Genomic DNA, 144,179 nt, shown 5'->3' with positions numbered 1-144,179 from the left:
TTCTGGAACTCCAGGGAATTCTGTGACCTTGAATAAGTGATTTAACCTTTACTGGCCTCAGTGTTTATCTGTAAAGTGAACAAGTTGACCTAGGTGTTCTCTAGAAGCCCTATAAACCTATACTCCCAGATCTTAGGAAAGACCACCTAATTGGATTACTTCCCTTCTTTTTATAACATGGAAGGGTAGGGGATGGGAAAGGAGGGCAGTGGATGAGAGGATCTCTAAAGTCCTCTCTGGCTCTAAATCCTAAGGTTTTGTATCTTAGATTATGAGGTAAAGTATCTCCAAAAAATGTTGTTTAAATATTCTCCAATGTAAAATTCTTACTAATTTAGAGAATTTGACTTCTTTTCTCCCAATTTTCTCTGAATTAGCAAGATTTTATTGTCATCAGTTTCTAACTTAGTCAAAGGAACAAACTCTCTAATATCAACAGAGTCCCTGGTGGGAATAATTATAAAAATATAAAAATAGCAAGGTGTCTAGGTGGCCCACAGTGGATAAAGCACTGAACCTGAAGTCATCTGAAGAATATCTGAATTCAAATCCTACCTCAGATATATCCTACCTATGTGAAAATCACTTTACCCCTTCTCTATATTTTTTCAACTGTTAAATGGGGATAATAATAGTACCTACTGCACAAGGTTATTGTAAAGATTAAATGAAATAATCTTTGTAAAGCAGTTACTTAACCTTGCTTGCCTCAGTTTCCTCAAGCTGGAGAAAGAAATGACAAGCTACTCCAGTATCTTTGCCAAGAGAACTCCAAAGGAGATCATGAAGAGTTAGACACAACTGGAAACTGTTGAACAGCAATAGTGCCTGTTATGTAGTGGGCAGCATATAAAGGCTAGCTATTTTAGTACTATCATTATATCATTTATATAACCCTTTAAGATTTACAAAGCTTTTTATAAATAGTATCTCATATTATTCTCACAACTCTGTAATGTAGGTATTATGAATATCTACATTTAATAGAAAAGGAAACTGTCTGAGAGGGATAAATGACTTGCCCATTGTTACAAAGCTAGTAAGTAAATCTGGATTTGATCTCAGGTCTTTTCCCAAGGCTTGCACCTTCTATGTACTGTGCCATCTAGCTGACTAAAAGAAGATTTATAATAGTTCATTTACATAACACCTTACAGTTAACAAAGCATTTTATGGAACATCTTTGATTTTATTTGATCTTCATAACACACCTATTTAAATGATAACTGCAAATAGAACTATTTTCTCCCTGTCAACTAGAAAAAACACAGAACTATTAAATAGTCAAAATCACTCTTTAATCAAGGGAAAAGGGGTTAGCGCTACTAATACGACAACAGAGCTGCTTTCCAAGACTGCACCTGAGTCAAGAAGCCCTGGTCACCAGCCCCTGGGAGTGCCACGGACTCAGGATGGACTCCAAGGAACAAAAGAACTTGGGGAACTTATATACCACTCTAGGTGACCTGGGGGCTTTAGGATTAGAGGGACAGTTGATTGACTTTACAATGGTAAGAAAGGAAAATGAGGAGTTCCAGACAGGAATAATAGTGAGGGGCTGGGGCCCTACAATGGACACAAAAGGGAAAGACTCAGCCTAGGGCTGGGTCACCTTGGTCATGGACCATAGCCTAGGGGGAAGAAACTATTGGGACAAAAGGGATGTTCAATATTGGATGGGATTAGCTGTTCCCACCCAAACTACCAGGAAGTTCACTGTCTGGTGAAGAGGAACCTTCCCTCAGGGGGAAACCTCTCCTGAGACAAGGTCAAAACCTGGGGTTTCTACACTCAAACTAAATAAACTGGGGATCTCTAGATTTCCATGTTGACATCCCTACAGATGAGGAAGCAGGGACTCTAAAAGGACAAGTGACTTACCCAAGATCACACTACTTGTAAATGACAGAGACAGGACTTGGATTTTCCACCTTTGAGTCAGATACTCTTTCCTCTGTACCATGTGATCTGTAATACTAAGCAGCCCTCTCCCTGGAACCTATTAAGCTGCCATAATTGTGAGCTGTCCATTGGCCTATTCTGGTATATTAAAAAAAAAAATGCCTATTCTTCTGCTAGTGGAGTTTGGTACCAGCTCTTTGAAATAAAATTAGGAGTAATCCTGCATCTTAATTAGTCATCATCCCAGCCAGCTAACTTTCTAATGACATTTTGAAGGGTTTTTTAAAACATCTGTTTGTTTAGCAATTTGTTATTAAACATACTGTCTGCTGAGTGGGGGAGAAAACCTCTTATTCATCACTCTGTTTCTGTTGTTTCAAAACAGTTCTGTAGACTTCTATCAACTTTGTTTATGTCAGATTGTACAAAGTGCTAATGGTGAGGAATTAGCCAAAAGCAAAACTCAACTTGATTGACAATGCCCTAGGGCTTATCTGTATTCTTTTTTCAGTGTTCCAGATGTTGATAGAAGTTGGCCACATCTCCAAGAAGATTTATCAAAGAGAAAAACATATAAAAGAGATTGTAGTCTGCAGTTTGGGTTTCTGCTGAAAGTTTGCCTCTGAAAGACCAAAGCTTGTCATTTCATTCAAATGCCCTCATTTTTAATTGCTAAATTTCCAAAGAAACCATCTGCTGAGGGCCCATGTTTTGGGAGGCAAATTATTGTGATTATTAAATGTATATACAGCTGGATGTTCAAGAAAATCATTAATGAAAGAAGCCTATCCTTGGTAGAGAACATGGAAATACACTTCAATAACTGCGCTTATAAATATGTGGACTTAATATCTCATCTTTCTGTGGCACTAAAGCATTTCCCACACTACAACCCTATGATGAAAGTAGTATAAATATTGTTGTTCAGTCATATCTGATATTTTGTGACCCCATGGACCATAGTTATCTAGGGGATTTTCTTGGCAAAGACAATAGAGTGGGTTCTCCATTTCCTTCTCCATTGGATTGTAAAAGGAAATTCTTTGTTCTCTCTGAGTTTACACTTGTGAAAGGAAATCCTTTATTCCCTTTGTCTATTTTGAGCTAACACTTTGGTTAACAATAACTTAAGTACCCCTACTTAGTACCTCACCAGATTGTGAAGACAAGATTAACTCTCCTTTGTCTACTTTTGAATTGAATCAACAAAAGCTTGAACATCCTACTTAGCACTGGTGGAGGAGCTCTCTACCCTTTCAACTCAATCAGCCAGGACATGAGCATTCACACTGCAGTCAGCCTGGAATCTGTCAACTCTTTTGATGAGTATTCACCTCTCCAGAAGGTGAGAAGTGGTTCCCACAAACACTGCCCCCTAGGCAGTGCTGGGCAACTTGGAAGCTGTGATTGGTCCTTGTGAAAAGGAGAAGGGACAAGAAGCCACTATAAAAGGCCTTGAGTTTCTGGGGCTAAAAATGTCAACTCCAAAAAGGAAGTCAGCTTGAAGAAGGAGTTGGACTTCAAGAAGGAAGTCAACTTCAAACAAAAGGTTGGCTCAAGGAAGAAAGTTGGCCTCAGGAGTTGCCTTCAGCTCCAGTCATTGTCTTGACCTGCCTCTTGGAGGGAACCTGGGTGAGTGGATAGCAGGATTTATCTTTCTATCTTTTGGAGAGAGTTTAATTCCAATTGAAGGTCAACAAGGCTGAGATGAGAACCTGGAGCATTATAATAGCATAATTTAGTTAAATAGGCTAATGTTTCTCTACCCTTTTGTATTTCTCTGCTTTCACCCTTTCCACCATTTTTGTAAATAAAAGCTATTAAAGTCATTTCAACTTTGAGCAATATTACTTTGAATCAGCAACCAACATTATTATTTATAACTTTATATATTTTAGTCAAACCATTAATTTTTAATCCCTACATTTTGGTGACCATGAAGGGATGATGAGTACCCATAATCTTTTGATATGTTCCTCTCTACTATCTCTAAAATATACCTCAGTATATAAGTCCTAAACTTTAAAAATAAATAGGCAACCAAACATGATACTGAACAACTTAACCCAAATTGGGCCTGGTTCTCCTATAAACATGCTAGGGAGAGACCTATTATGTAAACTTAGAGCCATAATAACATGCACTGAAGATGGTGCTATGACACTAGAATTACCAGAGGAATCAACTGTTCCAGTTTGTTCCCCTCCAAATAGTGAAGTCTCTATAAAGGTGCATTTTAACTGGAGGAGGGGGAGAAGGGACTCTTGAATTCAGTCGTTGTATCCTGTCACACATATTGTATTTGTTGATTGTTTGTTTTAAGATTGTGTTTTGACCTTCTTCTTGAAGCTGACTTCCTTCTTGAAGTCCAACTCCTTCTTCAAGCTGACTTCCTTTTTGGAGTTGACATTTTTAGCCCCAGAAACTCAGGGCCTTTTATAGTGGCTTCTTGTCCCTTCTCCTTTTCACAAGGACCAATCACAGCTTCCAAATTGCCCAGCACTGCCTAGGGGGCAGTGTTTGTGGGAACCACTTCTCACCTTCTGGAGAGGTGAATACTCATCAAAAGAGTTGACAGATTCCAGGCTGACTGCAGTGTGAATGCTCATGTCCTGGCTGATTGAGTTGAAAGGGTAGAGAGCTCCTCCACCAGTGCTAAGTAGGATGTTCAAGCTTTTGTTGATTCAATTCAAAAGTAGACAAAGGAGAGTTAATCTTGTCTTCACAATCTGGTGAGGTACTAAGTAGGGGTACTTAAGTTATTGTTAACCAAAGTGTTAGCTCAAAATAGACAAAGGGAATAAAGGATTTCTTTTCACAAGTGTAAACTCAGAGAGAACAAAGAATTCTCTTTTACAGGATCCAGTAGATCCTTTTGTTAGGCAATCAGAAGTTAAGTGATTTACCCAGATTTAACAGGCAACTAGGAAGTTTCTGAGGCTATATTTAAACTCAGGACTTCCTAACTCCATACCTGGTGCTCTTAATTACTCAGCCACAGCTGCCTCTATGTAAGTACAAGTATTGTTACCCCTACTTTATCAATGAGATAAGTGACTTACCAATGGTCACATAACTAGTAAGTGGTAGAACTGGGTTTTCTGTTGCCAAGTTCAGGGCTCTTTTCCTTGTACTTATAAAAAAGGCTATTTTCCTAGGAGGCACCTGTTAATGATTCCCCACCCACCTCCCCATCTCTCCAGGTAAAATTCCATTCAGTAGCAGTTGGTGGTAGTGGTGGGGTGTTATGGATGATATATATGATAAAGTCAAGAGTATAACTGAGTGAGGGCAAGGAAGAGGACAATAACTTGACTTCTTTCTGTAGTTTTAGTTCAAATTTCATTTGCTCTCCCAAATCATTTGAGCCCTTGGGATCTTACATGTAAGCTGGGAATTAAATAGTAGTTACAATTTCTATTGGATTTTAAATAGGTTTATGTTTCCAACCTTAAGTCAGATAATTGACTTGGACATAGACTGATTCATACCAGTAACAGGCAGCCAAAAGAGTAAATTTACCCTTAGACTGGAGCATTCTGATTGGCTTTTATTCACCTGCCCTTAATTAGGTTTGGTGGCTAAAAGTCTTGTGGCCATGTACTACACATCTTTGTTACTGAAAGATTTTCTAGCCATTGTACTGTCACTGAGGGAAATCTAGAGCACTAGCAAATGACCCTGAGGTCTAGAAGATGGCCATGAAGAGCTATAGCTTAACAAAGAACAACATCAAAAGTATAAGTTCACTGGCCATGTTTGTGTCCTAGCCAAATTGATTTCCTCTGGGATTGTCTTCCACATATATGATCTCAACTAGAGATGTCCAACATGTGGTCCAAAGGACCATAAGGCCCACATCACTCCTGAGAATGGCCAAACCAGATCAAAATATAATTGGGAAAATATTTAACAAAATAAATAAAAACACAATAAAACATAAAAATCATTACACATTAAAGCTAAGTCAATATGTATCCCTCAAAGACCCTTATATATGAATTAGTGTCTCTCATTTCTTTCTTTAAAAAAAAAAACAACAACCCTTACCTTCCACCTTAGAATTAATACTGTGTATTGGTTCCGAGGCAGAAGAGTGGTAAAGGCTAGGCAATGGAGGTTAAGTGACTTGCCCAGGGTCACATAGCTAGAAAGTTCCTGAGGCCAGATTTGACCTCCCTTCTCTAGGTAGGCCTGGCTCTCAACCCACTGAGCTATTCAGCTGCCCCTCTTTTCTCTCATTTCTATTAAATTGATACCACTTCTCTAGACACATAGTTTTTTTTTGTTAGTATCTATTTCTTACATATGTTCCCCAGTACATATATTCCCTAAGTTTTGATGTTAAAGAATTGCTCTACTACAAATATGAATAATGCGGAAATAGGTTTTGAACAATGATACATGTATAACGCAGTAGAATTGCTTGTCGGCTTTGGGAAGGGGGAAGAGAAAGTGGGGCGGGGGTGAGGATCATGAATCATGTAACTATGGAAAAATATTCTGAATAAAAATTAAAAAATATATATTCCCTATGTCTGTGCCTGCTTCCATTGGTCATGTGATATACCGTGAGATAGTGTACCCCATGTGTATATGTGATTTTTCTTGTCACTTTAATTGTGATTTTGTTTTATTAAATGCCTTTTGCTTTGAGATAATATGTCATTTGAATAGCTCGTAGAATTAAACCCATCAGTGAGGGCTTATGAGCTATGATTTTGAGTTAGTATTGATCCATAGAAAGTCTCACACATGTGGTGGCTTTTCTGAGAGTTCAGGTTTAAAAAAGGGTGCCACAGGTAATATATAAGTTTGGCTCCCTGTTAGAGGGTAACAAGGAGAAAATAGTTATTCTAATACTGATGATGTTTCCTAAAGGAGACTTCGAATCTCCTTGACAAAGGTTAGCTTAGATAAAATGCCCGACAATACTGTTCTTTGATCCTTTAATACTTTATTAATTATGAAGTTAATGCTTGAGTTCTCATAGGAGAACTGACAGTTTTTGGTGGAGAGTATATTGTTGAATCCTCTGTGATCCCTCTTAAGGCATCAAAAAAACATGTGGACCCAGAAAATGAGGGAATCATCTGGCCCCAAAGATGTCAGTAGAGAAAGGCATCAGTGGTACAGTGTGTATATTTTCTGGGCTAACCTGAGAACTACAAGACTATGAGTCTGCAGGAATGGCAAAGTAACAATGAAGTTACTGAACAAACAGGGGAATTTCTGAATTAAGCTTCCTGTATACAAAGAAAGAGTTCTTGCATAGTGCTGTTAGACCATGGGCTATACTTACTTCAACACTTTCAGGATCTATTCTTTTGTTGGTGAGTCTATTCCCCTCACTAGTGCAGATAATCTTTATTAAATTTTAATGTATCTCCTTTCTACAATTGAACAAACGGCCCTGGATGGTGCTATGGCTCCAAAATCCATTCCATTGTAGTCAAAATAGTAAGAGATCTTTTCCAACATAAATAGGCCAGTCTTTAGATGACAATCACATGGTCCAGCACCATGTCTACTTCCAAAACCTTTCTAAGCACCTTGTAAAGGAATCCAGAAGTAAAGTACAGTTATCTGTTAGTATTGGATAAGCCAGTATGTGCTATGGTGGAAAGATTTCTGGTTTTGAAGTCAGAGGACCTAGATTGGAATTTGGCTCCTTCACCTACTATTTGTGTGGCCTTTGGCAAGTTGAAATCTCTCTGGGTCTCAGTTTTATCCTATGTAAAATAGAGAGTCTAGATAGAATGACCTCTTTAAACTCTGGACGTGTGTGTGTGTGTGTGTGTGTGTGTGTGTGTGTGCAGGAAGTAGCAAAATTGCTTGGGTTGAAATGTGGCAGATATTTGTATTTGGAATTTTTGTCACTCTCAAATATCGAGTTATCATATAAATTAAATTCCTATTAGAACAAACATCCATCCCCTAGTCTATATATTATACATAAAACTTGACTAAATGAAATGAATGAATTAATAAAGTAAATTCCATACTCCAATAGGTGATGCACAATGGCAATCCTTTGCATAGCATGTAATTGGAACAGCCTAGTCAAACTATGATGGTTAAAGAATTAGGCCCTTCATCTCATTCTGAAACTATGGCCATATTTATACAAGGTGAGGACATTCTCATTAAATAATCAACCAATAAGCATATATCAAGTGAGAACTGGCTTTTTTCTCTCTTGCTTCCATCATCTTCCAGTTGGTGGATGGTCTGATGGTGCAAGGTATGATATTAGACTAAGCCTAACAACCACACCACCCATAACCGATTACAAAAATGGCACAGAAATTACTTCAAATTTTTTTCATAGTATTTTATTCCCTCCCCCCAATAATACATAAAAACAATTTTGAACATTCAGGTTTTTAATATTTTGAGTTCCAAATTCTTTCCTTCTCATCCTCCTTTCTCTGTCCTCCCCTCAAAATGGTAAGCTATTTGATGCAGACTGTGCATATGCAAGCATGTAACACATGATCATCTTCAAAATATATATAATAACCCTTGTTTGGACTATCTACCTCATGGAATTGTTTTGAGTAAAATCCATTACAAATCTTACATTTCAATAAGAATGGGAGTTGTCAGAGTTGTTTTGTTATTTTATTGTTATTAATATAAAACACTTTTTCATCTTGTTCAATAAAGATCAGATAGAAATGGTTTGGGGATAAATCAGTCTTTGGCTTTTTTATATATAATGTTTTGTAAACTATTACTCATAATAATGCCTTTTCATAGTTGGATAAAAGTGTTAGGATGTGATTTCCCCTTCTGTAGTCTCATTGAAAGCATTCTTAGTACATACAACTCCTTTGGCAGACAGATCAATGGGAATGATCTTGACCTCATCCTATTTCCACATGATTTGGTTTTTCTTCTCTAGATCTCTACATCTTGATGCATTTTTAATATTGTGAATATTTGATATGGTAACATTTATTTTAAAATGTCCTTCAGTTGTTATAGATCAATATTTTCTCTTGGTGATTGTGAGCATTAGTTTGGTGTGTGACCATGCTCTTGCTTCAGTATAGTTTATTAGATGAGTTCTTATTATTGGTTTGTTTTTATTGTTATCATCATCATCATCGTTATATGATGGAATTGAGGCAACTAAAAGAGAAATAAGGAGGTAGCCTACCTTCCCTTCTCTCACATATCATTTGTAACCCAATCCCAGTGATCCTACATTTGTTTCCTTCCTTTGCATCCTTCTGTCTTTTCCTCTCCTTGCCCTTTAGCCAACACCTGTCCAGACTGAGTTTCTCTGTGTCTGAGAGATTTGACATGAATAAGCAATAGACATTGAACAGCAAATCTTTTCCAAGGCTCCTACGTGGGCTGCCAAAGTCACTTATGCCTGTCTGCTAGGAAGGAAATCACTGTTTCTTGACACTCATCTTTATACAGCTGGCAAACTCAGAGTCTGTCCTGCTTCCTTTTCAAAGATGAATTGGAAGGTCACAATGAAACAAACCCCAATGACCAGTCCACTGGCCTGGCTGTCCTCCAAGTGGTTTTTCACTAATGCCTTATGAAATCATAATAATAATTTTTTTTTACTTATCTGAAGGACTGGCCTTCAGGAAAACTGCATAGATGTCCAGGTTTGCTGTGATGTTTTTCAATGCCTTTGTTCTTTAGACCCCTTTCTGAATACCTTTTCCCTCTAGTGGCAACCAGGACTCTCTCATTCTTCTAGGTCAGGGGTTCCTAAACATTTTACACAGGGGGCCAGTTCATTGTCCCTCAGACTGTTGGAGGGCTGGACTATAAAAAAACTATGAACAAATCTGTATACCACTATCTGGGATAGCAGAGGCTGCAGTGCTGGCTGGGATGGGCCTGTCACACCTTGCACAGGCCCATCACTGCCACCACTATACCAGGCAGCAGCATACATAGTATGGAATCCCCTCCCCCAGATCACCTCTCACCATGCTGATGTCTTCCATTGTACAGCCACACAGTCCTTTGTGCAATGTCTTGTTCTCATTCAGTTACTCTCAGAACAAGGCGCCACACAAAGGATTATGTCACCAGAAGTAGTACTGTACATGAGCGATGCAGCACTTTGTGGTGCCGCCACATACAGTGCTCCTCTCACTGACCACCAATGAAAGAGGTGCCCCTTCCAGAAGTGCGGTGGGGGCCGCATATGGCCCGTGGGCCATAGTTTGGGGACCCCTGTTCTAGGTCTTAAGATTATAGGATCAGGGGCAGCTAGGTGGCTCAGTAGATTGAGAGCCAGACCCAGAGACAGGAGGTCTTGAGTTTAAATCTGGCCTCAGACACTTCCTAGCTGTGTGACCCTGGGCAAGTCACTTAAACCCCATTCCTGCTCTTCTGCCTTGGAATCAATCCTTAGTATTGACTCCAAGATGAAACGGGAAGGGTTAAAGGGGGAAAAAGGCAAATCCAAGAAAGACAATACTCTCCCCAGAGTTTTGAATATCCCCTTTAAGATCCCCTGAGTTTATTCCTGCCCTCTCAGGGACCCTCTAGATATACTTCTCACCCCCCCCCCCATTTCCAGTGATCTTCCTATTTATTGAAGCCCTCCCACCTATCCCCCCAGTGCTTTCACTCATATTTGTTCATTGTGACTATGACAGCAGATACCTCAAAGACTCAGAGGCTGATGGACTGGGAGGACTCCCACTTTCCTCCCAGAAAGCTCATGGGGAAACATGATGGAACCTGGCTTTAAACAGGGTGTCTGGTAGAGAAGTCAAGCTCACTGCCAGTAATACAGAAGAATTCTGGGTCCATATGCACAAATGGAAAGAAAGACACCAGGACACACTTTCTCATAATCCTGGGATTCATGGAGGGCTGGACTAGCTGTTTATCCCCATCAATTCTATTTTTCCTTCCTTTTTTTCCTCCCAGTTGCCTACAGAAACAATGTTTCATATGCATTTTCTGACATTTGGGGGTCCAAATTCTCTCCCTCCCTCCCCTCCCAACTCTGAGCAAGCACTAGATGACACAGATCAGACTAGCTGCTTATTAGGGAAGAAGGCAGAGGCCCTGGGGTTCCTCATCCCTCCCGCACGTGCTCTCCTCTCTGCATGCAGCCCTATGGTGGGGGAGAAGCAGGATCCAGGTCCTCTTGGAGATCTGCCTCAGCACCTTCCCATCAAGTAAGGAACCCACAAGGCAAAGTTCAGGGCTCTGCCTGTGAGTCAGCACAGACCTTGGGGCAGGGGGCTGGAGGCTGGCCTTGGGCAGGAGGGAGGAGGAGGAGGAGAAAGGAGGCAGGGCTTTTGCACTCCTTTTTGCACTTTTGCACTCACTCTCCTGGTCCTTCTGCTTTCAATGGGAGGTTCTGGCTCTTTCCTCCACCTCTTTCTCCCATCCATCCTTCTGTGAGATCTGCCAGCCTGACCTCTCCCTGCCAGCCATGGTTCCCAACTGTGACTGTGTGGGTGGTGAGGACTCCTGGGTTCTGGAAACATCTACAGGCCTGGGATGCCCTCCATGTGCTAATGTGCTATAGGGCAATCTTGACTTGGGGACAAGACAGGCTGGGGTGGAAAAAGGAAGGTGGGTTTACAGTACTAGGAAAAGTCCTTCATCTTCTCCACCTCAAACCCAACCCACCAAAGCCTAGAATTACAAGTCACTGTTCCAGGGATTTGAAAAGGGCCCTTTTAACCAAGGGACCGACTTTAGGATCTTTTCTAGAAAGAATGATAACAATAGCAGCATTTCTGTATCACTTTAAAGTCTGCAAAATGCTTGGCAAATATTATTACATTTTATCCCCACGACGACCCTGGGAGCTTCGTTGATAGACAAGGACACTGAGGCAGATAGAAGTTAATGACCCATCCAGGGTCATTGTAGCTGGGCCAAATTTGGACTTGGGCCTTCCCAACTCCAGTGTTCTAGGCACACTTTTACTTAGCTGTCTGTCTCCATCGGAGGGGCAGAGGAAGGTGGTCAGGCCCGCAGGGTGCCCGTCCCCCAGTGATGGAGACTAGTTGGGGTTAGTCTAGGGTGAGAGTTTCTGGAAAGTTAGCAAAGGCAGACTTGGTTAAGACAAGCCTGGGAAGAGCTCCTGGGTGGCAGAGAGTGGGAGAATGCGAAGACGGTGTCTTTCACCCATTTCTTTGCTGGTCCTCTCTCATGTTCTTCTTTCCTTCCAGGCTCCTGCAAATGTAAATCCTGCCCTGCACCTCCTGCAAGAAAAGTGAGCGTGCTTAGAAGAGATGGTTTTCTGTGGCCTAAACTCAGCAGTGAAAGAGAATTAGATCTCAACTAAGGAAGTGGGTGGGAGGAGTGGGGAAGGGAGGTGAGCTGACAGGAGGAGTAATTTCTTAATGATATAAAATCTCTTCAATCAACCATCAAGGATCTTGGAAAAAATAGCATCCTTCCCTTACTGCTGAGCTCATCACTATAAACCTCCCTAGGACTAGACCCTGCCAGGCTCCCAGACCAGCTTCTCTCACACTCATCTCCTGTCTTTCTGTCTCAGGCTGCTGCTCCTGCTGCCCAGCAGGATGTGCCAAGTGTGCCCAGGGCTGTGTCTGCAAAGCCCCCCAGAGGGAGAGTTGTAGCTGCTACCACTGATGCTCTCACCTCCGTGTGCCTGTAAATACAGGAATCTGTACAGACCTGACATTTTAACATGCTTTGGACATATTTTTACTGTCTTTTCAGTCTCAAATATGTGAATAGAAATAAACTCATTAAACAATAGTCTATCTCTGTTCTATTCTTGTGTGTTTGGTGGATAACAATAAAAAACAGACTGAAAACACTTTAATATTTACTGATCCATTAAAAAAAAATCAAATCACACACACAGATGGAGAGTAGCTAGGTGGATCAATGAATTGAGGGCAAGATCTGAGATAAGGAGGCCCTGGGTTCAAATCTGACCTCAGACCCTTCTTAGCTGTGTGACACTGGGCAAGTCACTTAATCTCTATTGCCAGCCCTTATCACTCTTCTGCCTTGAAACCAATAAGAAAAAAGTAAATCTAGTGGATAGCGAAAAGTACCTAGAGCCAGAAGGTCCAGGGTTCAAATCTGTCCTCAGACACTTCCTAGCTGTGTGACCTGGACTTAACTCCCATTGCCTAGCCCTCATTGCTCTTCTGCCTTGGAACCAGTATACAGTATTGATTCGAAGATGGAAGATAACAGTTAAAAAAATAATTTTGGTTTCTTTGTTAATAAAATGGAGTTATTGTGATAAAAAGTATTTTATTTGTAAAGGACTATTCAAGTATATAGTCTACACGCAGTGGCCCAAATAATCATACTATTAAGTTAATGTCTTAAAATAGTTCCCCTTAAATATTATGTACTAGAGGATGCATTTGGAGGGCAATACTGATCCAAAAGGAATGGAAAGATTTCAGCACTTTGACACTTGAATTGGGGCCATATTCCAAAACAAGGATGTCTTCCTAGTGCCCCTCAAGTCATTATGAATAGTTGTAGCCCTAATCTTCTCTGACAAGATTTCTGTGGCATCACAAATGAAACTGACCAATATGCCACCCCAAAACTGGATAAAATTCTCAGAATGAATGTTTTGGGACATGCAAGGGGCTTCATGATGAAGAGTTAATCAACCTAAATTGAAGATTGACAGGGATGGACATGAGTTGGGAAGGTAGTGGAAAAGACATCCTGATTTTGATGACAGCTTTTGCCAGCTTTCTTCAAAATACCTTTCTACCTCTTCCTCTGCTCCTCCTTCCTTCTTCTTGCTATCTAGCTTTTTCTTTTTTTCTTCCTCTCAATTTTCCATCTTCCTCAAAAACTGCAAAGATGCCCTCAATATCTCTCCCTATCCCCCATGTCCTTTCAGATTTCAAAGCCTTTGATTCAGTTGTTTTCACAGCTGTAATACCCTCCCCTCTACCCTCTACTTATATCAATCCTACCTGTTCTTCAAGGTCCAGACCAATACAATTTTTTCTCAATGCAGCCTTCCCTCAATCATCTCCCTCTTTGCTTGACTGGCACTTATAGTCTACACATAATAGGCACACAATTTAGTGTTACCTAAAGAATTCTCTTTATTCTACCTTCTTTGATTCCTTATCCCCTCAATCTTTCATTATTTAATTCCATTAATTTCATTCCATCCATTGAATACATCTATCTTCCCATCAATCTATATCTATACAATAGGGTCTGCTTTGTGCCAAGTACCACACTAGGTAATGGAGATACAAATTCAATGACAACAAACATTGATTGAGTGACTACTATGTGCAGGCACTATGATAGGCACTGAGGAAAGAAAGGTAAAAATAAAACAATACTTACTTTCAAGGAGTTCATATTATTTTTTTGATTTTTAAAATTTTATTATACATCAAAATTCAAATTTCCCAATAGGTCCCACCTCTAACCTAGAAAGTCATTCCTTTCCAAAGAATAAAAAAGAAAGAAAGCTATTCAGCAATATCACCAACATATCATTGAAATCTGATGTTATATCTCAAAGGCTTTCACTTTTTCAAAGAAAGGAAGGAAGTGTACTCACATGTGGTTGGGTAAGCTTTGTCATCATAATTTCATATAATTTTGTTTTAATTACTTTTTTGAGCTTGCTCTTTCCATTTGCATTGTTATAGTCATTGTGTATGTTATTTTCCTCATTCTACTTAGTAGAGGTAGTATGGAGTGATAAATTTATGGTTGGACTGAATATTTAATGTTGCCAGGGATTTAATTTCTAAATCCCAAAAATGAATTACTAAAGTAAAATGGAATTTATGGTAGTTTATTTTTACAACAGAGGGAAGATTATTAAGGAAGAGAGAAAAGGGGAGAGAGAGAGAGAAAGGGAGCTCTGGTTTCCTCTGAGCCAGGTAGAAATTCTAAGGCCCCAGTCAGGAGAAAGGAAGTCTCAAGATGATGGACCTTTCCCAGAGGCGTCACACCTCCAGAAAGGGCAAGGAAGGAAGTTAGCCTTTACACTCACTACGTTGTCAATTCAATCAGCAGATTCTTTTATCAGCCTCAACTCCAGCAGGCTCCACTCCAAGTGTGTCTCTTTCAAACTCCAAGTGTCCCTCTTCACTCCAAGTGTCTCTTCTTCTCCAAGTATCTGTGTTCACTCCAAGTCTGAGTGTCTCCTGTGTGTGTCTCTGTTTCCACTTTTAAAGACCCTTTTCTCTTGTGTCACTTTCCCTAAATTTTTATGTCTACCAATCACAGCCAACACTCCACTCCAGGACTGCCCACTCTTTCACACATGGGTCACAGACCTCCCACTCAATGTATGAAATGGGTGTTCATACCTTTTTGTGGTTAAAATCTAAAATGGGTAGATCTCCATACTTAACTTTAAGTACTTTGCTTTACACTTTGGGGATTAAAATCTAAAAATACACCAGGGATTACAATTTAATCTTCACAATCAAGGAAGAGCTAAGTACCTTCATTGTTACAATCAGGAGAGAGCCAAATCCAATCTTCACAGGAGATAGGAAGAATAAAATCCTTCACTTTGCATCAGTTCATATAAACTTTCCCATAATTCTAGAAGCTTACATTCTACTTAGGGAAAACAAATTACAAAGGAAATAAAAAATAATTAATAAAAATAATTACTAGGAATGAGGAAGCATATAAAACCAGGAAAGATCAATAAAAGCCTTGTGTAGAAGATAACCTCTGAACTGTCCTTTGCAGGAAATTAGGGACTATTTGAGGTAGAGATGAGGAGGAAAAAAAACATTTCAGGCATATAATTGTGCAAAGTTTAAAAATGGCACTGTATTGGCCATCACATAATGTATAATCAACTGTGGCATTGGAGAAGAATATAATATCTACAAACAAAGTAGAATGTGATCAGTCCAAAGGAAGAGTCCTTGGAGATGGACTGTAGGAAAATTTGATGGAGAGAACACTAAACTGAGAATACAAGGAAAGATTTCACTGAGGAGGCAACACTTGACCTGAAATTTGAAGGAAGATAAAGATTTGAAAAGGTAGAGATGAGAATGGATGACATTCATTCCCTGATAGTTGCACAAGATGTCAACCATTTCAGAGGATAGCTAGAAGTTCAGTTTGATTGAAATGAGGAATGCATGAAAGGCAGTAAAACAGTCTTTTGCAGTTGATAAATGGTAAAAGGATGTAAATGGGTATTTTTCAGACTAAGAAATTCAAGTTTTATCAACAGTTATATTTTAGGGCTTGTGTTTTAATTTAAAATTCAAGATTTTTGATTTTTTTGTTTGAGATTGTATTTTTATAAAAATCCAAGATTTTGATTTTGTTCAAGAAAAGATCTTCAAGGAAGAAGCTTGCTAAATCCTAAAACCAGAGAATGAATTGTTGCAGAAAGATGCTGGAAAATCCACACTACATCAAGAAGAGTAAGAATGAACTTTGGATATGGTTGATTGAACTGAAGTTTGATTGAACATTTATTGTAAATGTACACATTTATGCCAAAAGGGACTGCCCCTAACTTGGCTTTCTGTCAATGCGCCTAGCAAAACATTGGTTTTGCTTTCTTTCTTTTCTATTCCTCCCTCACTACTCTAATTTCCTCCTAGAAAATTGAATATTGTATATATCTATAGTTAGAAGTGTGTTTAGGACTACAAGATCATTATGTTAAATGATCAATGGGGAGACTAGTCTCCCAATGATCATCAGGGGGGATTGTGAATCTTAAAATTTCTCAGACTTGTGAATCTTAAAAATTTTCAGACTCTACCTTAGAACATTTGGTTAGGACCATTCCCCATTTTAAAACAATGAAGGGACTTTGGTCAGGAAGGTGGGAACTCTAACATTACTCCACCCATACTTAGGCATACTTTAGGGGAAGATCAAGTTGTGAACTCCTTACTGAACAATGAAAAGTACTTAACCCATACTTAAAGTAAAGCTAAAACCCTTAAGCTGGGTCTATTTTTATTTTTAGATCTAATACAAAAAAGGTGCTAAGTACCTATGAAGGCCAAATTAATCATTAAAAGTTCAAACAAGCTTAGCAAGAGGTGTGAGGTTTTAGTCTACCCAGAGAAGGTGATAACAGGTGTGAATTACTCAAAAGTTTTCATCTACTCAGGTGTGAATTAAGAATGGTCAGTCCTTTGGAAAATGTCTACTGTGATTGGTAGATGTGAAAACTTAGGGGAGGTAACATAGGAGAAAACTCTCTTTAAAAGGAGGTGAGAAAGGCCTCTGAACTAAATTCAACTATGGAGCTGAATTGGAGACTGGTCTCTCTCTCGGTGGCTGAAAATAGTGCAGCCTTGGTAGCTGAGTTGGAGCTCAGACTAGTTGGAGTAGCTGGGTCTCTCTGAACACTAGAATCTTGCTCGGGACAAAATCTTATGGCGAGTGGATTAAAGACTGACTGGTCTCTCTTAAAGCTCTGGCCTAGGCCCCTTTTCCCATTATTTCCTCTTACTCACTCTCTCCCTTTCCTTAATTCCTTTATTTGTATTAATTAACATCTCCATAAAACCCAGCTGACATGGGTATATTTAATATTTGGGAATTTTCCCATGGTGACCACTATATTTTTTATTTGAAACCATATTTTCGTGGTCACAGTTAAAGGCAACCACTCTTTTGTCTGTAACAGGCTTTAAATCATTACTAATTAGAGAGATACAAATTAAGACAATTCCAATGTTCCATCTAATCATTAATATTAGCAAAGCTGGCAAAAAAAAATGAAAAATGCTAGAAGGGTTTTGGGAAAAGTGCATTAATATACTATGGTTAGAAATATGAACTGATCTAACCATTCTGGAAGGCAATTTGGAATTATGCTCCCCCTTCCCAATTGCTAAAATATTAATATTATGGAATACTTTTGTGCTATAAGAAATGATGAAGGAAATTATTTTTAGAGAAACCTGGAAAGATTTAGATGAACTAATGCAGAGAGGAACAAATAGAATGAAGAAAACATTTTATGCAATATCAATAATATCATAAAGACAAACAACTTTGAAAGACTTGGGAATTCTGATCAGTGTAGTGATAAACCACGATTCTATAGAATTCATGATAAAACATGCTACCTACCGTATCCTGACAGCGAAGTGATGGACCCACAGTGATGATTAAGATTTTTTTTTAAAGACATAGGCAAATCAGGTATTTGTTTTGCTTGACCATACATGTTTATAATTTTTTTTCTTAGTGTGTATGTGTGGGAGAAGGTGGATTGTCATTGATTGAAAAAAAAATACCTTTTCTTTTCAAGAAGAACCAAAAGGCAGGGACTATTTCATTTTTGTCTTTATGCCTCCAGTGCTGTAATTGTTAACAGAATTGGGCAAAGTGGAAAAAAAAGTTTGGGAAAGTACATAATTCAATGAATTATCTTTAGTAAAATAGTTTATCCTGTAGTAGTCCAAATCTGACCTGGTTCAGTTTCAGGGCTATTGCAGAGCTGGGTCCTAACTGTAGAGGGAGAAATAAGAAAAGGAATGATGATGAGGTTGAGAGAGGTGAATGAGGAGAGGGAAAAGAGGTCTTGGGAAAGAATAAAAACATAAATAGCTGACTAGCTTCTGACTCCTCCTACTCTAGGCAAGACAGGTTACTGACCTCCAGTTGGAGGAGTGCTTTTCTTACCTTGTCAGCACCTAGTTTGTGGACAGCCCCACAGGCAATGAGAGAAGTCTGTCTGCTGATAACTTAAGAGGGTCCATTCTGAAGAATCATATTTTAATTGTAAACTGGAAAATGCTACATAAACACTTCTTCCATTTTCATCCTTTTACTCTTAGGACTTAAACTAGAACCTTGCATAGGTAAGGCACTTATTTTATGCTTGTTGCATTAACTCATGCCTTTCAATCTACAGTGATTTCCTTATTTTGAAGTAGGTAGTGTTTCATTGCCCCCATTTTACAGATAATCACTCAGATTTTACAGAAACTATGATTTATAGAAGTCAAACACTTGCTCAGAGTCACTCATCTAGTTAGTATTAGGAACCAATATTCAAAACCAGATTTCCTGACTAAATCTTACTGTTTCCCCACTACACCAATATTTCATGTAGTATTTTTTAATTATTACCTAAGAATGGAGAAAACAGATCCAACACCATTTTGTATATCCCTCTATTTTCCTGTTCTTGTAGACTAAATAAAATAGCTTCACATTTATCATATAAACAACAATAAAAAACAGTATCAAAATGCTAGATACAAAGAACCTTTGTATTCTTCCTCCTTCCTGCAGCATTATAAAATCTTAGCCCCTTCCTGCACTGATGCATTTCTAGGAAATTATAATCATGATTTGATTTTGTACTTAGTGTCACTAGCAGACGGTGAAAATGAGAAAAAAGAAACAAATGTCTTCACAAAAATGTCATTTTGTTTTTTAAAGAAGAAATTACTCAGAAAGAGAGATGGGCACAGAAAGGGCTCAACCTAGAATAACAGATGGTGAGAAGAAGATCCCATATTTTTAGTCCATGTTGGTCAGATCATATCTTGAAAACTGTATTCATTCTGGGACCCACATTTTAATAAAAACATTGTCAAACTGTAATCTATCTAGAATAGAAAGGTCAGGATGATAAGAGTGTCTTAAAATAGTTTAATATGAAAATTAGCTGGAGGAAATGGGATGTATTTGATGGTCTGTAACACAAAATAGTAATTATACTTGTTATATGGCAGCCACGTAGCACAGTGAATAGAGTACCAGGCCTAGAGTAGAGAAGACCTAGGTTCAAATCTGACCTCAGACACTTCTGGCTTTATGACCTTGAGCAAGTCACTTAACTCCAATAGCCTAACCCTTGCCACTATCTTTAAAAAATGATATTAAAACAGATGGCAAGAATTTTTAAAAATTATACTTCTTCTGATTAGCCTCAAAGGCTAGAATTAGAAGCAATCAGTAGAAATTATGAGGAGATTTCAGCTCATGAACTGACCTATTTTACAATTATACAGTGTGATCCAATAATGTTACTACAATATTCAGCTATTAAAATCTAGGAACTTTTGGGACATCCTATGTAAGGTAGAGCTTCCTGCTCTGCGGCTTAATATTGAAATAGATTCCTCATAAAACAACGAGCTCTGGGCAGCTAGGTAACAGCGGTTAGAATATCAGACCTGGATTCAGAAGACCTGAGTTCAAATATGACCTCAGACACTTATTAGCTGTGTGATCCTAGGAAAGACACTGAACACCCCATTTGCCTATCTCTTGCTATTCTTCTTTCTTAGACCTGATATTAAGAGAGAAGGTAAGGATTAAAAAAAATAAAGCAATGAGCTCCTTCTCACTAGAAGAGTTCAAGCAGAGACTAGACAGTAGAAAGAGAACATTCATTTTGCATAGGGCTCTATTCTATACAAAGCACTTTCTCACAATAGTCGTGTTCAATCAATAAGTATTAGGCGCCACTTTGTGGCAAACACTAAATTATTAGGATTAAATAGATTTGGGATTTAGGAAGCTTTGGGCAGAGTGAAGAGACTGCCAGATCACATTGCCTTAAGCCTAGCTTGGAATCTTGGAGAAAGGTTGCTGGCAGAAAATGTGGAGGCCTGCAGGGAATCTTGAGGAGAAGTCTGTTGGTTTTCCAACTGACATTCACTCCTGGCTTAGAGAAAGCTGAAAACTCGACTCTCTGGGAAAACCTGGGAACTGAGTGACAGTTTGGAGAAAGGAAGAGTTAGAAAGTTGAGAATAGCTGGTGAAGAAGACCAACAGAACAGAAAAAAGTAAAAGACTGTTTTTTCCCTGTGGCTGCAGAGTGACTAGGCCCAGAAACCTGATGAGGCTTTGAGGCCTACCAGGTTGAGAAACCTGAGTAGACCCAGAAGAATTAACAGTTGGAGGAGTGAGTTGAAATTACCAGGAGACAGTAACTTTAATACATATTAAGGATATTAACAAATTAGCATAGATATATTTAGTATAGATTTTTGGGTTTTAGTGGTATATTTAAGGAGATCAGTGGAGGCCTGGACCCAGGCAGAACAAACTCTGTGAGGGGACCTAGTTTGGGAATTGGGATATTAGACCCCCTTAGAGTTAAGGATCCTATCCTCAACCTTTTTACCTATTCTTAAATCTTTTAACCCTTATTAAATAGAGGTTTTTGCTTTCTTTAAACTATCTCCAAACCATTCACTTTGTTATCCTTGCATAGGCCCAAAACCAGTTACATTGAGCCTCAGCTCACAGCTCAAACTCAACTATCAGTCAGCTTTCCTTTTACCAACAACAATAACAACAGAGACAAAAAAGAAGATACAGTTTATACTTTACAAAGCTGAGTGGTAGCAATAAGGATGCAAAGAATGTAGGTGATAAGTATTATTTTTTCCTGTTGTTATAGACTTGTATGTTCCTTCAAGGGAAGATCCAATGGGAATTACCCTTAGATCAGCCATGGCTCATATCAGAGTTCAACTTCCAGGTCTTTTGACTCTCAGACTAGTTCTCTTTTCACTCATCATACAACTTTGGAGTAACCATCTCACAGAGCTTTTGTAAAGAGGATGCCCATATTGAGGTTAGACTAGATGAACTCTTAAGTTCCCTTCCAAAGCCAAAATCCTATAATTTTTTTTTTCATTCTTGGACTACTAAGGCCTCTTCCAGGCTAATTAATCTTCTAATTCTATGATTCATTCTTTACTTCGGTCCAGAGATTCCTAACCTGGGATCTGTGAACTTTACAAAAATATACTTTGATAGTTATGCCAATATAATTGGTTTCCTTTATAACCCTATGTATTTTATTTTATGCATTTAAAAACATTGAGAGAAGTCTGTAGATTTTACTTGACTACTCAAAGGGACCATGATTCAAAAGAGTCTAAGATAAGGTCCTCCAGCAACGGGCTTGTAGCTCCCTAGAAATGCATTGCCTTCCTCCTGCACTCTTGGAGAACTACACCAACCCCCTAGGCAAATGCTTCTCAGAAGAACTAACAGTACTAAATGGAGGTTGCTCTGAAGACCAAGAAATCTCCTTCTAGCAAAGAATCAGTGAACATCTCTCAGCTCTCTCAGTATTTGTTTTTTAAGGATTAAGCTGACTTTTGCTGAAGACAAGCATCAAGAGAACCCAACACTGGGTAACTGATCTGCCCGATAGGCATTTGGAAATTGAAGCCAATTAGAGTATGCTAGAAGAGAAGAAACCTCCCTGGAATAATTAGTGACTCAAAGGAGAGAGAAGTGGATTTTCAGTTTTAGGGATATTTTTTCATCTGGTAGCTATTTCCTAATTAATCTGTAGGCACTGGGTCTTGGATGAAAATATGATATGATTCCCAGAATGGTTAATGTGTTATATATTTTTTTCTAGCCCTAGAGCCAGACAAAACTTAAATGAGTCTACTCTGCCTATCTTTTCCCAGAGAGTGGTTTAGTTTCTGCATATTGCTGAGTTTTGAAGGATGATCACTAGAGAGGAGACTTCACAGCTGCTTTGAATCTTTTTTTTTTAAACCCTTACCTTCTGTTTTAGAAGTGATACTAAGCATCAATTCCAAAGCGGAAGAGGGCTAGGCAATTGGGGTCAAGTGACTGGTCAAGTGATACAGCTGGGAAGTGTCTGAGGTCAGATTTGAACCTAGGTCCTCTGGACTCCAGGTCTGGTTCTACTATGCACTGAACCAACTAACTGCCCCTGGCTGCTTTAAATCTTGATGCAGTGTGAATTAGGTCAATTCTATAAACAGTGCATTAAAGTTCTTCTCTGATATGTTATTATGGCATGAAGGTAATTCTGGATTTTTAAAGGTGATACCAATGGAGATCAAGTCCTGCTGGATCCTACCAATCTGAAGGAAAAAATTAAATTATATCTCTAATAACAAAAATATTATATTTTATGAGATTTATTAAGGATTATTAGAAATCAAGGATACAAAATAAAAACCACGTGCCCATGGCTGATCAGCCCATTCAAAATCCCCGCACTTAGTTTACCACTAAACTTACTATATCATTGCAATGGAAGAGAAGAGAAGAGAAGAGCCTGTGGGAGGCATTACTGCCAGCTAAATACAAATTGTGATCTTGCCAACGTGGAGATTCAGGTGAGATTATAGGGGATTCTGGGAAATACCAAGGACTTCTGGGGATTGAAGACTAGGGTTTAAAATCTCCATTTTTCTATTTCCCCTAAGGCCCGAGGAAGACTAGTCTCCCTGATGGGTCTTGTAAACATACCAGCTATGAAATTACAATAATTTGAAGATAAGAGGAAAAGAGAACAAAACCAATAATTTTTAGGCTCATTGACAAAAAGCCAGTTAGGGGGCAGTCCCCTTCAGTATAAGAGTATATATACAAAACAAATGCATTTAAACCCACACAGTTCAACATCCCAAAGTTAACTCTGGATCTTCTGGTACAGTTTGTGGTCTGTGGAGGCATCTTCATGGTGTCTTCTCCAACAGTTCACTTTCTGGATTCAGAGAGGTGGCATGTTTCTTAACCTAAAATTACTCTCAAAAGAAATTTAAACTTTGCAATTTAAAATAATAAAAAGTATACATCCCCCCCTCCCCCCAAGAGCATGATTGAAAAACACAGGGATCACTCAGGGATTCATGGCTGAGTTATGAGGTATATGAATCAATTGGCAAGAGAAATTAAAAAATATTTTAAAAAATCCAAATAAAAAAAGATAACTTCTGGATGAATATAGACTATTAAAGCCTTATGTGTAAAAATTCTAAGTAAAGGAAAAATAAATCTATAACAGGTCCTTGAATCAAGGCCCAATTAAAATGATATAAGCATTAAGCATTTACCCAGTCAGTAGCCAGGATTACAGAAAGTTTGCCACACTATAAAAGACAGAAAAGGGATTAAATTTTTAGGAGCCAGGTAGGAGCCAAATTTGAGATACTTGGTAGAATGTGAAATAAGGAAGAACTGCCTTTAACAGATGTTAAACAGCCACAACCTCGAACCCCAAACACGTTCAAGTCCTCTTGTCATGGCTCAAAATTTTCATCAACCCCATTGGGATTGGTTGGTCTCTTTGACCTTGTGCTTGATAGACACTATGCAGTTTAGCTTTGTGCTTCTTTGGCACTGTGCAATGGCTCTTTTTGTATTCTCTTATCCTGGAATCAGACAGAATCATTAAGCAAAGTCCCATAAATTTTTTTAAACAATCAGTGGCATCATTTTAATAGTCTAAAGCTTTTTGGGTATGCATTGACATAGTAAATGTATTTTAAACTTATATTACTGCAAAATAAAAAAATTAAAATCTTAATACTGGTGACATGTGCTTCATATATAAAAAAGGAGAGAAAAAATAAAAAAACTGAAAAAGCATATTGTACATTCAAGCAAAATATAATAATAAAAGTGTTTAAAAAATAAAAAATATATACCTTATAATCATTGAAACACTGTGTCAGTTAAGAAAAATATTGAGTACAAAGATTTCTTACCAAAAATGAGATCCATTTCCACTTCATACCTGGCCATGATCCACTGTGAGTGTAAGCAAATGAATTTCACAAAGTAACAGTTTTTTATAAAGAACAGTAGTACAACACGTAATGCACATTCAAAAGGTATCAATATCTCCAAAATTCACAATAGCCCAATTAATTACAATATCAAACAAACCCACTATCATATTTCACATAAGTTGCTGTATGACATTTAAAGAAAATGGATACTTGTCACAAGTTTTTCAGGTGTAACAATGTTTCAACCTTGGCAAACATTTTTAAACAAAGTAAAACTTATTTGGGTCTAGAACATCACCAAGAAATCTAGATATCATTATGGTGAAAGGGTAAAGTGAGCTGAAGAGTTATAAATGAGAGATACTCCCTTTTGGGAGTCATTTATGGGTACCATGCCCTGGGATTAACTTCTCAACTCCTTTGGTATGAGACTGTGACATCCCATTGTGAATCTTAAAACTTCTCAGACTCTATCTTGGAACATTTGGTTAAGGCTATTCCCCATTTAAACAATGGAGATACTTGATCAGGAATGTATTGGGAATTTTAACATTACTCCATCCATACTTAGGCATACTTTAGGGGAAGATAAAGTTGTAAACTCCTTACTGAACAATGAAAAGTCCCCAACTATTACTTATGGTAAAGCTAGAACCTTATGTTAGGTCTATTTTTAGATCTAATACAAAAGGGTGCTAAATACCTATAAAGGTTAAATTAATCACTAAAAGGTCAAGCAACTTAAAAAGGGCAAGCTTAGCAAGAGGTGTGAAGTTTTAGTCTACTTAGAGAAGGTGATTAACAAAAGAAGATGTGAATTAAGAATGGTCAGTCCTGTGGAAAATGTCTACTATGATTGGTAGATGGGAAAATTTAGGGGAGGTGACATAAAAGAAATTTCTCTTTAAAAGGAGCTGGCTCTCTCAATTTAGGGGGAATTGGATCTCGGACTAGTTGGAGTAGCTGGGCCTCTGAACTTAGTTGGAGTTTTGCTTGGGAAAAAATCTTGTGGTGAGTGGATAAAAGACTGACTTAGTTTTCTCTCTTAAAGAGAAAGGCCTAGGCCATTTGGCCTAGGCCCTAGGCCTTTTCCCACTATTTCCTCTTACTCTGTCTCTCTCCCTTCCCTTAATTCCTTCATTTGTATTAATTAAAATCTCCATAAAAGTCAGCTGACTTGGGTATTTCATATTTGGGAATTTTTCCCATGGTGACCACTTATTTTTGATATAAAATCAAGACACTAAAATTATTTTTACAGTTTTGGCAATTCACAGTCATTGAACCCACATTTTTGCGGTCACACCATCCATTCACATTTTTATAAATGTGGGAGGTGGGGATTATAATTATATTTCACTTCAGCTACTGAAAATGGACATTACCTCCTGTTAGAGGCAGGCAAAATGATGAGTGGTTGAAAAAAATCTAAAAATCACATCTAAAGACCCCTTAAAATCAATATGAGGCATTTAGCTCATTAAATTTTCCAAAGATTGTTATACAATTTTAGCCAGTTTTGATGAAGTCCATCCATACTCTAGGTGACAATTTACAAAGTCAAAATAGAAAAAAGGCTGTTTTTATATGGGCTTATTCAATAATGTTTGTTCAGTATAGTTATAGGGGGAAAGCAACAGAATATAACAGTAGTTAAAACCCAGGACATTAAAATGATTCAGTGGAACAGAATAGCATTGAATACATTAATTTATGAACTTTAAACCAACAAAATTAAATCTTAAGCAAAACAGTCAGGAAAATGCAATAAAATACAGAGAGTTTTATAAACATTGGAGTCTGAAAAGCCTTAAAAATATAACCTCCAGTCTAAAGTTCTTTTTTTTTCTCTTTTTTTATCCTTTGAGATGCCTTTTGTCAGTACTGTGGGATTTCCCACATCGAGGGTGAACATGGGTTTTAGGGATCTTAAATTGGGCAGGCCCAAATGGTAAAGAGTTGCAGGGAGATGAATTTCTCCCCTGAATCTCAGGTAAAATAAGTAAAAGGATCAGTGCCCTCAAAAATATCCTTGGAAATAGGCAATGTACTGCTCTCTCATCTAATATGCCATACTTGTAACTTCCTGTTTGGAAAAGTATCTTCCTTCTCCTCGTTCCCCCCTCCCACCATGGTCCCCTGCCATGTAGAGGTTAACTGTTGCCTAAGGAATGAACACCCCAGTTTTTACAGTTGGTTTGTGATTCTGAAGACACAGGGGCAGCTACCAGCAGCTTGGGTACTAGGGCTGGGCTGAGCGATTTGGCTCAGAGGCCAAATCAGGAGTAGAGTTATTGGACCTGAGGCTGGGGCTGGGTACTGGGGCTGGGTCCAGGACCCGGTGAGCAAGATGGCTGGAGGCAGGAGGAGGAGCCAGGCCTGGCCGGGACCAGGTGAGTAATCTTGGTCAAGAAGGTCAGGAGGAGTGAGCTGAATCAGAAACAGCTTTGCAAGGGGGGCCAAAAAGCCTTGGCAAAAGCAACATGGCTTAAAAATTATCTAGACTATCATAAAAAAAAATGGAGAAGTTCTCATCTGAGTGGTTGCCATAGCTATAAAAATTAAGTTATATCTCTAATAATAAAAATATTTTTATGAGGTTTATTAAGGATTATTAGAAATCAAGGATACAAAATAAAAACCATGTGCCCATGGCTGATTAGCCCATTCAAAATCCCCACGCTTAGCTTACCACTAAACTTACTACATCATTGCAATGGAAGAGAAGAGAAGAGCCTGTGGGAGGTGTTATTGCCAATTAAATGCCAATTGTGATCTTGCCGACATGGAGACTCAGGTGAGATTATTGGGGATTCTGGGAAATACCAAGGACTTCTGGGGACTGAAGTCTAGGATTCAAAATCTCCATTTTTACATGAAAAAGCCTCAATTATATGGTCAGTGAAAATTGTCCCCAAGAACCAGTTAACCTGCTCTCAGAGAAACTCATCATTGTAGATTGTCCACCAGGTGACAAAGTTTTTGGCTCTAAGTCATAAAACCATGCATGCATTAATGCATCAATGAAGATAATACTGAAGTCAGAAATTTTTTTGAATTCTTCAAGTCCTGGGTAAATATTAACCAATTGGAAAGCTTAACATTCTCAGATATAACTAGTATTTCAGGTGTTTACTTGGACTCAAATCTATACAGGCTTTTTTTTTTTAAAGTTATGACACAGTTAAACTTATGGCAGCAACTGGCACTCTCTAGTCATGCCATGCTGATGATTTCAATATGCATGATTCTCTTTTTTTCAGAGTCAAGCATGCATCTATTTTTTCTGATAAAACCCCCCATTTTCCTCTTAAATAATTACTTTGACAACCCCCAAATGATAGAACCTCTTGTTCATACTATATATACATATGTATGTATATATATATAATTCTGTATCTACATATTATATTTATATCAAATTAATGGGTCAGGATTAGAAATTGTAAGGGGGAAAAAGAGGTTATTTTTAAAAGTGTTGGACTGGATTATTTAAGAGTGTGGTTGCCATAAAAAAATTGGAAAATGAGGGGATGCCCTTCAATTGGGGAATGGCTGAACAAATTGTGGTATATGTTGGTGATGCACTATTGTGCTCAAAGGAATAATAAAGTGGAGGAATTCCATGTGAACTGGAACAACCTCCAGGAAGTGATGCAGAGCAAAGGGAGCAGAACCAGGAGAACATTGTACATAGAGACTGGTACACTGTGGTACAATCGAATGTAATGGACTTCTCCATTAGTGGCAATGCAGTGATCATGAACAAACCAGAGGGATCTATGAAAAAGAACACTATCCACATTCAGAGGAAAAACTGTGGGTGTAGAAACACAGAAGAAAAAACAACTGCTTGATTACATGGGTAGAGGGGGATATGATTGGGGATGTAGACTCTAAATGAATATCCTAGTGCAAACATTAACAGCATGGAAATAGGTTCTGATCAAGGACACATGTAATACCCAGTGGAACTGTGCATTGGCAATGGGAAGGGCGGGGGGAGGGAAGGGAGGAATAGAATATGATTTTTGTAACCAAGGAATAATGTTTGAAATTGACCAAAGAAAGTTAAAAAAAAAAGAGTGTGGTTGCCAGGAATTTAATTTATTCCAAAGAGGTTTATTTACAATTTATTTTACAAAATGTAGAAAGAGTGAAGTAAGAAAATCAGAGAGAAGATAGGGTAAGATATTTAGCCTAAGCACTAAATAATTTACTCCCGGTCCTGGGCAGGAAGAGTTAATCCTTAGGCCTGTTAAAATTGTATATAATTTGGAAAGGGGAAAGGTAAGTAATACAGTGGGAAAACAGTACATATGAAATTATCGAATTTATTTAACAGAGAAGGGATGAAGGGAAGAAGAGTGGGAGAGGGTGAAATCTAAATATTTTACCCACTAAATCAACACTATCTAACTCACACTAAACTAAAACCTAAGTTCTTAAGGGCAAGTCCAACAGGGAGTCAAAATCTCACAAATAGAGAGTCCTTGGTAAGTCAGAGACTAAAGTCCCAGATGTGATGTCCACAGATGGTCTCATCATAGTAGGAAGGGCAGCCCTCCAGTCAGTGTCCAAACAGAAGATCGAAGGTAATCTCTCACCACAGCCAGTAGATAATCAAAAGCCCAGTAGCTTGATGGATGGGTTTCAAGATGTCTCAGTCACACACCTTTCTCTTTCACCTCTCAAATTCGGAGTGACAGCTGGAGAACTGTTCTTAGGAGTTCTGACTCATCCAGGCTCAAGAAGATTCTGGTCTCAAGCCCCTGTCAATCATCCTTTACTTCCCATTGCTACAGATCTCAGCAAAGCTGAGGACCTGGGGAAGTCTCTTCAGAAAAATCCAGCAGTTAAGAGTCAGCATTTTCACTCACCACATGTCAGTTCAAAGGAAGATATTTTAGAACAGACTCACCAGGAAACAGGGTCTCAGGTCCAGCCAGCACATTCTTCACCAGCCACCATTTCAAAGAATAAAGAACTGCCAGTCCAACTCACTCAGGAAGTTGTCACTCCCTTTTAAAGACATTTTCTCTTGCATAACTTCCTGTGCCTTCCTCTAATTTTTACGTGGACAAATCATAGTCTAAAGTCTTGCTTAGGACTGCCCAGGAGGCAGTCAGTTGATTCTGATTCATCACCCACAATTGCACATGTGGGTCACAGACCTCCCACTTAATGATTAAGTGGTGATTAGATCTAAAAATGGGCAGATATCCATACTCAACTTTTAAGTAGGGTGTTTACACTTTTGGTGATTAAATCTAAAAATAGGCAGGGGTTACAATTTTAATCTTCATAATCATGGGAGAGTTCATTTTAATCTTCACAAAATATACCTTCTTGGAAAGTCAGAGCTCAAAGGGACCTAAAACATGGAATATTAAAGTTAGATGAGGCCTTAAAAATCATCTAGTCTCGGAACAACCTCCAGGAAGTGATGCAGAGCGAGAGGAGCAGAACCAGGAGAACATTGTACACAGAGACTAATACACTGTGGTATAATCGAACGTAATGGACTTCTCCATTAGTAGTGGTATAATATCCCTGAACAATCTGCAGGGATCTAGGAGAAAAAACACTATGCATAAGCAAAGGATAAACTATGGGAATAGAAACACCAAGGAAAAGCAACTGCCTGACTACAGCGGTTGAGGGGACATGACAGAGGAGAGACTCTAAATGAAACTCTGATGCAAATATTAACAACATGGAAATGGGTTCGAATCAAGAACACAAGTGACACCCAGTGGAATCACACGTCGGCTATGGGGGGTGGGGGGGAGGAAAAGAAAATGATCTTTGTCTTTAATGAATAATGCTTGGAAATGATCAAATAAAATATTATTTAAAAAATCATCTAGTCTCACTCATTTGCTTTTGAATCACATGGTTCAATGGGTAAATGAATGGGAATTTTGACTTGAACACTACTGCAAATATGAATAACATGGAAAAAGGTTTTGAACAATGATACATGTATAACCCAGTGGAATTGTCAGCTCTGGGAGGGGAGGGAGGAGGGAAGAGGAGTGGGAAAGATCATGAATCATGTAACCATGGAAAAATATTCTAAATAAATAAAATTTTAAAAAAGAATCTTAGAGTTATTTAGAACTTTACGTGCTTTCTAAGTCAACCACAATAATAAAAGACTTACTGGCAGATGTGAATAGAACACACACTCAAAGTTTTATACCTCCTTGGTAATAATGAGAGATACATGCTCTACATACACAGAGTGGATCATAATTTGACCCACAATGTAATTGAATCCAGGGTTGAGTGAGTCACATTGGGATTAGATCTTATTTTGTGTTATCATGGATTGATTTTCAATTCTGTCCCAAGTCAGGGTAAAATGTCTCTTATAATGGATCACTGAGAGCCTGAGGGTTCTGATAAACAACTCCTTTAATAAAAACATATAACAATATCCAGGTAAAAGATAATTCATAAAGTAGAAAAAAGCAATCTAGGAAAGTAAAAACAGATAAAAGCTGCTAGCAAGGAGGTTCCCTCATGTCCCAGGAGATCCTTAGGCAAAGTTCTAAAACTATTTTTATATTCTCCATGTCCAAAGAGCCCACATCTGGGTCCCAAATCAATCAACCTGGGGAAAAAAGTTAACTTGGACTGTTCTAGGTCTGCTCCCTAGCTTCCTTGGTTAAAATAGCTCTGGAGACTTGGTTGGTTGGAATGGAGTAGGGTGTTTAACTCAAGCCTCCCTAGTCCCACCATTTTCCTGGCCCACAACAATAACCAATCAATTAAAGCAGGGGGAGTGATTCTAAAAGCAAAGATATAGAAGGGCTTGAGTTATTCTTGAGTTAGATTCTGAGTTAGATTCCTGAATTAGATCACAGATGACAAGAATTTGTCTTCTGTAGGTATTGTGAAGTTTAACTCTTCATCTTTTGAATTCTGGAAAATATATATATTCTACTTTCTTTCATTCTTTTACCTGAAAAAGCTCCATTCCTCTATCTAAATGTATGATATCATAAGACTAGATATGAAATTCCAAGAACCACCATTAAAGAATTCTTCATTGGAATAAGAGGCTACCTTGAACAATCTACTTTCTTTTTCTTTTTTTTATCTTATCCCTTACTTTCTGTCATAGCAACAACTCTAAGATAGAAGGGCAAAGGTTAGGCATTTGGGGTTAAGTGACTTCACACAGCTATGAAGTATCTGAGGCAAAATTTGAACCCAGGACCTCCCAGCCTGGTGGAATATCTACTGAGCTATTTAGCTACCCTGAATAATTTACTTTTACTCCCCTCCAACTCTTGTGGCAGAGCACAGTGTACACCCTAGAAAAGCTACTGATTTCTTGAGAAAGGTCAGGTATGGTATTTAACAATAACTATTTAATCATATAATATAAATTAATGCTTATTGAATCAGAACTTTCCAATGATGCATTGTAAATAGCTAGCAGAGAACAAAAGCCATGGTCCTCTTATTTGTGTACTTCCATTGTAAAAAAAAAAATCACTTTAGGGCTATCAATCTTTTGTGACAAATGGGAGCTCAGTCACAGAATAACTAAATATTCTCTTCTCATAATGGTGCCTTTGCTTCTCTAGCTCATGAAATCCTCCTTGCTGGCTCCAAACTGAGGACCATTAATCTGTCAAAAACAGTGATCATTTCCCCCTCTCTTATTGATTTATTTCTCCTTTTTCCCCTTAAATTCAGTTTTGACAGTCACATGGAATACATCTCTCATCTCATTCCATTTCTTGTTAGTATCTGAGCTCTTGTGTATGAGGGCTTTGCAGCTAGATATGAAAACAGATTAAGCTAATCTGACCACCCTCAAAAACCTCACATTAGATTTAAATAGCATTAAAGCTTTGGCTTAACTTCATAGATGCTTCTTATGAAAGTTCCCTCATAAATAGGCATCACAAAAGGGCCTTCTGCTATTGAAGTATGTGGCCTCAAAATATATAGGCTGAAAATACATTATATGGACAAGGACAAGAGTTTAATACCAAGTAGTATCAGGATAAATACATGTTTTCTCTAATTTTTATTACTATTTCTATTATGAATGACTTCAATTTGCATTTTTTTTTAGTTTGCCAAGAGCTTTTCTTCTACATTTCATTTCATAGAATTACCGAATCTAATTGTGGTAAGGAACCTTAGAGGCCACTGGATCCAAACCAGTATCTAATCAAGACTCATCTCTACAACTTGTCCAGAAAGTAATCTATCGTCTTTTTGAAAAAAATTACAGTAAAAAGAAAACAATACCATTCCAGAGAACCATTCTATATTTCTAATCATTACGACATTTTCCCTCATACTAAGTCTGAATCTCTCCACAAGCTATACCTTTTGTTCCTTGTTCTTCCCTCTGGGGCCAAGAAGAATAAGTCTAATCTTTCTTCTGCATGACAACATAAAGAGACTTGAAGGTGGCTCTCATGTTCCCCCTAACTTTCTCTCCTTTGGATTAAATGTTCCCATCTCCCTCAACAAATGCTGATGGTATGGTTTCCAGTTCTGGGCTGCTATAGCTTGTCAATACCATACTAAAATCTGGTCCAGGAAAGAGAACATGATACTTCAAATATGGTCTCACCAAGGTCAAGTACAGTAGGACTATCACATCCTCATTCCTGCTTTATGTGACTCTCAGTGCAGGCCAAGATCACATTAGCTTTCTTGTTTGCCAAGTCACACCATTTGATGCAAATTGAACTTGCAGGCTAACAATCACCCAGAGATGCTTTTTAAATGCATTTTATTTTTCTCTGATTACATGTAATAACAGTTTTTAACATACATTTTGAGAATTTTGAAATCCAAATTCTCTCCTTCCTCTGTTCTCTCCTTTCTCCCTGAGAGCATAAGCAATTTGATCTAGGTTATATATGTGGTCATGCAAAACATATTTCTATTTTGACCACATTGTGAAAGAAGCCTCATAAATCAAAAGCCAAAAAAACCCTAATTCACTCATGCAAATAAAAATGAAAACTAGTATTCTTCAGTCTGTATTCAGACTCCATCATTTCTTTCTCTGGAAATGGATTTTCTTAAGTCCTTCAGAATTGTCTTGGGCCATTACATTGCTGAGAATAGCTTAAGTCTTTCACAGTTAGTCATCATACAATATTTCTGTTGTTGTGTACAATGTTCTGGTTCTGCTCACTTCACTCTGCCTCAGTATTTCTGATATCAGGCTGCTCATCATTTCTCATAGTATAGTAGTGTTCTATTATAATCATATGCTACACTTTGTTCATCCATTTCCCAATTGTTGGACATCCTTTCAATTTCCAGTTCTTTACTACCACAAAAAGAGCTCCTATAAATATTTTTGTACAAATAGGTCCTTTTTCCTTTCACCCAGAATTTTTTTCATAGAAAATGTCTTGCCACATTTTCTCCATCCTATGCTTGTGATGTTGCTTTTTTTTGTACCTTAATGAAACTTTGCATTTTTTTCTATTGACTTTTATTTTATTAGATTTCATCCACCTCTTTTTTCAATAAGCATTTATTAAGTATATCTTGACTCTGTTACTCCTCCTAACTTTATGTCATCTACACATTTAACAAGCATATTTTTTTCAAAGTCATTCTTGAAAACACTAAACTGCTCAGAACCAAGGATAGATCACTAGGACACCACTAGAGATTTACATCCAAGTTGATATCAAATTCACTCATGGCATTCTTTGGCCAATTTCTTCAAATAGTTCTGAATCTGCCTAAACTGTACCATTGTTTAGCCCAAATCCTTCCATCTTATTCACACAGATAGCCTACAAAACCTTATTAAATGCCTTGCTGATATCTGCCTATGCTATCATGGCAGCAAGGTATAATATAAAGAATATTAGCTTTGGCTTCAGAGGTTGTTGTTTTTGTTTTTCAGTCATTTTTCAGATATGTCCAGTTTTTCATGACCCCTTTTGGAGTTTTCCTTACAAAAAACAGTGGAATGGTTTGCCCCTTCATTCTCCAGACCATTTTACAGATGAGGAAATTAAAGCAAGTAGGGTTAAATGATTTGTCCAGGATCATACAGCTAATATTTGAGGACAGATTTCAAGTCAGGGTCTCCAGATTTCAGGCCCAGTATTCTGTGCCATCTAACTGCCTTGGAGTCTGAGGACTTGAGTTCAAATCCTACCTCTGACCTATGAAGATTGGATTTAGCTGTCCCCTGATGGTAACAATGAAGATACTTAGCTCTTCCTTTATTGTGAAGATTAAATTGTAATCCACAATCTATTTTTAGATATTAATCCCCAAAAAGGTGGTAACTCCATATTTGAAGTATATCTACCCATTTTAACTACAAAAAGATATTAACTAACTACAAAAGTAAACTAACCAAAAGAAGGTATAATCTAACCAAAGAAGGTGTGAACTAAAGAGTGGGCAGTCCTGGAGAGGAGTGTCTTCTGTGATTGGTAGACGTGAAATTTAGGGGAGGTGACACAAGAGAAAAAGATCTTTAAAAAAGAGGACAAGAGGCCAGAAGAAGAAATATTCAATTCGAGTAAGAACTCTTACTTAGTAAGACTTAGTAACTCTGCCTTTCTCCTAGGTGTAAACCTCTGAGAAAGGCCCATCATCTTGAGACTCTTTTCCCTGATTAGGGCCTTAGAATTTCTACCTGGCTCAGAGAAAGCCAGAACTCTCTGTTTCTGTCTCTGTCTTTGTCTCTGTCTCTGTCTCTGTCTCTCTGTCTCTCTCTCCTTAATATCTTCCCTCTATTGTAAATAAACTACCATAAATTCCATTTACTTTAGTAATTCATTTTGGGATTTAGAAATTAAATCCCTGGCAACCAACTAATTAATATATTCAGAGTCCAAACCAAAATTAAATTTAGCAGACCTAATAGCTCTGTGAACTTAAACAAATTACTTTCTTTATCTGGGCTTCCGTTTTTTCACCTATAGAAATGAGGGATTGGATTTTATATTCTCTAAAGTCCCTTTCAGCTGGAATACTCTTTGATCCTATGCTGAGGCAGCTATGTGGCACAGTGGATAAACTGCTGGGCCTGAAATCTGGAAACCCTGACTTGAAATCTGACCTCAGACACTTATTAGTGCCTTACTGTGTGACTCTGGGCAATGTAATAAGAGATTATTAGAGTGATAAATGATAACTAAAGATCAGATCTGCTAATCTCCTCCCTTCCTCCCTCTTTCCCTTCAACCCCTGGTTACCTCCCTCCTCCCTTCTTGTTCTTCCTTGTCCCTCTTCTCTTCCTCGCTCCTATTTCCCATTGATTCTTCAGTTGGTCTCTCTCAATCAACTCAGAGTGGTGTATCAAATAAATCACTCTTTTCTCTTCTCTAAAATAAGTAAGGGATTTATTGGGGAGAAAGGTAAAGATAAGAAAATGGAGGAAAAAAGGGTTTCCCTAATGCTAGGATAGTTCCTAGGTAAGAGGATGGTGGAATATAGTTCAGATTGGGAAAATGAGTTAACAGGTCTGGAAATTCAGTCACTGTAATACAGCAAAGAAATCAGAGAGAGCTAGACTTTGTCTTTTTTCTGATCTCAAGGCAAAGAGATCCCTTCTCTTTTTCTCTCTCAAAGGCAAAGAGACCAAGAATTTCAGTTTGACTCCTTCTTAATAGCCTTTTCCAGTCCTTATTCCAAATAGAATGTTCTTCTTAATTGACAGTTCTGGAGTCTTTGCTTTTCCAGCCTTGTTGCAGGTTTTTCAAATTCTCTCCTCCACAGCAAATCACTTTACCTCTTATTTGTCTTGGTTTCCTCAACTGTAAAATAGTAGATGCTATATGGATATTTAGTCCCTCCTTTTTTTATACTAGATCAATTTACTTCCCTAATGAAAAATGCTATCCACCTCCAGACAAAGAACTGATGGAGTCTGAATACAGATTGAACCATATGATTTTTTTTACTTTATTTTCTTCATTAATTTGTCTGTGCCTTCTTTTACAAGACTAATATGAAAATATGTTTTGTTGTCCTGCACACATATAACCTATGCCAAATTACTTGCTTTCTCAATAAACACAGAGAGGGAGGAAGGAAGGAGAGAATCGAAACTCAAAGTTTTTAAATGAATTTGGAATTCTTTAGCTCTAAAGTGTCTTATCCAAATCTAAAGTTCTACCATCTCAGAGATAGCTTTTCCTGGATTTGGGGGGGAGGAAATGGGGAAGGAGGGAGGAAGTTAAGGATTACAAAGGAGGAGGGAAATGTCCACAAGAAGCCATTACTTGTCCCTCTCCTCTATGCTGTAATGAAGAGACACGACCACATGATGGAAGCAAAGACCAGAAGCAATCACACCCATGCTACAGCTAAATGTGACCAAGAAACCAAATTTCTCCATCTGACTCACGCAAGGCAAGGGGTTTGCAACTTTTCCTGACCTCGGGGGCAGAGGCTAAGCAGAAAAACTGAAACAGTAAACAATGACTTCTAAGTGATAATATCGAAATTAAGTTCCTGGTATAATTTTTTAGTGTTTTTTATGGTTTATATGCTTGTTAAATGTGTAGATGACATAAAGTTGGGAGGAGTACCGAGTCAAGATATGCTTAATCAATGCTTATTGAATTAAGAGGTGTATCAAATATAATAAAATAATGTTTTATGCTTATGTTTTTTTGTTTATGTTTTGTTTTATATAGAATGTTTTTATGTTGTGTGGGTTGTGGTGACTTAGTGGATAGAGAGTCAGGCCTGGAGTTAGGAGGTCCTGGGTTCAAATGTGGTCTCATATTTCCTAGCTATGTGACCCTCGGCAAGTCATTTAACCCTGATTGCCTAGTCCCAAGGAGTCACTCTTCTGTCTTATACTTGATACTAAGAAGGTAAGGGTTTAAGAAAAAAATATATAATATATATAAGAATAAAAGAGCAGAGAACCCTAATCAGGGATCTAGGGTACCTCCCTCCCTTTATGAGAATGATTACTTTATATGATTTCTCAATGAGCTAATGAATTAAAAGAACTATGTCAATGTAAAATAGTGTCATCACTACTACTACTACTACTAATACAGAGAGAGAAGTGTTTCAGGAAAGAGATTTATTTGAAAGACCTGGCACCTGGCCTGGGACCCCAAAGACCTGGTTTCTAGTTTTACCTCTTTAGCTACTAGCTGCTTGACCACAGGCAATTCACTCAGCTTCTATGGATTGAGTTTCCTTCCATATAAAATGAAGATAATTAGAATCTTCTCTACTTGTCTCCCAGGATTGTCCTAAGGATCAATGAATATAAATCACTTCAAAACAGTAAGGTAACATAACTATCAATAAGGTATTGGGGCAAGGAGAAGAATATTCCTTTATCTTGAAAGGGTTTCTTTTCTCTTTCTGGCTCTGCTTTTCTTTCTTCTCATCTAGTGGGTCATAAAAACAGAAAGACATCTCTTTATTTATTTACTAATTATTAAACCCTTTTTTTCTGTCTTTGTATTTCTTGGGGCCAATTCAATGAATTATTATAGTATTATGCCATATATCTTATATAGTGTAATATATCTCATATCTTACATAGCATTGATTTATAGAACATATAAGAAATATGATAAAAATACCAGTGGAAGACTTCACTATCTATTTGGAATCTATTTGTATTATATCCGTTGTATTCTAAGACAGAAGAAAAGTAAGGGTTAGGTAAAAAGTTAAGTGATTTTCCCATGATCACATAGCTAAGTGTCTGTGACCAGGTTTGAACCTAGGTCCTCTTGACTCCCAGCCTGATGCTCTCTCTACTATCCTACTTAGCTGCCATGGACATCTCTTTCCCTAAGATGTTTGCCACTGACATGTGTGAAGATTGGATTTAGCTATCTCCTGATTGTAACCATGAAGATACTTAGTCTAACAAAATCAGGAATGTCTTGTGAACTTTACATGACTCCACCCTACTTTGTCTAACAAAATCAGGAATGTCTATACCCATACTTAAGGATTAAGTATTTAGGAGGATGGCCTTTGATAGACATATGCTATAAATTAACAAATCAGAAACAGTTGACAGACCCCTGAGCTGTCCTAAATCAAGCTTATGCTACCATTGGCACAGTTGAGACATAGGAAAGTGATGTAAAACTGTCTATATATTTCACATCTCTTCCTCTCTTTGGCCTCTTTCCCGGAGAGGTGGCTCTGGCTGATCACTTCCTGTGAGCAGGCTTGGGCACCAGTTTGATCCTGGAACTTGAGCCTGGAGGAGTTCCCTCTGACAGCTTCCTTGAGACGGTCACATGGTGAGTGATAAGACTGACTCCCTTTTCCTTTGACTCTCAGGGGAGGCCCCCTTGGCCAAGGCCTTGAACTCCTGCCTGGCTCAGCCTGAGCCAAAGCAGTTTAAATTAACTCTTTTCCTCTTTCTTTCTCTTTCTTAATTTCTTTCCTCTATATTATTAAAATCACCATAAATTTCCAGCTGACTTGGGTATTTTATTTGGGATATCCTCTGGCAACCAGTAATTAATTTAGTGTAGGTCACAACCCTAAAATTATCCTTACACATGGAAGATGTCCTGCATAAAGTCCAAATAGATTCCAAATAGATAGTGAAGTCTTCCACTGGTATTTTTCAGAATTGAATTGTATCATATTTCTTATATGTTCTATAAATCAATGCTATGTAAGATATGAGATATATTATACTATATAAGATATATGGCATAATACTATAATAATTCATTGAATTGGCCCCAAGAAATTTCTTGCTATGTACCATGGGAGTAAAGGAAAGAAAACTGTCACAAAATGTTAAAAGCTGCGGGGCATCTTTCCAGATGAGGATACTGAGTTGCAGAGACAGGACAGTCACCCAAGTAGGAAGTGGCAAAGCTAGGATTCTAAGTCAGATCTTTTGATTCCAGGATTCTTTCTGTATAATTACAATCTGTCCCTGTTTTCTTACATTCTGTATTGCAGCCAAAACCCAATCTCTAGTACCCCTATGTTTATTGCAAGGCTACATCATTGAGAAGGCTGAGGCTACCTAATTTGAACTCCCATCTCCTTTCCTCAAACCTTCTCAGCATCATCATTCTCTCTTTCTCCCTGATCTCAGAAAAGGAGAAAATGAATAAGATTTCATACAGCATCTACTATAGGTGAGGTACTTTACAAATATTGCCTTATTTAACTTAATCCTCCCAACAACTCTGCAAGTTAAGTGCTGTTATTTTATAGTTGGGGAGACTAAGGCAAACAGAGGTTTAATGGCTTGCCCAGGACCACAGAACTAGTAAGAATCTGAGGCTAGATTTGATCTTATTTCCTGCATCATCTTTTTCTTACCTGTCTTTATCCTCTCCTTTACCCATTGCCCTCTTTTCCACTTGCCTATAAATGTGTTCAATATGACTCATTCCAAATGTATATATATATATTTATATATATATATATTTTATATCCTTCCTTTTACCCTTTTAGTGGATCCAACTACTATATTGTATTTCTCATCTCGTTTCCTGATTTCTTTCCTGAAAAAGTTGCCAATACAATTATCTCCTCTATATCGTGGGGGTTAGAGTCATGGGTACCTCTTGATCTGGAAAATCCATGTAAAATTTTTGGCCTTCTCTTCATACCAGACAAGAAGTCTGAACTTTTTCTTTTTCTTTTATGGGGTGTTTATAGTCCCTTATTGTAAATTTTCAGTTAAGTACGCATTTCTGAATTTCTAAACTTTTTCTATACCATCTGTTGGCCTTAAAGTATCATCTGAGGCTTCTGCAAAATTTTCAAAAAATTCTCAATTAATTTCTTATGCCAACCTGCATATATTGAAACCTCAATTGGGAAAATCAAGACACAAAAGGGATAACTGTATTTCTTTTTGCCCTGCTCTCTCTTCAACTACATATGAAGTTAGACTGCTACCACCATTGAATTAACTTTTAAGAGTTATCTGAAAGTAATCTCCATTATAATGGACTTGACTAGTGACCATCCAGCTTTTGTCTGAAGACAAGATTACTCAAGCTTCCTAATTACCAGGTTAAATGACTTTTCCCTCCATCCTCCTTAACTATGACTTTTTACCTTATCGATTCTCACTTCACCCTGAATATTCTCTCCTCCCTTATTTCCAAAGACATCAAACTCTACTGGTTCTTCTCCTATCCTTCTAACTGCTCCTTCTCTGTTTCCTTCCCTGACTTTTCATCAGCTTTTTCTAGCTGATTATACTCCCACAGTGCTATTCTTGGCCCTTTTTTCCCTCCCTCTTTCTATACACATGCTCTTAGCAGTCTCATTTGCAGCTTTGGCTTCAGCTAATACTTCTAAACAGAAGACTCCTAGATCTTTAACTCTAGTTCTGATCTCCCTTTCGGACTTCAGAAACATCTACAACCCTCTTTTGGACTTCATAAGCATTTGCAACTTCCTATGAGACGTAAGTCAATCAATTAATAAGCATTTATTAAGCACCAACACTGTGCTAAGTGCTGGGGACACAAAAATTAGAGATGAAAGTCTCTGTTCTCAAAGAGCTTATATTCCATAGTCTTATAGAAACATGATTCTACAGATTAAATACAAGGTAATTTGGGAAGGAGGGCAATTGCAGAGATTAGGAAAGACTTCATGTCAAAGGAGTACTTCTAATAAGTCTTTTTTTTTTTTCATTAATAGAATTTAGACTTCTACTAAATCTTTCTTTTTAAACCCTTACCTTCTGTCTTAGAATCAATACTATGTATTGGATCCAAGGCAGAAATGCAGTAAGGACTAGGGAATGGGGGTTAAGTGACTTGCCCAGGGCCACACAACTAGTAAGTATCTGAGATCATATTTGAACCCAGGACCTCCCATCTCTGGGCTGGGCTCTCAATCCACTGAATCACCCAGCTTCCCCTTACTAAATCTTAAAGGAAAAGAGATCTTTGAGCTGAAAAGCATCACAGACATGGGGGATAATCAGTGAACAAGACAGAAAGTTCCCTATGTGAAAATAGAGAGCAGGCTAGTTTGACTAGACTCTAGACTGTATAAAGGGGAATAAGGTATAATGAGGTTGGAAATATAGTTAAGTTCATCCAGGTTATAAAGGATTTATAATACTAAGCAGCTTTTTTTTTTATCTTAGAGGAAATAAATCATTAATCATCAGAGCTTATTAAGTAGGGGGATCAGATCTATTCTTAAGGAAAATCACTTTGTCAGCTGTATAGAAGAGGACTAATTAGGTTATAAGGAACATGTGATAAGAGCCTAAACGAAAGTGGTAGATATGGAAGTAGAGAAAGGGAAGGATGAGAGAAATATTGTGGAGATAGAAATGATAAAACTCAAGAATATTTTATCCTGTAGGCAATAGGGCACCTTTTGAGAAAAGGAACAATGTGATCAGAAGTGTGCCTTAGGAAGATTAGCTGGGCACATCCATGAATGATTTATTGGAGAGGAGAGAGGATTGATGTAAGCAGAGCAATTAGAAAGCCATTATGATAGAGAACTATTGCAGCACTCCAGGCAAAACGTTGAGGGACTGAGCAAAAATGGTGACTAGAGAAGAGGGGACATAGGCTAGCAGTGTTGTGGGGAGAGGGCTGACACCATGGTTGTCCCTATTTCTTCTTCTTTGCTCACACTATAACCTCTGCCTGGAATATCATCCTATTGTTCCCCTCCTTCCCTTACCCAAATTCTTCTAGTCTTGGTTCAAGTCCCAACTCCTACATGAAACCTTCCCTGCCTGCACCAGTACACTCTAATCCTCCATTTTCTGAACTTCCACTGTGCTTAGAATCTGTCCTGAAAAAATAATGCCTCGTTTAATAGCATCTTGTACCATTCTCTGATTTTTTTTCATGGGTGTGAGTCTTGCTTCCCAATTGGACATGCCTCTTAAGAACAAGAACCCTGCTTCCAGTCCTTTTTTGTTCCCTCTCCACCCCTTCACAGGGTCCAGTGCTTGGCACAGGGCTAGGCCCATAGGAAATGCATAACTTTGCTATAGAGGGAGGGTCCTTCCTTGGTCTAGCACAGACAGTCCTTCTCAAAAGCAGACTTTGGCTTTTATGATTACCAAAGGTCTCCCCCTAACAAACCTTCCCTTCCCAGAAAGATACAACTCCCTCAGGGCAAGAAACTTCTTTCAGCAGCATCAGAATTGGCAAAATACCCAAAGGTGTGCCTCACAGGTCCTGACAGGAACTAATCTCCATGCCAATGGGGGCATATATGTTCCCAGAGCAGTTATGATGTGATCAAATCTCATAGTTTTTTATTTTAGGGAATTTATCCTGGGACAGTCATGGATATGGCATATTCTTTTATACAAAGATGGAATTAGAACCCATATTTCTAGAATGTTTTGAGACTTATAAAGCACGTCATCCAAACAAGTCTGTTAAATAAATAGTATGAATATAATGCCCATCTTTTGTAGTTGGAGAAATTTAGGCTCAAAGTTGAAGTGACATATAATATGACTTATTCATAATCAAGTAGATAATAAGCATTAGAATCAAGATCTAATCCCAGCGCTACTTGCACTGTACTGCATAGTTTGATCATCTATTTTTGATTACTTTCTGGACCTCCAGAATCATAGAATGGAGCAATGGACACTGCCCCCTGGGCAGTACTAGACAATTTGAACTGTGATTGGCCCCTATGAAGAGGGGAAGGGACAAGAAGTCACCATAAAAAGCAAGCCCTGAACTCCTTCAGAGGAGATTGTCTTTGAGAAGATATTCTGAAGAGATTGTCTTTTGGACATAGTCTTAGAAAGTCTTTGAGGGAACTTCACTGGAGACTATGGCTTGGATCTTGGACTCAGAGCTCGACTTCTATTTAGACTCTGACTCTTGGATTACTTCATTGGATGAGTAAAAAGCTGACCCCTTTCCTAGCTTCTGGAGAGACAAGCTTCCATCTTGGAGGAGGCCACATGGTTATTCACTACCAGCCTTCTTGGTTGAAAGCTAATTAATCTCTGCCTGGATTAAGCAGACCTGGAGCAAAACAGTTAGGTTGATAGGATAGATAACTTCTCTATCCCCCTCACATTTCTATTCTTTATTGTTTCCTCTCTATTTGAAAATATTTGTAAATAAATTTCTGACTCAAGATATAATAAATACTGGCAACCATATAATTTCATATAATCATCATCAAACCATTAATTTTAAACTTTACAATGTACCCACAAATCTTATTGTCTGCAATTCTCTTAGCTTTATGTCTTTTGGTTAAGCACTATTTTCTACTCACGCATCCTTTTAAAAATGCAAATATCTCTTAGAAGGGTGACCCATTAAGCAAAAATTTTAGAAATGGAAAGAAACCTCAAAATGATTGAGATGTACCGATACCTAGCTAAATAGAAATCCCATCTCCACCTTACCTGGCACATTATCATTCATCTCCCACTGGAAAATTTCTAATTAACCTCAGAAGACTTACATGAACTGATACAAAGAAAAGTGAGCAGAACTAAGAGAACATTGTACTGAATATCAGCAATATTGTATGATGATCATCTGTGAAAGACTTAGCTATTCTCAGCAATACAATGATCTAAGACAATTCTTTTTTTTTTTTTAAACCATCTTAGAATCAATACTGTGTATTAGTTCCAAGGCAAAAAAGTGGTAAGAGCTAGGCAATGGGGGTTAAGTGACTTGCCTGGGGTCATACAGCTAGGAAGTGTCTGAGGCCAGATTTGAACCTAGGGCCTCCTATCTCTAGAGCTAGTTCTCAATCCACTGAACTACCCAGGGGCCCCCAATATTCTGAAGGATGCAGGATAAAAAAATGTTATCCACCTCCAAAGAAAGATGGAGTCTAAATTGCAGATCAAAGTATGTATATATTTCAAACTTTCTTCATTTTTCTTGTTTTGGATTTTTTGTGTTTTCTTTTACAACATGACTAATATGAAAATGTTTTCCATAACTACACGTGTATAATCTGTATTGAATTGTTTGCTTTCTCAGTGTGGCAGAAGAGAAGAAAGAAAGTAGGAAGGAGAGAATTTGGAACTCTTAATTTTTAAAATAATATTTTGTTATCTCTAATTACATGTAAAAATGATCTTTAACCTTCATTTTTAAAAAAAATTGAGTTCCAAATTCTCATCTTTTCTCCCTTACTACTTCCTATCCTTCTCCTCCCTAAGACAGTATGCAATCTGATATAGATTTTACATGTGCAATCATGTAACCAGTTCTTTCTCTGGAGATAGATCACATTTTTAATTAAGAGTCTCTAGGATTGTCTTGAATCATTATATTTCTAAGAATACTTACCTCATTCACAGTTGTTCATCAAAAAATATTGCTGTTGAGGCAGATTCAAAATGGAAGGTTAGAAGTAGCAAAGTCAATTCTTCTGGGGAAATCATTCCACACCAATCAAAAACAGAGCACTTCAAGGGGAACAGAAAACCAAATCCAACAACAGGTTAGATCTGTGGAACCGTGCTGCTCTATTCAACTTAAAAGGTATTCAGAGAAGGTTGAATTCTTAGGTTTAAGGAAAAGAAAGAAGGAAGTTTCTAGTGCTCCTCCCCCACCTATTGTGCTGAGACTCAGACGGTTGGTGGGATCTCAGGGTGAGGGCTCCAACCAAATGCCCAAACTCATAGATCCAGGAAATAAACAGAGGAGCAAGCCAAAAAGGAGGAGGAAAGAAGTAAAAAATATGAATAAACAATGGAAAAATAAAAAGGAAATTACAATTAACCACTTCTATTCAGGTAATGAACAAAGAACAAATGGAACAGAGAAAGACCAAGGAACACCAGGCAAAAACTCAGAAACTCCAGTGATTTGGAAGAGCTCAAAACCCAATTCAAAAAACAAGAGAGACTGGAGAAAATTGGAAAAAGAACTTAAAAAGCAAAATAGGTCATCTGGAAACAGAGGCAAATGAACTAAAACAAGAAAATAGTGTTTTAAAAGCCAGAATTGACCAGTCCCAAAATGAGGCAAAGATAGTAAAAGATAAAAATAATGGCCTACAAAGAAAAATAGATCAAAAGGAAAAAGAGGATCAAAAAGATAGGAATGAAATTCAGTCTTTAAAAATCAGAATCAAACAACTAGAAGCGAATGACTTCACAAGATAGCAAGAGTCTATAAAACAAAATAAAAAGAATGAAAAATTAAGGAATATAAAACACCTCATTGATAAAACACAAGACCTGGAAAATAGATCCAGGGGAGACAATTTAAGAATTATTGGACTACTTGAAAATCATGACAAAATAAAAAGCCTGGACATTATTCTATAGGAAATTATCCAAGAAAACTGCCCTGATATTCTTGAACAAGAGGGTAAAGTAGAGATTGAAAGTATAGGGACCAACCTGCAGTTCCTATATAGTTTATCTGTGGGTGGTGACCTGAGAAGGAGAATGGAGGCTAGAGGAATATGGATGTGAGATAGATAAGGCAGTCAGGGAAAGAGATGCAGGAATAAAGATTCAGAGAAGACAAGTTAAAATACCTGGGGAGTTGTGAGCTTCTCCTAGTGAAAGATAACAGAGTGGAGAAATTATAAGTATGAGGACCAAGAGAACCTGCGTGGAGCACAGGACTCTGGGACATCCCCCATGGATCAGGTGGTCAAGAGATTAATGGGAGATGTATGGGGCAGCTGCATAGGTCAGTCAGACATGAGGAACATAGTAGGCCACAGAAAGATCAAGATTGTAAGAGGCAAGAGGGAGAGCAAACACTGTGAGGGTAAGAGGTGTAAGAGAAGAGAAGGGAAGAGGAGGCTCGCACATGTTCCCCAGCTTTTATTGGGGACCTCAGGAATGTCAAGTGGAAGGTGATTAATGAATATGTGACATGACATAGGTTTTTACATTGGTAGCATTGACAATAACAGAATCAAAGAGGAGGAGATTAATCGAACCCGCGCTTTTAAATGAATGCAGTCCGAGCCAGGGCAGTGTGGCTCTCAACGCCCAGTCCAGGAATTTGCTTGTCCTTTGCTAGTCCTTTGGATTGTCCCTTTCCATACAATGAACATTAAGTGATCTGACCATGTGTCTGGTAAATGAATATACAGGATACAATATCAATGCATCAATCATACTTACAAGATGCTAAGATGCCTGGTATGCTACAGAAAGCATACACAGATCACCTTCTGCATTAAATCCCCAATTGATAACACCCAGGAATGTTATACCCATGTTCAAGAACTTCCAAACCAAGGAAAGATACTACAAGCTGCTAAAAAGAAACAATTCAGATATCATGGAGCCATAGTCAGGATTACACAGGACCTGACTGCATCCACACTGAAGGACTGGAAGTCGTGGAATATGATATTCTAGAAATCAAGGAAACTGTGTCTACAACCAAGAATCAACTACCTAGCAAAATTAACTATATTCTTGCAGGGTAAAGAATGGTGATTTTATAACATAGAAGCTTTCTAAGCATTCCTGAAGAAAAGGCCAGAAAATGTGATGCCCAAATACAGAAATCAAGAGAATCACCAAAAGGTAAGTAAGAAAGGGGAAAAAAAAATTTTAAGGGACCCAATAAGTTCAAATGATTTGTATTACTAAATGAAAATATGATTTTGGTAACTTTTGAAAAATGGTTATTATCATTGGGGTAGCTAGAAGAGGTATACGTAGAGGGTACAGTGACAAACTATATAGGATGATGTGTCAAAAATACATATATATGTATAAAATCTAGGGGTAAAAAAAAGGATAATGCTAAGAGAAATGGGAAAAGAGATAAAATGGAGTAAATATATATTTCATAAAGAAACACATGGGGTGAGGGGAAGGAAAAGACCAATACAATGGAAGGGGAAGAAAGAGATTGGTGATAGGAATAATGAAATGGAGAAATTCCATGTGAACTGGAAAGACCTCCAGGAATTGATGCAGAGCGAAAGGAGCAGAACCAGGAGAACATAGAACCCAGAGACTAATATATTGTGGCACAGTTCAATGTAATGGACTTCTCTATAAGTAGCAATGCAATGACCTAGGACAGTCCTGAAGAACTTATGAGAAAGAATGCTATCCGCATCCAGAGAAAGAACTGTAGGATTAGAAACACAGAAGAAAAACATATGATTGATCACATGGTTCAATGGGGATATGATTGGGGATGTTGACTTTAAATGATCACTCTATTACAATTGCAAATAGTAATAATATGGAAATAGGTTTTGAACAATGATACTTCTAAAACCCAGTGGAATTGCTCTTTGGCTCTGGGAGGGGGAAGAAGGGAGGGAAGGGAAAGAACATGAATCATGTAACCAAGGAAAATATTCTAAATTAATTAATTAAAAAATATTGCCATTACTGTGTAAGGCGTCCTTCAGGTTCTGCTCCTTTCACTTTGCATCAATTCATGTAAATCTTTCCAAGTTTTTCTGAAATCATCATGCTTGTAATTTCTTATAGCATAATGGTATTCTATTACACTCATATACCATAACTTGTTCCACCATTCTCCAATTGATGAGCAACTCCTCAATTTCCCATTCTTTGCTACCACAAAATGAGCTGATATAGATATTTTTGTACAAATAGGTTGTTTTTTTTTTTAATCTCTTTGGGATAATCACCTGGTAGTGGTATTGCTGGGTCAAAGGGTATGCAGTTTTAGAACCATTTGGACAAAGGAATTTACATTTTTAAAAACCAAATGACAACAATTTTTACATGTAATTGAAAGAAAAATAAAATATTTTTTTCAAAAAAAGAAAAAAAATCAAAATTCCACTTTTGATTAACTAGTTCCCATGGTTAGCAATTTTTAAAAAATTATTTAACTCTGAAATCTACCTATCTCTGATTTCTAACCATTCATTACTCCTACTTCTACCCCATGGCATCAGGCAGAACAAATTTAATCCTTCTTCCATATGACAATCCTCCAAGTACTTGAGGGCAGCTATCACTTCTGGTATCTGGACTAACCTCCTCACAGTCATCTCTTCACCCCCACATATAACCTTTTGTTCCACAAGCTAACTTTTTCTATATGATCTTCGTATGTGTGCCCTCTCTACTTTTTTTTAAAACCCTTACCTTCTGCCTTAGAATGGTTACTAAGTATTGATTCTAAGACAGAACAGCTGTAAGGGGAGAGGGGGTACAGCTGGGTAGTTCAGTGGATTGAGAGCCAGGCCTACAGATGGGAGCTCCTAGGTTCAAATCTGATCTCAGACACTTCCTCAATGTGTGACCCTGGGCAAGTCACTTAACCCCCATTGCCTAGCCCTTACCACTCTTTTGCCTGGGAACCAATATATAAAATTGATTCTGAGGTAGAAGGTAAGGATTTAAAAAAAAAAAAGAATAGCTGTAAGGGCTAAGCAATGGGGGTTAAGTGACTCATCCAAGATAACATAGCTAGTAAAAGTCAGAGGCTAGATTTGAACCCTGGATGTCCCATCTCCAGATGTAGCTCTCAATCCACTTAGTCACCTAGCTGCCCCCACCCATACTTCTTTAAGTGATGGTTGGGTAGCCATTCAGTGGAAATTACATAAAGATGCTTTTTAGGCATAAGCTATTTTAGGTGACATCTGAAGTCCCTTCTAAATCTGAGAGTCTGTGAATGTCTGCATGGAAAGGAATGAAGGTGACTCTGGTGATGGGAAACTAGGCTCAGAAAGGGAGGGAGGCATTGAAAACAAATGGCACTAACTTCAGAGTTTTGCCAGGGGTTACCCCTAAATATAAAAATCAGTCAAGACAAAGCCAATTAATTTGGCTATGTCAGGGACGCCATCCTTTTAAAAGGCTGGCTTAGAGACTACTTGATGTGTGGTGGGCTGTGCCAATGAAAAGATAATCACCTTTCACAAGCAATGCCAGGGGCAGGGGAGGCAGTCATGGAGCATGACAAATTCCTTCTCTGTAGAGCACTGAATAGACATGCCCAAGGACTATGGGCATGAAAAGAAAGGCCACACCTGCACATTGCCCTGGGAATTGCTTTTAGAATACCTAGGAACACCATTTCTATTCTCTTTTAACATTCCTTGAATTTACTCCCTCTTTGATCCAGAAGTTTCCAGATAGTACCTCTCCTACAACTATGAAGATCTTGGTGTACTTGGTTCCAAAGCAGAGGAGCAGTAAGGACTAGGCAATTGTAATCAAGTGACTTGCCCAGAGTCAAACAGTTAGGAAGTGTCTGAGTCAGATTTGAACTCCAGGCCTGATTCTCTATCTACTGAGACACCCAGCTTCCCTAAATCAATATATGTATGAGACATGGAATATTGAGTTTGGGAATCAGCAAATGACCCAATTTGCCTGAGACATGAAGTGAAATTGTAGAATAAGTTTGGAAAGGTAGGTGGGAAGTAGGTTATGGAGGACTTTGAATGCTAAGGAACTTTTATTTATTCTATAGGTTATCAAGACCTACTAGAGATTTAGGAACAAGGTAATGACATCATCAAACTTTGCTTAAGGAAAATTAAGTTGCAAGTTGAGTGGAGGATGTATTGAAAAGAAGAGAGACTTAAGGCAAGAAGACCAATTAGGAATCTATTACAATAGTTTAGACCAGAATTGATTAGAGCCCAATCCAGTATGTTGGCTGAGTGAAGGAAGAAGAGAAGATAACTATGGAAGTTTAGGCAATTGTATTGTGGAATTAGAGGCAGGACTTAAAAAATGACTGGATGTGTTTTCTGTGCAGCAATGGATATTTTTACTCATAGGCTACTATTCCAAGTTTCTCCAAGTAAGCTAGTTCCCCACAGAGTTGTCTTCTTCAAGTTCAAAATATTCTATTGGTCGACACATAGCTCATGAGCCCCCATTGGTGTGTTTATCTTTAATAGCAAATTGGAGGACACAACTAGTTCAAAGCAAAGGTATTTTATAAAATGACATAGTGAGAAAAGTAACAATAAAATATTTCCTCCACAGACTTGGGGCACACACTCCTACAAACACATATGGTGTCAATGGGAAAAAATGGGTGCACACAAGGAATAAAAAATATGGCTGTGGTGAAATTGTGGTGGGTTATATGTACAGAGAATGGATCTGGTCAAGTGGTACTCACATCCAATCAGCCATGTCTTCTGGTTATGTTATCATGATTGATGTTCCAACTGGTCCTGCTCCCATCGTTTCCATGTACACATAGCCTCCACTAGAGGTTGTTCCCCGAACACATCTTTGTCCAACAGTGCTAGGCATGTCCCCACCATGCTATGGAGTTTCTCTCTGTCTCCAGTTTCCGATCTCAACTAAATCCTTTAACTGTCTTCTTCCTCATGAGAATACTCTTTACTATAATATTCTTTTAATTAAGAAATCTAGAGGCTTCTTTCTTAAACCCTTACCTTCTGTCTTAGAATTGACACTAAATATTGGTTCCAAGGCAGAACACTGATAAAGGCTCAGCAATTGAGGTTAAATGACTTGCCTAGGGTCACATAGCAAGGAAGTGACTCAGGTCAAATTTAAACGCAGGTCCTTCCAACTCCAAGTCTAGCTCTCTACCCATTGAGCCCCCTCTCTAGCTGACCTGACCAGAGACTTTTAAAAATAGTTCTTTTAAGAAAGTAGCCACTCTTGCAATGAATCAGCAAAAATAAAGGGGGGAAACCTTTTTGCCATTCTCTTCCAAGTCTTGTCTACTAGGACATTTCATCTCTGGAAGGAGATTCTTTGCTCTAGGCACCAAGGTCCTTAGGATCATTGATGTTCTCCATCATCTATTTTATTTTTTTGGTTAATAAAACCCCTACCTTCTGTTCTAGAGTCAATACTCTGTATTATTTCTAAGGCAGAAGGCTGGTATAGGCTAGGTAATGGTGGCTAAGTGACTTGCCCAGGGGCATATAGCTAGGAAATATCTGAGACTAGATTTGAACCCCAAATCTCCCATCTCTAGCCTGGCTCTCAATTGACTGAGCTAACTGCAAGGAGCTGGAACTAGAGAGGCATAGGTGACAGCCAGAAAAAAGTGCCCAGAGCTAAGAAATAGTCTTGTTTGTGGAATAGAAAGGAGACCACTGTCACTGAAATGCAGGAATTTAATATATAGGAATACTGGAAAGGCAGCCTATCTTCTCCAAACAAGTCTCAGGCTAAGGACTGCTGTCCCCTGGATCAGTCCCTCTTATTCTCTTTAGGTAAACAGCTTGATCCTCCTTCCATCCCCAGTACTCCCTCCTTCTTGATGAGCTGCCAGGTTTCTAGGACACATTACCAAGGGTTATTTTCTTTAATCCTCCAAAGGCGGAGTGCTCTGAATAGACATGCCAAGCACAGACACCTGTGCCTTTTGAAACTCAAGGAAACCAACCTTTCTCTGCCCAGCCCAAGTTCACTTTGAGATTCCCTGGATGAGAAGTTATTGCAAAATGATAAAAATGCATGGCTTATTTTAGATATTGGGAATGTAGAGACAGGATAGAATAGGAGGAAGCACCCAGAGAGAGTCAGTAATTCAATTCAGCTAATAATTATTAAGCCTCCACTAGGTGCCAGGTACTGTGCTAGACACTGAGTAGACAAAAGCAAAAATGAAACAATCCTTACATGCATTTCATTGAAAGACATAAAAAAGTGCTAGTTGTTATTTACATTTTACAATTTGCAATAGTACTTTATTTTTGCAAAGCATTTTCACCTCATTGTCTCATTTGATTCTCACAAAACTAAAGTAGGAACTATTATTATCTGTTTTTCTGAGAGAGGATTTGAATTCAGATCCCTATCCTGATCCACTATATCACATAAATAGATATAGGATAAGGGGGAAGAAAATAGCTGGGAATTAAGGAAGAGTTCATAGATGATCTAGCACTAGAATTGTGCTCTAAAGAAAGGCAAGGTTGCTGATAGGCAGAAATGAGGAGGCCCAGGAGATGACTTATTCAAATGCACAGAGGTAGGAGATGGAGCTCCAAGTTCAGTAAATGGTTAGTAGTAGTCCAATTTGTCTGAAACATATATGAATGAGAGTAGTATAGAAACAACACATGAAAGGTAAGCGGGATGTTGAAAGGTCTTAAGTGCTGCCCTAAAGAGTCTCCATTTTATCCTAGAGGCCACAGGAAGTCATTGAAGGCTTGTTAGTGAGAATGACATAGTAAGACGAGAGAAAATTGTTTAGAGAGCTATGTGGAGGATAGATTGTATGGGAGAGATTAGAATTGGGGAGACATTTAAGTGGAGAGGAGAGATGTTACAGAGTTAACAGATGTTACAATATTCTATATTGGAATAGAATGTCATTTATTAAATTATTCTGTGTGCCAAGCACTGTGCTAAGTGATTGGAATACAAATAGGAAAGCAGACAGTCCCTGCATTCAGAGAGTTCACATTCTAAGTAGGGAAGACAACACAAACAGAAGAATCCAGTTTCCAGGCAGAGAGAAAGGTTCCATTCTTCAAAATTTGGCACCTCATTAAATACAGAGAGGAGGGGGAAGGAAGAGTTGATGATGACTCAGAGGGAACAAACATGGATAACTTGAAGGATAGTAGTGTCTTTAACAAAAATAGCCAAGTTTAGAAGAGGGGCAGATTTAGGGGAGAAGATAACTGGTTCTTTTTTAGACATTTTGAGCTTGAGGTGACATCTAGCATTATTACATCTAGCAGAATACACCTAGTAGGCAGTTAGGAAATTCAGTAAAAAGATTGAGTTTGGATATAGAGATTGGAGAATTTCAAAAAAGAGGGAAGGGAAGGGAAGGGAAGGGAAGGGAAGGGAAGGGAAGGGAAGGAGGGAAGGGAAGGGAAGGAGGGGAAGGGAAGGGAAGGGAAGGGAAGGGAAGGGAAGGGAAGGGAAGGGAAGGGAAGGGAAGGGAAGGGAAGGGAAGGGAAGGGAAGGGAAGGGAAGGGAAGGGAAGGGAAGGGAAGGGAAGGGAAGGGAAGGGAAGGGAAGGGAAGGGAAGGGAAGAAAAGGGAAGAAAAGAGAAGGGAAGGGAAGGGAAGGGAAGAAAAGGGAAGGGAAGGGAAGGGAAGGGAAGAAAAGGGAAGGAAAGGGAAGGGAAGGGAAGGGAAGGGAAGGGAAGGGAAGGGAAGGGAAGGGAAGGGAAGGGAAGAAAAGGGAAGGGAAGGGAAGGGAAGAAAAGGGAAGGGAAGGGAAGAAAAGGGAAGGGAAGGGAAGGGAAGAAAAGGGAAGGGAAGGGAAGGGAAGGGAAGGGAAGGGAAGGGAAGGGAAGGGAAGGGAAGGGAAGGGAAGGGAAGGGAAAGGAAGGGAAGGGAAGGGAAAGGAAGGGAAGGGAAGAGAAGGGAAGGGAAGGGAAGAGGAGCCCCAGAGAATACCTTCTAAAAGGATAGGGAATAGATGATTACTAAGCAAAAGAACCTGAATAAGAACAATCAGATAGGTAAGAAAAGAACCCAGAGAGAACAATCTCACAGAAACCAAGGGAGGAGAGAATTTTAGTAGAAGAGGATGATCAACATATGAAAAATTACAGAGAAGTCAAGGATGATGAAGATTTTAAAAAGACCAGAAGATTTAAATAGCAGCTAGGTTGTTGGGGAAAAGGTAGAAAGCATTTCAGTTGAGTGGTGGAATTGTATAATAAGATTTCAAGGGATTGAGGGCTGAGATGGTGATGAGGAGATAGAGATAATGAATGTAGATTGCTTTCTAGGAGTTTGGCTTTGAAAGAGAGGAGAGATGAAGGACAATAGCTTGAGGGGACAGTGAAGTCAAGTGAAGGTTGGGGTAGTTTGTAGGAAGTTGAGAAGCAGCCCATAGATAAGTAGAGACTGAAGATAAAAGAGAGGCAATTACTATGGGGTAAAGCTTCTGGAAGAGATTTTTTTGTTGTTGAGTGGTTTCCAGTGTCTGATTCTTCATGATTCCATTTGTGATTCTCTTGGCAAAGACACTGGAGTGTTTTGCCATTTCCTTCTCCAGCTCATTTTCCAGATGACAAAACCAAGCCAAATAAGGGTAAGTGACTTGCCCAGCTAGTAGGTGTCTGAGGCAAGATTTGAACTCCGGGAGATGTCTTCCTGACTCTAAGGTATTGCACTCCAAACACTGCAACCTAGAAGAGATAGAGACATTTACACAGTGCTGAAAAGTTTACAAAACATTTCACATACATGATCTTTTTTAATGCTCACAAAAACTCTGTGAGGTGGGTTCTACAGATATCCCCATTTTATATTAAGATTTTTTTGCTTAAGATTGTGTCATTTTGGGGGCAGCTGGGTAGTTCAGTAGATTGAGAACCAACCCTAGAGACTGGACGTCCTAGGTTCAAATCTGGCCTCAGACACTTCCCAGCTGTGTGACCCTGGGCAAGTCACTTGACCCCCATTGCCTAGCCCTTACGACTCTTCTGCCTTGGAGCCAATACACAGTATTGACTCCAAGACAGAAGGTAAGGGTTTTTTAAAAATAAAATATATATATATATATATATATATTGTGTCATTTTGATTTCTAATACTGCTCTATAATGTATTTTTCTATCCTTTTCCTCATTTCTTTGTCCAGACAAATCTAGGAATATATCTTATATTCCTTGTTCCAGAGCATCCTCTAAAATTGGGATAATTAAGATTGAGAATCCAAGATTCCTTTTTTCTAGTGAACAAATCTGGTTCCAACCAAGTGGGGGAGTGGGGAAGGAAGAGATGAGGTGCTGCGTGGTGTCACATCCTTGATTCTGTCTATGATGAATGATGGAAGTCAAACGTAATCAAATCTAACTTGAATTTCCAATCTAGATCAGCCAAGATATTGAAATATTGTGAATAGCATGTGACTCCTCTCATCATCATGAAGGGATTAGGAAGGGACTGGAAAATATTAGCTTCATTTGGTATCCATCAATTAGAGATGTCTTAGGTTATCTAGGGGAGGACTGAATAATGAGCTTTCAAAATTGTATTTAATTGACTCAAAACTCTGAATGAGTTGTCTTTGATCACAGAGAGAGATTATGGACCAATTAATTTATTGGTTATTGCTAGCCTAACCAATAAATTAATTTTTCTTGCCAGGAAACCATTGTGTCAGAATTTATACTTGTCACAATAGATGAGAAAACTAAGGCTCAGCAAGGATAAGAGATTTATTCAGGGTTCCACAGCTAGTAAGTTCAGTTAGAATTTGAATATAGGTGTTTCTAATTCCAAGTCTAGGAATCTATCTGTTATGACAGAAGGTAAGAGTTATTTTTTAAAAATTAAAGCCCTCCATAGTATGGACAGCTAGCCATGAAGTGGTGCTGGATCTGAAGTCAGGATGACTCATCTTCCCAAGTTCAACTCTGACCTCAGATACTTACTAGCTATGTGATCCTGGTCAAACCTGGTCAGACCCCATTGGCCTCAGTTTCCTCATCTGTAAAATGAGCTGAAGAAGGAAACAGTGAATTATTCCCCTATCTTTGCCAAGAAAACCCTAAACGGGGTCATGAAGGGTCACCAAAATGACTGAACAACAAAAATCCAGCTCTATATACTACTTTTTTAGCTATGCCACACATTCATTTCCTTCATTAACTCTATAATCCAGACACACTGGCCTTCTCGCTGTTTTAAAACTCCATTTCCACTTATATGGTTTTGCAGTGGATATGTCCCATGCATGGAATGCTCTACCCCATCATATCTATCTCTTGGGATCCATGGTTTTTCTCAAAGCTCAGGACAAATGAACCTTCTCTAGGATGCATTTCTTGGTCCCCCTCCACCTCTAGCTGCTAATACCTTCCCTCTAAGACTATCTTGTATCTAGTTTTCATGTGTTCTATAGGGAAGCTCATGGAATGTTTGAGGCATAAAGGATAGCCCAATTTGGCCAGAACTTAGAGTATATGGTGAGAAGTGATAGAAGATGTAGTACTTGGGTGCAGTCTCCAACTCATACAGTGAATCTCCCAGACAAAGTAGTCTCATGTTTAAGGTATTCTATGGGTCTACATCACTCAAAACATTAGTTCCTATCAATGTATTTATATTTAGCGGTCATACAAATGACATTAATTCAAAGCAAATACATTAAATGAATAGCATAATAGACAACCCACACACACATTTTCCCATAAAGCTGAATGAATCTATTAAATGCTTGCTATATGCTATATGCAAAGGAGTATGCATAGTATAGAAGTTAAAATGGAAAAGTAAAACAGCCCCTAATTTAAGAAACTCACATTCTAGTGGGAGAGACAACATATATGGAAGGTTTTAGCTAAAAGTCAGATGGAAAAGTCCCATGGTTCTTAGGGTACAACAGTAAAGCAGGTGTTAATAACACTGCTTCTTTAATGTTATTTCCACTAATAAAATCATATCAGGTTTTGGCACACATACATTATTCAACATACATGTTTGAGTAAAGATAATTGGATAAGTGATACATTAACTTTTAACCAATTGTTTGATTAACATCCTGAGATCATTCTATACATTTGTATGGTAACTATTGATTTTGACAGGAAACACAAAGGTTCTACACAAGATAAATTATTTGGTCACAGGTGACTTGATTTTCTCATTAACCCGTGAGGAGCTTTGAACTTAACAATCTAGGAAAATCACTTATTACTTTGAATAAAAATAGATAATCAATCAGAAATTCTAGAGACAATTCAACAATCATAGCAGTGAGGTTGAGAGATCTGAGAGGTACTAAAAACACAATTCAGATTTAATATTAGGCTGATCATTTTTCAGGCTTTCTTAGGGAGTTTCTCAAGAAGGGATTTGGCTGGTAAAATCAAGTCACTGAGGCATGATGAAGTTTGGTGTACCTGTACAAGTCTTTCCTTATGAATGATTTATGTACTGACTTTAGGAGAATGAGTTTCTGTACAGGGGGAGTAGGGGATATTCTGGGCTTGGCTTGTGGGTACAGCTTTTGCTGGGAATTATCATGGGCTGATGCTGAGTGAAGTGAGCAAAACCAGAACATTGTGCACAGTAATAGCAATATTGTGTGATGATCAACTGTGAAAGACTTTGCTACTCTCAGCAATCAATCAGGACAATTCTTTTTTTTTTTTTTTTAATATATTTTATTTGATCATTTCCAAGCATTATTCATTAAAGACATAGATCATTTTCTTTTCCTCCCCCCCACCCCCCATAGCTGACGCATAAGTCCACTGGGCATTAGATGTTCTCTTGATTTGAACCCATTGCTTTGTTGATAGTATTTGCATTAGAGTGTTCATTTAGAGTCTATCCTCTGTCATGTCCCCTCAACCTCTGTATTCAGGCAGTTGCTTTTTCTCGGTGTTTCCACTCCCATAGTTTATCCTTTGCTTATGAATGGTGTTTTTTTCTCCTGGATCCCTGCAAGTTGTTCAGGGACATTACACCGCCACTAATGGAGAAGTCCATTACGTTCGATTATACCACAGTGTATTAGTCTCTGTGTACAATGTTCTCCTGGTTCTGCTCCTCTCGCTCTGCATCACTTCCTGGAGGTTGTTCCAGTCTCCATGGAACTCCTCCACTTTATTATTCCTTTTAGCACAATAGTATTCCATCACCAACATATACCACAGTTTGTTCAGCCATTCCCCAATTGATGGGCATCCCCTCGTTTTCCAGTTTTTGGCCACCACAAAGAGCGCAGCTATGAATATTTTTGTACAAGTCTTTGTGTCCATTATCTCTTTGGGGTACAGACCCAGCAGTGCTATGGCTGGGTCAAAGGGTAGATATTAATCAGGACAATTCTAAGGGACTTATGAAAAAGAATGCTGTCCACATCCAGAGAAAGAACCATTAGAGTTAGATGCAGATCAACGCAGACTATTTTTCACTTTAGTTTATTTATGCTTTTATTTTGAGATTTTGGTTCTATATGAGTATTCTCTTACAACAATGTCCAATATGGAAAGGTGTTTTGCATAATAATGCATACATAACCCAGATCAAATTGCTTATCATCTCTGAGAGGGGGCAGGAAAGGGAGGGAGGGAGACAATTTGTATCTTATTAATATGGAAAAGATCTCTTGAAAATTATTATTATATCTAATCGGAAAAAATAAAGTATATATTTTTTAAAAAAACTTGGTCTCTTGGTACTGAGCCCAGTGCTCAATCCTTGGCTTTTCAGGGAATTGGGAGATGTCTCTTAAATAAGAGTCATGTGATTAGCCTTCCTCTTTAATACCTGTGGGTTATTAACCTCCTCAAGATAGAAAGCCTGAGGGCCAACTGTTGGTATTATGTCATCATCTGTCCCACTTTCTCCAAATAATCAACAGGTAAAACCTTGGCTTATAAAATGCCACACCCTCAAAACACTATGTACTTCCATTACTGATGCAAGGGTAGACATGAAATACTGTGAGGCATAAAAAAAATTCTCACACAGGCTTGTTTTTTTATGAAGTGGGTAGAATGACTGGGAACACCCTGGAAGCCGCAATTCCACTGGCCAACTTTACTGACTGACATTGACTCTGAACAGGGAGGTCACAGAAAGGCCAAATTTAGGAGAAAGGAATAAAGAGGGAGAGGGACCAAAAACAAGAGATGGAGAGACAGTGAAAGAGAAAGAGACAAATAGAAAGAGAGAAAAGGAAAGAGAAAAAGAAAATGGAGAGGGATGTAGAGAAAGAAGAGGAGGAGACAAAGAAAGAAGAAGAAGAAGAGTAAGTGGAAGAAGAAGAAGAGGAAGAAGAAGAAAAAGAAGAAGAAGAAGAAGAAGAAGAAGAAGAAGAAGAAGAAGAAGAGTAAGTGGAAGAAGAAGAAGAAGAAGAAGAAGAAGAAGAAGAAGAAGAAGAAGAAGAAGAAGAAGAAGAAGAAGAAGAAGAAGAAGAAGAAGAGATGAGGAGGAAGAGGAGGAGGAAATTGATAGAAAGAGAGGAGGAGGGACAGAGTCAGAAAAAGAAAGGGACAGAAAAACAGAGACAAAGGTAGTCTGAGCCAGAGAGAATAAGGCAGGAGAGAGATGATGCACAAATAGCCTAATTTCCTCTCCTATCCCCAACACCCAGTACTACCAAGGGGACTAGATCATGGACTCTATGCTCTAGGTCTATGCATAAGTGGACTCCTGAGAACTCAAGGTGCTGTAAGCAGATCTCTAGGACCACACCTCCTGCCTCCCATACAGGTATGCAGAGTAGGAAGGAAGTGCTGGGGCTGTGTAGCATGTGCTTCCTGTTCCAGGTCAGCCTCTTCAATCCCCTGAAACACAAGGTTACTAAAAAACTTGATCATGGAGTACTTTCTATCTAGGATGATGAGTTCAGAACTTCCTGTTCCCAGAGTTCTTACATATCCTTTGCATGGAGGTTCCCCTCTGCCAGAGACTATATAAAATCAGGGGCAGGCTTTTGCCTTCCTAGTCCTCCAGAGAGAGTCCTTGGAGATAACAATTTTTTCCTTTGTCTGTCCATCAGCCTCTGAGTTTCTGTAAATCCTGCTAGCATACCCAGTGGTTGTAAGTGAGAACAATGTCTGTGAGCAGGAAAAAAGAACCAAGGTTCTAAGAAGGCATGTTGGAAGATTTCAGGATATTCATACACACTCTCAAGTGATCTGGGTGAACGTATTCAAAGTCAATTCCTCAGTTTGCTTTTTCATCCTAACTGAAGGAGTTCTCATCTTCAGTCAGCCTGTCCAGGATGCTGTCATAGTTCTGTTCTCAGAGATAAGCAATCTCAAACTGGAGGGATATGGGTTCTTAATCTCAAGGAGATTACAATCTAGAAAAGGAGATGAGACATATGCAGAAGATGATTTCTATGTTGTCTTCCAGTTCTGAAATTATTTGTTTCATGTAAGAGAAAAAAAGGGATTAATTTTATAAAAGGTTGGACTGGATCATATTTAAAATAGAGTCACCAGGAATTTAATTTATTCCAAAGAAAACTTATTTGCAATTTATTTACAAAATATAGAAAGAGTGAAGTAAGACAGAGAGAGGATAGGGTAAGATATCTAGCCTAAGCACTAAGTAATTTACTCTTGGCCCCTGGCTCAACCCCGGCAGGGAGAGTTAGTTCTTAGTCCTTAGCTGGCCTCGGCAAAGCCAAGGACCTGAGGAAGTCTCTCAAGAGGTAGGTCTCTCCTGAGGCTAATTTTTTTTCCCCAGAAAATCCAGGAAAGGAGTGAGCCTTTTCACTCACCATGTGTCAGTCCAAAGGAAGAGATTTAAGAACAGCCTCACCAGGAACAGAGTCTCATAAGGGTCCAGCCGACAGATTCTTCTCCAGTCTCAACTCCAAAAAATGAAGAACTCCCTCTCACAGGAAGTTCAACTCCAAGTAGAACTGCATTCAGAAAGTTGTAACTCCCTTTTAAAGACACTTTCTTTTGTGCCACTTCCTGTGCCTTCCCCTAATTTTATGTCTACCAATCACAGTTGAAGCTTTGCTTTAGGACTGCCCAGGGGCAGTCATTTTAATTCTGATTTATCACCCATTATCACATGTGGGTCACAGACCTCTCCCACTCAAGTGTGAATGGGGTGTTTACAACTTTGGTGATTAAACCTAAACTTGGGCAGGGGAGTTAATTTAATTTTCACAATCAGGAGAGAGTTAATTAATTTCATTTTCACAATCGGGGAGAGTTAAATTTAATCTTCACATCCATAATATATATGTATATATATATATATATATACACACATATATATGTATATATATATATGTAAGATGAGACAGAAAGAGAAAGCAAGATGGCTTATATAGAGAGCCAGAACTGGAGACAAACAGTCCTGAATTCAAATTGGTCCTTAGACACTTCCTAACTTCCTAACTTTCTAACTTCCTGGGCAAGTTACTTAGCCTCAGTTGCCTAGCCCTTGTCACTCTTCTGTCTTGGAACCAATACTCAATATCAGTTCTAAGACAGAAAGGAAAGGTTTAAAAAAAAGAAAGAAAAGTATTGTTCCTGGAGTCAAAAGCTCTTAGTTTGAATTCTGCTTTTGATACCCATTATCTGTGCCACCTTTGGCAAATCTTGCAGTCTCCCTGGGCATTAGTTTCTCCAACTTTAAATGAAGGATCTGGGCTAGATGGCACCTGAGCTCCCTTCTACTTCTTTGAAAAATCTATGGGCTCTGAGGACAGATTGTGGGAATGAGGGACACTTCTGCTTTATTCTCTTCTGATACTAGCCAGGGAAGAAGACAGAGAGTCTAAGACTGGGCTGACCTCTCCCTCTCATATTAGTCTATAATTCTTGCCTGAATCACATTTTTGGCCCTGAGTTATGTTTGATGACATTTTGTCATCTTCTCTAATTACTTAATTTTTGTAAGCTCTGCCTCTACAGCTAGACTGCCAACCCCTAAAGTACAGAGATCATTTTCTTCTTCATTCCCACAACTTCTCCCTAAGTACAGGGACTTCATGCCCATAACAAGAGCACCGTGCTAGGCACTTTACAGATGCTTAGGCAATGCTCAGATTGAGTTTCAAAGGTGAAGCACCTCTCACAAATGACTATTCAGGGTCAAAACTGAAACCATGAGAGTCCTTGTGGCCCTGAAGGCAGGTGACCCATAAAAGGGCTTCTGACTCTCCCTGCTCAGCCTATCTCCAACAATGCTTCAACTGAAGGAAAATATCCAGCTGGAATTGTCTACTGAAAGTTAAAACCTAGTGCACTCTTCACATGATTCCTGGCACATTCCATTTGCTTAATAAATATTTACTGATTGATTGAATCAAATCCTGCTAATGGGTGACCATTGGCATTTCTCTGAAGTACTGGGAAGAGAAAAAGTCTTCTCATTCTGCGGATGGAAACTTTGGGGGTACTGAGGGCACCTTCAACTTTGGGACTGAAAGAAAGATGTCTCAAAAATCATTTTAGGTGAAGAGATTGAATTAGTGGTCCTCTAAAGTCTCTTCTAGCTCTAAACCCTGTAAAGCTATGAATTAGGGGTATATCCCTCACTTTCTATCTCTGTCTCTTTTTTCTCTTCTTCTGTCTCTCTTTGAGTCTCTTTTTGTCTCTCTTTTATAGAATCAAAATATTCTAGAGCTGTAAGGAATCTCACTAACCATCTAATCCTACCCAAATCTGAAAGAGTATCCTCACTCCAACAAACCTATCCAGCCTCTGTTCAGTGATGGGGAACTTATTACTTTCCAAAGCAGCCCATTCTTCTTTTGGATAGCCTTAATTGCTGAGAACTGTTTCCTTTTGTCCTTCCTAATCTTTCTTCTTTGCACTTTCCACCCACGGTTCCTAGTTCTACTACCTGGGGCCAAACAGAAATAACCAGATCCTTTTTCCATGTGACACTCTTTTAAATATTTGAAGACAGTCTCTTTTTCTCCAGACTTAGCATTCATAGATCCTTGTATGACATGACCTTATTTTTTTTAAACCCTGATTTTCTGTCTTAAACTTCCCATCTCCTGGTCTGGCACTCTATTTACTGAGCCATCTAGATGCCCCACAATATGAACTTTAGATCCTCCCTCATCCTTGTTGGTATCTTCTGGATACCCTGTAAAACTTAGCAATATCTTTCTTAAAATAAATATGGTGACCTGAACTGAGGACAATATTCCAGACTGGGTCAGATCAGGGCAGAATTGAAGACTACATTGGTTTTAGCATGTAGACCCCTTTTTATATAGCCCAAATGCATTGGTTTTTTTCTAGTCTCTGTCTGTCTGTCTCTCTGTTCCTGACTCCTCTGTTTCTTTATGTTTCTCACTTTTTCTCTTTCTCTCTCACTCATATTTTGCTTCTATCTCTCTGTTATCTCTCTCTGTCTCACTCTGTTCATCTCTATGATCTTTGTCTGGTCAACCATATACATGTAAAAGAACTGAAGCCAACTATCCTAGGAAAGTCCAGGATTGCATCATTAATTTGTGGTTGAAAAAGTGAGAAATATAGATGTCTGGAAATTCAGATTTAGAACACAGGTTGCTTAATTAATGTTAGGAGATGCCAAAAGAAGAAAAAGGAAGAAGTTTTGGGAGAATAATTATGGTTATTACCAAATGATTGTGTCATTTGTAACTGGAGATGTTTAAGGAAATAACCTCTCACCTCCTTTTCTTCTATCTTATTGCTTGCTCCAACTTGCCAGAGAGAATGAAATTATTGGTTACAGGGAGTTCATTGTGCTAAGGTCTATCTTTGATTTCCAATGAGAGGTGATATTTATAATGAGGACCCTGAAGCCCTGCTAAAACCTGTTAACTTCCTTTGTTAGAGACTGTGGGTTTCTATTCTATGGTGTTTTCACTGGGGAGTATCCTCATTATATTAGTTTTAAAAATTACTATCACATCAACTAAATTTCCCAATGTATCACTTCCCTTCAAAGAGAGTCATCTCATATAACAAAAAATTAAAAAGAGGATGAAAAACAGTTCAGCAAAACTGACCAACACATCAATCAAGTCTATATAATATGCTGTGTTCCATATCTATAACCCCATCAAGGTGCTTTCTCATACCTATTCTTTGGGGCCAAACTTAATTTCCAGAATTCATTTTTTAATTGTTTTGTTGTTTTCCCCATTTACATTATTGTGATCATTGTGCATGTTGTTTTCTTCATTTGCCCTAGTTTGTTTTGTATCAGTTCATACATTTTTGCCTTGTATTCATCATATATGTTCAGTGATTCTTTCTGCCTTCTAGTTGCTCAGTTTTGCCTCCTCAAAGTCCCCTTTGATTTCTCCCTCTCCTTTGTCTTCCATGTCTACTCAATACTTGTTTTGTTGATTTCAAGTCTTATCAATTCTACCTCCTTGACATCTCCAGAATCCATCCCCTTATTTTGCCATGCATAGTCACTATCTTTAGACATTCATTATCTTTTCACCTAGACTATTGGACTAGTTTTTAATAGTTTTCTCGGCTTTCAGTCTTTCCTTGCTCTAATCCATCCTCCTCACAGATGCCAGTGATGCTCTTAAATATATGTTTGACTTAGTCACTCCCTTGTTCAAAAAGCCATAGTGGTTCCCTCTTGTTTATGGGATAAAATATGAACTCCTCTCCTTATCATTTAAAGCACTCATAATCTGTCTCTTAAGCTTACCTTTCCCAGGCTTATTACAAGAAATTCCCCTTCATTGTTTGCCTTTTCAAAGAGGAGAGTGAAGGAGAGAGGGAGAGAATTTGGAACTCAAAAAAAATTTTAAATGATTGTTAAAATTTTTTGTTTACATGTAACTAATATTTTCTATAATCATATTACCTACATTTCCCAATATCCCTATCCATGCCAGAGAATCATGTCTTAACATTAAGAATTAAAGAAAGGAAAAACAATTCAGCAAAACTAACTGATGCATCAACCAAGTCTACCTTATATACATGGTTCCATATCCATAACCCTATCAAGATGCTTTCTTATACCTACTCTTTGGAATAAAATTTAAATGTATAGTTTCCCAGAATTTACATTTAATTGTTTTGTTGTTCTTTACATTGTTGTCATCATTATGTATATATTGCTTTCCTGGTTCTACTTATTTCACTCCTCATCAGTTCACATAAGTCTTTCTGTGCTCTGAATTCAGCATCTTCATCATTTTTTTGCAGCAGTGACATTGCATTATCTTCATGCATAACAATTTGTTTAGTCATGCCACATGGGGAACATATCATCTGTTCAATTCTACCTCATTGACATATCTATCCATCCCTTTCTGTCCACTTACACAATTGCTTCCCCAGTCTCAGCCCTCACCATTTTTACCTGGTAATCATCTAATCTATCTTTCTGCTTCTAGCCTCTCCCTTCATCAATCCATCTTCTACATGGATGCTGAATTAATATTCTTTAAATATGGTGTGACCATGTCATTACCCTATTCAGAGGCTCCCTATTGCCTCTAGAATAAGACACAAATGTATCCGTCTAGTAATTAAAATCCTCCTGCTTACCTTTCTAGACATATTTCACAGGCTTCTCCTTTGGGTAGTCCCTACCCCAGCCAAACCAGCCTTCTAGCTGTTCTCTGACCTTGGCACTCCATCTTTATTCTCTTTGCCTTTGTTCAGGTTATCCTTTATGCCTGGATTTATAGCCTCTTCATTTCTACCTCTTGGCTTTATACATGGTGTATATCCCTGACCCCATCCCCATGCCCAGTAGAACATGGGTTCCTTGAAACCAGAGACTGTTTTGTTTTTGTCTTTGTATTCTCTGAATATATGTAACTTAAAGAATATCTTGTATAATTGGTGTTAAAAAATATTTGTTGAATGTAAGTGAACTTATAGGAAGAAGAAAAGGATAATGAGTGCAAAGGCCCAGTTTACTTCTCCCTGCTGATTACCTCCACCCAAGGCTAGCCTTCTGTACACAGTTCTTCTGCTGGACTGAGTCATGGGCTTTGGGATCAGAGTTTGCCTCAATGGTGTATTCCCTAAAGTCCAAGGTGATGAGTGTAGCTCTCTGGGGAAGGCTCTGAAGCTGCCTCCCACACAGAAGAGAGGCTGTGTACAAAGCAGGAAGGAGGTGTGGGAGTCCTTCCAGTTCCCAGCTGCTGGGTCCCAGGGCTATCAGAAAATAGATGTTGGCTCCCTTTCTTCTTTCTGAAACAATGTGTTCATAAGCTTCCATTCTTAGAGTCCTTACATATCCTTGACAGGGAGGTCTCTTCCCTTGCCTAGTGCAAATCCTGGGGGAGAACCATGCTCTCCAAGGAGTGCTCAGGGGAAAGGGTGTCCTCCTGTTCATCACTCCCCTCATTTCTTTGGGAACTGTTGCCATGTCTAAGAGATATGTCTGAGAAGAATGCTTGAGAGTCTGGGTAGTCAAGAGATTTGGAGCTGTGGGGAGAGAAGGCAGGTGGATGGGGATTGCTAACAGAGAGGGAAGAAGTGTTTGGAGGCCCAGGAAGAGGCCTCAGTGTGCATAAGTGATTCTAGGAGGGCCTATTCTAAGCCATATTCTAAGGGGTTGTAGGTTTCCTTGGTTGAATTTCTTCCTGAATGGGCTTCTCATCTCTGATCAGCATCATTTGGTGGGGATGCTATCAAAGCTTTTCTCTCAGCACAACAATCTGGGACAATTCTGAAGCATTTATGACAAAGAATGCTATCCATCTCCAGAGAAAGAACTGTTGGAGTTGGATACAGATCAAAGCAGACTATTTTCCATAATAATTTATTTATGGTGTTATTTTGGTGTTTGAGTTTTGTATGAGTATTCTCTTATAACCATGACCAATATGGAAGTATGTTTTGTATGATAATACACACATCACCCAGATCAAATTGCTTACCATCTCCAAGAGGGGAGAGGGAAGGGAGGGAAAGAAACAATTTGGATCTCATACTGTTTGAAAACATGTTATTAAATTTAATTGGGAAAATAAAATATCTTTGAATTAAAAAATAAAAGCTTTGCTCTCAGTGATCATCCTGGGGCCATAGGCTATTTCTGACCTTTTAACCACTCAGTCTAACAGAATCACAGGATCTCATGTAGAATGGACCTCTGAGACCATGTCATCCATCCTCTACCTCAGTAGGATTCCCTTCTGGATTCACCCCTCCAGCGTAATACAAACATGCATTTATTCTTTCAATGACTATTTACTCTGGGGAAGTTTGCACTAGGTATGATGGTGTGCACAGAGGAAAATAAGCACAATCACTACCCTCAAAGTTTATGTAGTCTAGAAGTGGGTATGTATCTAAGAAGAGTTCTAATGTTCTAGCTCTAGATTCTAGCTCTGACTTTCTATGATCACCTATAAAGCAGTTGCAATACAGTTTTCCCTACTCCAATTTTCTGAAAGTTCTTTATTTGTACTCCTTTGCCCATTACCTCTACCTCATATTAGACTCATCTCTATATACATCCTATCTCTTCTGGTAAGTCCTAAACTCAACTATAGGAAACATGTTGTATTTTAAATTTTGTCTCATAAAGACAGGGACCTTGTCATGTTTCTCGCCTTGTATTCCCAGCACCCAAGAGTACTTGGCACATAATAATTGCTTATTAAATGTTTGTTGAAACAAATAGAATTTCCCAAAAGACATGGAAAAGAATAGCAGGAGACAGGGTGGGGTCATGATTTGTACTGGGAGAGGCAAAATCCACATTGATGACATGACAAATCCCTCTAAGCAAGTATCCCTGTCAGAACCAAGCACATATTTGGGTATATCCCAGCACACCACCTAAGAGCTCAACCCCTTCTTTCAGTACATACTCCTCCTGCTCATGCACTCATCACTTACTCCTTGCCTGAATTATAGCAATGGCCTCATTGATCTGTAATCAGCCTCTCCTTTCTTCAATCCATCCATCACATACCTACAAAATTGATATTCCCAAGGCATAGGATCATATTATTTCTTTGCTCAAGAAACTTCAGTGGCTCCCTATTGTCTTATGATTTTAAATGTCAAATTCTTATGTTTGGCATTCAAAACCATTCCATATCTGGCTCCAGATGTTCTTTTCAGGGTAATTATAACTTATTCCTCTTCACATATCCCCTATACATGATATATCATTTTCTTCCTCAGTGCCTTTGTATAGACGACCTCCTATACCTAAAATGATCTCCACCTTTATCCCTTAATTGTTGGAACCTCACATTCTCTTCCAGCTTTAACACAAATGTCATTCCCTAGATCAGTGATGGGCAACCTTTTGAGCTTGGTGGGTCAAAATTCACCCAAAAAACCAAGCATAACTCGGGTGGTATGTCACTTTGAGAAAAAAAGTCCTTCTTGGCATGCAGCCTCATACTTCTCTGTATGCAGCCGCGTGTCATCGAAAATGGCTACGTGGACACGCATGTCATAGGTTCGCCATCATGTTCTTAGATTCTCCCAGGTCTGAGGTCGTTTTTACAAATTTTTCTGTATTTATTAGGTCTATGATTTGTATTTTTTATCTACAGTTGTGTATTTCCCTTGTATAATATAAGGTTTGGGTTTATATCCCTAGTGCCTAAAATCAATCCCAGATCTTAATAAATGCTATTTAAATGGAGTGGTTGAAAACCAGAAAACTGAGAGAATCTCTATGTTCCAGAGAGCTGTCGATCCAGAGAAAATCACTCATTTCTTTCACAGCCTATCTCCAGTAAAATGACCAGGGAAGGAAAACCAGATGGGGTAGAATTCTCAACTGAGAAATTGCTGTAAAGCAACGATGGAAACCATTGATATCTCTCTCAAATGCAGACTGAAAGACATTTTCCCACCTTACATGTAGAAGTTTTGAAGAGTAAGGAATTTAGAGAGCTCTCCCCAAATTCATCTCATAGAGAAAAATACAACTCTGCCTTTGACTTTCTTTGACTCCAGTTGTTTTGTATCTTTTTGTCTCTTCTCCTCTTTCTCTTTGTTTTACTTGACCATATCTCTTTAAAGAGATTTCCCTAGGATCTCTTGGTCTCTGTCTGTATTTTTGTGTTCTCATTCTTGATCTGAGTTGATCTGTGTCACTTTTTCTAGGTCTCTGTCTCTCTTGCTATCCCATTATCTTTCTCTCAGTCTCTCTTAATCTTCCCATCTCTGGTCTGTTTCTGTCCATCTCTTTCATTCCTTTGGTCTTTCTTCATCCCCTTGATTAAGTTAAGAGCAGGACTTCCTAGGACGGGAATGAGCTTCTGGAGGATTTCCAAAATTATATCATCTTCAGTCATTTTTCATTTGTTTCCAACTCTTGGTAATCCCATTTGGGATTTTCTTAGCAAAGTGTGAAATGTACAAACATGTGAAAGTAACTTGCCATTTCCTTTTCCACCTCATTTTACAGAGGAGGAAACTGAGATAAACAGGGCAAAGTGAATTGCCTGGGGTTACAGAGCTAGTAAGTGTCTGAGACCAGATTTGAACTCACAAAGGTGGATCTTCCCAACTTCAGTCCTGGCATTCTATCCACATGCCAAAGTGAAAATGAACATGGAATACTGGAAATTCAGGTATAGGATGCAGATTGCTTAATGAAAGATGAGGTAATCCCCTAAAATAAAATAAAGACAGTCAAGTAAGGGAATACCAAGCTGTTGATAGCCTTGCCTAGAGCACTCCATCTCTATTCTGAATTCCAAGGTTTCTTGTCCACTGTTTTGAATGCTCAAAAATGAGAAACTACAGTGATGCTCAGAGCACTTGGAAACCTTTTCAAGCCTGAAGCTCCTCCTGTGACTCTCAAAGTCAGATGGGATTATGTTCAATAGAGTTTTCATTCTCACTGTTCTTTATTTTAATCTTGTGTATAGTACATATGTTGTTGTTGTAGTTGAATAATTTTCAGACATTTCCAATTCTTGGTGACCCCATTTTAGGTTTTCTTGGTAGAAGTACTGGAACTATTTGCCATTTCTTTCTCCAGCTCATTTTACAGATAAGGAAATGGAGGCTAATAGGGTTAAGTGGTTTGCCCAAGGACATACAGCTAGTGTCTGAGGCTGGATTTGAACCCAGGTCTTTCTGACTTTAGGCCTAGAACTTTAACCACTGTGCCAATCTAGCTGCCATGGTGTGTGTGTATATATATAGATACATATGTGTGTATAGATATAGATAAGTGTGTATGTATGGATATAAGTGTGTATATCTATATAGATATAGATATATGTATATGTAGTATATATGGGGAATTTCAATTAATCACAATATTTGAGCCATAAAAATAATTTATTCCTTGAAACTACTGGATAATCAGTGTCTTTTGCCTTTTTCCTTCCAGTCTACTCCTTCTGTTCCCCTTGACCCAGTGACAAGTAGAGTACCATGATACGATTATTATTATTAACAATAGTAATAATAGTCACAAAAATAATACCAGCTCACATATCAGTGGCACTTTTAACTCACCAAAGTATTTCAATAGGCTTGGTCTCATTCACTCCCATTAAAACCCTATTGGACAGGGGCAAGGGAAGTGGTAAGGCAGGGACCTTCATTAGATAAATGAAGAAACTAAATTATAGGGAATGTTAGATTTGTTATTCTGTTTATTTGAACTAGTTCTTACAATTGCCAAAAAGTATAAGAGTCCACTTGTCTATTGGAAAAACATCCCTTCATGGGTCTCATGGACTGGGGAGCTTTTAGTTCTAGCACTTGATGAGATTATTGCCCTCAACAATTCACTCTATTAAAAAAAACAAACCCCACCATATCTTCTGTCTTAGTAGCATTCAAAGATAGAAGAGCAAAAAGGACTAGGCAATCAAGATTAAAGTATGACCATCAGACTAGCCATTTTGCTGGGCTAGAATCCCAAAGGTCACTCCTGAAGATTTCTCGTTGCTTCTTGGGGCATTGATGCTGTGCTGGCTACCAAACCCAGCCTGGAACCCTTAATCCCATATTTCTAAGTCTCTTTCTCTCAACCCAGGCCAGAAATTCTGTTCCCTTCACCTAGAATGGAAATGAATATACATTGTTTAATCATCAGCTTCTCTCCTACTACTCAGTAAACAAATGTAACTTTGTAAAATGTTACACACTATATAAACACATGTTCCCCCACCATCCATTTGAGGATAGACAGGAAATACAGAGCATTAAAAAGATTCCCAAGACATATTTGTATTTGTCTTATGGGGAAGAAACAGAGATTAGGAAAACCCTGAGAAGAGTCTTATTTCCCATTCAATTCATAGTGATCTTTGAGAAAGTCAGGCTAGTTTAATGGAAAAGAATGTTGACAGACACTCAGGAAAACGGCTTCTGAGGCTTGGTTCTGACATTTAGTGGTTATATGATCATGAGTAAATTACTTCTCTCTGATCCTCAGTTTCTTCACCTGTAAAATGGGGATAAGAGATGGATACGACAAAAAGATTTTTCATACCCTCAAGTACTTTAGAAATATTTTTTGGTTAATAGCCTCCCAAAGACTTTGGGAACAAAGAGAGATTGTGATTCAATGAGTTTATGTTCATTTGCCCATTTTGTAGCAACAACAACAACCACCACCAAGCAGAAAACTTGTCTATAACAGTTGGGTCTGTACAAATTCCTTTATTTTTAGTCACAAAGAGACGAAAGGATCAAGGGTAGTCCCTACAACTACCTGTCCAGAGGGTTTATAGGCACATCTCTGGGCATACTTGGCATATCTTACTAGAAAGCAGGAGCTATAGTCTGGAAAGGGAAAATCGGAAATGAGTGTGAAGGGTCCTGGTCTCAAAGCCTGGCAGGGTCGAGCCCTTGGAATGCCAGTGGCTGGATCTCAGAAGCACAGTAAGGATGCTATGAGATCTGGGTTCCTTATGGGTGATATGAACTTAGCTCCACTAAGAAATTAGCACCCTATTTCACATATGTGCAAAAGTATCTCTGCTAGGTCAGCAACTGGTTAATTCGGGTCATGAAAAATTTACCCCATCTACACATTTACTCACTTTTCTTGCAGGGTGGATAACAGCATGATATATATTAGTTAGATACTGCATGGGGAAGGCAGTGAGGAGAGGGAAGAGTCAGAGATCTTCTTAGGAAGTCCTGAATAGGTCCTCCCTTTGCCTTTTCTCAGTTCCCTAGAAAAGCATATTCTCCCTCCAGGAAGGGCACAGACCCAAACCCTGATCCTAGCTGTTTCCCATTATTGGGAGTCCCTAAAACTGGTCACTCTCCAATCACTCTTCTTCCTCTTTTCCAACTTTCTCTTCAAATCTCTTTAAAAGAATCTTTTCAAAAGTCCTTCTCAAATCTACTCCTATTGCTTGGACTCTAATTATTATGGTTCAAGCTTTAATGCTGTGAAGCTGAGGAAGAGAAAACAGAAAAATAAAACTGCCCATCCTATCCATGCCCACAGCCCACTGTAGTCACCAGAGTCTTATCCCCCAACTAAACTAAGCAGAGGCTAGCATAAATGAAGAACCCCTTCCTTGGCTTACAGGTGTCTCTAGAACCTAGGAACCCCTTACTGCTCAAGCAGCCACAGTTGGGACCCATAGCTGACAGGTGGACGTTATGTAGTGATCAGCTTGGGACTGATGGCTATGGAGTGAGAGTCAGAGGCTCCTGATGTGTGTGTGTGGGGGGGGGGGAGGGTGAGACTAGGGACTCCTACAAAGGATATTATTCCAGCATCCAGGCAACCTCCATGAGGAGGGAACAAGCTTTACTGAGAGAGGGAGGAAGGCAGTGGAGTGGCCATGGTGATGGAGAAGCCTGGGGGAGGGGGGGGTGGAAAAGCACTGAGAGATTCTCAGAAATACTATTTAATAAGAAAGGGGTCATTTCTTTGGGTGGTTGTTATTCTGCCATTCCCAAGGAACTAATGCCACTTTACCCATGGTTCATTTTGGTTTGTGTGACTTTACCCACAATTCCCTCTGCTTGCCCACTAGAAGGAGCAAGTCACAATGCAAATGACATGAAAAAGCTATGTTAAACACCCCGGATTAGCTTCAGCTTACTTTTGCCTGGTTCTGCACAGATTCTAAGGACAGTGAGGGGGGAAACTGAGCATTGTTTGAGCCTAGTCCTGTGTGACTGGAAAACTGCAGGACCCCCAAATGAGGACTTAGGTTATGTAACATAAGGAGTTTTATCATAATTGGGAATCTAAGCAACTCATGTGCCTCATCTGAAAAGTGTCCCCATACTAATCCACTAGTTATTGTTTCCATGTTGATTGTTTCCAGCTACTTGGCATGATTTGTGGGACATTTCAGCCCACATCACTCTCATGGATGGACTAAGAGTGTGAGTGCAAAGTCTACCTCCCTGTTCCCTCCTTCCCACTCCTGCCCAAGGCCAGCCTTCCTGCACACAGTCCCAGGGTTGGTGCTGTCTCCAGAACTCTGTGCACTCACTTTCCCTCCTGAATGGATTGCTTGGCTCCAGGGAACTGAGTGCAGATTGCTGGGGTTACAGGAGCCTGCCTCCCACTCAGAAGGAGCTGTGTGCAAAGAAAAGAATACATGCTTTCTGGTACCAGTGCCAATCCTTGCTCCTAAGCAACCAACTAATCAAGTGAACCCTGATGGACTTGTGATAAGGGAGATGAAGTCAGACCTTCTGATTCCCAGTCTGAACAACAATAATAATAGTTAGCATTTTTATAGTGCTTTACAAATATACTTCATTTCATCTTCACAACAACCCTGGGAGGGAAATGCTCTTAGTATCCTCATTTTACATATGAGGAAACTGAGGCACAGAGAAGTTTAATACCATTGCATCCTATAATCAGTGTCTGAGATAGGATTTGAATTCAGGACTTCTTGAATTCTAACTCCAATGCTCTATCCATCAGGCCACCTAGCCTAAGCATTCTTGGATTGGAGTTCTTTCTTACTTATTAGAAGCTCTATGCAAAGCCAGGCTCAAGCTTTTGCAACCTGTTTTTCTCTAATGAATACTCAGGAGTATGACTGTCAGAGGCAGCCAGGTGGCTCAGTGGATTGAGAACTAGAACTAGAGGTGGGTTCAAATTTGATCTTAGACCCTGGTCAAGTCACTTAACTCCCATTGCCCAGCCCTCACCATTCTTCTACCTTGGAACCAATACTCAGAATTGATTCTAAGATGGAAGGTAACGATTTTTTAAAAAAGTATAATTGACTTTCCTGTTAATCAGCCCCCCAATTCCTTTAGTATCTGTGGTTGTGAGTTATCCTTTTATGTTGTGGGTGAGCCAAGAACATATTATTTCAGGCAGTGAGACAGCACAGTGGAAAGATGGCTGAATGTAGATTTAGGAAGACCTGGGTTCAAATTCAACCTTAGATATCTACTACCTGTGGGACCCTGGGCAAGTCACTTAAGCATTATCTGCCTCAGTTTCTTTATCTATAAATCCAGAGCATTAATAACACCTACATTCTGGGATTGTTGGGAGGACAAAATAGGTTAATATTTGTAAAACCTTATATAAAAGTGTGGCAAGGGCTATGCCATATGCCATGGGGACATCATTGTGCAATTCAAAGGGAGGTAGAACAAATATGTTTAATCTCTTTTCTTCCACCCTTCTCCAAAGGAGACTTCCTCCCTGCCAGGAAGGGAATTGAAAAGTTGGAGCTAAAGGTTTCCACTACTCTCTCCTGGGGGGCTGGTATTTCTGATGTGAGCTGGCAGTGGGCAGTAAGGGGTAATAATAAGAACAGGTCCCTCATACTCTGAAATCTTGTATTTCTCACTAGTTAGCACTGGTTAAAAACATCAACTGCAAAACCTGTAGTTTCAGCATTAGTCAAGCATGAATTCTAGATTATTCAATTATCTACTCTGTACTAGATTGGTAACACTCTATGCTAGGCATCAGCTTTGTACCCATTGTTTTATTAAATGCTTATATTGTTCTTAGAAGTGATTAGTTACCTATAGTTGCCCTCCAATGTACCATATCCTCTCCCCGTGTTCCCACTTGGAAAGGGCATCAAGACCTCTCCCTGATAAATGATGACAAGGTGGACAATGGAGGAACCTCCACCTGAGTTTGGAAAGGGAGATGCTAAGCTCCCCGACCCCAATAAATATACCAACCCTGATCCATAGAGGAAGGAAGCTTCACTCCTCTGGGAAAGCTACCAACCCATAGCAGAGCTACTCCACACTATGGCTCCAAAGAGACTACTCTACTAGCCCCTGGGCTTATCCATCAGCCGCGGGGCTCTCAAACTATTCCACCATAAACCACCTCTTCTTCAAATAACATTTTCTTACTTCTGGACTGAACGGAGTTTTAGTCTCCCATTCTTGGGGCAAGACCTTGCTACAAACTTGGGTGCATTTCTCCTACATCATATCTATGTGCCACCTTAAATATGATCAGGCTAGAGGATGTGATTTCCAGATTCAATCTAACTTCTGATTGTTGTTCCTTTAACAAATAGGGGAAACAGGAACACCCCAAGTTTTATATCCAAGACTTGAGTCCCACCAAATACCAATTATGTAACAACTATACACAAATCAGTTATTAAAAAACTTCCTTTATCCAGATTAGTAGTAAAATAGAAATTATACATAGAAGCCTATACACCAGACAATACAGAGAGAAGGAGCTCTCCTCCTGAAAGAAAGATAATTCAAGCAAGAGAGAGAGAGTTCCTGATCTCCCCCAGGAAGTTTCCCCAAAGTCGTTAAGGTAGCAAGACAGAGACAGAGATTTCAAGTTGATGGCTGCCTCTTTTTCCTGTTGACATCTTTCTAGAGACTGAGATTTCAAGCCACGGGGAAGGTCCAACTTCACTCATAACTCCAGGGGTTCCTGACAGGTGGTGAATGATCAGTCACGAAAATAACAAACGGAAGACAGCTGTATATTTATGGCCATGGGCATGCTTTGCGTCTGATAGCTGCTCTGCCATCCCCAGGCTTGATGTTTATTTTTATACCCATTTCTTGGCACACAGATACATTACCTAACACACATGTCCACATAGAGATATTTGGAAAAGTGATACATTAACTTTTAACAAATCACTTGATTAACATTCTATATTCTTGTATTGTGATTACAGATTCTTGACAGAATAAAGGTTTCACACAAGATAAATGATTTTGTCACAGATGACTTAATTTTCTCATTACCCTGTGAGAAGTTTTTGAGCTTACAATCAAGGAAATTTGCTTATTAGAAGTAATCAATCAGAAGTTCTTAAAGACAATTCAACGATCATATCGTTGAGAGGTACTGGGAACACAATTCAGATTTAATATTAGACTGATCATTTCTCAGGGTTTACTAGAGAGTTTCTTAAGGGGAAGAATCAAGGCACTGAGGCATGATGAAGCTTGATGTACCTGCACATTTTGTGTGGGCCTTTATGATTGATTTGTGTGCTGGCTTCATGAGAATAAGTTTCTGTGAGTGGGAAAGTTCTGGGCTTGGCCTGTAGCTGCGGTTTTACTCTGAATTATGTACCTAAGTAAAAGTTAACTCATGGTAGTCTTTTGTGATTTGGTTTCAGGGTCTGATCTTTTGGTGATGTTTTAGAGAATTAGTGTACAGGTATCCTAGTGTACTTGGTATCCTAGGCCATGGAGATAGCTGAAATAGTTTTATCTCTGGTTCATAATTTTACTTTTGGGGTTTGAAAGGTTGTAAGGATTGTAGAAAATATCTAGTCCTTCATCTTGTTGATCCCTGGGTTATAGAACACACAATAACTCTCATACAAGTTTTTTTCAAACCCTTATTTTCCATCTTAGAATCAATACATTTTAAACTAGGAAGTGTCTGAGGTTAAATTTGAACCCAGGACCTCCTGTCTCTAGGTTTGGTTCTTTATCCACTGAGCCATGGACCTGCTCCCAATTTTTCTTTCTTTCTTTCTTTCTTTCTTTCTTTCTTTCTTTCTTTCTTTCTTTCTTTCTTTCTTTCTTTCTTTCTTTCTTTCTTTCTTTCTTTCTTTCTTTCTTTGTGACTTGTCCAGGATCATATAACTAGTAAGTATCTGAGGCTAGATTTGAACTTAGGAAGACGATCATGTTTTCCTGACTTCAAACTGTATGCTGTCTATACTGTGCCACCTACCTGCCCTTCCCATAAAAATTTAAATGGAGAAATTCAAAGGAAATCAAGGAAACCTTTATGAAATGACACAGGTTGGAGGGAGCAGAACTAGAACAGTTCATAAAATGATAACATTAGGTAAAAAACAAAACAAAACTTTGAAAGACTTTAGAATTCTAATCATTGCATTGATGAATCCCAAGTCCAAAGGGATAAAAAGGAAACATTCTACTCACCTTCTCTTAGAGAAGTGACTCACCTATTTGGACTTAGTTAAAGGGTGAATTTGTTTTGTTGAACTATATGCACTGAGGGATTTGTTTTTCTTTTCTGTTTTTATTGTTCCCTGGGGGTTGGGGAAGGGAAAGATGAATTACAAAATGCTTGTTAATTAAAAAATAAAAATAATTAAGTATTCTTAAAATATGAGGATAGACTAGGAGGGAGAGGAGTGACCCAACTGTTCTGAAGAATATTGCTAAGAATCCCTTTCAATTCCACTGGGAGATTTTTTTTTCTCAGTATATTAGTTCTTTGGGAACTAAAGCAAGGTTCTCTAGCTTATTCTTACTTCCCTATCCTGGCCCGTCCAGGGATAACCTTGTTCTGGTTTATGGTGAGTATTCTTCATACCTTCTAAGAGTAATTCCTGGAGAATTATCTGATTATTATCCATGTAAAGATGTATTTGCCCAATAATTGTCAAACAACCCTATGGGCTGCATCCCCCAGTTTTTAAAAACTCTAAACTCTTTCTGGTCTTCTATATAGCTGTGTGGGATAAGGAAAGGCATAAATATGAAGTTTAACCCAAGGGATAAAGTCATCATCTCATCTATCTGCTTTGTCACAGTCTTGACTTTTCACAAATACTCAAAGCCAGTCTCTGGACTTAAAGGACTCTGAGCCTGAAATTGTGCTATATGTGGAGACAGGAAGACCTGGACTAAAGTCCTTCCTCTGACACTTAGAGGTAGCTAGGTATCTCAGGGAATAGCATGCTGGGCCAACAGTCAGAAAGTAGGACTTAAATTCATTTCCAGCCTCAGACACTTACTAGTTGTGTGACTCCAATCTACCTATGTTTCTCAAACTATAAAATAGAGAAAATAATAGCAACTACCCTCCAGGATTGTTGTGAGGATCAATCGAGTAATAATATAAAGCTCAGCACAGTGCCTAGCACATAGTAGGCACTATATAAATGTTAGTTTCCTTCTTTGATGAATGCCTGTTTGCTACCAGATAGCAAGATAAGTTCAGAATGAGTGCAAGGTTTAGACATAAAGGGTGATATAAGCAAATTAGTGGAGCTTAGAAAAAATTACCAGTCAGATCTATAGGTAGAGACTTCATGATGGAATAAGAGATAGAGAAGCTCACAGGAGGTAAAATTCTTAATTTTGATTATATAACGTTGAAAATTTTTTGTAGAAACAATGCCAATGCTGTCAAAATTAGAGGAAAAATAGGATACTGGGTGGAAACCTTTGCAGCAAGTTTCTCTGAAAAAAATCTTATCTATAAAATACTATAATGGAACTAAGTCAAATTTTTAAGAGTAAGAGCCATTCCCCAATTAATAAATCATCAAAGGATATGAAAAGTTTTCAAAGGAAGAAAATAAAGTTATCAAACCATATGAAAAATACTCAGAATCATTAATAATTAGAGAAAAATGCAAATTATAATAACTCTTGAGGTACCATCTCACAGATTGACTAAAATGACTGTAAAAGAAAATGACAAATGCCGGAGAGGATATGAGAATATAGAGATACTAGTGTACTATTGGTGGAGTTGAGAACTAGTCTACCTATTCTGGAACATAATTTGGAACTATGCTCTAAAAGCAAATATATCATATAATCCTCTAAAGAAGAAAAATGACTATTGGGTCTATATTCCAAATAGGTCAAAGAAAAAAAGGAAAAGGGTGTTAAGATTAAAATTATCTAGAGACTGTATCTTAATTCGTAATTATTTATTAAATTATAAAAAGCAGGTTAGAGAAAGAAAAGGCACCAACCCCATGTGGTTATATCTATATTTACATTCATATACAGGTATATTTGGATAGGTCCTATATATAGATTGACAATCTGCCTAGAACTGAAGAGGAGGGGCCAGCTGAGCTTATTCACATTTGAAAATTTGCACAAATGTCCTTAAGATTCTGGTAAAAAATGTGAAACCCAGAGGAATTGCATATCGGCTATGGGAGGGGGTTTGGGGAAGGGCAGGGAAAGAACATGAACTTTGTAACCATGGGAAAATATTCTAAATTAATTAAATAAAAATTTCCCCCAAAAAATAAAAAATTAATAAAAAGAATCTGGTCCAACATCAATCTCCTCAAGGAAGCCTTTTCTGATCCCCTCGGCTGCTAGTACCATCCCCTCTGTGGTTCTTTTCTATCTATTCCATATCTTGTATATTTTAATTTATATATATTTCTCAGGATATAGAAAGCTTTTAAATGACAAATGATTATTTGACTAATTTATTGGGTGATGTCTTTGGTCCTATTTCAAACCTCTTCTATTCCCTTCAACCCTAAGAATCTTTCAGGCCTATAAAATTATTCTTATTAATTTTCTTTCATTAGTATTTAAGCTCTTGGAGAGTAGAGATCATTGTCTCCTTTGTCTTTGTATATCTATCACCTAGCACAGTGGCTGACACACAGTAGGTGCTTAATAGATGCTTTTTGATTTACTATTAATAATAATAGTATACCTCATGAAAATACAGCACTATCATCTTTCCAAGCATCCTGTCTACCCATTGTTATAAGGATTTTATTTGGTTAACTATGTTTCATTAAAAGTAGAAGTATAGATCAGAGAAAGGGTTTTTTTATTTTTTTATTTTTACTCTGTCTCCTTTAAGAAACCAGAGCAGATAGCTCTTGTCCTCCGTGACTTTAAGAGGCCTAGCATAAAAGAGAAATTCAGTTAGAGTTCTGGGTCCAGTCTCTCTGACTTCCCTGGGAGCAGGTTGCTGGGTCATTCTCTTAGAGAAAAGAAGATCTTTTAGTGACTTTGAGACCTTTACTTTGAGAGTTGAGATACAAATACTGAACCGAGAGTGTTTACTGAGAGCTTTTCTCCTCAGAATCTGAGGGGGAGCTAGAGAGTTGTTTGTGTCAACTGAGAGAGGCAGCTGGATTTTGAATTGAGGGAGAAGAAACTGTCAGAGGCCTTGTCTTTTCTGACTTTGGAGAGAGAGAAACTGCATCAGTTTCTCTGTGAAGATTTTATATATTTCTTAAGGAAGTTATTATAAATTTAAGATTATTTGCTTAGCATAGGATAGTAAGATAGAATTTAATCTTAGATTAATGAGAATAGTTTAAGGAGGCCTACTTGCAGGCAAGAAGACACTGCACAGGAAGCAGTAAGGTTTTTTTTTGGGGGGGGGGTGCTTATATAGATATTTTAGAGGACTTAAGAGATTCCTGTTCTATTCCTAACTCCTAGTTTCCTACCTCCTGTTTCCTCTCTCTACCTCTACTAGAAATAAATAAGAGTTGGATTAAACTGCTTCTGGCCTTCTATCCTCCACCTGCAAATAGTTTAACTACTGACAGCTTTAGTATATTATAAAAGCTAATCATTAGGGGCAGCTGGGTAGTTCAATGGATTGAGAGCCAGGCCTAGAGATGGGAAGTCCTGGGTTCAAATTTGGCCTCAGACACTTCCAAGTTGTGTGAACCTGGGCAAGTCACTTAACCTCCATTGCCTAGTCCTTACCACTCTTCTGCCTTCGAACCAATATGCAGTATTGATTCCAAGACGGAAGGTAAGGGTTTTAAAAAAAACCTAATCATTATTAATCAGCTAGCAGTATTCAATAACATTAGATCAATTATACTTATGACATCATGATTGCATTTGTTCCCACAGGTGAGGTTAGAGCTCTATCCCAAGGCTCCAGCAAGCCTTAGAATTTCATATGAGTAAGAATATTTCTAAGGAATGATCTAGGTTTCTTCAACTTCTTATTATAGAACTCTAATGATGTATCTGTGAAGAGCTTGAGATTGAAGATTTTGTAACACAAGTGAGAACGTCATGGTTTTAGGGAAGGATGGGAATGGGGAATTTGTATCCACAGGTTCCAGTCTACTTAATGTGGAAACTGTTGGAATTCCAATTGTCCAATGAAAACATATTCACTGGGGGCATCTTAGTGGTTCAGTGGATAGAGAGCCAGGAGGGAGGTCCTGAGTTCAAATATGACCTTAGAAACTTCCTATTTGGGACAGTGAGCAAGTCATTTAGTCCCCATTGCCTAGCCTTTACCTCTCTTCTGCCTTGAAACCAATACATGGATTCTAAGATAGAAGGTAAGGGTTTTTAAAAAACAAAGAAGCAGTGTGAAGAAGGACCACTGAATTCTGTGGATTGGAGTCCAAGCTCTGAGCTAACTGATCTTGGGCAAGTAACCTCCCTTAGAACTCAGTTTTCTTCTATACACAACAAAATGGCAGTGTTAGACTGAAGGTCCTCTAAGGTTCATTCCAGTTCTAATTATTCTAGAGACTGAAAGGCTAGCATAGAACATTCTATCCCAAGGAGGCCTCCAAAACTGCTCTGCCTATAAGGCTAAGGTGTAGTGACCCTTTTTATACCCACATACAACAGAGTCAGAGACAGAAAGTTTTTTAATAAGTTTATTTTCATTTCATAGTGGAAAAAAGATTAGAAAACACAACTCAGTGTATAAAAAAATCAGGTCTGTACAAATTCCTCTATCTACAGGCACAAGAAGACAGGAACATCACTGGCAGCAGCTGCAACTCTCAGTCTGGGGGGCTTTGCAGACACAGCCCTGGGCACACTTGGCACATCCCGCTGGGCAGCAGGAGCAGCAGCCTGAGACAGAAAGACAGGAGATGAGTGTAAAGGGAACCTGGCAGGACCCAGTCCTAGGGAAACTCAGAACTAATAAGGATCTTAGGTTACCAAGTCTCCTAATGGAGAACTAAGGGGATTTTATATCCATAGTTAAAGAGTACCTTTGCACAGTGGAATTTACTACTCAAGCACTTTTCTGTCATGGCCGCCAGGGACAAGGTAGTTCTTTCCAGTCATAGGAAATCTTTGCACCTCCACTCCCACCCACTCTCTCTCCCTCTCTCCCTCTCATGCTCTCTCTCTAAGTGTGTGTCAGTCTGCCTGCCTGTCCGTCTTTGTCTTCCACTCACTTTTTTTGCAGGAGGTGCAGCGGCAGGATTTACATTTGCAGGAGCCTGCACAGGTGCAAGAACCTCCTGGAGGGAGAGAAAAGGAAAGAAGGAAGATGAGCAGAGAAATAAACCAGAGTTCTTCTGGATGAGCTTGGAGATAGCATAGCAGACACAGGTCAGGGGGTCATTCTCCTTTATCTTTCATTCTCCAATGTCCAACCTTGATCCCCTGCTTCCCTCAGCCGGCAAGAACCAGACTTGATGCTTTCCCGGGTATTCCTTAAGGTAGCACCGAACAAGTGTCCCTTTGGTTTTCTCTAGAAAAACATCTTCTCCCACCAAGAAGGAAACAGAACCAAACCCTGATCATAATTACATCCCATTATTGAAAGCCCCTCAACTGACAACCCTGTTCCCCCAAACATCACTACCCCGGCTCCTTCGGGAGCCTATTTCTAGAAAAAAATGCTGAAGTCTATTATCTGGGGGGGAAAAGTCTTTTTTTTAAGTCTACGCCTAATCCTGGGGTTTAGGACTATTAAGCATATTTATGTTTCAGAGATTTGGCTTTAGGCGGCTAGAAGGAGAAAACAAACCTTTTAAATGTTACTTCCTTTGAAAAAGAAACTCCATGCCTCTGTCCATCTGAGCCCCTAACCTCCTCCCAACTCGAGCCCAGCACAGAGATCCCAGAAACCCTTACCACTCTCGCAGTTGCATTTGGGGTCCATGGCTGGCAGGTACACGTCAGGCACGCAGAGCTCACAGGAGAAGGATGGATGCGAGAAAGATGTTGTGGAGCAAAGAATTCCTCGTCCTCATTTATAGCGAAAGGACCCGCGGAGTGAGTGCAAAGGCGCCGCCCCTGTCCCTTCCTCCAGCCTCCTGCACACAGCCCCAGGGTTCTGCTGATTCATGCCCGTCCCCTGCCCTCTGAGTACATTTCCAAAGTCCAGGAGTGCTGAGTGCAAATCTCTGGGCACCAGATCCGGTCTCCCACACAACAGGAGCTGTGTGCAGAGAACAGAACTCATGATTCCCCCCAATACTCCCAGCTACGCTCCTGGACAACCGCTCAATAGAAGCAGTCCCTCACCTCCCTATCGAATTTCCAGCTCTAACCCAAGATACAAATTTACTAGAAAAGTCTCCGAGTGTCCGTCTTTCAGAAGAGTTAATCTAGACTCCCACAATTCTTAAGTACGCTTGGCACTGAGTTCATTTTTCCTGTTAGAGACCCTAGGCAAAACTCTGGTTTCTGATTGTTCCTCTGGGGAGCTCTCAGAGTTGAAGTTTCCTTCTAATCCATTAAAGCCAGTTTTCTTATTCCTGGAATAGGTAAGGAATCATCTTAGATAGAACAGGTGGCCATGGACAGACTTCAGGGATCCCTGAACCTGGATGGGGAAAAAAATCTTTATTTTCAGAAACTTCGAACTGGAAATTAGCATTTCTATTATCAGTTTTAACACACACACACATACACACATTATTCTGAGAAGGGAGCCATCACATCAAAAAAAGTTAAGAACCTCTACACTTAGGGGAGAATTGGAAGGTATATGCAAAGCCAGTTTGAGGCTGTTGTCTTCTTTGTTTTGTATTTTCTCTCATTTAAGCCCGTTTCTCATCCTTGTTCAGTTACTATCCTCTGGTCCAGTTACTATCACTCCTCTGTCCTCAATTCTGGCTGGCCCTTTGGTCATTCATTGTGTGACAAGATCTTAGAGTTGGGAGAGATCTCAGAGAGCATTTTATTCAAAGGTTCTTAACTTTCTTGGGTCATGGACTCTCTTGGCAAGTCTTGTGAATTCTTGGAATCCCTTCTCAGAAGAATGGTCTTAAATGAATACAATACAATACAATAAAAAATGAATAAAATAAAATTCAAAATGGTGATCAAATTAAAGAAAACAAAAGAAGTATACAGACACCAGGTTAAGATTCCCTGAATTCTTTTTCATTTTTTTCCCTCTCATCCCTTATTTTCTCTTAGTAGCAACTCTAAGGCAGTAAGGCAAGGGCTAGTCAAATGGGGCTTGGATGACTTGCCCAGGGTCACACAGCTAGGAAGTATCTGAGGCCAGATTTGCAGTAATTCATTCTTGCCACAGACATTTCCTGAGCACCCATTGGTTAAGGAATGGGCCTTCCTCGGTACTGGAGGGAATATAGAGAAAAATAACCAGAATCCAATCCCTATCCTCCCAGGTCTTAGAGTCTAGTGGGAAAACAGCAAGATAACAACAGTACCTCTAAAGTATGATCCTTTTGGATTCTAGCATGCATGACCTAAGAAATATCTACAAGGCAAGGCAGCTCATATATATAATGCTCATAATTAATTAGAGTAGTTTTAACAAAGAGAGGTGGCTAATACAAACCTGGGGCCACTAGGTGGCACAGTGGGCAGGGTGCTGGACCTGCAGTCATTGAAGACTCATCCATAGGCCTCCAGGGGCCACACTCTTTTAGGAGAGCATCTAATCCAGAGATTCTTATCCGTTTCATGCGTCACAGACTCTCAGGGCAGTCTGAGGAAGCCTTTGAGCCCCTTCTTAAAATAATGTTCTTAAATGTATTTTTAAAACATACAAAAGAAATCAATTCTATGGAAATATAGTTATCACAATTTTTTTTTTAAAACAAGTACACCAGAGCAGCTAGGTGGCTCAGTGGATAGAGAGTCAGATCTAGAGACAAAAGGTCCTGGGTACAAATATGGCCTCAGACACTTCCTAGCTATGTGACCCTGGACAAGTCACTTAACCCCCATTGCCTAGCCCTTACAGCTTTTCTGCCTGGAAACCAATACACAGTATTGGCTCTAAAATAGAAGGTAAGAGTTTAAAAAATATAAATATACGAACACTAGGTTAAGAAAACCTATATTCTAATTTACTGTTGTAGCAGGAGTCTCCCCTTAATTCGTTGCTTCTGGGGAAACTGGCATGAATTCAATCTTGCAACTAGGGAGTGGCCAGCTCCAAAGAGCCTAAAGTTATTGAGCCTGGCTTGAGCTTCACCCTCTTCACCAGGGCCAAAATCTCTGCCCCAAGCCTAAATCTGATATAGGAATAACAAGGATTTCCTAAAACTACCCTAGCTGCTTGATTTCCTCATGGGGATCCTGTATGTCCAAACACAAAGAGGTAACTGAGTCCCAGGTACCTTGATTTTCTCAGAGGCTAAGATTCTCCTCTCATGCAATTGAAAGAAGCAGAGGTAAGGGAGTGAGGGTGGGAAAGGAAGGAGAAGCAATTCTTTATTTTATTTTATTTTACATCAACAAGTTCTTTTTATTTGCTGCTCTTTAAAATGTATACAGAAAGCAAAGTTACCATCTAATCAGATCTTCACATCTGCCAAGTATCTTCCTAGAAATTTTTCAAGAAATGTATGAGTCTTTAAACACTAAATTTCAATAATCATCATCTTCATCAGAATCTATTGCTTTTCTTCTGTTGAACTTAACTGTGATTTTCTTTTCTGTCTGCTGGCTTACTTTTTCAAGAATTTCTATCAAGTCTTCCTCGGATGCCTTCACACTCAGCTGTCTGTATCTTGCCATCTGCATGAGATAGTTCTCTGCTGCTTTAGCCTTTCCTGGCTTTACAAGTGCTAAATCACTTAACCCTATTCCAAACACCCTCCTCTAGCCCAGCCTTGTCAAGGCTTTACTCTCTAGTCTCAAAATCTTGCATGTTGTCACCAAGAGCAGAACCCCTTTACCCCCTCTAGATACAGATATTTTTTATGTTTATCTTGTTGAGTCTTTTTTCCGGTCTTGTCTGACTCTTCAGCACCCTTTATGGAGTTTTCTTGGAGTCATTTGCTATTTCTTTCTCCAGCTAATTTGACAGAGGAAGAAACTGAGGCATGCCTAAGGTTGAACAGTAAGCAAGTGTCTGAGACCAGATTTGAACTCAGGGAGAGGTGTCTTCCTGACTCCAGGTCTAGCACTCTATCCACGTCACTACCTAGCTGCCCTGAGCTGTACGATAAGAGTTAGTAAAGCTAGACTTTACTATAATCAGCAGTACAATGATCCAGGACAATTCTGAGGACTTATGAAAAAGAATGCTATCTCTAGAGAAAGAATTGTTGGAGTAGAAATGCAGATGAAAACATAGGATGTATCACTTGTTTATTTGGGTATATGTTTTGGAGTTTTGGTTTTATAAGATTATTCACTTACAAAATTGAATAACATAGAAATATGTTATGTCACAATATATGTATAACCCAGATTGAATTGCTTGTCAGCTCCAGGATGGGGGAAAGAAGAAGGGAAGGAAACAATTTGGATCATATAACTTTGGAAAACTTCTGTGGGAACTTGTTACTAAAATTAAAAAAAGATAAAACATTATAAAAAATAAAATACCCCCCAAAAATAAATTTTAGAATTCTTTACAATGTGGATTTTGATAGATTATGTCTTCTCCAGACATATGTCCACTTGTCCTAAGTGTTTTATTATATGCGTATCCAATTGGTAAACTGTGATTTGACAAGTGATTTAAATAAAATATTTGTTTACCAAAAAATCGGGGAAAAGCAGGCACATATGTAGAGGTAGCTTTTAATATTATGGTTAGAGTTCTGTGCCTAGAATTGGCAAGACCTGCGTTCAAATCTAGAATCAGACCTTTACTAGCTGTGTGATCCAGGTCAAATCACTTTATTGTCTCAGTTTCAAGAGGATCTGAGTTAAATGGTGCACCCACCTCCCAGAGTTGTTGTGAAGATCAAATGAGATAATATTTGTAAAAAGCACTTAGCACAGTGTCTGGCATGTAGTGAGTGTTATACAAATGCTTATTCCTTCCCTTTCTCCTTTCCTATTCCCCATCCCACCCCACTTCATAGAAGTTGATAGAGAAACTACTAATCTGCATTAATAAAAAGAATCTCTTCATTAGGGGTGGGGAAGAGGAGGGCATTTACTATACCAATCAAGTCACAAGTCTAGTCCATCCTCATTAAAAAAACAAAAATTACATTTCACTGAATAGGAATCCCTCTGCTTCTCTAACAATCATTATTAGAAACCAAAGATCAGTCAGTATCCCCGATTCTCCCTCCCCAGAGGTCTGAGATCTCTCTGTTATGAATATCTTCAAGTCCCCTTTTTCATAGAACCCCCTGATCTCCAAAGAACCAAAATTGTGGGCAGTGGGAAGACACTGTTGGGTCAATGAAAACAGTAGCATAATCTCAAGGATTTCTGCTTTTATACAGATTGGTGTCACCAGAAAAGGAGGTCTAGCCATGTAGCAAAAGGGAGGAATGTCAGGCAGAGAGCCTGTGAGTTTTGTTGATATGTGGTCTGGATAGTAAAAGAACCAGACAGACCTGTTTTTGCCAATATAGTATTGGATGGAGGATTTAGAGAAAACTATAACAAGAATTGCCCAGAATGCTTCTTATTCTGGGTGGAGGGGTTACACTGTGAAGGGTACCCTTCACAGTGGGGGCAGACTCACACTTGATGAGATTACAGATCTAAGTCAGTTTTCCCACATTCCTGAACACAGTGTTAGGCACAGAGCAGAACCTTAAATCTTGGGGTTGGAAGTGAGCCAATTCCCACAAAAATTTTTGAGTCAAAGCCGAAAAACTGAAAAGGTTTATGTACTGGCTTTTGACCCAGAGAATAATAACCAACATTTATTTAGTAATTTAAGGTTTATAAAGTGCCGTACAACTGTCATCTCTTCGTATCCTCACCAAGACCCTAAAGGTAGGTACTATTGTTATCTCCTTCTTACAGATTAAGAAACTGAGGCAGACAGAGGATAAGTGACTTTCACGTAGCTAGTAAGTATCTGAGGCTAGATTTGAATTCAGGTCTTTCTGATTCAGGGCCACTATACCACACTCTCCTTCCCTGCGCAGTATATCTCTAACAATGACCCCACCATGTATTTACTGCTCAACTCAATGGTTAATACCAGAGAAAGATGGAGTCCCCTGACTTTTCTCTGAAATGCAGGCAGAGGAAAGGTTGTTTTTCTCTAGACATTGATGATTTGAGGAATGAGAAATGGGGATGTGTCTTTCCAAATTCACCTGATTTGAAAGTATTGTCTCACTATCTATCTCTGTCTTTTTCAGTCTCCCTCTGTTTCTCTCTGTCTGGTTTTATTTTCTTTATTGGTGTTACTCCCTTAATTTTTTCTTCTCTCTATTTGTCTCTGCCTCTCATTATCTCTCATTTTTCTTTCTCTTTCCTTGTCATGTTTCTCTGTCATTCTTCCTCATTTTCCTTTCCCTTTCTATTTTTACTCTGGTTTCTTGCTATATTTCTCCCCCTCCACTACAGTGATTGGTGGTTGGTAGTACACACACATTCCTAATTCCACACAGGAAGCTGCCCCAGAAATGGCCATAATTACATCATTGACATGTCACAGTAAAAGTAAAGGGGAAACCCCATAATATTCCTGGAAGTTAAGATTTCAGACATCAAGTTAGGTAATAAATGATGAATGAAGCCAAAGGAATTAAGGAGAAAAGAGAAAATACTCTGAGTGGAAAAACAGATTTAGCACACTGTGTCCTTCCTCAACCATTTCTTTTACCAGAATATGTGTCTTCTGCAACTGAAAAACCAAAATAAGTGATAGAATGACATCACTGCCTCTTTGCCCAAAAACTTGCCTTGCATCTCATATTTCCCACTTTACAAAATCCAGTGCAGTAAGGCCTGTCTGTTGGATCATCAACAAGCATTTATTAAATGCTTGATATAAGCTATGTACTAAGCAAGGCAAAAAACATAAAAAAAAGGCAAAAAAAATTCCTAACTGCCCTCAAGGAGCTCACATTTTTATGAGAGACTACAGAAAATAACTATGTTCATCAAGATGCCTAAGGTATTAGGGGCAGTTGGGTGGCTCAGTGGATTGAGAGTCAGGCCTAGAGATGGGAGGTCCTAGGTTCAAATCTGGCCTCAGATACTTCCTAGCTGTGTGACCCTGGGCAAGTCACTTAACCCCCCATTGCCTAGTCCTTACCACTCTTCTGCCTTGGAGCCAATACACAGTATTGATCCTAAGATGGAAGGTAAGGGTTTAAAAAAAAGATGCCTAACATATCAATGGGCAAAGAATCTCAGAAGAGAAGGTGTTAGGAATGGAGGTGAAGGGAACTGGGAAATTTCACAGCAAGTGGAATTTACGTGTCTTGAATGAAATCAGGGATAGCTGAAAATGGAGGTAAGGAGGTAGAGCATTCTTGTCAGAGAGGGCAGTCAGTGAAAAGACAGAGCTGGAAGATGGACCATCCAAAGGGAGGAACTCAAGGAGGCAAATGTTGCAGGATTATAGAATTTGTGGAGGGAAATAAACTTTAAGAAAGTTAGAAGGTAAGGTCAGCTAGGTGGCCAGCGGATAGAGTATCAGGCCTGAAGATAGGAGATCTTAGATTCAAATCTGGCCTTAGACACTTCCCAGCTGTGTGACCCTGGGAAAGTCATTTGACCCCCATTACCTAGCCCTTACCACTCTTTTGCCTTGGAACCAATACCCAGTATTGATTCTAAGAGGGAAAGTAAGGGGAAGAAGAAGGGAGGAGGAAGAGGAGGAAGAGACTGGAAGGGGAGCAAAGGGTCAGGTTGTGAAAGCTTTTAAAAACCAAAGGAGATTTTATAATTTATCCTGAAGGTAGTAGGAAGCCACTGAAGTTAACTGAGTAAAGGGTTCATCTGGTCAGACCTGCACTTTAGGAAGACAACTTTGATACCTAGACATATTGTGAAAGTAACTTGTTTGCATTGTTACAGTTTGGATTTGAAGTGTGAAATCCAAGGTTGTGAGTCTGTCTGGTGTGAATTTTAGATTTTCTCCACCTTGATTAAATCTTTAAAATCCTAACAAACAGGAATGTCTACACCCCTACTTAAGGATTAAGTGTAGAGGAAGATGGCCTATGACAGACATGTGCTAGCAACTGACAAATAAGAAACAACTGACAGAACCCTGGGCTGTCCTAAGTCAAACTTAAGCTACTATTGGTACATGTGAGTCACAGGAAGTGATGTTAAAAAAAAGTCTATGTATTTGCATCAGTCGCTTCCTCTTGCCGCTCTCTCTTTGGCAGTGGCAGTGGAGGTGGTGAGCTAGGGGTCTCTCTGGCTCTTTCGATGTGGAGACGTGACTGGTGGCAACATGCTGGGCATCTTGGCGTGCCTGCAGCTCTTGTCCAGGTTTGGCAGTGAGTGTCCTTGGTGCCGTGACTTGGAGAAGCTCAATAGTGTGGGTTAGGTGAGATGTGTTCTCTGAGCTCTCTTGGAGTTTAGGCTGATTCTTTTTTTTCCCTTTACCTTTCCTAAAACACTATCCTTCTAGAAGGCCCCTCATCTACGAGGAGGTCTTGTGGCTGGAAGCCGAGCTAGATTAAATCTTGGAGGAGGTCTTGTGGCTGAGGTCTCTGAACTCCCCTTGGTTTAGGCTAGGCTGGAAAAATCTTATACCCTTTTATCTCTCTTCTTCTTCTCAATTCCTTCCCTCCATATTAATTAAACCACCATAAAATTCCCAAACTGACTTGAGTATTTTTATTGGGATTTTGAATTAATCCCTGGCGACCATTAGTATAATATATTAGTAAAAAAAAAAAACAAACCTAAATTTACCCCTTATGCTGGGAGGTATTACTCAATGGTAACAGGGAAGTTCAGAAGAGGGATGAGATTGAGAGTAAAGACAATAAATCCAATTCAGGGCACGATGAATTAGAGATATCTATAGGATATCCACTTTGTGATGTCTAATAGGCAATTGTCAGTGGTAGAATAATAGTCAAGACTGAGGTTAGGGCAGTTATACAGTATTGATTCTAAGACAGAAGATAAGGGTTTAAAAAAAAAACGTGGAGATACTCAAGATTGGTGGGCAAGACTTGGAGGAAGATCCAGCAAGAGAGCCTGAGAAAGAGAAGTCTGAACAGTAGGAGAAAAACCAGAAGAGAAGCATTTAATAAAAACTTAGAGAGAGAAAAGAATATCCAGGAAAAGAGGTTAATTAATAATATCTACGACTGTAGAGGGATCAAGAAGGATGAGACCTTAGAAATGGTCGCTAGATTTGGCATTTAATAAATTTGGAGAAAGCAGTTTTGGTTAAATAATAATCAGAATACCAGATTGCAGAGAGTGAGAAGAGAAGTGAACTATTGATTACAGATGCTTTTCACAAAGAGTTTAGCCATGGAAGGAAGGAAAGATATAGGATGATAGCCAATAGAGATGGATGGATCAAGTGAAGGTTTTTTTGAGAATGGAGATATGGGTGTTTATAGGCAGTAGAGAAGAAGACAGGAGAGAGGGAGAGATTGAAGGTAAATAAGAATCAGGATAACATAAGGGACAATCTGCTGGACAAAAAGGAATAAAATGGGATCACTTATATATGTAGTTTGTCTAAACATAGAGAAGAGCCACCCCTTCATAAGAGAAAAGGGTGAAGGAAGAGATAGTAGTCAAATTCCTATGAGTGATGCAAGATGAGAAAGAGGGGATATGAAGGAGCTCTCCTCAAATGGTCTCATTTTTTGTGTGAAGTATAAATTACACATGGATCTCATGGGACTGAACATCCTCAGAATATGCATCAGGCCTAAAATGTCTCCTTGTGTCCTCAAAATGAGATATGATCAGTTCCAAGAGAGTTTTCATTCTATCCTTATTGTATCCTCATGCTAGATATGGCATATTTGACTAGTATAACTAAAAAAAGTTGGTTTTTTGCCTGGAGCTATGATTTTATTTATATACAGAGTTCTCCATGACTAAATTCTTTCCACTCATGCAAATCAGCAATTGTTCTCCAACTTATAGTTTGGGAGTTGCCTGGAAGACTCAGAGGCAAAGGGATGGTGTCCAAGGTCATATAGCCATTTACTAAGAGGTAGAATTTGAACTGTCAGATATTCCCAACTCTGAATTTGTCTTTCTATTCTCTATATCATGTTTTCTTCACAAGAGGATGTGGATAACTTAAGTACTTAATTCCCTAAACTAACTGGGTAACCAGGGCCCTTGGTCCTTTTGCAGATATCTCCAACCCTGCTTCACTACAGTCTAAGAACAATGGAATTCCATGTTTCTGTTGTTATTAATAATTAAAAAAAAACTTCAGCTATCTATAACACGTGGTAAAAGTGTTTCCTTATATCCAGGATATCATTTATTCCCCTACAATACCACAGGACAGACTGGGTAGGCGTCTCTAATTTACCAATGAGCAAATCGAGACACTGGGAACTTGGGGTTTATTTTCCTGGAAACCAGTTCCCAGAATTGCCCAAGAATTCCAGAGATCTCCTAGGGAACTGTCTAACTTGGGTGCTTGTCGTTTCCATTTCTTGAACTCTTTATACTTTGCCTGGTATCTTATTAACTCTCAGGGATTTAATTGCCTTTTCTCTGTTAATATTTATTAGATTTACCTTTCCTTCCCCAAATTATTGTCCTTCAGTTTCACATCTCCAACTGCCTTTTAAATCTCTTCAATTGGATGTTTAGTAGGCATCTTAAGTTCCTTATGTCCCCCACTCCTCTCTTCCCTATTACTATAAAAAGTAGCACCAGCTCGAGTTGTGAACTGATCCAACCATTCTAGAGGGCAATTCGGAATCCTGCCCAAAGGGCTGTAAAACTGTGAATACCTTTTGAGCTAACAATATCACAATTAGGTCTGTATCCGAAAGAGTTGTTGTTTTTTTTAAGGGAAAAGTCTCTATTTGTACAAAAATATTTATAGCAGCTCTTTCTGTGGTGGCAAAGAATTGGAAATGGAGTGAATGTTTATCAATTGGGGAATGACTGAACAAGTTGTGATATATGATTGTAATGGAATACTATATGAAATATTGAACTGGCTGATATTAAAAATATCTGAAAAGATTACATGAATTGATAGAGTTGTGAGACCCACTGAGGAAAGCAGCCATGCTTGCCTGAGATTACTGGCAAGGTCCCAATCTCTCACACAAAGGCACTGATGCTCCTGACCCAAGGTCATCATCAAACCCTAAGCCCTCCCCCTCACACACACACCTCACTCTGAAGAGCAAAGAAGTCCTTGTAACATCATGACTGAAAGTACCAAACCTGCCTTTCCCTAAGAACAGATTAGCAAGCACTCTTTCTCAACTTGCTTACTTCTGTAATAGCAACTCTGGTAATGTTCATATGTGAAGTCATTTTCATAAATATCATCCTGTGGGAAAGTGGCACTCCCCTCCAGAATGTTATAGTGCTTAATATTTTACTCACTATAAAAGTCTCTTGACTCTTGACATATGAAGATCATAGCCCCCAGTCATGGTGCCATGATTTTTCCACTTGGTCCTTCTCAATCTTTCCTGTCCTTCCTTCTTATCTCACTCTCTGTCTCTAGCTGCTAGTCTCCCTAGCAGGCTAACTCTCTCTCTCCACAGCTACAATGGCCCTCAGACTCATCACTAGACTCTCATGCATGACCACAAAGTGAAGTGAGTAGAACTTTGAGAACACTGTACACAGTAACAGCAATATCATATGATGATCAAATGTGATTGACTTAGTTATTACCAGAAATACAATGATCCAAAACAATTTCAACAGACTGATGATGAAAAATGGTATCCCCTTTCAGAGAAAGAACTGATAAGAGTCTGAATGCAGATAGAAGCATACCATTGTTCACTTTAATGATTTATAATTGAACTTATTTAATTATTAAAATTATTTTTAAATGATTTAAAAACAATGATTTTTTAAGTGATATGTCTTCTTCCACAACATGGCTTTAATATAGAAATACATATAACATGATAGCACATTTATAATTTATATAAAATTACTTACCATCTCAGGGAAAGGTGTGGGGAAGAAGGCAGAGACATAATTTGAAACTCAAAATGTGGGAAAATGAAATTTAAAATTATTTCTGTGTGTAATTGGGAAAAAATAAAATATGAAATTTTTAAGGCCGGAAAAAATGGAAAGGAAAAAAAGAAAAGGATAGACCATGGGATCAAAGCCCCCTCCCTTCCCCCAATCCCTACCAAAACTAACAAGTCCTCCACTCCTTTCTCCCAGCACCGGCCCAAATCTGGGACAGAAACTGTACAGCAATACCTGGCAGAACTCCAAGGCCTTGTTCCTTAGTTTTGCATGACTAACCATCAGGCCTGAAAACCAGTCCTGCCCCTCCCAACCCCAGAGACTGGGACACCACTCTCCCTCAATTACTATCCAATGAACTGGACACAAGGAAGCTCACCTGAATCAATAGAGGCAATCCAGGTTTCCTCATCCCTGACAACCACCCTATAAAGGGCTATCTATACCCATCTCCACTCAGGTGAAGATTCAGTAGCCATCTTGTTGGTGTTGGTGTTGGTGTTGGTGTTGGTCCCCCTTCACCCCCCCCCCCCATCTCCTGGCATTGGGCCTCTCTTCCCCTATTGTTCCATCCCTCTATTTCTCAGACCCTCTTAGCCTACAATAAAGCTTTGCTGTACCGGCACACTCTTGTCTTATTAGTCTCTTGGGTCAGACCCCCATCAGTCATCACTAACAGAAAGAGATGATCCTCCTGTCAATGTGAATATTTAGATGACTCAGTTTACCCTTCCTTTTGAGAAACTCCAGTACTAAGCACACCTCTTTTGGTTTGAATGTTAAGTCCCTTTTTGTTGGAGGTTTCTCTATTGGATGAAAAATTTCCTCTCATCAAGCCCAGTTTCTTAGTTTGACCTTTGTCTTTAATTTGTTACAGCTGACCATTCCCTAATGCCATAGCTATTGAATGTTAGGAGGTTTACACCCTTGTTTATGGGCTTCCCAAAAGGTATAAAGAAACTCTCAGGACCAGTATCTCTTTGGAGCTGACATTTAGCTGTGTCTTCTCCTGGAGGAGAATATGTATGTATCTTTTTAATAAACCTTATTTATATTTTCAAACATTATTGAAGATTGACTTTAAAATTATATATATTTTTACCATTAACTTGCAAAAGGAAACAGTGCATTGGTATTTTGGTATTTGGGGTCTCCTGTATATTTTAGGACCTGTTGGAGGTGATTGATCAAGAATAATTTCTTTAGTAGATTTGTCAAGTTGCTTAATTTTTATTTGTAACAAATAGGCATTGAAACCAATAAAATGCAACTTCTTGGAGTTTGTGAAAAAAAACAAAACAAAACCCAACAACAACAACTTAGCACGGTGCCTTCTCCCCACTTTTGGGTAGTCCCTTCTCAGGTCTACCCCTGTCTCTGGCCCTGATGCTCTTAAGACTTGTTAATAGCTTGAAATGATGCAAAACCTTTTTTTTTCCCTTACCTTCTATCTTAGAATTAATACCAAGTATCAGTTCCCAGGCAAAAGAGTGGTACAAACTAGGCAATTGGGATCAAGTCCTTTGAAGGGTGATGTAGTTAGGAATTGTCTGAAGTCAAATTTGAACCCAGTACTCCATATCTCCTGGCCTGGCATTTTATCCATTGAGTCACCTAGCTGCCTCACAAGGTCTTTTGGGATAGCCTGTATGTATATACATATACACATACACATACACATATCTGGAATATGATTCATGGTAGGAACCTGGAGGTCTATTCAAAATATCAAATATTGAAGTCCAGCCTGTGTGTGTACAGAGCTGCTACCTTAAATAATATGTATAAATATGTATTGAGGCAATGAGGGTTCTAGTAAAAGGAGGAAGAGTTTGGAAATCAACAAACCTAAAGACTCTAGTACCTATTTGGGCACTAATAGACTAAGCGATCTTGGGTGAGTCATTTCTTGTGGCCCTATATTTCCTCATCTGCCAAATAGCAGTGTTAGCTACATTACCTCCAGTGCTTCCTAGTTATAGGATTCTTAGAATCTGACAGGATATCTATTCCTACTGAGGTCTTCAGGGTTTACATTTTGGGTTCCTTATCCCACCCCCCAAAAACACACAACTAGACCAGAGACAAAAGAGGTTTCAGAGAGTTTATTGGCATACTAAGTGGTTAATAAATGCCTGTGGATTGAATCACACATTTATAGAAAAAAAAATAGAAAAATATGGCCAAAGTGTATGAAAAGTCAAGTCTGTACAAATTCTTCTATTTACAGTCATGGGAGAGAGGAGCATCAGTGGCAGCAGCTGCAACTCTCAGTCTGGGGGGCTTTGCAGACACAGCCCTGGGCACACTTGGCACATCCTGCTGGGCAGCAGGAGCAGCAGCCTGAGAAAGAAAGACAGGAGATGATGAGTGTGAGGGGAACCTGGCAGGACCCAGACCAAGGAAAACTCAGAATAATGGAAGGATTTTATGTTATCAAATCTCCTAATGGGAAACTAAAAGGATTTTATATCTATAGGAAAGAGCACCACAGCCCCTGAAAGTTTCTGTACCTCCACCCTCTACCCCCTACACAGATAATTTCTTGCTTGACTCACTTTTCTTGCAGGAGGTACATCGGCAGGATTTACACTTGCAGGAGCCTGCACAGGTGCAAGAATTTCCTGGAAGGAGAGAAAAGAAAGGCGGGAAGGTGAGCAGGTTGGGGATTCTCCTTTCCCTCTTATTCCCTGTTTCTCAGATGTGATCCCCAATGATCACTCAGAAGAGGGACCAGACCTGAGATCTTCCCAGGCTTGCCATTAAATAAGCCCTGGGTAAACTATGAGCCCCCCTAGAAAAAATCTCCCACAAACAAGGGCAAAGACTCAAACCCTTAACACTTGCCATTGCTGCAAGTCCCTCGTCTGACATTCTAGCCCTTCCTTCTGCTCTTCAGGGAGCACATTTCTGGAAGGGACCTTAAAGTCTGTTCCTTGTTCTAAGGAACCCTTCTCAGGTCTATTCTTGCCCCTGTGGCCCTGATTGTTAAGCCCATTTGTGGTTCAGAGCTTTAAATCTGTGAAGCTGAGGGGGAGAAAGGAAGGAAAGCTTTCTGTTCCTTCATTTTAAAACAAAATCGATCTTCCTCCTGTGTAATTAGAATTTCTGTACCCTAAAACTACAATTCCCAGCATGTAATGTAAGGAGAGTAGGGTGCTGGGAATTGTAGTTGCTCTCTTGCTCCCAGCACTCACCCACACCACCTCCACTAAACCGATCAGAGCAAGAGAGTTTTGCTCACATGGGTTTAATTTTGTTAAATAATTAGGTTTTGTACTTCGATTTCCCTTTTATTCTTTCTACTGCAAGTGATTATTAATAAACTTTATAAAGTATAATTCTTGGAGTGTTGGACAGTAATTTAAATCCTCCACATCCCCCTGCCAATCAATAGCTTCGTTCCGTTTCAGCCCACAGTCCTATCTTGAGCTGTCCCAGCACAGGCAGAGTATCCCTAAACCCAGGAGTCCTTACCGCTCACGCAGTCACAGTTGGGGTCCATGGCTGGCAGATAGATGTCGGGATGCAGGTCTCACAGCAGAAGGAGGATGGGAGAAAGACGTGAAGGAAAGAGCCAGATTCTCCCATTTAAAGCAAAAGGACCCGGAGACTGAGTGCAAAAACCCTGCCCCCTGCCTCCAGCCCAAGGCCAGCCTCCTGCACACAGCCCCAAGGTCTGTGCTGACTCATGGACTCTGTGCACTTGGTGTACTTTCCTGAAGGAGTTTCCTGGAAGCCAGAGGGTTGTGTGCAGCTCTCCGCACTACCCCTCAACCTGCATCCCACCCTAGAGGGTCTGTGTGCAGAGAACACAGTGCATCCCGGATGACCCGCCCCTCCCCTCGGGCTTCTTTCCTGTTCCTGGCTAGCCAGTCAGCCAGCCCAGGGAGACCCAGGCTCACCAGGAAGCTGGGTCCTGTGGTATCTTTTTCGTGGGGAGGAATTCAGACCTTTCCGTTCCAAGCTTCCCTTTGTTTGCTCGTCTTGGTGTTCATTCTTTTGTGCTAAGGGCCCGGTGCAAAGCCAAGCTCAGGCTCCTGCCCTCTGATTATTCCCCCATGAGTCCTCAGGGATGAGGGTCCCCTCTGAAGCCATCCGACTCCTGGCTTCAGTAGGAACTTCAGGAGGAAAGTGTGGGTCAGCACAGGGAGTAGTCAATTTGGAGCTCTTGCTTGCCTTGGTTTATCTTTTTGCCCAACTGAATGCTCCTGTCATCTTTGGTCAGTACCCTTTGCTCCTGGCCTTTTTGTCACAGAATTATAGAATTGAAAGAGACTTGAGAGGCCACCAACCCTTGCTGCAGGAGAAAAGGCAGGCTGGAGTAGTGGAGAGATGATGATACTTGGAATGAGAAAGACCTGAATCCAAATCCTGCCCCAGATTCTTATTTGCTTTGTGAGTCCTAGTAAGTTATTTAACCTCTGTGACCTATAGACAAGTTGTAATCTTCCTTGTCTGACAAATTTGCAGAAAATGTCTAAGTATGATTATATTATATGTGGGTCGTTGTTGTTCAACTGTGTCTCTTCCTTTGGCTCTATGGACCATATCATACCAATACTATGCATGAAATTTTCTTGGCAAAGATACTGGAATGGTTTGCCAGTTTCTTTTGCAGTAGATTAAGGCAAACAGAGGTTAAGTGACTTACCCAGGGTCACATAGTTAGCAAGTGTCCAAGGGCAGATTTAAACTCAGCTCTTACTGACTTCAAGCCTAGTGCTCTATCCACTGAACCATCTAGCTGCCTCCAGGTATGTGTGTCCACTTATACGCATAGATGCATACTTACATGTACATTTAGACAATTGCTTTAGATTGACAATTTTCCTAGAATTGACAAACAGAAGGAATGTGGATAGGAGAGCACTGAGAAAACTGTATAGCCTTTTCAGTGATCAAAATCCTAGCTTCAGGAAATTCCCCTTCTTTTGATAACAGCTATATTCTTCTAGATGATGCTATATGGCCATAAATTATGAAGCACCATAATCTCAGAGGAATTGAAAGTGTAAAAGGCCCACAAGGTGATGGAGAGACCCCTCTGGGTCAAAGCAAGTTTAAGTAGCAACAAAAAGGACCTAAAGCTATTTTTCAACCTATGGATAGCTAGAAAAGGAGGGAAGCTAATCAAGTAGTCAAGAGTGTGGGGTATTACATGACTGACTTGAGAGCTGCCCTGGCACCCTCTGGACATTGAAAGAATCCCATTATTTTCCTGTCTCTTTCAATTGCAGTTTTGTATCCCCCAACCCCTTAGTCCTTCTCTCTCATTCTCAGTGTCTCTCTGTCATGTTTTTCTGTGATAGGAATCATGTATTTTCCTACTTATATCCAGCATAAAAAGGAAGCGGAATGAAACAGAACTGGGAAGCCCAGAAGTGTGTCATCATTGTACCACTGGGAAAGAAAAAAACCGTAGACATTCCTGGAAGTTACCAGGTGAACAAAATCAACAATCCAGCTCTAAGCTGTTTAAGGGAAGTTAAGTAATGAATTCTGGGAGAAACCCAGAAATAAAGGGGTGGGGGAAGAAAAGCAAGTTGAGAACAAGTTGTACTCTATTTGCCTTGCAACTCATTTTTTTCCACTCCAAGAATGACAGTGCATCTCTAGGTAAATACAGCCCACTGAGTGGTTCATACTAAGTAGTCCATTATAGCTTATAGTCCACTGAGATGGGATGCTCAGAAAGAGGACTCTGATTAGTCTAATGAATAAATTGTAAAGGATTTAATTAAGTAAATAAATATCCCTGTTACATTATTTTATTATCTATTTAACAATTGCCTGTCCCTATAAAATAGTAATAAATTCTTATTTTATTTATATGAAAAAAGGGGACCCTGAGGTCCTAAATGTGTGCCTAAAATGTCTCCCTCTGTGTCCTCAAAGTCAGACCAGAGACTATTCTCCATAGTGTGACCTTGATGAAGGGACAGACAGCTGGGGGATTGTCATTTTTAGGAGCCTTTACCTGTGACAGATGAGGGCAGGGAGGGAAAGACAAAGGGGACAAGAGCAAAGGAGAAACAAGCTAAAAGAAAAACAGGAGGAGAGTGGAATATAGGGGAGGAATGAAGGGGAGAGTGGAGAAGAGGGAAGAGGAAGAGAAATGAGAAAGAAGAGGAGGAGAGGGCAGTTAGGTAGAACCAGGTCTGGAGATGGGAGTTCCTGAGTTCAAATCTGGCCTCAGACACTTCCTAGCTGGGTGACCCTGGGCAAGTCATTTAGCTCCTATTGCCTAATTCTAATCTCTATTCTGCTTTGGAACTAAAACACAGTATTAATTCTAAAATGAAGGCAAGAGTTTAAAAAAAGAGGAAAAAGAAAAGAGAGAAGGAGTGGAGGGAAAGAGATGAGAGGAGAAGAGAGATAAAAAAAGAGGAGAGGAAGTAAAAGGAGAGGACAGAGGAAGAGAGGAGGAGGGAAGGGGGAGGAAGCCTCAGGGATGAGAAGTAAATACCAGGGATTCTCTTTTCCCTCCCATTCTATATTATCAATTCATAGTCTCCAAGAAGAGGTACAAGAATTAGTATCTTCCCCAATCTTGGCTTAATGAACCAATGATAATGTTTCTGAGTGCCTAAGTTCCTGGCCAAGCAGTCTAATCTTCCTAGGACCCAATATTACCAGAAACAGATACTGATATAGTGATGTCCTTCCATCAAAAGAAATCTATTCAGATGCTTTCAGTCTAAATAATTATGTATCCATAGCAATAAGGTGATTTTTTTTCTTTCCAGAGAATCTGTAAGAGCCAGGCTCAGCTTCCGGTCTTCACAGTGCCCCCTAACATGCACAAGCTGACGAATGCCCCTGCCCTCTGTTAATAATACTCCTCTCTTAGACTTGTGCTCCTTGGATATATATATATATATATATATTTATATATATATAAACTTCTAAGTGTATGTCAAAATCACCTATCCTGTAGAGAAGACAGAGGAAGATAAATAGGGCATAGGGTCATGAGAGGAAAAAAGACATATTTAGATGTATAGAGGTGGAACACTGAGACCAAAAGAAGATGGTGTGACTTATTGGGAAAAGAGCTCAGGAAAATGGTACAGAACAATAATGATTTTCTAGGGATTCCATTGGGCCATTCTTACTAGGGATACGTTGGGGGTCCTGGCTACAAAGAATAAGGATTAGAATTTCCTATGACTCCAAGGATTAACTCTTGGACCATGGACCCTTTCAGGAATCAAGTGAAACCTATGGATCCTTTTTCAGAATAATGGTTTTAAGTCATTGAAGGAAATGTTACATTTCATTTAGAGGTTAGTAAAAACATAGATGGCTTTTTCTCATCCTGTTCCCATTTATAGATCCCCTGAAATCTATCTACAAACCCTAGGCAAAGGAACCCTACTCTAAACCTTCTGAAAAAGGGAGAGCACAGCACTGTTGAGCAGAAGAGAGGAAGGTTGGGTGGCAAGGGTCCTTAGTGCTCATCTCTAAATTAGAAAAAGGCAAAAGTTACACCTCATAACACAAAATTGACCTTGCCAACATAAGAAGTAGCAGTAGCAAAACTAAAAGAGGGGGGAAAAAAGCTGACTCTTTAGGGGATAAAAAAATATTTTTTTTAACTCCAAGAAACACAGATATCATTGTTGTCCCTTAATTTGCCATCATAGGAATGAATACAGAAATGTTCTTTGTGCTAGCATATCTCAGTCTTTCTGACCTTGCCAGCTTTTGTTTCTTTTCTACATAAGACAAGTAGATAGCTACTATACACAAAAGACCATTTTAGGATACTTGTATATTGATCATATTGGGAAAATTTTGGCTCAGTTATGCAAATTTTATCATTCATCAATGGACCTAGAAGGTCTCTTCCATCTCCAAATGCATGATCCTGAGAAATAATTCCATAGTTATTGTTTTTCCAAGGACCAGACTAGTTTAATGTGGAAGCTTTGGGCCCAGCAGTTTTGGCTAAATCATGTTTTGCTAAATTTTGATCTGAGAAACATCAACTCACTCTTCATGGTTTTCACTGTTACAAATAAAGCAATAGGAAAAGTTGATCTGTTTTCTTTGAGGTTGCCTTGCCCCAGTTTTTCCTCTTCCCCCTCCTTGCTGGTTCCTGACCCTGGGATTCCATGTTCTCCCTTCTTCTGTTCTCTTTCCCCCTCTTTAAATCCTCTTGAGATCACCATCTAGCACAGGCTTTAGAGTGGCTAAGATACCTTCAAAGACTCTAAATTTGGAAGGGACCATTGAGGCCATCCTATGCATACCCAAAGAAACATCTTCTCTAAAATATCCTCAGAAGATGGCATCTAGATTTTGATTAAAGACCACCCAGAGAGAAGGAGCTTATCAACCTCAAAGCCTCTCCTTTCTTTGGACAGTTCTAGTTGTTAAAAAAAGTGGTTTTGATGTTGCACTTTAATTAAATCAAGTCTAAACCTGCTTCTTTTCTCATGCTACCCATCACTCCTAAATCTGCACTCTGAGGTCAAGCAGAAGAAATGAAATCCTTCTTGAGCAGTTGAGACCCTTGAAAATAGCCATCAACAAATTCTCAGGTTTACCACAGGATTCCTAATTCCTCTTTGGATTATAACACTGAATCACTCATTTGATTCTCATTACATATTGATTTGTGTTGTTCATTAACTCTTTCTTGGGTGTGTACTAATGTATCCTCAATAGGATTATTAACTTCTGAAGGACAAGACTATCATTTGTGTTTCTTTTCTTACCCTCAGTCCCATTTTTCTAGTACTCAGCATAATACTGATTGCATAAAGTGCTGGGCAGGCCTAGAGACTGGAAGACTCATCTTGAGTTCAAATCTGACCTTAGACACTTCCTAGCTGTGTGACCCTAGACAAGTCATTTAACCCTGCTTGCTTAAGTTTTCTTATCTGGAGAAAACCCCAAATGGGAACTTATTAGTTGGTTGACTATGTGCAAGTCTTAGCTTTGGTTCCTTCATCTGAAATGACTGAACAACAAGAATTGTCAATGGCTTCCTATGTGACTTTGAGCAAATCACAACCTTTGTGGTCTTCAGAACTCCCATTTCTAAGTCAGGGCATCTTTTGCATATTCCATATCTATAAAAACAAGGAAAATCATAATCATATCTGCTTGCTATATATAATCTTTTTTACTTTAGGACAAAGACTTTTCCTTCCAGAAATCTCCAATTAAAACCCAGGTCAGCTATCATTTCATTTCCTTAACAGGTTGCATTTCTCTGTACTTTTCCATTATACTCCTCCCCAAGCCCATTCTAGTTACTTCCCCTCCCCCCACACACACATTTTCCTTGTTGCTTACTTTATTTTATTTTATTTTTTAATTTTTTTCCAATGGTTTCATGATTCTTGTTGTCTCCCTCGCCTGTCCCCCCACAAAATAACCATTTCCACATTATTCATTTTTGTGAAGAGGGATCTTTTAAAACCCAAACCCTGAATAATATACCCATATAAATGAGCAATAAATCATGTGTTTTCTTCTGCATTTCTACTCCCATAGTTCTTCCTCTGGATGTGGATAGTGTTCTTTCTCATAAGTCTCTCAGAATTGTTCTTAACAAAGTCAATCACATTTGATCGTCCCATGATGTTTCAGTCTGTGTGTTGTGAGATTTAAAATGGTTGAGGTCTTAAACTGTAGTGATTAAAATAGTGGAAGATATAAATTGTGATAGATATAAGAGAGGGTGAGTAAATTTGACCGCAGAAAATATGTTTTCACTACAGTGTCTTGGTTTCAAAATCAAATATAAGGTGGTCGCCAGGGAAATATTCCCAATTATTCAAATACCCAAGTCAATTGGGTTTTATAGAGATTTTAATTAACAATACAATGAGTAATCAAAGAAAGAGAGAGATAGTAAGAAATGAATAAGTATGAAGGGCCTCAAGCCAATATGGCCTAGACCTGAGTCTTAAAAGAGAAATCAGTCAGTTTTTTATAACTCACCATAAGATCTGTCTAAGTAAGGATTTCTAATGACATCTCAGCTGCTTTCACCAGCTCCCTCCTCCATCTGAATGTTTCAGAATCAGTCTCCTCAGAATGAGTCTCTCCAATCTGAATGTTTCAGAATGACTTCCCAGCTCTTCCCTGAGCTCTTATTTTTAAGGGCAAAATCTTCTCTGTCACCTCCCCTAAGTCCTTCCATCTACCAATCACTGTAGATGTTTCTAAAGGACCGCCCATTTTGAATTCACAGTTGAGTAGTTTTAATCTCTTTAGTAAGTCAGGAAAAAAATGCTGCTGTGTCGACAAATTTCATTAGAAAAAACCTCTGAATAAGTTATCACCCTTTTAGGTTTAAGTAGTTTACAAGTTGCCCCACCTTTATAGGTACTTAGTATCCCATTGTATCAATTCTAAAACAGTCATGTCTCAAAGAACTTCCTGTCCCTTCCATAAGCATGGATCAAAGTACTTTTCATTGTTCTCAAGGAGCTCTCTGTCCTAAAGCAGTCCTAAGTAGGGTGGAGTAGGGATATTCCCAAGGCAAGGAGCCCTCACATTCAAGTAGAATTCTCACTATCTGCTAGGGAATTTTTTTAAGTAGAAGATTCCCCAATAGGGGAAACCCCTAACATTCATAAGCCTGAGAAATTTTAAGGTTTACAGTGTGCAGTGTTCTCCTGGTTCTGCTCATTTCACTCCTCATCAGTTCGTGGAGGTCTTTCCCGTTCATATAGAAATCAAGCAATTCATCATTCCTTTCAACACAGTAGTATTCCATCACCATCATACACCAAAATTTGTTCAGGCATTCCCCAATCGAGAGACATCCCTTCATTTGCCAATTTTTTGCCACCCCAAAAAGTGCAGCTATAAATATTTTTGTATACATAGAACCTTTCCCATTTTTTTCCCCTTTGGGATACAAACTCAGTAGTTGAATGGCTGGATCAAAGAGCAGGCATTCTTTTAAGGCCCTTTGGGCATAGTTCCAATTTGACCTTCAGAATGGTTGGATCAATTCACAACTCCACCAGCAATGCATTAGTGTCCCAATTTTGCCACCACCCCTCCAAAATTTATTATTTTCCTTTATTGTCATGTTGGCCACTCTGCTAGGTGTGAGGCAGTACCTCAGAGTTGTTTTGATTTGCATTTCTCTAATTAGGAGGCATTTATGTTGCTCATTTTTGTATGTTTCCTTTCCCAATTAGATTGCAAGCTCCTTGAGGACAGGAATTGTCTTTTTATTTTCATGTCTGTATCCCTAGCTCTTAGCACAGTGCCTGGTAGGAGGTGCTCACTAAATATTTGTTGACTGGCTGCTAACTAAAAATTAAGTTATTTATTGTTCCTAATAGAAACAGAATGCTGCCTCATTTTAGAGGCTGAAACTGAGACCCAGAGAGAATGGATCTGCCCTTTGTCATGCAGGTAGTAAGGGGCAGAATCTTCATGAGAAGTTGGGTCTCCTGAGTCTTGGTTCAGCATTCACTATAAAGAGCTATCTGGGGAGGCAGTGAAGTGGATTGATAGCCAGACCTAGAGACTGAAGGTCCTAGGTTCAAATCTGAACTCAGATATTTCCTAGCTCTGTGACTCTAGGCAAATCATGTTACCCCCATTGCCTAGCCTGTCCAAGTCTCTTCTGCCTTGGAGTTGATACAAGTTTTGATTCCAAGATGCGAAGTGGTAAGGGCTTTAAAAAAAAATGAAGGAAAAAAAGAGACATCTGTATTATAGAGGACACCTAAGTTGGTTCTCCTGAATCTCTGTTCAGTGTTCACTGTATGAAGATGTCCGGGTTACAGAAGAGTAGTTTATAATTGGACTAGAACAAGGGACCATGAGACCACCCCCTTCTTTGATGTTCAAGAGGCTCAATAGAAAGAGCCTGAGGGCTAATGATTGACACACATTTTATCATTCTCAGTCTATCCTACTACCATAAAGTGATGTTTTATGCAAGTCTAAAGAGATGCTTATGAGGATGGGGCTGCATGTACTTCTTACACACTTATTTACAAGTATGAAATATAAAACAACATCTTCTAAACATGTTCCTCCATGATTCACTCAAAGGTAGACAGGGAGGGTGGAGACAAAAGAAAAAAAAAGCCTATACTTGCTCTATCTTGTAAGGCTGAAGAACAATGAAAGCTTCAACTTAATGTCCTAATCAACTCACAAAAATACTTTAGTGAGTCAATGGGGTATGGCAAAAAGAGCCTTCATCTTGGAGTCAGAAGTCTTGGATTTTGACATTTAGTAGCTGGTTGACCATGTGCAAGTCTTAGTCTCAGTTCTCTTACAACCTTCCTCAGAGGAACGTGTGCTTCTTTTTAGACCCTCACCTTCCTTCTTAGAATCAATACTTTGTATTGGTTCCAAGGCACAAGGGTGGTAAGGGCTAGGCAATGGGGTGAAGTGACTTGCCCAGGATCACACAGCTAAGAAGGATCTGAGGTCATATTTGAACCCAGGGCCTCCTTATCTCAGATCTTGCCCTCAATTCATTGATCCACCTAGCTACCCTCCATCTATGTGTGTGTGTGATTTGATTTTTTTAAAAATGGATCAGTAAATATTAAAGTGTTTTCAGTCTGTTTTTATTGTTATCTACCAAACACACAAGAATAGAACTGAGATAGACTATTGTTTAATGAGTTCATTTCTATTCACATATTTGAAACTGAAAAGACAGTAAAAATATGTCCAAAGCATGTTAAAATGTCAGGTCTGTACAGATTCCTGTATTTACAGGCACACAGAGGTGAGAGCATCAGTGGAAGCAGCTACAACTCTCCCTCTGGGGGGCTTTGCAGACACAGCCCTGGGCACACTTGGCACATCCTGCTGGGCAGCAGGAGCAGCAGCCTGAGACAGAAAGACAGGAGATGAGTATGAGAGAAGCCTGGCAGGGTCTAGTCCTAGGGAGGTTTATAGTGATGAGCTCAGCAGTAAGGGAAGGATGCTATTTTTTCTAAGATCCTTGATGGTTGATTGAAGAGATTTTATATCATTAAGAAATTACTCCTCCTGGGGGCAGCTGGGTAGCTCAGTGGATTAAGAGCCAGGCCTAGAGACAGGAGGTCCTAGGTTCAAATCTGGCCTCAGCCACTTCCTAGCTGTGTGACCCTGGGCAAGTCACTTGACCCCCATTGCCTAGCCCTTACCACTCTTCTGCCTTGGAGCCAATACACAGTATTGACTCCAAGACGGAAGGTAAGGGTTTAAAAAAAAAAAGAAATTACTCCTCCTGTCAGCTCACCTCCCTTCCCCACTCCTCCCACCCACTTCCTTAGTTGAGATCTAATTCTCTTTCACTGCTGAGTTTAGGCCTTAGAAAATCATCTTGAAGTTCTCTCAGAGGGGAGAGGAGCTTCAAGGTAGGAAGATAGAAACAGGATAGAAATTTTAGATACCACGAGGGGGATGATGGAGTCAAATTAGAGATATGAGGTGGCCAGAATGAGTCTTTATTAATTATCAATGAGCCACAGCTAAGCTCTGATCAAAGGACCCTTCCGAAGGCTTTTACCAGTCCAGAGATCCACATTTAATACCACGCAGGTCAGAGAGGTGAATAGAGAAAGATTAAAGATGGAGCTTGGCCTCTGCAAGGACAGCCATCAGCTAGCCTGAAAGAGAAGGAGAGAGAGAGATGGAGCTTGCTGGGCTACTTATACCCTTTGATACACAGTACATAGGGATGACCCTCATTGGTTAATGACAAGGCATAGGTGTGGTTTCTCTTGACCAGGCGAGAACAAAGAAACTTGTTTTCCTGCCTAACCTGGGGGAAGCTGGGGTCAAGGGTCAGAGGCCTTCCCAGCCATGAGCAATACTGAGCATGCTCAAGACTGAGCATGCTCTCTTTTAAGGCAATCTGCACATACCAACTGTTCCCCTTGCTCATAGCTAGGGGTGGACTGCTACACATCTCTTCTAAGCACGCTCACTTTTCTTGCAGGAGGTGCAGGGTAGGATTTACATTTGCAGGAGCCTGGAAGGAAAGAAGAACATGAGAAAGGACCAGCAAAGAAATGGGTGAAAGACACCGTCTTCGCATTCTCCCACTCTCTGCCACCCAGGAGCTCTTCCCAGGCTTGTCTTAACCAAGTCTGCCTTTGCTAACTTTCCAGAAACTCTCACCCTAGACTAACCCCAACTAGTCTCCATCACTGGGGGACGGGCACCCTGCAGGCCTGACCACATTCCTCTGCCCATCTGATGGAGACAGACAGCTAAGTAAAAGTGTGCCTAGAACACTGGAGTTGGGAAGGCCCAAGTCCAAATTTGGCCCAGCTACAATGACCCTGGATGGGTCATTAACTTCTATCTGCCTCAGTGTCCTTGTCTATCAACGAAGCTCCCAGGGTCGTCGTGGGGATAAAATGTAATAATATTTGCCAAGCATTTTGCAGACTTTAAAGTGATACAGAAATGCTGCTATTGTTATCATTCTTTCTAGAAAAGATCCTAAAGTCAGTCCCTTGGTTAAAAGGGCCCTTTTCAAATCCCTGGAACAGTGACTTGTAATTCTAGGCTTTGGTGTGTTGGGTTTGAGGTGGAGAAGACGAAGGACTTTTCATAGTACTGTAGACCCACCTTCCTTTTTCCACCCCAGCCTACTGTCTTGTCCCCACGTCAAGATTGCCCTATAGCACATTAGCACATGGAGGGCATCCCAGGCCTGTAGATGTTTCCAGAACCCAGGAGTCCTCACCACCCACATAGTCACAGTTGGGAGCCATGGCTGGCAGGGAGAGGTCAGGCTGGCAGATCTCACAGAAGGATGGATGGGAGAAAGAGGTGGAGGAAAGAGCCAGAACCTCCCATTGAAAGCAGAAGGACCAGGAGAGTGAGTGCAAAAGTGCAAAAAGGAGTGCAAAAGCCCTGCCTCCTTTCTCCTCCTCCTCCTCCCTCCTGCCCAAGGCCAGCCTCCAGCCCCCTGCCCCAAGGTCTGTGCTGACTCACAGGCAGAGCCCTGAACTGTGCCTCGTGGATTCCTTACTTGATGGGAAGGTGCTGAGGCAGATCTCCAAGAGGACCTGGATCCTGCCTCTCCCCCACCATAGGGCTGCATGCAGAGAGAGCACGTGCGGGAGGGATGAGGAACCCCAGGGCCTCTGCCTTCTTCCCTAATAAGCAGCTCGTCTGACCTGTGTCATCTAGTGCTTGCTCAGAGTTGGGAGGGGAGGGAGGGAGAGAATTAGGACCCCCAAATGTCAGAAAATGCATATGAAACATTGTTTCTGTAGGCAACTGGGAGGAAAAAAAGGAAGGAAAAATACAATTGATGGGGATAAACAGCTAGTCCAGCCCTCCATGAATCCCAGGATTATGAGAAAGTGTGTCCTGGTGTCTTTCTTTCCGTTTGTGCATATGGACCCAGAATTCTTCTGTATTACTGGCAGTGAGTTTGACTTCTCTACCAGACACCCTGTTTAAAGCCAGGTTCCATCATGTTTCCCCATGAGCTTTCTGGGAGGAAAGTGGGAGTTGTAAACCTTAAAATTTCTTAGACTTATGAATGTTGGAAATTTCCCCATTGGGAAATTTCATACTTGAAAAAATTTCCTACTGATAGTAAGAACTCTATTGGAATATGAAACTCCTTGGCATGGGAGGATCCTTCTCCTCCCTGCTTAAGACTACTTTATGACAGAAACCTTTTGCTAAACAATGGAAAGGGCTTTGACCTATGCTTAAGCATAGAACAGGAAGTTCTTTGAGTCATGATTGATTTTAGAATTGATACAATAGAGATACTTGGAATGACAGAATCAGGTTTTGGAACTTACAATCTCCACCCTACTCAGAGTAACAGGATTTAGGAAGGGCTGCAGCAAAGATCAAGATTTAATTATTTGAGAATATGACCTTCAACAGACATGTGCAAAGGAAACAGACCTCTGGGTGGTCCTGGGTCAAACTAGAGCCACCACTGGCACAGGGGAGACATCGACAGTGATTGGTAGATGTGAGAACTGAGGGGAGGGGACTTAGATGGTTTGCTTCAAGATAGCAGGGGCTGAGGACAGGAGGAAGTTTTTGCTCTGGGAGGTTTTGCTCTGAAGGAGTCTGAGAGGAGAGAGGTCTTGGAAGGAGAGCTCCTGGAGAGGTCTGAGAGGAGGGCTTGCTCTGAAGGAGGCTGGAGGTGGAGGCCCCTGAGATTGTTTCTCCATTTTGGTCACATGAGTGATAGGGACTGATCTCTTTTCTTTGCCTCAGCTATCTAAGGGCTTAGGCCTTTGGCCCAGCCTAAGCAGAGGGGGTATTTAAGCCCTATTCCCTTCTCCCCCCCCCTCTCTAATACCTTTCTTCCTCCTGTTTGTAATTAAAAACTCCATAAAAGGTTGACTGCTGATTTGAGTTTTCAGTTAGGAATTACATAGCTGAATTCCTTGGCTAGCTTAAATTAATATATATCAGTCTTTTAAAGTGATTTCCATATCACAGAGTCCTCCCAGTCCATCAGCCTCTGAGCCTTTGAGGTATCTGCTGTCATAGTCACAATGAACAAATATGAGTGAAAGCACTGGGGGGATAGGTGGGAGGGCTTCGATAAATAGGAAGATCACTGGAAATGGGGGAGGGGGGTGAGAAGTATATTTAGAGGGTCCCTGAGAGGGCAGGAATAAACTCAGGGGATCTTAAAGGGGATATTCAAAACTCTGGGGAGAGTACTGTCTTTCTTGGATTTGCCTTTTCCCCCCTTTAACCCCCTCCCTTCCATCTTGGAGTCAATACTAAGGATTGATTCCAAGGCAGAAGAGCAGGAATGGGGTTTAAGTGACTTGCCCAGGGTCACACAGCTAGGAAGTTTCTGAGGTCAAATTTGAACCCAGGACCTCCTGTATCTAGGCCTGGCTCTCAATCCACTGAGCCACCTAGCTACCCCTTAGATTTGTCTCTTATCTCAATGGACTTCTTTGACCGTGTGGTCAGACTGATTTCTCACTCAGTTCTTAGTAGTTGGCAGTCTCAGTTCTGAACCACTTACTAGCTCTGTGACCCTGGGCAAATCATTTCACCTTGTTTGCCTCAATTTCTTCTACTGTGAAATAAACTGGAGGAGGAAATGGTGAACTACTCCAGTATCTTTGTCAAGAAAACACTAGTTCCAAAGAGTCAAACACAAATAAAAACAAACAATTAAACAGCAACAAAAGCTAGCTGGTGCCAGCTTTTTGACCCAGTGAATTCTAGGATCTTAGAGGTGAAAGAGTCCTCAAGAGATCATATGATCCAGTTAGTTCTGTAGGATTCTCTTCTGAGTTCCTTCTTCCTGAGGAATCTGTCATTCATTTATGTTTCAAAGACATTTACTGACTACTTACCAGTTAATTAAAGTTACTTTATATGTTAAGGTAAATATGAAGGAAAATAAATAGCCCTAACCTGCAGGCTACCTATAACTTATTGGTAGGATATTTTATATGTGCAATATGCATACATACAATGTGTCAAATCATCTGTAAAGCTTGGTCCCTTCCAGTTCTAACATAGCATGATTGTGTTTGCACTCTACCAGAAGGCAGCTTAAGAACTCGTATTTATACGGGCCTTCAAAGTTTGTGAAACTCTTGCCTCACAATTCCCCAGTGTTGTAAGTGAAAAAATATTAATATCTCCTATGTATTAAAAAAACTGAGACTTGGGAGATTATTACTTGGTCAGTATCTTGTAGCTATCTTTGGAGATATCATATATGCTTAGGAATAAAACAAAGCACCAGCCTGTATGACATGCAGCTAGACAAGAACCTCTTCTGTTAGCCCAACAACACAGACCTCTAATTGTATCTAAAGATTCATGCATGATATAGTAGATAGAATGTTGGACTTGGAGTCAGGAGATATCTGAATTCAAATATTACCTGTGAAATATGCCAGCTATTTGTGGCATATAAGTGGGAGCAACTCACATAACCCTACAGGAGCCTCAGCCAACTTTTAAGCCAATCAATAAGCATTTATTATGTACCTACTACATATCAAAGCATTGAGTTAGACAGGTATCAAGGTAGAAAAGGGGGAAATTCCATTTTTCAAGGAGGTAACATTTTATGACATAACTACTAAATTATAAATAAATTTGGGATTTATTTCACATAGAAAAAAATTAACCTTCCTTGACGTAACATTGTATTTGTGGAAAAGTTTACACACATACATACTTGAACCTTTGGACAGTTACTTTAGTTAAATCTCCTTAGATTTACATTGGAAGAGAAAAAAAAAAGCATTTTATAGCATCTATTATATGCCAAGCACTTTTTTTACAAATATTATTTCATTTGATCCTTATAATAAACTTGGAAGGTAGGTGTTATTATTATTCCCATTTTACAGTTGAAGAAACTGAGGGAAACTGAGGTCAAGTTGTAGTCGAGGAATACCTCCTCTTTTCTTTATTTGTATTTGCCTAAGATAAAGTTGTGGACTTACTTATCTTTGCTTCAGACAAAGATGAGGATTGACCTTCGCCCATCTTGGGACCAAGGATGAAACAGTAAACAAGAAGGCTGCGGGATAAAATTTATGAAGGGCTAATTGCGATTAGGTGGGCGCCTATCCCCTCGTCTGTCCCCTTCCCCTTTGTTTGTATTTGCATTAACGGAAGAATGTAGGCTGACCTTCGAACACCTGACTATCCCTTGACCAAGATTAGGGTTTCTGGAATGTAGAGTTGTACATTCCTGTAGGTTTTTTGTCTAAGTAGTCTTTGCCTATAAAAGTTCTGTGTGAAGCAAATAAAATTGGCACTATTTCTCTCTTTTCATATAGTGTCCATCTCTTCTTTTGTTATTCTTCATTTTTCGTTACCCCAAACAGGATGTCACAGGACTGGCTGACCCTGTGGATGAGTCTTGTAAGCCATAGAATCTTACAAATGGCTGCCCAGACAGGGACTTTCATTCGTAACCCCGATTCCTTTGCTGGTCATAGGATGACGAAGAGTTAACAGCTTTTGCCCCGAGACTGCAGCTCGGATGGGCAGAAGAATCGAACAGAGAGAGTGCAGTATTTGTGGGCCTCCTCTGTTCCCCAACTTTTTCTCTCTCTTTCGCTTTTTAGTTTAAACTGTCCCCTATTAGGGACCCCCTTCCCCCCATTCTTTTCTTTTCTTGGAACCCTTCCTTCGGTTTTCTTTGGAGAACCCCCGACGCTGTGTGCTGGTCATGCAGTTTCAATGCTACGGAGATCCCCTTGGTGGTGAGCATACGAGATACTCTAAGGGTGAGAGGGAAATTATATTTTTTCTTTAGAATGGATCCTAAAACACTGATTTTTTTTCTCAAAGCATGCTTGTCACAATGTTGTGTGTTTCTGTTTTTTGTTGTCTTTGTCAAAGTCTCATCTCTATGTATTCTTAAATTGGACACACAAAAAGAATGTAAAATGGGATAGTTGCAAGATTGACCTTGTCTGTCAAAAACCCTCAGCAGAGGACAAAAGCAAATACCTGTTCAATGATTTTTTCCTCTTTCTTTCTTTGGATGGGCCCCCAAAGGAGCGAAAAAGAGAAAAATTCAGAGCAGAAAAAGGGAGATTTTTACTCCACAATTAGAGGCTATTTTTCACTTAAGATTAATCCTATGGTTTGATGTATGCAATTTGGGAGTATTGTTAATGATTTTGATATGATCTAAATTTAATTTCGTGCAACTATTTGTCAGTTAAAGGTGAAATATTAATCAGATTTTATTGAGCACAACAAAACTCCTGGTTAGAAGTTTGTTTTATTAAATATTGCTATACATAATGGTTTCAGTGAATTTGAGAATTGTCTAAATGTGGCTGATAGCCAGACTGACACAGAGAGGGAATATTTTCTTCTATAAGGACAAAAAATTGCACTGGCTACTTTATATATGTAAAAGTCATCATGTTGTTGAGAAGAACTTATTCTAGAAATTAAATTTGGGATTTTTTCAAATCTGATTTATTTTAATGCATGTGCTGTCAGGAATAGTAACAAGAAATCATATGACACACAAGAAGTTTAAGTAATTAATCTGTTCATGGAATTTTATAATACTAGTATTAAGAATTTGGTATTTTGCAAGAGAGAATTTCTAAATGATGTTTTTGATCAAAGTTATATGAATTGTTTTTAAATGTGAAAAATGCATAGGAAGGAATTGGTAATCTAGAGATGAACATGTATGTATTCAGATACCAAATGCTGGAAATTAGTGATGCTGAGTGAATACAGAATATGTATGCATTTGTATTATGAAGAGAATTAAGTTTTCCACCTAAATAGGTTAAGGGTATATGATATACAAACTGTATGTCCTTAACAAGACAAATTTAACCAGCCCTGAAATCAAGAGGGCTTGTCATGAAGATTGAATACAATTCCATATAGTGCCTTTCCTCTACTTACAATAATGGTAAAGAGGGGAAGCCAGAAGAAACAATGAAGTAGTCCCAATAAGAGAAAATAATTAATTGAAGTAGATAAAGGGGACTTATCCCTTCCTAAGTTTTTTTTAGGAAACAGACCCAGCCCCCTCCCCCTCAGGAGGTCAAACAGTTTTTGCAGGCTGAAAAAAAAAAGACTCTAATTAGCTGAAGGATAAGAATTAGGAAGATCAGGTAACAAAAGGAACTTCAGGAATATCAAAGAGGTCTGGCTGGAATGCCAGGTAACATATAGCTAACTAGGGATGTGATTAAGTAACTGTGAAAGTAACCAGCCTCTGAGGACAAACCTAAGGATCTCTGACCTCACATAACTATGTTTGTGATCAAACTATGTTTGACTGTCAAATAAGAATCTTTATGTGAAGGGAAATAACTTTATATCTTATAACCTATCTATATAAGTTTATAATTGAATTTGGAGGTGTCTGGATTCGTTTTATGAAGTGTTCCACTGCAATAAGAGTAATGAATAAAGATACTAACTGATATTCTTAAATTCTAGTATGAATTAGATATAATTGTAATAATGTTGATGGAATTTAATCAGGAATATAGCAATATTTTAGGCTAAACGAAAACCAAACTGTAGGTTTTATTCTACTTTAGACAGGTTTTGAGGAGTGCACGTAAATGCTTTGTGCTTCAGTTTGGTTACACTGAAACATTGCTAAAGGACTTAATCAAAGTTATTTGGGAGTTGTGGAGTTTAAACTAAAATCCACTGAGAGTAAATTATTATGAAAGAGGTTTGATAAATTCAATATTATAGTAAGCTCACTTGTTAAAGAAGGATGGGACCAGGCTGTTAAGTAATAAATCTAAATTGAGCCAAGGAGCCTTGTGATAAATTGCTCAGAAGCTATTAACCCCTTCCTTGCACACAGGAAGGAGAAAGAAGTTCCACACTAATACTTATAAACTGCAATAGGGATCTCAAAGAGTTAACAACCTCTGTGTGATAGAACTTAAGATAAGTGTATTTTAATTGTAGATTCAGAGGTTTTAAGACACTCAAACAAACAAACTTTGCCAGGCCTGGTCTGACCAAGTAGCTTGTTTGAAGCTGTGAATTTTAGTGCAAACATTCCATGTCCAGAATGATAAGATTATTCAGCCAACAAGATGTAGCTTCAGCCCTTCATTCTGTAAGACTACACTTTCCTGCTCTGTACATTATCCATTATATGGGTGATATTCTTATCATGGCTGATGATGAATCTCAAATAAGCAAGTGCTATAGTCAATTAGAAATTACCTTGCAAAAATACCATTTAGCTATTACTCAAGAAAAGATTCACAAAACAAGTCCCGTACTCTATCTAGGGGCTCAGTTATAGGCAACATCTGTTATGCCTCAAAAATACAATTAAGAAAGGACTGCTTTAATGATTATCAGAAATTGTTAGGTGATATCAATTGTGTCAGGCAATATTCATTTCTTACTACAACTGAATTACAACCTTTATTCAAAATACTGGAAGGGAGCTCTGACTTGAATTCCCCTGGAACTTTGACACCTGAGGCCTCTCTTGCTTTAGAGATAGTAGAAGATAACCATTATCAGCCTCAATTAGCTGTGAAAGTGACTATTTTTGCAACTTTAATGTTACCAACAGGTGCCTTAACTGAGAAACAAAGAGTCATTGAATGGTTACATCTAAAAAGCAAAATGGGAAAGGCTTTACAGAGTTATGACTGTCTTATGGCTCAATTAATATGGAAAGGCATAAAACATGTGGTCTCAGGTTTAGGATAGTATCCTCATGAAGTCCAGGTACCCATTGCTAAAGATATACTACAGAAATATTTAGTCTTTACTGTTAGCATACCCCATTGCTATTACCACCTACACTCCACAAGGCTTATTTTCTTTTTCGTCACAACATCCTATTTTTTTTCCTAATGTTTGTGTTGATGCAAATGCTAATTACAAGATAGGAGTATAGAAGGAAGGTAGTTCACCTGTCATTTTTACCACTCCTTATTCTTCTACCCAACAAAATGAATTAACAGCTGTTTGACTAGCTTTTTGGTTATTTCAGGAACCTTTACTCTAAATAAAAAGTGTCCTAATTGTGTTCCAAACCACCCCCCCCCCCAATGCATATTGCTGTGAATCCCAGAGGCTTAAATAGTACAAATGGATGTGACCCATGAACCGTCCTTTGGGCCACTTAAATATATCCATGTCACTGTGGATACTTATTCAGGATTTTTATGGGCTTCCTGCTTGATGGGAGAAAGAACTTCTCATGTTATTACTTTTGAGATGGCTGGTCCCCCCAGAACATTTAAAACAGATAATGGACCTGCTTATACTTCCAAACAATTTTTTCTTTTTTGCCACACTTGGGCTATTCACCTCACAGGTATCAGATCTTAAAAAACATTTCTTTTAAAACAAAAAGGGGGAGACAGCATCCCACATCGATGATTGGCAATAGCTGTATATACTATAAATAATTTGATCTTTACTTCCAATAATATATCCAGAGCTGAAAAATTTTTCTCTGCATTTTCTTATGAATGAAATTCAGGCACCACTCCTGTGCTCCTTGCCCCAGAACAAAAACTTGGCATGTGGAAAGATGATAATCAAACTTGGCAAGAGGCAAGGACTACCCAGTGGTCCTGCAAGGCCGAGGTTCTGTTTGTGTCTCCACAGGTAAAGACAGAGTATGGCTCCCTTCCTGCTGAGTTCGAGAAATTGACCATAAAGAGAAGGACAAGGAGAGGACACAGGAAGCCTCACAAGGAGACTCGACAAAGTCTCCATAAGATACTGACTCTTCTGCTTCTATTCCAGAATTTAAGTGAAGCTACTGGAGTAAAGAGATGGTCTTTGGGGAACAACCATCTTGGGTAGAGTATGTCAGCATGGGACACGCTTTACCAGAAGTCATCTTATATACAAAAACTAACTGATATTCCTGGCATTTACCATTTTGAGAGACAAGCTAAGGACAACAATCAGGCCAACAATTTGTTTGTGCCTTTCAATTGGACTGGACTAGTTGAGGCACCCCCAGTGTGCCTCACAAGAGACCATCCTGCATGCCTGCCCCTCAGATCTCTGCAGGTGCATTATTATGGTCATCCTGACCTGTCAGACTCTTTCTGGATAGGACCTTATCATGTAGATAAAAGGGAAAAATATGAAGATTATGGCCAACTGCAATATCTAGGTTGGCTAGGAGAATCTTGTGATAGTATTTGGGGACAAGAAAGACCTATTTGTCCATATGTGATGGGATATGAACAAAGAGACACTGTTAATATGTTTCTGCCCTTGCTGTCATATAGATCTAAAAGGGCATCATGTATTCATTGGAAAAATATGATTTGGATGTATTGGCATAACAACACAAGGTGTACTGGAAAGAAATTGGATTCTTATAAATTTCATGATTGTTTTATAGGATACAGCTCACCTTTGTGGGTGATGCCCCCAGAGCTAATTGGTTACATTTTGCTAATTTCACACAGATTTTGACTGATTATGGAAAGATAGCCCCGGCATTGGATAAAGTAAATATGTCTCATTATGTTAATGTTACTTATAATGGAAAAGTCCAAAATCCAGTAACTAGAAGTGTTACATTAGACATTCAAGGTAAACACTCAGGGGGATGGTATCACTCACTGGCAGAGAGAGCAATGGAATAATTGTCTCAACTAATCAGCCCTAAGAAAAGAAGATGTATTTCTTGCTTAGTTTTAGGAATTGTAGCTCTTATAGCCGCTATAACAGCCACAACTGTCAGTAGTGTTTCACTAGCACAAAGTGTAGCTAATGTAAGGACCCTGGAACATGATGCAGAATACTTACATGGGCTAGCACAGAATGTAACCCAGGTTTTACACTTGCAGCAGGATATTAATACAAGGGTTTTTTATGCTTTACAACAAATATCTAAAGATGTATTGTTATTTACCAATCAAGTAGAAATTTTAGCTATCAAGGGTAAATTAAGGTGTGATTATCGCTATTCAGCCTTTTGCCTTCTTCCTGTTAAAGCTAACATGTCTGATGCATTCGAAAAAATTAGAAGTGATTTACAAGGTCTTTGGTTAAAGAGTAACATCTCAGAGGACATCCAGCAATTGAACCATATCATTGATGAGATGGATAACTCTTTAGCTGAGGACCTTCGCCCCGAACATATCGCTGATTCGTTATACAATTGGATTAAGTCAGGCCAAAGTTGGCTATCCCCTTTGGCTCAAATGAGTATAACCATATTAACCTTCATATTGTTCATAGTTATCTTAGCGGTCCTTCTTCCCTGTCTGTTCCAAATCCTTTTGTCCAGCTTGGGAAAAATTGGCCGAATCTTGGCTCTCCACAGAAGTCTTTTGCAAAACAAATAGGGGGAATTGTAGTCGAGGAATACCTCCTCTTTTCTTTATTTGTATTTGCCTAAGATAAAGTTGTGGACTTACTTATCTTTGCTTCAGACAAAGATGAGGATTGACCTTCGCCCATCTTGGGACCAAGGATGAAACAGTAAACAAGAAGGCTGCGGGATAAAATTTATGAAGGGCTAATTGCGATTAGGTGGGCGCCTATCCCCTCGTCTGTCCCCTTCCCCTTTGTTTGTATTTGCATTAACGGAAGAATGTAGGCTGACCTTCGAACACCTGACTATCCCTTGACCAAGATTAGGGTTTCTGGAATGTAGAGTTGTACATTCCTGTAGGTTTTTTGTCTAAGTAGTCTTTGCCTATAAAAGTTCTGTGTGAAGCAAATAAAATTGGCACTATTTCTCTCTTTTCATATAGTGTCCATCTCTTCTTTTGTTATTCTTCATTTTTCGTTACCCCAAACAGGATGTCACAGGACTGGCTGACCCTGTGGATGAGTCTTGTAAGATTTGAACTCAAATCTTATCCAGCATTCAATCTACTGCACCACCAGCTGATTCTTTTTAGGAGGGTTCAATTAATTTGCATCACCTTTGGAAAACTGGGCCTTCCTTTGTATTATCCAACCCTCTGGCTGGAAGTTAAAATTGGAAAAACAGGCAGAGACCCTCTTGGCTGCTTTCTGAGTTGGAAGCAAAAGAAAGTGAGAAACAATTAAAATTAAATAGATACCTGTATACACAAGTTAATTACAGGCATGACTTATCCAGGGAGAAATTGAAATTTCCTGGCCAGGGACATGAGGCTGACTTATTCTCTCAAGTAAGGGTAAAAGGCTTTTGATGTGGGTTCTTAGGGCTTTCCCCCTTGGATTCTGCATGTGAATGCTAGCTCAGATCCAGTGGGAGAGAAGGAATAAACTTCAAATGGCACACAAAGAACCTAATGAGGGAAATGTCTTAATTTATTAGTATAGCTATATACAAATGGGTGTATATGTGTCTATGTTTTTTAGTAAGAAATATAAGTTCACTTATATCCCTCAAAGGAAGGATGGCTCTCGTCATTTAAAAATTCTGACACAAATATATCTTTATACTCATTGTAAGAAACCACAAACTAGATGTGATGGATTTAATCTCAGCATTCATAGTTCAAAGGACTCTATGACTGAAGAGACTATTTCTCCAGGCTGGTCCAAAATAGGTGCTTCCTAAAATGCTTAACAGATTGAATTGAATTGAACTGAAATTTTAGTTCATTCACAAGTATGTAAATAATTGTCCATCAAGATGAGAACAAGTCAAACACTTCCCAACTGTGTGACCCTGGGCAAGCCATTTAACCCTGATTGTCTAGCGCTTACTGCTCTTCTGCCCTGTAACCTATACTTAGTATTGATTCTAAGATGGAAGGTAAGGCTTTAAAAATAAAAAAGAAAGGCAAGGCAAGAGAGTGTCTTGAGTCTCTTAGCCCTAAGATAAAATGAAGGACTCTAGCTAACAAAGGGAAGGTGGTGGTGGAAGAGTGAGCTTTGAGATTCTTTCTAAACTTGAGAGGAAAAAGAAGGAAATTCTCTCTCTGTCTCTGTCTCTGTCTCTGTCTCTCTCTTTCTGTCTCTCTCTCTGGAATTTGCTCTTCTCAAAAAAAGAAGTAATACTGAAAGAGAACAAGCTTGATTGGTAGATGTCAATATCAATTGTTAAGCATCTACTCTGTTCCAGCCATTGTAGTAGATAGACTTTGGTGACACAAACATGTAGATATCCTCTATATTTACAGTTACATGAATAAATTCTAGTCCCTAGTTTCCTTTCTCTCCCAATGAAAGCTCCATGGTGATGTCTTAGAATGTCATTTCTGTGAGACATAGAATTTCCCCCTTTTTTGCATTCAAACCAGTGCCTAGATCAGCAATTGGATATATAGAATATGCTCAATAAAATCTTTGTGATTGATTGATTGATTAGAGAGTTGGTCGAGGCTCCTAAAGGTTAAAGGACTTGCCTATGTTCAAATAATTAACATCTTTCAGAGGTAGGACTTTAATTCAGATGTTCCTGACTCCAAGTCTATCTCCTATAGTATATAGTAATATATATATATGTAATATATATATATATATATTATATATATATAGTAAATCTCCTATAGCAAATAATATACATTTTCTTTCTTTTATCTTTTTTTAGAATTCTTACTTTCTATCTTATATCAATTCTAGGACAGAAGACTGACAAAGGTTAGACAACTGGAGTTGAGACTTGTCCAGAGTATACATTTTACTTTATCGTTTGCTATTTTTTTATAGCCACACACATTTTATGAATAGTTATCTTTCTTTTTCTTTGTTTCATATAATGAATAACTATTGCTTGCTGAGTTGTGTATAATGGACACCCCATCAACTGCTGGTGGAGAATGCCACCCTTTGAGTATGATAAAACCTATTTCTGATTCAGTTTGGCTTATTGGTATTAGCTAACCTAACTTTGGTTTGTAAAGCATTATATGTTTCTTGTATTTTTCTTTGTGTTATGTAGAGTTCCAGCCTCTACAAAAAGTTCTCATGTGGGTTTTAATCACCTGTGGAGGGAGGCTAAAGACTGTTAAACAAGAGTGAGGGATTTAAAGACTAGAGGAGGAGAGACTTGGGTTAAACAAACAGGGACACAGAGATATCTTCATGGTGGTGTCAGCAGGTCAGATCGTTGAGAGAGAGTATGACCTCACTGTACTGTTTTTTCCATTGGGGGTTTTCGGGATGTCAATCAAATAAGGGAAATAGTAAAAGTATTAATATCATATTAGTGTCCAATTACAAAGATAAAGGAAAGGGTAGCAGACCAATTGTAAAGCCAAGTGTTCAGGAAGAGCATTTTGCAACTCTATCCTGCCTAGTGAAAAAACTTCTCTCTTCCCAGAACCCTGGTCCAGACCTATTCAGAGCTTGACCACTTTTTCAGATATTAAGTATAAGTCTTTGACATTTCAAAGGACCTTTACAAGCTGTCTGCTAGCTTTCAGACTGCAGATAATAATAGAGGCTTAATTTTTAAATTCAACAAAATTTAAACCCAATCCACTTTAAGGATTCAGAAATCAATCATGTAAAGCATCAGAAATATATCCATAAGTCTGGTCCATGAACATTTTGCTTATTAGAGTTAGTTTTTGAATACATCTTTAATATCTTCATGATTTGTTATAACTGAGATCCTTCATACTAGCACGGTACCTGGCACATAATAAAGCTTAATAAATGTGTGTTGTTGAACACTGAGTGGGATATAATCTGTATCTTTCTCATAAGAAGTGTTTCACCCCAATATTTTCAAGAACCTAGATAGAAGTTAGTATTTTCCCTTCCTTTTAGAACATCCCCCTTCTCTAAAGACAAAACTCTTTTAAAACAGTTTTATCTCCTGAGTCCTCAAGCCAGTAACTGGATTATCTTTTAAAGCCATCAAAGATAATGATGGCTGACCAGAACAAAGGACAGGTGAAAGAAGGAGGTAGGGGTAGGAAAGGGTGGGAATGGGGGGGGGGGGAATCTCTATGATTGGCAGACCCTTTAAATTAGAACTTTGGACTTAATATTTTGGCATTCCTTAAGAATCCAAAACTGGGAAATGTCCCTTTCTAGAAACAATAAACTGCTATCTTATACTTCTGCTTCTGACTCCATTATGTATTCATTTAAGTGGAGGGGTCCATTGTTCATGACCCCTGGTCCACACAGCATCAACTGTTGACTGACAATTCTAAAGAAAAAAGCAGCAGAGGATATATTGATGATGATGACATTGAAAAAATAAAATACTATTCTGTTATAAGCACAGGCCTGTCAGAAATAATTTTTATTAATTTATCATTATTTTAATACAAGCATTGTTGACCAAGTTCCTCCACCCTTGAATAGTGCTCAACACAAATAACTTTTTTAATTTGGAAAATCTTATTTAATTAATTAATTTAGAATATTTTTCCATGATTACAAGATTCATGTTCTTTCCCTCCCCTCCCTCCACCCTGCTCCCATAACCAAAGCACAATTCCATTGGGTCTTACATGTCAACACAAATCATTTTGAATTTGTAATATATAGGAATCTTTCATAAGGAATATTTCAAAGTCAAGCCATGTGAAGGTTCAGAGCCAGTTGTCTTACTCTACAGAATAATAGTCACTTAACTAATAGACATACTCTTAGAGCATCATTTTCCTGAAACCATTCAATCCCTCATTGGCCATCCCCTCCAAGAATTCTCCTCAATACCTGCTTAATACCACTCTAGCTTTTATTAACTGAAGTAATCCAAGAAATATCTTCTTTCCCTTAAGTAGATCATTACCTTAAGCCAGAGGTTTTTGACCTTTTTGTGTGTCATGGACCCCTTACGGTCAGTCTGGTAAAAGCTATGGACACTTCTCAGAATCATATTCTTAATTAATTGAAGGAAATAATACATTTCAGTTAGAAATTAGTGAAAGTAAAGATGTAATTTTTTCCTGTTAAAGTTCACAGCCTCTCTAAAATCTTCCAAGAGTTTCCACTGGACCCCAGCTTCTAAGACCTATTGTCCTAATCCTTTGAATACTGGGGAAAGAGGTCCCTTGTTCTTGTTCATCTCCACCTTAATTCTTCCAGCAAGGAATTCTTTCTACAGCTGATGAGTTTGTGTTGAAACCTCCTAGTGTAAGGTCAAAGCTCAGTAGGAAAGATTGTGAACCAGGCACAGAATTCACTGAGGAAAGAATTGGATGTCTGTAAACAAGAGCTGCCAGAGTCTTGACTGGGTGGTTGATCTGGACTGAATGAACCTCAAAGGAGGAGAATTTACGGAATGATGAAGGGAGGTAGAGGAGAGCTTGGAAGTGACAATGGGGAGCAAGAAAGCATTCCAATTCCCCTACTAGAACCAGTGAGTTAGGAGAATGAGGGAAAGTGCTCTGAGTGCTGAAAAGGGACTCGGGAGGCTGTGTCATCAGGAGGAAGCTAATTTATCAGGAAGTCAGAAGATAGAGGGAACGGGAAAGGAAAAGATTTACTATGAAAGCAAGTTTGTCACCTATGGAATAGATACTCAAGAGCACACGGGAAAAAGGACCAGGATATAGAGGAGAGTGTTGAGGAAATTCAAACAAGGTTTGAATAATGATAGCTGGAAGTTTGGAATCACTGGGATGTGAAAGGTTAGACCGACCCCTCGCCCTAACTCTCCACCTTGGTGACACCCTGTGTCTCTCAGCAGCCCGAGGAGCAAATTTCCATAAAGACCTCTAGACCGATTTGTTGCTCCAAAAAAGGATTAAGTGAAAGAAGTCCTGGTTACGGTGATGCCGAAGAAAACAGCATATCCTCCCAAGCCTGGCAGGAGGGGCAGTTAAACAAGTACAAAGGTCCTAATTCATTTCCATTCTCCTCCTCTCTAGGCTAGCTTTCTGCACACGGACTTCCCTAGCCGCAGAGATGGGCTACGGCCCTCAGTGTGGACTCTGTGCCTGTACAGGATCCTTCCCGCGTGCAGAGCGCATATCTCTAAACAAAGGGGAGTGAGTGCACACGGGAAGGGCTGTGTGCAGAGAAGAGAGCTCACGCGGCAGAGCCTCAAGACTTCACCTCTAAATCAGTCCAATCCCCCAGCTAACTAAGCACAGTGCCAACAGGAGAGCAATAAATGCTTAATTGAATTGAGTACAGAACGTAACACAGCTCTCACAGTGAACCCTTCGGAAGCTTTCAACCAGTTCAGAGGATTCTAGTAGCCCTGGTCCACCCACACACAAAAGGCTTATCTTTTTGCAGGATCGCCTCTAGCAATGCTCCCAGCTAAAGGGAAACTGGAGAGATGGACTTCTCTTGCAGAAATTTTGTCATTATTCAGCTTTTCAGTTGCGTCTGGCTCTTCCGGACCTCCTTTGGGGTTTTGTTGGCAAAGATACTGGAGTAGTTTACCATTTTCTTCTCCAGTTCATCTTACAGATGAGGCGACCGAGGCAAACGGGATCAAGTGACTTGCCCAGAATCCCATAGCTGGTTAAGTATCTGAGACTTAGTTTTGACCTCACAAAAATGAGTCTTCCTGATTCCAGGATTCGTACTCTCTCTCCACTGTGCCACCTAGCAGTCCCATTGAGAGATTAAAGTCAAACAAATAGGGAGACCACTGGCGTTTCTCTCAAAGGCAGACAGAAGAAAATTCTTCACTCCCTAGTCAAAGAAAATTTGGGGCAGAGGATGGGAATCAAAGACAGTATGTAAGATGGATATCTAAATTTCACTTTAGGGTGAAAGGAAAATTTCAGCCCTATAGATCCAGTGATCTAGAGATCTATTTTTCTCCATGTCTCTGTATCACTCTCTGAGTCTCTCTTTTACTGCTTTCTTATCCGCCTGTCTTCTCTTATCTTTTCTCTGTCTTCTGTTCTCTGTTTCTTGATTTTTCTGTCTCTCCCTATCTCTCTGTCTTTCTCAGGCTGTCTCTCTTACAGCCTTTTCTGTCTCTTTCTGTATCTCTCCCTCTCTTTGTCTCTATTTTTTTTTCTCCCTTTGGCCCTATAATCTCTAGTTTGCATGGTACAAATCTGGGATCGGATCAGACAATATTCAAAAAGGGGGTCATGGACATGCTATCAGGAAAGTGAGAAACACATTCTTGGAAGGTCAAATTTAGAACGTGAGCTGCTTAAATAAGGATGGGAAGAATTAAAGACCAAGGTAGCTTGGAGTAGTGGCTAAGGGAAGAATAATTTGTGCTCTCCAACAGTTAATTGTGACCATGGAGTGTATTTCATCTTTTGCAGTGGAAAATACTAAAAAAGATTAGGTGATAGCCTCTCTTCTGTTACTCCCTCTTTCCAACAACTTGCCATGGAACTCATATTTTCCCACAACGGGGAATCTGGAGCCCTAAGGTCAGTGTATGATGTAAACATAGCTGCCAGTTCAATGACAAGTGATTTTTAGAAAGAGGAACTTGGGACCCTGCCAAACCTGAGGTGCCTCCTGTGACCCCAGAGCCAGGTGGGGTCAGTCAATTTTTCATTCTTAAATTAATTTATTATATTCTGATGCTGTGCAAACCCTAATGTGTTTCTAATATATGTGGTAACTATTAACCAGAATATTTAAATAACCAAAATGTGCCATTGCTTGGGTAACGCTACCTTTGACCCAATTCAATGTAATCCAAGTAACATTTATTAAGTTCCTACTATGGGGGGGGAGGGGGCACGTAGGTGGCTCTATGGATTGAGAGCCAGGCCTATAATGTGAAGGTCTTGGGTTCAAATCCAGTCTCAGATACTTCCTAGCTGTGTGAATCTGGGCAAGGCATTTAACAACTACCCTCTTTCCCTGCCTTTCTACCCCCACCCCACCCTACCTCATTGCCTAGCCCTTACCACTCTTCTGCCTTGAAACCAATACACAGGATTGATTCTAAGGTGGAAGGTAATGGTTTTTTAAAAAGTACCAGGTACTATGAGAAGTGCCAGGCTATACAAAGCAATTATACCCTCAAGAAACTTATTCAAGGAGAGCAACATAGACACATAAGTAAAAACAAAATATCATATATACAGAATAATTTCTAGGGGAAGCGCACAGAATGAATATGAAAAGCTATCTGGTTAATAAATAGTACAGGGATTTCAGTGGAGTGGAAAGGAAAGGAAGTCAGATAAGGACACCAGAGAAATGGGGCTGATGTGGATGGAGGGGGAGGAAAGGGAAGAGAGGGAAGAGAGGGAAGAGAGAAAGGGAAGGCCACCCCAGCCAGCCCAACACTCAGAACCCCTGGGATACTGAGTGAGCCCACAGAGAAACAGATTGTCATTCCCTTCACAGGCTCTCTTTCTAGTCCCTTCAATACTAAGAACAAAGCAGAGTCATGTCTTATCATAACAGTAATAATCCTAACAATTCTTTTCTCATATACTCATTGCTCCATTAACTTTCCAAAGTAATCCAACATTCATGTTCTTCTTTGATGCTTCACAAGAATTCTGTAAGGTAGGCAAAAGAGGGATCCCTATTTTTAAAATAAGGAAATTGAGTCACAGGGAAGTTGTACCTTCTGTGCTAAGTGAACCTGCTAAAGCTATCCCAACCTTTTCCCAGTAGCAAAAAGCACTTCTGGAAGAGGTTTGTTGTTTTTGATATAGGAGCTTTTATTTCATTTATCATTTCTGTTTCCTAAACTCTTGATGCATATGGGAACCTAAGGATGTGTCTGTAAAGAGTCAGATGAATTATCTTTACAGTGTTAGCCAAAGAATTACAGTTTAAGAAAAAAAGACTAGGAATCAAGAGTTGGAAAACAAAGATTCCAATCTCTACTCTCTTATTGTCTTGTTATGATGCAATTAATCCAATTATCAAAACAACAGGTATTCGGTGTGTTATAGTAAAGGGAGCCTTAGCCTGGGGATTATAGACCAAGCTCTGACATTGACTGATTATGTGGTCTTTTTGCTACCTTTCTCTGCTTTGGACCTCAGCGCTTGTCTCTGTAAAATGGCAGTGTTAATTTAAGTGGCCTATACGGTTTCTTTCAGTTTAAACAACTGGTAGGTCAAAGTTCAGCAGTCTTGCCCAGAATTCTCTACCCCTTAATAAGGCTTCTAAGCTACTCCACCTACTAGTTTGAGATTTACCATCCCTGGTTTCACAAATACACAAAAGGTTCACAGATAAAAGGGTACATAATGGTTTTATTTTCATTCACAAATTTCATGGAAACAAAGCAGAAAGTACATCTACAGTGTATAAAAAGCCACATCTGAACAAATTCCTCTATTTACAAGTACAGGGGGGCAGGTCCATCACTGACAGCAGCTACAACTCTCAGTCTGGGGGGCTTTGCAGACACAGCCCTGGGCACACTTGGCACATCCCACTGGGCAACAGGAGCAGCAGCCTGAGAAAGGAAAACAGGAGATGATGAGTCCTGGGCTGAGAACCTGATGGGCATGTGCCTCAAAATCAGGGAAAAGATGCTGTTTTGCCTCTTAGGGGAGATTTAGGGGATTTTGCACTACTAAGAAATGAGTCCCCAAAGCTCTAGCTCCCCTACTGATCCCCAGGCCTATTCAGTATTCTCTGAAAGTTCAGGGGCTGTTTTGTCGAAGCCAGAGAAGCATTCCCCCCAACACACTCACCCATTCCCAGACACACTATCCTGGAACTTACTTTTCTTGCAGGAAGTACAGTGACAGGATGCACATTTGCAGGAGCCTGCACAGGTACAAGAGGCACCTAGGGGGAGAAAAACATTGAAGAGCATGGTAGCACCCCAGAACTTGAGATGATAGGCTTGAGAGCAGACGACAAGGGTCTGAGACTCTCATTTCCTTCTAGATCTCCATTCCCCTAATCTGCTCCCTAGTCAGCAAGAGAAGAGGTGCTAACTCTGAGCTCTTCCTCACTTGCCTTAACAAAGGCTGCAAGAGTGTTATCTTTCTCAGATCCCCAGAAAAGCCAATTCCACCCCCCAAGGTCAGAGGAACTAAACAGGATCGTCCTCTATTTTTGGGAGCCCTCCTCCACCTCAAATCGACCCCATCTGGGTCTCTGACCACTCTGATCTACTCCTTAGGGATCACGTTTCTAGAAAGGATGCTGAAGTCTAGGGAAGAGTCCTTCTCCAAACTATCCTCTCTCTGGAGCCTGACTGTTAAGCCTCTGCAAGGGATCACTGCCCCATAGGGGTCTGCAGAACCCAGGAGCCTCTTACCATTCCCACAGTCACAATTGGGGTCCATGGCTGGCCGGTAGATGCAGGTGCTCAAGTCTCAGAGGAAAAGGATGGGCTGGAAGGTTGGATTCCGATGTGGAGGGAAAGAAAGGTGTCCTCCCATTTATTGCAGAAGGAACTTTTGCACCGAGTGCAAAAGTGCTGCCTCTTCTCCTCCTCCTTCTCCCCTGCCCTGGGGCCAGCCTCTTGCACACAGCCCCAGGGTTGTGCTATCTCCTGGGGTTTTGGCATGCTATTGTTTGTCTTGTGAATCTAGGTAACGACCTGCATCAGAAGGTACTGAGAGCAAATCTATGGGCTGCTTGCTACACCTGAGGGGCTGTGTGCAGAGAACAAAGTGCGTGCTGCAGATGCCTAGGGCTTCTCCTCTCTCCTGAAATAGCTGCTTTATCTCCCTGGCACCTAGGGGTACCTGAAAATTTGACCTGCTGTCCATTTTTGTCTGGGGAGACTTCACACATATCCTTGTACTAAGCTTGTATTTCCTGGAAGGGGCCTCATACAAAAGTAGTCTCAGATCCCCGACCTCTTCTTTATTTTTTTCTTTCTTAACCCTTACCTTCTGTCTTAGAATTGATACTAAATATTGATTCCAAGGGCCTTTAAGGGGTTAGGCAGTTGAGGTTAAATGACTTGTCCAGGGTCTAAGATATAGTTAGATTTGAACCCAGTTCCTCTGTACACCTAGACTGACTCTATCCACTGAGCCACCAACCTGCCCCAGGTCTCTCTGACTTCTTGATGGTCCCCATAAACTCTTAGCAATAGGTGTGCCTTTCCTCTCCATCAAACTCAAATAGACTGTAGGGTTTGCTTTCATGAGTAACAGATGTGGATGGGAGCAATGATGGGAGATCTGGAAAGGAGAGAGACTTGAAAATCTGTAGCCATGTGGAAAGGTTCCAGGGTGAGCATGGCCTTGGAAAGCAACATTCAAACAGTCAATCAACAAGCATATATTAAAAGCTTACTGTGCCCTGTGCCAGTTGATGGTGGCATTGGAAGAAAATTGAAACAGTCTCTGCCCCTGAGGAGTTTGCACTCTCCTTATGAGGGAAATAATATGCGAATAACTGTGCAAATTTGGGGAGAAGGCTCTAGTAGCTAAAGAGGAGTTGGTGGAAAGATCAAGGAAGGATTTAGGTAGGAGTTGGTGTTTTAGCTGAGCCTTTTAAGAAAGTAGGATTCTAAGAAACCAAGAGAAAGAGGGAGCAAATCCCAGGCAGGAGGAATGAGGAGGAGCAATAAACAAGGCAGTTGGACCAATCTCTAATGTGTCTGGAGGAGACTGATAGTGCAATAAGACTGGAAAGGTAGAGTGGGTCCAGGCTGGGAAAGATTTTTAATGCCAAACAGAGGAGCTTATATTTGATCTACGAGGGAAGTAAGGATACCCTGGAGTTAACTGAGTAAGGACATTCATTATAAGGTCATAAACATACTTAAAGAAAGGTCACTTTGGCTATTGTATGATGGATGACTTGGAGATGCTATGACTTAAAAGTAAGACCCATTAGAAAGCTAATTCAATAGTTCAGGTCATAAGGACCTGAAGAGAGACTATGTAAGTGGGGATTATTGTTATGAGATAATGTGGAGGTTGGAAGGTTTGGAGCTGCTCTTGCTTTTCTTTTTTTTCCCTTTATTCCAACTAAAGAGGCTTTTTATCTTCAGACAGGAGCCTGTGCCAGGTAGGTCCTACTCCCTCCTCTGCTTTCAGTAATTAGCAGTCTCCCTGTTGGGTCTTGTGAGGAGGAAAATTATGAGACTGGCCATAAATTTAATAATTTTATTATTATTTTGTTGATAGGAGAAGAGAAGGAATATGAAAGAGAGATTAGTTAGAGAAGACCTCAACACGGAATTCCTCACACCCAAAAATTCTGCTTTTGCCTCAGTTTATCAAACTTTTTCTCTGCCCAGTGACTCTCAGACATCATGCCTCAAGAGCCAACTTTGGCCTTTCTAGTTTGCCTGGGCTGCCCAGGGAGGCAGTCCAGGGGGTAAGTTTCCATTCCATCCTTGAGATCAGTCTCCCCCCTCCCACTAATAATTTCCTTCACACAGTCTCAAGTATGGGTTGTCTCTCTGGTTACTGTGTCACAGTTGAAAGAGAAAAGAATCAAAGCACTTTCAACTGACCAAATTTCTGGCTACTATAAAAACCTATATTTGAATCATCCATCTTTTTTTTTTTTAATTACAAAAATTTCCTCTTCGTTCCAGGGATTTGAACAGAATGGACATTTCTTGAAAAAAATAGAAAGTTTCCAACAAATGCAAATATAAATCCATTAATCCACACGACACACAACCTGGCAGGGAAAAAACCCATAAATGGCAACAATTATACAAATACCATAACTAAGCACATATGCGTCTTCAGTCATTCTTGGGGCATTCATCTACTCAATGTGTTCAGCTTGCTACAGAGCATGCCTTGGCTTTTGGAGGCAAGGTTCAGCTGAAGTTATATCCATCAGAGCACTCAGTGGGGTTATGGTGGTGGTGGTGGTGGTAGTGGCAGCAGCTATGTTGAGAGCTATAGGGCATTATGATCTCAGAAAAATAAAAAGTGCAGGTAGCCAAGAATCCACAGAGAGGTCCTGGGAAGGTGAAGGCAAGGGCTGCAACAGGACCAGGGATTTTCTGATAGAATAAGTGGTTTAAAATGCATTACCCAGGACACATATAATCAGAAAAATAGGAAGATTAGTTTTATAGTAAGAGTGATGAGACATTTTGAGAATAGACCTGGTGCCTCGTGAATATAAAAAAATTACCAGGGAGAAGTCTCTATAACATTAGGTGGCTTCTTTATGGAGAATTTACAAAAGATATGAACAAGAATTGCCCTGCATGAGGTATAGAGGGGCTGCAATCTTCACCAGTGGAGAATATATCCACTCTTGAGATCACAAATCTAAGTCAGTACCCCAGCAATCTAAAACTTACTTATAAAAACTTAGCAAGCACTACCAAAATGAGAAGCTGTGAGACAGTGCTCATAAAAGACACTTCAAGGTCTTTTGACCCAGAAAACTTCTTTACTTCCCAGACCAGCCTATCTCCAACAGTAACCCAGGTCGGTTACACCAGAGATGAATTTCTCTGTGGAAGTGTTAATACCAAATAAAGTTGGACACCATTGATCTCTCTCTGAAGTGCTGACAAAGGAAGTCTTCTAAACCATAGAAATGAAAGATTTAATGAATGGGAAATGAGTGACTCTTCAAATTCACTCACTGGGATTTGGGAATGGTTAATATTTCTTTTTATGCTTCTTTATGACCTTTGTTGCTTTTATTTTTCTGCCTATATGTATGTGTGTATATGTGAATGTATATACACATATGTGTGTATATGTATATATGTGTATATATCAGTATATGGGTATGTATATAGATATGTATGTGTTCACATACATGTACAATTTTCTTCTCTGTATATATCCCTCTCACTCTTATCTCTTTACTCTATCATAATCTTTATTTGTATTTCTCCTCTCTATCTGTTTCTCACGGGTCCCATTCTTTATTTTCCTTGGGTCTCTGTTTTTCTTTCTCTTTGAGTTTTTGTCATGTTTCTGTTTTTTCTTGATCTCTGTCTCTGAGTGTCTGTCTCTCTGTCTTTCTGTATATAGGTCTCCCTTGATTTTAGCTTGCCTATCAAGCAAACAGGGTTTGGGCTGCTTAGTTTAGGAGTTGGCCCAACCAGGATAGTGGTCATTTAATATATTTGAATTAATTTCTTTATTTTAAATTTTCTTTCTTTAAATTTATTATTTTTATAAATTAATTTGAATTAATAATTTTTCTTCTATGTTTATAGGCAAATTAGTACTGTATCTAACAATGGTATGTGCTTATATGACTGACCACATTGAAATGTGGCAATGAACGGAAGAAAACAAGACTTTTCTGGTGAGTAGGGGCTGAGTCAAGAGTTGATTGCATAAATCTGTAATCAGCAACGTAGACTAATAAGATGAGTTTCAGAACAGGTCTGGAGCTAGAGGTTAGAGGAAGTCAACTCTGGAAGGCTAAAGGAGTTTGTCATTGTCTCAGGATGTGGGCAGATCATGCAAGTAACAATTGGAGTTAGTATGGAATTGATACTGATGGATTCTTGGAACGTTGCCCATTAGGCAAATGGTGCCTGGTGATTGTAGCTAGCATGCAGGAGAGGAGAAAGGGACAGTATTAGGGTTAGGGGATAGAGAGGAGAAGGGATAAGGCCCTGACACCCCTGCCAATCCTGTGTCAGAGAAGGTAAGGGGGATTGTATTCAGACCAGTTTTCACACTGTGTCTCTCATTGCATTCTAATGCTGTGCAGAGTATGTGTTATAGTTCAGTCAGGTTCTTCATGGCCCCATTTTGGGGTTTTCTTGGCAAAGATCCTGTAATGGTTTGCCATTTCCTTTTCCAGCTCATTTTATAGAAGAGTAACTGAGGCAAACTGGGTTAAGTGATTTGCTCAGTGTTAGTAGTAGTCGTCTCTCGGTAACCGAGTATGACGATTGTCTGTGCGTTTTCATAGTGTGCACAAAGACACTTGTGCATGAAGGAGATTTAAGTGGAAAAGTCGATGCACAGAGACAGTCCCACTCTCTCGGCGTTGGAAGTGTTACACAGCTATTAAATGTCTCAGGCCAGATTTGGACTTGGGAAGAGGAGCATTGCTGACTCCAGATCCAGTGCTCTATCCACTGTATTACCTAGCTGCTGCATATAATATAAGTGGAAATCAATTAACCCTATAGGTGAATAACCAAAACTCTCCTTTCCTTGAACTTCCTGAGTAACCACCAATGCTTTTGGCCCTATTTCAGTCTCTACTTTCTGTTCCCTTCCAGCCCAATAACAATACAACTCTATTGTTTTTTTAACTTAATAAACCTCTTTTATTTATTTTTTCACATAAACCTTTATATCTTTTTAAAATTTATTTTTAATTTAATTTAATTTTTAAAAGTTTTTTTCATAGTTACATGATTTTTGTTGTCTCCCTCCCCTCTTCCCTCCCCTCTCCCAGAGCTGACAAACAATTCTACTGGGTCAGACATATATTATTACCCAAATCCTATCTCCATAGTATTTATTTTTGTAATAGAGTAATTTTAAAAAATGTTCTTTGTTTTTTTAATAAAACTGATTTGATATCTTTTGTTTTTTTCATCTTGCCAATGTTTCTCTCAGCATTTACAGTTAAGGAAACTGAAGCAGATAGAAATTGAAACTAGCCCAGCTTGAACAACTAGGAAGTGGTTAAATCTGGATTTGAACTTGTGTTTTACCTTGCCAACATTTCTCCCATTATCTAGCAAAGTTATATGCTTATATGACTGACCACTGTCAGGATTCTTCCCCTTCCCCTTTCAGAAAACCATCCTATATGGCAAATTATATTTTTAAAAGGAAAAGAAGAGAAAAAAATCAGCAAAATCAGATAATTCTTAGGAAAACTCTGGAAATACTTCCCATCTCTATAAAGTCTGGGGCAGGGACATCTTCTCATACCTCTTGTTTTGGGCCAAACTTTCCATTATTGTTATCATTTTAAAATTTTTATTTATTTGTTTATTACATTTAAATAACCAGTTACATCCCTCCCCTTCTCCCCTCTCCCCATTAGAAAAGGCATCATTTTATAAATAGCTATAGGTATATATAAAACTATGTATTATTTCTACTTATTAGTTCTTTCTCTGGAGGTAGACATACACAAACCATTCTTCAAACAATACTTTCTTTCTTTCTTTCTTTCTTTCTTTCTTTCTTTCTTTCTTTCTTTTCTTTCTTTCTTTCCTTCTTTCCTTCCTTCCTTCCTTCCTTCCTTCCTTCCTTCCTTCCTTCCTTCCTTCCTTCCTTCCTTCCTTCCTTCCTTCCTTCCTTCCTTCCTTCCTTCCTTCCTTCCTTCCTTCCTTCCTTTCTTTCTTTCTTTCTTTCTTTCTTTCTTTCTTTCTTTCTTTCTTTCTTTCTTTCTTTCTTTCTTTCTTTCTTTCTTTCTTTCTTTCTTTCTTTTCTTCTTTTCTTCCTTTCTTCCTTTCTTCCTTTCTTCCTTCCTTCCTTCCTTCCTTCCTTCCTTTCTTCCTTTCTTCCTTTCTTCTTTCTTTCTTTCTTTCTTTCTTTCTTTCTTTCTTTCTTTCTTTCTTTCTTTCTTTCTTTCTTTCTTTCTTTCTTTCTTTCTTTCTTTCTTTCTTTCTTTCTTTCTTTCTTTCTTTCTTTCTTTCTTTCTTTCTTTCTTTCTTTCTTTCTTTCTTCCCTTACCTTCCATCTTAGAATCAATGCTGTGTATTGGCTCTAAGGCAGAAAAGCAGTAAGGACTAGGTAAAGGAAGGTAAGTGACTTGCCCAGGGTCACACAGCTAGGAAGTGTCTGAGGCCAAATTTGAACCCAGGATCTCCCATCTCTGGGCCTGGCTCTCCATCCACTGAGTCACCCAGCTGCCCCCTCCAGCTCATTTTAACAGGTTTAGAGGTAGGAAATAAAGGTCTAGGAGTGCCTCTCTCTTTTCCCATTTCCCATTTTCTATTCCCAAGCTATCTACAATCCTCAAGAGGGTGTAGACCTGAGATCTTCCTTGAAGCTCTGAACAGCTTATCTACCCTTCTGCTTTTCTCAGCTCCCCAAAGAAGCATCTATCAGTAGTAAGAACACAGACCCAAAACCTGAACCTAACTGTTCCCCATTGTTGGCAACCTAACGGCCTCCCTCATCTCCACAAGGAAGTATATTTCTAAAAGGAGCCCTAAAGTCTACTCCTTGTTCAAAGGAGCCCTTTTAAAGTCTATCTGTATCCTGGGGCCCCAAATAGTAAACACACTTGTAGTTCAAAGCTTTGTTTCTCTGAACCCCCAAAGTAGAAAACAGGTGGGATAATTTCCTTCACTGCAAAACCAAACTCAACATCTTTCCTGTACCCAAAGCCACTAAAAACCTCAGCTTACACCTCTTTTCTTCAAAGCCTGGAAGCCTGTCCTAAAATTGAGCCTGATTCTCACTCAAAGCAGACCCAGGAGTCTTAGTCCCCTGAGGGAGCCAGGACTCCTTACTTCCCAGTCACACTTGGAGCCCCTCACTGTGAAGTGAGGCAGGCACTCAGAATGAGCTGGAGGGCTGGGAACACTATATAGAGGGAGGGAACCAAATGCTACCATTTGTAGCTGAAAATCCAGCTGCAAACTCTGGATCAGGCCTCTGCCCTCACAGTACCCCCTGAGATACAGTGCTCAAATCACAGCACCACGTCTCCTCTTTGAAGGAACTCATGGGACTAGTGTGGTCTTGAATGGTATCTATTTGAGCAGATTCACTCTTTGATATATAATGAGTGTTAATACCCCTAGAAATTAGGGAGTTTGAGAGCCAGGAGTCAAGATTAATTAAGCCAACCTCATTCTTTCCGCCTAATAAAGAAGTAAAACAACACACCCTTTAGGACATGTTTTCTTCTGTTTTCCATTCAAGGGTAGGCAGTAAATGCTTTTAGATGTAAAAAGATTCCTATGCATGCTTTTTCTTGTGCGACACCAGAGCCACTGGGAAATTATTATTTTTTTAAACCCCTACTTTCTGTCTTAGAATCAAGACTGTTCACTGTTTCCAAGGCAAAAGAGCAATATGGGCTAGGTGATGGGGTTAAGGGACTTGCCCAGGGTCACATAGCCAGGAAATATCTGAGGGCTCCTTGCCTCTAGATCTGGTTCTCAATCCCCTGAGCTACCTACATGACCTCTGCAACTTGGAAATTCTTGAACACTCAATTCCAGCAGATAGCTCTGAAAGATGACTTTAACTTTGTGGATCCACAAGGAGTCTTAACATGTAAATTTAGGATGTGGGAGTAGCTTAACAGTCAGCTTTTTATGAAATGCTCCCAGGAATCTGCACTCAAAGTCTGATGGAGAATGGGGGTGGGAGTATGTGTGGAAAGGTCTGATCCTGTCTCCATTTGTGACCTTTAGAAATTTTCTTTCCTTCTCTTGTCTCCTCAGTTTCTTGCTCTAAAATGTCAGGATTGAAATAATTTCTCTAGTAATTCCAACTACAATATTCTGGGATCCATGATTAACTCAGAGCATATCATGTTTTTAGTAACATTCTCCAAAGCTAACCAGCCTCCTTGCTTGAGGCTTCTTGTCCCTTATTTCTAACTAAATAACATTTAGAGATGCAGCATTCATTCTGTTGTGCTAAGATCACTGGATTTGAAGTCAGTTTAAACCTCGGTTTAAACACTTGACTACTATTAGTTGAATGGCCCTGCAGGCTGGGAGCAGCTAGTAGCACAGTGGATAGAGCATCAGATTTGGAGTTGGGAGGACCTGGGTTCAAATGTGACATATTCTTAGCTATGTAACCCTGGGCAAGGCACTTAACCCTGATTGCTGAGCCCTTACCAAGATTTTGTCTTAGAATTGATACTAAGACAGAAGATAAAAAGGTTGTTTGTTTGTTTTTTAATGGCCCTTGTGGAAGAGAAATGAAGAGAGAGAGGATTTGCAGGCCAATCCAGGCATGCAGACCAAGGGGAAGGACCTGATCTGCAAAATCAAGGAGAGGATTCCAAACAGAATGTTCCCAGAAGGAGAAAGCAGTTGAAGCTGGCCAGGGGGAGAGGAACTGCTTCTATCTCTCTCTCTGGGGGTGACTGACCAAGGGAGACAAGCCTGACTGTAGGGGGAAGAAGCTGAACTGATCTTGTTAGCTTTTGTCCCAGGCTGAAGGACCCTTGAGGGGAGCTCCTGGAGTTAAACTGAGAGACCTTGATGATTTTGTGAATTGAAAGAAGAAAAGATTTTAAACAGTTGTCCTCCATCTCTCTGACTGTCTTGGAGTCATAGCTGTGACTGGACTGATTTCTCAAATTCCTCCTCTCCCTCATTATAGATTAGGAAACCCTCATCCCTGTTACCTCAGTTTCCCATCCTGTTGTTTCCCAATAAACCCCTTACCTGAGAAAGAAAAAAGAGTATCTTTATAGTCCACTCAGGGGGGAGGAGGAAGCCAAAGGCTTCAAGAAGTGGGTGGTTAAGGGAGGGAGTGAGGGAAGAAGAGGGTAGGAGAAAAAGATTGACCTATCAGCCATCAATAGAGATCAATAGGCAAACCCCAGAGCATTCCCCTGTAGCAGCTTCTCTCAGTATCTCTCAAAGTACATGTATCCCCATTGTAACTAAGCAGCCCTCAAGTGTCCCTCTACCGCCAGTTCTCCAGTAAGTTCAGTCATAACAACCAGAAATAGTCACACAGATTACCATTTTTATTACACCCTGAAACTCTTCATTTCAGTAATCTTATCTATAAAATGGAATTAATGATAATTATACTTTCCCATGAGACTATGAACTCTTTGAAAGCAAAAACTCTTTTCACTTTTTTTTTTATAACCCCAGCACTTAACTTAGTGTCTGGCACATTCAAGTTTGTTTTGTAGGAAGGGCTTTTTAAGGCCTTAATAATAGGGAAATAGAATAACAGATATGAACCTCAAAGCATTATATAAAGGCTATTATTAGAACATGGCATCATTATTCCCCCAAACACACAACAGGACAATATATATAGAGAAAGATATCAGATAAGTTTATTTTCATTTATACATTTCATAGGAAAAACAGTAGAAAAACATTCATGGTGCACAAAAACAGATGGCATCTTCTATCTACAGGAATGAGGAGGTGGGAACATCAGTGGCAACAGCTGCAACTCTCAGTCTGGGGGGCTTTGCAGACACAGCCCTGCGCACACTTGGCACATCCCACTGGGCAGCAGGAGCAGCAGCCTGAGAAAGGAAAACAGGAGATAAGCATGAGGGGTTTGTAGGCAGGTAGGTGGCTCAGTGGATAGAGAACCAAGCCTGGAGATGGGAGGATCTGGATTCAAATTTGATCTTAGACATCTGGCAGAGCTCACCTAGGGATATCAGTGGCTATGGCTTCAGGGTCAGAGAATGGAGCCCACAGGACCCAAACCTTTTCTTTTAGGGGCTATTTGGAAGATCTGAGGTCAAATTTGAACTCAGGACTTCCTGTCTCCAGGCATGGTTCTCTATCCACTGTGCTACCTAGCTGCCCCTTGCACACACACACACACACACACACACACACACACACACACACACACACACACACACACACACACACACATATATCTGAGAAGGCCAGGGCTACACATCCCCATCCCACCCACCCTAGATTCCCAAGACACTTACTTTTCTTACAGGAGGTACAGGAGCATGATTTGCATTTGCAAGAGTCTCCGCAGGTGCAGGAGCCACCTAGAGAGAGAGGTGAGGGATAAAAGCAATTATCAGGATCCATTCAGAGCCGATGTAGGGATGGTACAAAGATGAGGATTATCCTTTCCCCCTTATACTCTGATCCCTAGCCTTGCTCCTGCAGGTCCCTAAAATGCGGTACCAGGGGCCCTTGGGTCTCAGCAGCAACGCCTTCTTGGAGCACTTAACAGGCTTATCTTTTTCTCTTACACCTGATCGTTTCCTTAGAAAACACGAGGGAAAGAACCCAGAAAGCCCTTCTCCAGTGCGCTCCTCTCTCGGGATCCCGATGGCTAAGCATGTTAGTCATTCAGGGCTTCCTCTACGCTGTAGAACCGATCCAACCCTTTTCTCCACGTTAACAGCTTCTTGCCTCCCAAACCTGTCCTTTTTAGCCTAAATCCGTCCCAGGACGGAGACTAGGTCTCTGGCCCCCGAGGAGTCTCTTACCGTTGGCGCAGTTACAGTTGGGGTCCATAACTAGGAAGTCTGGAGTTCTCTCTGCGGGTCGAGCAAGAAGGCTAGAAGGGTAAGTTGTGGAGGGAGCCGGTCAGCTCCTCCCATTTATAGCGGGAGGATCGAAGAATGAGTGCAAAGACCCTGCCCCTTTCCTTTTTGCCCACAGCGACTCTCTTGCGCTCAGCCCCACTCCTCGGCCAAACTATGGGCTTTGTGCCCAGGTTATGACTCAAAGGGAAATTCCCCAGAATATAGGGTGCCTCGTGCAGAGCTGTGGGGAAACTACTGCCTCCTGGTCGGGAGGAGCTGTGTGCAAAAGTGAGAAGCCGCCCTGGGGTCAGAGAGAACACCACGTACCCTGGGGGGTCCTCGGCTTGGATTATTCCTATCCTCAGCCCCATCCAACTTTACCAGGAATCGGGATTCTTTCTCTAGCTGGGAAATGAGCTCAGACCTTCCTTTTCCCTAAATTTCTTGTTGTATCCTTGGCAAGGAGATCGTTTGCCCTGCCAGGGACCCTTTGCCTGGTTATTCTCGAGTCTCTGTCCTCTGATTATTACCCAATGAGCCCTCCGTGATGAGGGTGTCAGCCCCTAAAGTTCTGCCTCTCTCTCCTCTTTGTTCCTCAGTTGCCTGGATGGACAGAAGAGTGTGGATGGGGAGGGCCTAAAGTGGGGGAGTGGGGGAGCAGGAATTTTCAGAGGTGCCCCAGATGGACTTGAATATTCTTAGGGAGACTCTGAGGGTGGATTAAATGGATATAAATATGATTTATAAAATATGTAAGGAAGATTTAGGGGTTTTGTGGACAGTCAACACACAGTTCCTTCATTATTGGGCCCTTCCTGACTAGGAAGATCCAAACATCCTTCCATCCATTCAATAAATATTTGCTAACTACTTATTTTGGGGCAGCTGGGTGGTATAGTGAATAGAGTGCTGGTTCTGGAGTCAGAAAGAATCCTCTTCCTGAGTTCAAATCTGGTCTCAGATGCTTACTAGCAGATAGACCCTGGCTAAACCTTTTAACCTTGTTTGCCTCAGTTTCCTTGTCTTTAAATGAGCTGGAGAAGGAAATGGCAAACCACTTTACCAAGAAAACCCTAAATGGGATCACAAAGAGTAGAATACAACTAAACAATAACACCAAAAGCACCTACTAAGGAAACAGTGGGGTGACTGATAGATTTAGAGTTTGAATCCCCAACTCCACTATTTACTGCCTTTCCAACCCTAGGCAAGTCACTTTATCAAACTGTACCTCAGTTTATTCATCTGTAAAATAAGAGGACTGGACTGGATGATCCACAGTGTCCCTATCAGCTCTAAATTTATGATCTTTGATTAAGGTTTTATACTAAGTATTATAGGGGATACAAAAAAGGGTAAATGACATTCCTGACCTGAGGGAATTAAAAACCTAACAGTGAAGTATGCCTTATGTCTTATGGCTTCTAGGACCTCTTTCAAACCTAATATTCTGGGGGCAGCTGGGTAGCTCAGTGGATTGAGAGCCAGGCCTAGAGATGGAGGTCCTTGGTTCAAATCTGACCTCAGATACTTTCCTAGCTGTGTGACTCTGGGCAAGTCACTTAACCCCCATTGCCTAGCCCTTACCACTCTTTTGCCAAGACAGAAGGTAAAGGTTTAAAAAACAAAACAAAACTACTAACATTCTATGATCTCCCATGAAGTACTTAGATGAGGCAGTATAAAGTACACAGTATCTAGATGGGTTATAACTAGAATAAGATGTAAATTAAATCCAGTGGAGAGGTCCATTATATTATTATAACTTTGAGGGGAGAAAAGACACTTTAATTTTCCAAGGAAGGTCTCATGGAGGAGGTGAAACTAGATTTGGTTTTGGAGGAAGAAAAACACCCCAATAGGCACTTGGAGGGGCAGAGCAGTGGAGGGGTGGTGAAGGCAATATATTCATTCTGGGCTTGGGGGAGAGCATGAGCAAAGGTAAAATGATACTTTGGGCTCTTTTATAGGATCATACACTGAGAATTGGAACGGACATTCATGGTCATCTAGTCTAACACCTCCATTTTACAGGCAAAGAAACTGAGACCCAGAGAGATTAAGTAATTTGTCCAAGGACAACTAGGTACTAAGCAGCAGAGTCAGGTTTTGAACCTTGGTCCCTTGAAGCCAAATCTTATATTCTTTTCACTAGAGTCCATGTATCCTAAGAGACCTTTGTTGAAAGAACCTCCATTTAAGGAATGTGCCCAGACTGGCCATCTCTTCATCTCCCACTTTTCAATTATGCCCCATACCTCTTTATCCCACATTATCATTCATAGTCTTTTTTCCCCCTTTTCAGTTAAATCTGATTCTTCCTGACCTTATTTGAGGTTTTCTTGGCAAATATAGTAGAGTAGTTTGCAATTTCCTTTCTTGGACTCATTTTGCAAATGAGGAAACTGAGGCAAACCAGCTTAAGTGACTTGCCTAGGGTCACATAGTTCCTTAGTGTCTGAGGCTGGATTTGAACTCAAGTCTTTCTGACTCTAGTCCCAGGGTTTCACTGCCTAGCTGTCTTCCTTTTGTATGTTTTCTCTTCCTCCCTCCCTCCCACCAATTGCAAATTCCTTGAGGGCATTTCTTTGTATCCATTCCTTTGCATTTCTTTGTATCCATGGGTTTAGCACAGTGCCTGGCATATGGTAAATTCTTAATAATGTCTGTTGACTAATTGTGCAGTGTACATTGCCCTCAACTCAAGCACTCTAGAAATATAATTTTCTGTTGAGAGATGAATACCAAAAATAGAGGGAATATTCAAACATCTCTCAGAAGTTCAAACAAAGGATAAGCCTTTCCATCTTAGAAATAGAGTCTGGGAGCAGGGGTGAGAGTGGAGCAAGAGATGGTGCCCAGCCTTCCTGCCCCCAATGCCAGACTCCCATATGGACCCTTTCCATGCCCTGAATAGCTCCAAGAAAAGTCTTATTTCTGATTGATAGCTGGTGATTTACTTCATAGTACTATAGATTTAGGGCTAGAAGGGGTGGCAGAGATCATCTAATCTAACCCCTTCGTTTTACAGATGAGGTAACTGAGGCCCAGAGAAGTTGTCTGGTCACACAGGTAGGAAGCAGACACAGGAACCCAGCAGACAATGCACAGACTGCTTGAGGGCATGCAGGACTATACTTTCCAAACTTTCTTCAAGAGGAAGAAATTCTGTCTCTGCCTCCTTATGCTCTGTTTGTCTGTGGGCCAATATTTCTTCTCCCTCTCCTCTTTCTTCTCTCTCCTCTTCTACCTACCTCCAGTCCCCCCCCCCTTTTTCTCTTCCCTCTCTTTTGTTTTCTTTCTCTTTTCTTTTTCTCTGTCTGTCTCCTTACCTCCTCTTTACCCCTGGATCTCTGTTTCTCCCACTTCCTCTGTCTTGCCCACCCCCGTCCCATGTCCCTCCTTCTGTCCTATCCCTGTGATCCCTTGTTGACAGAACATGAATCCGAGCTACTTGCTTGTCAGCTGTCCTGGCTACGTGGAGAAGTGTGTCATCAACAAGCAGTAGGGAAAATGTGAAGCACCTTCCAGGAAGTTCAGAACTAGGACATGGGTTTCTTAATGTTAAAATGAGAGAATGCAAAAGAATCAATATTGGGGGAGGGGTGGAAAAAGGTGAAAAATGTTGTGCTTCCTAAAAACTGCTGTCACCTTGTAGTGTGTTTTCTGCAGGTAGAAATGCTGGAGAGATTGTCAAAATAGTGTTATAAACAAAAGGCTGGAGAGGCATGGGGCTGCCAAGAAAACCTCTCAAAGGTCAAATGAATTGCTAGTGATTACATGGCTAGAAATGTCAGAGGCAGGTCCTTCTTGACTACACATCTGATGCATTTTTCATGATACATGTTGCTTTGAATCGGGAGAATAAATGTTGATTGACTTTTTTTTTACTCACTTTCTGTCTTTGTAGAATGAAATCTAAGACAGCAAAGCAGTAAGGGCTAGGCAATTGGTGGGGTTAAGGCAATTTTCCAGGGCCATACAGCTAAGAAGTATCAGAGGTCATATTTAAACCCAGGACTTCCCATATTCAAGCCTGGATCTCTATAGACTGAGTCACTTAGATGAGCCTAAAGCTGAATTTTTAAAAAAAATTGTCATGCAAAACACTTCCATGTTAGTTAATGTCTAAAGAACACACTTATACATAACCAAAATGCCCAAAATAAAATCACAAATACACTGATGTAAAAGATGACTCCAACAGTTCTTTCTCTGGAGGTGGAGAGCATTCCCTGATTGTCCCAGATCAGTGCATTGCTGAGAGCAGCCAAGTTTTCACAGATAATCATTATCTAATATGCTGTTATTGTGTACAATGTTCTCCCAGTTCTGCCTTTTTCATTCTGCATCAGTTCCTGCAGGTCTTTCCATCTTTTGCTGAAATCATCTTGCTTATCATTTCTTATAACACAATAGTATTCCATCACCAACATTGCCCACAATTTGTTCAGCTACTCGCCAACTGATGGATATCCCCTGTTTCCAATTCTTTGCCACCACAAAAAGAGCATCTATAACTATTTTTGTACAGGTAGTTCCCCTCCTCTTTTTTATTAGCTCTTTGGGATACAGACCCAGTAGTGGTATTATCAGATGCACAGTTTTATAGCCATTTGGGCATAGTTCCAAATTGCCTTCCAGAATGGTTGGATCAGTTCACAACTCCACCAACAATGCATTAGTGTCCCAATTTTGCCACTTACCCTCCAACATTTATCACTTTCCTTTACTGCCATATTGGCCAACCTACTAGGTATGAGGTAGTACCTCAGGGCTGTTTTAATTTACATTTCTCTAATCAAGAGTGATTTAGAGCATTTTTTCATATGATTGTGTGAATTTCAAAACTACTCAAACCTGTTCAAACCATTCTTTAGAGGATGGGATTTGGCTGTTTCCTGATCAATAACAATAGAGATACTTGGAATGACAGAATCAGGTCTTGGAAATTACAATCTCCACCCTACTCAGGGTAACAGAATTTAGGAAGGGCTGCAGCAAAGCTCAGGATTTAATTATTTGAGAATATGACCTTCAACAGACATGTGCAAAGGGGACAGACCTCTGGGCTGTCCTG

At 39.5% G+C, this 144,179-nt stretch overlaps 1 protein-coding gene and 2 long non-coding RNA genes across 3 annotated transcripts; 1 reads left to right on the top strand and 2 right to left on the bottom strand.

Annotated features, from left to right (window-relative positions):
- Positions 1–81,365: 81,365 nt before the first annotated feature.
- On the bottom strand, positions 81,366–97,304 carry LOC107648891 (uncharacterized). Its single transcript, XM_056817100.1, has 7 exons — positions 97,284–97,304; positions 96,358–96,423; positions 96,028–96,142; positions 94,402–94,471; positions 82,607–82,808; positions 81,922–81,987; positions 81,366–81,589 (listed from the first exon to the last, which is right to left on the bottom strand). The coding sequence occupies exons 1-7, from the start codon at positions 97,302–97,304 to the stop codon at positions 81,470–81,472; spliced, it is 660 nt and encodes a 219-aa protein (XP_056673078.1). The 3' UTR covers positions 81,366–81,469.
- A 14,849-nt stretch (positions 97,305–112,153) lies between these two features.
- LOC103103390 (uncharacterized) lies at positions 112,154–118,978 on the top strand. The gene is made up of 2 exons (XR_458295.3): positions 112,154–113,007; positions 116,867–118,978. It is a non-coding gene; the product is annotated as an uncharacterized LOC103103390 (long non-coding RNA).
- An 8,286-nt stretch (positions 118,979–127,264) lies between these two features.
- Positions 127,265–128,480, bottom strand: LOC103103562 (uncharacterized). The gene is made up of 3 exons (XR_458297.3): positions 128,307–128,480; positions 127,763–127,828; positions 127,265–127,490 (listed from the first exon to the last, which is right to left on the bottom strand). It is a non-coding gene; the product is annotated as an uncharacterized LOC103103562 (long non-coding RNA).
- Between the last annotated feature and the right edge of the window lie 15,699 nt (positions 128,481–144,179).

This window comes from Monodelphis domestica, chromosome 1 (assembly GCF_027887165.1).
Source record: "Monodelphis domestica isolate mMonDom1 chromosome 1, mMonDom1.pri, whole genome shotgun sequence".
NCBI classification, from domain to species: domain Eukaryota; kingdom Metazoa; phylum Chordata; class Mammalia; order Didelphimorphia; family Didelphidae; genus Monodelphis; species Monodelphis domestica.
This window is presented reverse-complemented; position numbering and strand designations above follow the sequence as displayed.

Excerpts from the sequence above, each read along its gene's own strand:
- LOC107648891 (XM_056817100.1), bottom strand. The coding sequence starts at position 97,304 with ATGGACCCCAACTGTGACTGC. Across the intron at positions 94,472-96,027 it reads TGCTCCTCTCTCCCATGACT|TGATGACTGATGGGGGTCTG; the intron begins GTAAATAGAAGA and ends TCTTTCTGTTAG. Across the intron at positions 82,809-94,401 it reads CGGTACAGCAAAGCTTTATT|AACCCTGGGGCTGTGTGCAG; the intron begins GTAGGCTAAGAG and ends ATGAATCAGCAG.